The following is a 144,179-nucleotide window of genomic DNA, read 5'->3' as shown; positions in this document are numbered from 1 at the left end:
ATCTCACCTACTGTGAGAAGTGGTGAGGCCAATTTTGAAGATCACAGATGATCCTCAGTTCCATTTCCCTGGTTACAGCAACAGTAAATAAAGGGCACCTCTAACCAATTTTAGTCGGGGTGTTAATCTTTCCATCTATTATTATTATTATTATTATTTAGATTTCTGTATTTGTGTGTGTATACGTCACTTTGAGACTACTTTTTGCATTGGGGCTAGCAATGCATAAATTTAATAATAATAACTTACATAGCTAAGTGACCCAATCACTTTTTGTACCAAGACTTCAGGTGAGGCTTCCAATTCATAGGTATGGCTATACTTGCAGCCCCCTGCCTTTTCAGAGACTCTGGGGCCAGATCTACACTAAGCAAGATATGACACTTTCAAAACATTTGAAAACTGTGTGTGTGGAGTGTGTCCTTGGCCCCAACAGTTGTCACTACTGTTATAAACCGTTTTAAAGCAGTAGTGTAGATCCTGCCTGGGCTTCTTTAAACAAGAAATTTATAGCATACTTGTGACTGGCCACTCATGGAATTTTCAGGTCATTTTGATGAGGTCGTGAGCCCCTCCCCCCGTTTATTCTATTAAAAACAAACAAAACTTGGATATCCTGATTTTTTTGAAATGTCTTGGGATTTCCTGCTGTGTGTAGCTGAAGATGTGCTACAAAACACCCACTAGAGGGCGCTGTCCCATTCAAGTATATGAGCAGGGAAGTTTTCAATTATAGACCACCATGGTCTTCCCTCTCCTCCCACGTAATTTAGGTCATTACAATTGGGAAAGAGAAGCAGGAAGCAAAGTGCCGATAAGCAAACGCGATTTCCCTTTAATCTAAAGAAGCCCTCTGTTACTTGATTTTGTAAAACAGGTGTGTCTCTGTATACCAGCTGCCAGTATCTTTCAGGTCATAGTTATGTTTAAAATATATATTTGTCTGTGTCTAGTAAAAATGTCGGACACAATGAAGGATAAAGCAGCCCGCTTGTTAAAGAAAAGAGGCAGCATTTCCTCTTTAGGGAGCCATGAGATCAAGGCAAAAGAATTCATTGGAAAAACCAAAGAGTGAGTAGTACCTGTACTGTTTTCTGACCTCTTTCCCCACTTTGTTAGATTATTCCATCAGGACAGTATAAGAAAAAAAATTAAATTCATGTTTGATTCTTATTTTCATAGATTGGATGTATGGTGATGGGTGGGAACCCATGTGCCTTTCAGCTGTTTACTGTTTTGGGTTCATTTTAGGTAATGAAGCTGGACACTTCTTAGAGTTGTGTTAAGTAGAAGATGGTGAGGGGGACATTTTCTCATAGTGCTCTTTTAAGTGTAGCAGTAAGGTGTGCAGGACTTTGGATTTCAAGGACTTACAGGGTGAAAGGAGTTTAAAATGTGGGCTTGGGTAATGACATTTGCTTCACACCATGTAGTTCTGCCTTAACTGGGTATGCACAATCAAATACTGCCACCGCTGTGTACACTGGTGTGAGGAGAGGTGAAATAAAGGGGAAAATTGGAAGGAATAGCAATGCTGGAACCAGGGGACTTGGGTCCTTCACCTGTTTACTCAGAAGTAAGGCCCACTGGTTTCAATTGGCCTTGCCCCCAAGTAAGTGTACATAATATTGTAGATAAGTCACTGTTTTGTCTAAAAATACAGGCACCCAGTGTCATTAGAGAGAATAGCATAAACTTTCTGCCCTTTTCTGTGACATTACCTAAGTTCATTGTCTTCTAATGAATGGGTGAAATCTCATACTGTAGTTGATATGGTTTCTTCTTAAAAGGTTGTGCATAACAAGCATATCGTAGCATGTCACACATGACAAACTTGAAGGCATTTGAGCAGGTCTGAAAGGCACCCAAAAATATTTTAAATAAATATATTGTACACTTTTTAGACTGACATCTAGAGGGGTAGCCATATAGGTTTGTTACAGCATAAACAACAAAGAATCTTGTGGCACCTTAAAGATGAACAAAGTGATTATGGCATTATTATTATTATTATTATTATTATTATTATTATTATTATTTATATAGCACCATCAATGTACATGGTGCTATACAGAGTTATCATGTACTGTACTCCATAAACATTTATACCATGATAAATGTATTAATTTTTAAGGTGCCACAATGGACTCCCTGTCCATTTTAGAGTGGTGCATCACACATTACTGGTTTTAATTAATGTAGTTTTCAGTAAATAGAAATTAATGGAGTTATTGTTGGGGACTGTATTTAGCTCCATAAGTACAGTGTCTTACATGGATGAACCTGGCCACCATGATGACACCCTTCGTCCTGCTGTTCAGATGGAGAACACATACAAGTTGAGTAAGTATCACTTCCTCCCTAATAGTCCAATCCCACTTTTAAGATTTCCAGGGCTTCTACTCCAGCAGTAGACTGGGGAAGATATGTGGGGTGGAGTGAGGTAGATCAGTCTGAATCCTTTACACCTTGTATGCTCTTTAATAAAATTGGCATTACTTAGTAGTAAGGGCACTACGTGTACGAAGCACATTCACTATAACTCTTCCATTGCAAGGGAGGCTGTGGAATAAAGATATTTCTTGAAAGATCCCATCAAGATTGATTGTTAATTGCCTTTGAATTTGCAGGATGTCCATGAGATATATTTATTTATTTTAAGATAATTTATATCCTTCAATTAAACATTTACAATAAAAATTACAATAAAACATATTTTTACAATAAAATACATCTTACAATACATAATTTTTTTTAAAATTTTTTTTACTAACAACTGAATAAAAGCAGCACAACAGCCTTAAAAAAAGAGAGCAACATTAAAATAAATTAAGAGCACAGTCCTATTCAGAAGAAGTAAGCATTCTTGTGTTCAGTGAGGGACATACTCTTATGTAAATGTATATAAGATAGTAGCCAAAGGCTACAGCTTCACAGAAGGAATGGGCCCCATTGAATACAAGAAGACTTGCTTACAAATGAATATGAATATAATAGTGCTGTAAGAAGCCTTGGCGGTAAATAGCTCTTTACCTGGCACCAGGAAGACATAGGGTTTGGCATCAAATGAATCTTTTGGGTGAGAAAGTTCCATAAGTGGGGTGACACTACCAACAGGCCTTTCCCCTGTTTATCAGCTGCTTCACCTCCAAGCATGTGAGTGAGGAGAAAGGTCTTTAAGGATGATCTCATTGTTTGGGTAGGTTCATGAGAGAGCCATGTAGTACAAATATATAAACATGCACAAAAAAGGTATTTCTGAAAGGATTGACCATGCATTTGATTCTGAGACTGCCATCTGCTTGGCAAGCAAAATATTTCAGATAGTGGCTCAGTTTGGACTGAGTTTGGATAACTCACAATGGGTTAATTAAGCCACAATGGGTTAATTAAACCACAATGGGTTAATTAAACCATCATGGGTTCTGGTGGGAGTTGTTTTTTTTAACCGGCAATGACTTATTTGGCCAGAATAACCCATTCTGATAACCCATGATCTGCAGAGTGGGTTATTCAAACCATCGTGGCTTATTGTGCTGTTTGGCGGTCACCATGGGTCATTTTGGCCAGCTGGAGAGCTGTGCAGCAAGAGCAGTCAAAACCACCGCCGTTTTGCTCCTTGCTGGTTGTCAGTGTCAGGGCACAGGATTTCAATGGTGCTTTGGGTGCCTCCTGACTAGGAGAGGCTATGTGTAGAGTTTGGTTCCGATCCTACAAACCCCCAGGGTTTTCTAGCCACTTCCCTCTTTTTGGTGCACTCAGGATTTTTCCTCTTTGGTGAGTGATCGCACAGGGATTTGATGGTGGATCAAGTGCCTCCTGAGTGGGGTAGGTTGTGCATGAAGTTTTGTCCTGATCCTGCAAACATCCAGCATTTCATAGGTGAAACAGTGCCACTATTCTGACGGAAAGACTGCAGCAGGACGGGGTGGGGAGGGGAGTGAGTCAAATTACATATAGTAGTTTAATAAGCTACTCACAGTAGCTTATTAGACTGCTTGTGTGGCAGGGGGCCATGGGCTATCTCGAGTAGCTTATTAACCCATCATGGGCTATCGTGTCATCCAAATGTGGCCTTTGATTGTGAGTGCAAACCCATTTTTTTTTAACCTTTGAAGTTATCTTTATATCGCTTAGTGGAAAATATTCTTGAATCAATCATAAGTGTTTTCCAAAATTGGCCAACTCATATATATGATATTCCTTACTGAGATTGTGACTTGGTTTGCATGACCGCTGCAGATCATTGTGGCTTATATAAAACATAGCCTGTTTTAGGATAATGTGAGGCTTGTTTAACTCGTGCATAACCCACAGTCCCCGGGTTTCAGATGACGCCACAATCTATAGTTGAATATTCAAAATGGACACCAGCCATAAGCCACAGTGGGTTGTTTGATCATGCAAATTGGCTCAATGTATTTGAAATGCTTTGAAATGCCGTATAAATACATCATCATCATCATCAGTTATTACTACTTTCGCCTAGCTTCTCACTTTATAGGCCTGCTACATAGAACATGTTGCAGTTGAGGAGCAAATAGGAACTGAGAAGTATTATATGTAACATTTATCATATGTAATAATAATAATAATAATGATAAAATAAATTATTTCTTTTGAACAACTGTTCGCATTACAGGCATGCTACATAGAACACATTGCAGCTGAAGAACACGCAGGAACAGAAATGTGTTGAATAATTTTTTATGTATTATATGTAACAACAATGGCCTTAGGACAGACCTAGATAATTTCAGTGGTATAGAAACACTTTATCCCAAAATAAATGGGAAAGACTGGAGTTTCTCTTTTTTTCCTTCGGAGGGTGGGAGAAGCCATACATGCAGTACAAATATAGAACCCAATTTAGAAAACTGCCAGCCTGAGGCAAACTTCTGCTCATAATCCTCTTGAGAAGTCGCCCTTTGGAGATTCTGCATGACCCACTAACAATCTATTTTTGGCACAGAGCTGCCAAACATTTTCTTTCAAATAGGGTATATTCCATGTTATGATATGATTTCATGATTAGTGGAGAAGGAAATAGAAAATTAGATTGCGTATGATTTTATCTTATTAAAACCTCCAAAAAATACAAAATCTGTTCTAAATATTATGCCAATACTAATTTAAACTGAGGAAAAACAAAGGCATGTTCTTTTTATTATTTGTATGTTTTATTATTCATAAAGAATAATCTTGTTCCCTTTCTTATCTGAAACATTTTTATCACATAGGTGCATTAAAGATAAAATAAATCATCATTAATAAGATATACATCCACATAAACAGCTTATTATCCTACAGGGAAAGGGATGTAGGCTTTGGCTAGGTAATTCTTTTGATCTTCCCATCCTCGAAGCCCTCCCTTCTCCCCCAACACCCTTTGCAATTTGTCAGTAATAAAATATATTTAAAAATAAAAAATAAATTCATAAACATCCCCTCAAACATATAATGCTTAATGTGCCAGTATACGTACAGATTGATAGTTCTGTGTAAGTTTCTACAAAGCACCTCAGGTTCTGCCTTCAGGAGTTTTCTCTAGTAGCATAATAAGTGGCAATTCATAGATTCATAGCAGCAGTATGGCTGCTTCCAGTCACTCATGATAACATTTGAAGGAAGCAGATCACATGGATGGGGCCGTTGACATGGTTGCTCCCTGTAGCATTATCGTTCAATCCCACAAGTGGTGATTATGTGCCTGTGGGAAGTAACCACTAAACCCTGTGTGATTTGCTTCCTTCAAATCTTATTTGGAGCAGTACTACAGACCAAAATCTGAGTAATTTAAACCAGATTTTAAAATAAGTCCAATACTGCTGCTGCTTTTTCTAAGTTGCCACACCATTGGGATCAGAAAAATAATACTCTGTTGTGATGTAATTTGAATTCCAAACTTGTTTCACTGTTAGTCATTCTTCTTCTTCTTAGTAGTAGTAGTAGTAGTAGTAGTAGTAGTAGTAGTAGTACTTAATGGCTACAATGTATTCTGAGTTTTTTTTTCACATTACAGCCTTCTAAAATAATGCTGTGAGCTGTCTCTGTAATTCAGGTCCTGCAAAATACTTTCCAGTGGCTACTGTGAACAATATCTTGAAAGATGTGGTAGCAAGTTATCTTCAAGAAGAAAAATATGAAGCGGAGTTGTGCAGACAAATGACAAAGACTGTCTCTGAGGTACAAAATTATTAGCAAAGCACTATAATACAATAATGCTAATTAAAAAAAGATTAAGGGAACCTTTCAGGTTGCTGCCATTTTAGCAACACGGTTATTGGTAGGGAAAGAGGTCTTTAAAAGTCTTTTTTTTTAAAAAAAAAAAAGTATCATTATAGGATTATAGTGTTTATATGTGCTATGCCTCTCTTTCTAAAAATTGTAGTTGGAAAAACATATAAATTAATAATAATGAACAGGCATATATAATGGTACCTACCACAAAGGTTATAATGAATTTGTGGTAAGTTGTGATAGCTTCACTTTCCCAACATGTCAGTGCTTGAGTCTAAACCCTGTTCTATTTAAAAGATAGGTGTGTAAAACTAAAGGCATTTAGACCTGTGGAGATGGCGCTACTCTTCCTTTCATGTGAAAAAGTCGGGCTACCTGTAGTCTGAGAAGGAAGAACTGTAGAGAAAATACAGGGTGACCATGATTAGATGACAGCATCTTGTGGATGCCCCATAAAAAGCATGGCAGTCCCACACTAAATGCCTACTGTGAAATCACTCCCAGATACAATAATAGAACTGGCTTCCATGATTGCTGATATGGGGAAATCTCTTACAACATCTCGTATTGGGAAACGAAATCCTCTCAAAGTGTGCCGTAGGTGTCATTGCTGTTTTTCATTCAAGATAGCAGGGCATGGAGGCTGCCAACATTATTACCATGTATTGGCATTTCAGATGGGGGAAAGGAGACTTCGACGTTTTAAAACAGCTCACCATTGATATCCCTGGTTGTATGGAAAGTTTCCATGCAGGCATTCACAAGTTCCAGAAATGCTAAAGATGCAAATCACACGTACTTGAGATGAGTTACATTGGATTTGGTGGGATTTGCTTCTTAATGTAAAACATTCATAACTGGGAGTTTGCAGTATCAGTTTGCATGTGAGAACATATGGTGGGTTTTTCCCCTCTCTTTTAGGTAATTAAGGCTCGGATAAAAGATCTGATGATACCAAGATACAAAATTATTGTGGTTATACATATTGGACAACTAGACAAGCAAAGCATGCTGATTGGAAGCAGGTGCCTCTGGGACACTACAAGTGATACTTTTTGTTCCTACTCCTTCAAAAATAAATCACTATTTGGTCTTGCAAATGTCTATGCAGTTTACTCTGAGTAACAAAAAACGTTCAGTATGAATCTACCCTAAACACATACCTAGGTACCATTTTTAGGCTACAACCTTATGCATACTTACCTATGGGTAAGCTCCATTGAACACTGTGGGACATACCTCTGAGTAAATCTACATAGGATTGTTCTGCATATATGTGAAATTGCTAAATAGTTGTTCTATGAGCACTAAGGGTACTAATTATTAATTCTCACAGCTGGTATGTAAGCATAATGTTTAGTCATGTGCACATTTCCAGGAGAGTACCGCCACTATCATAACTGTAATGTTAAAACAGGTATTTATATGAGGCTTGATTGTGTTTATATCCTTTACAGATTATTGAAATATAAAGTCAGTTCCCATTTGTTTGTGCTTATTGAGCCGGTCAGTTCAAAGTGTGTGCCTGGTGCCTTAACTTTGAACTCCATTTTAGCCTTTGCAGGACAGCGCTGAAGTCCCAATTCAAAGGCATTTGCAATCGTATCTAGACCACACAATGAAAGATGGTGCTGGTGATAACTAAGCTAGTGTTCTCTTTCTTTCTTTCTTTCTTTCTTTCTTTCTTTCTTTCTTTCTTTCTTTCTTTTTAATAGAGAGTCACTTTATATTGCCTCCACTATATAAGGGAGCACTAAATTTCTTAAGAGTGAACTTGTCCAGTAGCTGCAACTGGACAATCTGAAGCCAAAGTGTGGAAAAATTACATGTCAACTTATGTTAGACAGCATGTTGGTTAATGTCTTCAGGAAAAGACTAAACACTCAGTTCTTGTCAAAACTGCCAGGAGACTTGTTCAAACTTTGTCTTTAGACTCTTTGGTTTCAGCTTTCTTGCCCCATTGTAATTGACTTGGGGATGACCAGTTTTAGCTTCCATGCACATCCATGTCCGATCTCTGGTGTTAGGGTGACAATGTGGCAGGATTTGTGTCACTTGTAAACAGTGATGTCACAGGCATTATTCAATAGGCACTTTCAAAACTGACTCAAGTACATTTACTCCAAGTCAGTGGGGACTGTCGCCTTTCTTTCCAGCTATATATACTGTAGGTAGCATCATTCCAACCAAAGTATTGTGGATGAATATGCAGTCCAGCTGGCTGCTGACTGCAGCTCCTCTGCACTACTTGAACCAGCATGGAAAATTTATGTTGAACAACAACAACAACAACAAAAATTAAACAAAGATGCTGCTGCTAGCAGCTTTACTGATAAGCCCTCCTTGTTTGCATCTTTCTCCTGCCCCTTGAAAATAGATGGATTTTTCACCTCCAACATTTGCCATCATCTGCTGCACGCAGGGGCATAAGCTACGGGGGGGGGGGGGCTCAAGCCCCCTCTGGGATTTCCCAGAGGGGGCAATGCCCAACCAAGTAACATCAGTAAGCTCACAGCCTGGCTGGCAGCAGTGCATATCCTGAATGTATTTCTTCTCCTTGGTGCTTTGTTTAATTATCTACCCTTCAGTGCTCCTTTAATAAATTTGCTTTAACTCATAAAAAGAATTCATTGATTTTTATCTTGGGCTTCAACCTGAATGGCATACTGTATAGGACTATGGGTGGTGGGGTAGTATGTGAAGTATCGTAATATTATAATTAAAATGTAACATTTTTGTTGAGTGCTGATTATTTTAATATGTGGCTTTAAACACTCTAGGATCCATTGGTGAAGGATGGTTTCCAGAAATATAAATATAAACATCAATGTAAACAAATAAGCCTTTCCCCCTTCCCCAGGTTTAGCCCCATCTCCCCCCCTCCCCGGAAATTGAGACATCTACACCCCTGTCTGCACCGTCAAATTGCTGCGGAAGCCTTCTTTTCCAGTTCTGGAGTTCTCTTCCTTCTCCAAGCTCCAATCCCCAAAGTTTCCTTGGAACCAGAGTCCAGCCCATCCATGACAGAAGTAGGCAGACACAACCATGGTCTAGTTCCTAAATACAGTTTAAACATCTTGTACTGTGTAGGCTAATTTTGCCACTTTTGAATCCTGTGTATGAAGTTGTATGCTCTCTACTTGATCTTCTGCCTCATATGTCTAGTGTGCATAGATTTGTCTTTTATCCATGAGATAATTCCCTTTGGAGTTCATATTGTGCCTATGACCAATAAGCTAATTTCAAATTAATCATGGTGTATATATTTTAATTCTTGTATAACTAATAAACTAACTTTATTTTGGAAGAGAACCTTTGTGTGTGTAGGTATGTGTGTATATTAAAAATTGGAATAAGTATGCTAAGGCATGCTACTGCCAAAATTAAAAGATCCTTTTTCCCCATATGTATCAGATTGTATGCAAGCCTGGTTGGAATCCTTGAGTAAAATAAACTTTGTCCCCAAAAGTCAAGCAAGATATTGCCAACCAAAAGCCTGATCTATTTCTCTGCATTAATATATGCAAGACAAATTGGGAGCTGTTGATACATTGACCTATCGCCTTTCCTACAAGCTAGCCTTAGCTCTGATGACTTCCTGAGGAAACATTGTGTTCTATTTCAGAGGATTTAAAAACAATTGCAAGCCTAACAGTACTTCTGTGCACTAACAAGAAAAACAATGACAGCCAGTGTAGTGGACTGCATATTTATTTCAAAAGCAGAAACTAAAAGAGAGCAGATATTTTTACATGTTTGAAATGCAGATGACAAAATATGTGTCAATTTATACAGTATCCCAAATGGATTGGCACTTAAGAAGTACTGCAGAGCTGGAAACTACAAAGTGTGATAGAAAAGGTATCAAAATTACCTATTTTTAGACCCAAAACATCATACTTTCTAATGTATTCGGCTATCAATAGAGTAGCATCTATGCCAGGGTCTGATAAATATTTCAGCACAGTGAACCTATACTGCTTTCACTGCAGCCGACAGTACAGCAAGACACTGTGAGTCTCACGACATCCTCATGCCTTTTCTGTATAGATTTACGTTCCTTGCCTCGCAGATCTCTTTCAGTCTCAGAGATGGACTGGATGAATTCTTTGCTTTGGGCATCTGGGTTCTCAATGTACTTTTCTTCAGCACCTGCTGAGTCATTAATAACAAGTGGTAAATGCTTTCAAAGAAATTTTATTCCACCTAAAAGAAATTTTAAAGTTACCTCACAGGCCTACCTTGCAGGGTTGTTGTGAGGGTAAGAGAGAGGGGGAAATGAAAATAATTTGTTTAGAGGTTAACTCACAGGCCTAGCAACGGCCTGCTACTTTAAGGTGATTACCTCACAAACATAGCGGGAGGGGGTGAGCACCATAAGATGGTGGATCTGCTTCCCTATTATACGTTATTCAGATATCTGGGCAAGGCCGGGTATATTTTGAAAACATATTTTTAGGTTTGCATCTTTTTTAGCTGGTAGAAAAGGTGCTGTGTGTCCTGATTGTTTTTGAAGTTTAGGCATGACAGGAGGTGTAGGCTTTTCAGGTAAAACAAAAAATGTGGTTTATCACAAAGCTCTAATTTAAAATACAGTTCTTATTAACACAATTTTCCATTTATTCTAACAAAACAATTTACTAACTCAACAAAACCCAACCAACCTAAAGATAAGTTGCATAGAAATTCATTATTTATCAAATACACGTTATAAACATTATTCACGGACTCGAGCAACACCAGGCATATCAGCTAGTTTATAAATAAAGGGCAGCATGGTCAATTTAAAAAATAAATAAAACTACTGCCATTCATTTAATTGTGTTTTGCATGCCAAAGGACAATGTATAATTAAAGCCATTACCTCTGAGATTTTCTGGGAAATCAGTCAGTTGTCTTCTCCAACGAGATCCTCCACAAGTAAAGACGACCGCTCTGACAAAGTCTCTCCCACAGAGTTTAACAGAGCTTCCTTCTGATTTCACTTCAAATGCAGCCATGAGGAGAGAGAGAGAAAGCAGCCCTAGTGCCATCGCCTTCATTTTGCAGGAATAGCACGTGATTAACCAGGGCAGGAAAGAAGGAGAGAGCCAGTGAAGACTGAAGCCAAGACCACAGGCCAATTTATACCTTATACTGGTCTCGCCCATTAGTCAAATGATGGGGTCAATGACGTCCTAATGTTTGTCAAAAAAAATTCATAGAGCTTTTGGGTCTGTGCTTGGATTGTCCTCAAATAGTCATTAAAGTTATAATATATTGCTATATTGTCTAAAAATAGCAACGTACACAGTAATTCTGCAAATTTAAAGAGCTCCCTACCGTAAATAAACATTGCAAATGTACATTTCCTGCCCCGCACCAAAGTTTTATTACATGTTTCATCCTCACTACAGACAGTGGTTTGCTATAACTTTTTAAATAATGGATAAGCTTGACCAATAGGTATGTCTTCCATGCTGCTTTGCTGCTTAATACCATCTGATAAAACTCGTGGACTCATTTATTTTATAACAAGAGATCCAAAGAGATCCAAAGAGATCATTTATAACAAGAGATCCAAAGGGGGACTTGCTAAGATCATATAAGTGCCTGTTCAGATACTGCTCTTATCCACTACTACCCCAATACAATTCACAGTTCCATTTATTAACATTGGGAATGGCCACAATTAATCACTGAGTGCTAGATTTCTCGTTTTTGTTTTGTTTTTTCCACATGCTTGCTCTGTGGACTAGCACACCATTGTTCTAAGATAAGCATGTCAGTTTCTGGAATTTTTCACAGGAATGAAGTTATGTTCTTAAGTTGGAGGCTGCAGAGTGAAAAGTGAGTGGGGGTGGGGGAGTCTCTAAACCACCTGAAAGCATCTTGTGTCAAAGTCCTGGAAAATTTGTGTGGTTCTTGGATTCTCTGCGTGTATAAGCAAACCTAATGCAAGGCTGATTATACATATTCACAATCGCTGAAGCACTTAAGTTATCCTTAATAAGGAAAACAAACCTTAACATCAATGCTTCTTTCTCCTTGTTTGCAGTGTTTTCTCTTGTGTAGTGCAACTAAAACAGCATCTTATCCTTGCAAGCTGGGTAGAGCTCAGGAATATAGGAGTGTTTTATCACACCCTCGCTACTGCCCACTTACGGATGTGCACAACAACATCCACCTCCCACTCGTTTTTCCATTGCAAAATAGACCCCCAAAAATGCAACTTTTTTTTCAACAGAATGCTACGATCTGCTATGTGCAAGAAAAGCAGCGCAATAAAAACAGCCCCTGAATGGGCCATGTGGTCTTTGTTTAGTTCTTCTTTCCCAGCCAGGAAGAATGAGGAAGTAATGAACAGAAGCAGGGGCGGAGAAGCAATGGGAAGGAAACACGATTTCCCCCTGTGTGATGACGCTGTAGGAAGCTGCCTTAGACAGTGTCAGATCATTGGCCAGTATTGTCAATACTGACAGGCAACAGCTTTCCATTGTTTCAGGCAGGAATTTCCCAACCCTACCTGGATATGTCAGGAATTGATGTGCTCTACCCCTTCCTTACAAATGTTTGCGGAATTTTGTCTTCTTCATCCTAATAACTAAGATGGATTGACATAGGGTTGCTCTGATTTTCCTTTCATTCTTATGGCCTTTGAGGCACCAAGATGCCAATTATTAATAGTAATAATTACATTTTATTTTATTTATTTCCTATTCATTGTATGTTCTTTGAATGGGGACTTCTAAAACTTTGCTAAGTGGAACATTGTTTGTCCCCAAGAGCCATGATGTTAATGTTTTTGTAAGGTCAGTCTAATACTTTTGCACTAATATAATTTTTATGTACTGGGTAGTAGAGACTAGAAGTTCATTCATTAACACTTCAAAATAACTAGTAGATATTCTACAAAGACTCCTATTGATTCCTAGTGTAACCCATGTTCTCCAGGATCAAGAAATAACGGTTTGACTAATATTTACCTCGCTACATAGTAAGATATATTGTTGGTTACAAAAGCATTGGAAAGATCATTCAGTTCTTCAGTAAAACCAATATGTAAACTATTTCAGCTCATTAAAAGAAAGGACATGTCATTTTTTCACTTTTTTTGGATAATGATTAACATACTACTCACTCTAATGGATATCATCCTTAGAGAGGAAATAGATTTGTCTATAATTTCTTCATAAAAATGCAAAGTGCACATGGGTATAAATGTTAATGCCCTTAATGGTCTATAATTTTGATCTGTTTAAACATTCAACACTTGCTGGCAAGCTGTTGAAGCCAATGTTAACATAGTTTAAAAAATATAATGCTTAAGTGTGACAACTCTCCAGGACTGTAAAGTTGGGCGAGCCAGGTTCTAGTCTCCACTCGGCCATGGAAACCCACTGGGTGACTTTGGGACAGTCACAGACTGTCAGCCCAACCTACCTCACAGGATTGTTGTTGTGAGGATAAAATGGAGAGGAGGAGGATTATGTACACTACCTTGGGTTCCTTGGAGGAAAAAAGCCGGGATATAAATGTAATTAATTAATTAATTAATTAAAGCAGACCTTTCAAATACATCTTTTGAATCGAGTTGGAGCATTTGTTAAGTTTAGATGCAGAGGGTTGGATCTGGACCAGCTATTATTATTGTGAACAGAAGAGCTCCTTCCATTTACAGAACAGACTGCGATCCAGTGGAGGTTCCCTGCTGGAGGAAAGGGAGACCACCGTTTCCCCCTGGAGTCTGCAGTCTGCATTCCCCTGTGCTCCTGCCCTGGAGGGTCCCCCAACCAGATTTTCAGGGGCATAGAGAGCTTTGAGGGCAGGAGGGATCAGCAAAGATTGCTTTTCTCTCTACTTCTGGTATTAGCAGGTTTCTGTCAACCTGATAGCTGGAATAAAATTTGGATAACTCTTGTCTAAATTATCAATTTTCCCCAGTAACTTCTGAAATGATACCATAGTGCCTACAGAAGCATTCCATAACCCAGAGCATAATTAAAAGTTTAGTTTCCACCTTCTGGACAGTCTTTGGCACATTTCATGCTGTGCAGAGTACACTGATAGTATGACTGAATCAGTTTCTCATTTTAAGTGCATAATGATTGATACTTTCCACACAGACATCTAGGGAGTTTCAAAAAGATCACCAATAGATTTATTTCCATATATATAAATACACACATTCAATATTTACATTTTTCTGTGCTGCATAATTAAATGTCTGGTATCACTTCCTTTTTTTACTGTGAAAATTAACTATGGGCTGATTAGATTAGAGCCAATCAAATCATTCAAAACATCCACCTGAAAAAGAGAAAAGGACATTAAGAAACAATAATTTAAAACCAAGTTATTAAAACCAAGAAGAGCATGTTTATTGAACTGACTATAACTGGGGGAAGCCCTGGAGAAGACAACAACACATAATTGCTATTATATTGCTAATGTGAACTTACAATATCATGATCTTATTTGTTATTATTAATTTACAATATTTATATACCGCTCCCCATTGTAAATTTCGGAGCGGTGTACAACATAAAATGAAAATAAAAACAGAATAAGACACTTAAGAACAGATTTTAAAAGAAGAAAATACAGTGACTCATGGCTGGACATTAAGGAAAGGCTTCCTGGAATAATGATGTTTTCAGGAGGCCCCAAAAGGAGTACAAAGTTGGCACCTGCCTGACCTCCAGAGGCAGGGAATTCCACAAGAGGAGAGCCACCACGCTGAAGGCTCTTTCCCTGGTGGACTCCAATCAGAGGATGGATCTATGTGGAACCACCAGGAGCAGGCCCTTGGATGACCTCAGTGACCGGGCAGGTTGGTAGGGGAGAAGGCGCTGTCTCAGGTATCCTGTTCCCAAGTTGTTTAGGACACAAGTACACAAGTACAAGAACCTTAAACCTGGCCTGGTAGTGAATAGGCAGCCAGTGCAGTTCCCTCAGCAGAGGAGTTACATGCTGGAAAGGGGCAGCTCCAGACAACAGCCGAGCTGCAGCATTCTGCACTAGCTCCAGCTTCCGGAGCAGCTTCAAAGGCAGCCCCACATAGAGCGCATTGCAGTAATCCAATCTTGAGGTTACCAATGCCTGTACCACCATGGCCAAGCTATCCCTTGTGCTATCTAGTATTGTGTTTTAATTATCCACAATAAACTGCACAGAGATGAGCAGCCGAATCCTAAATGTGGCTGTCATAGCACAAGAGTGCTTAAGATGGAACCGTATGCAATCACAAGGCATAAATTCAAATATTACGTTATCATTAAAATGGCATTGCCCTTAAAATCGCTCGAAAGTAAGCTCCACTGATTTCACTAGGGCTTACTTTTAAGTAAAATTAGTATAAAATTGTAGCCTTACAGGTCAGCAAAAATATTTCAAGGCTGCAATTTTTGCATTTCCCTTATTTGTAAACTGAATGTAAACATCAAATTGAGTAGAATGTATATCTGACTTTAAAATGTTTGTTTTCTTCTCATGTTGATAGTATTAACAACTGCCACTTTCACATCAGAAATAATTTATGTCCTGAAATCCTATACTCAAAAGTAAGACCTACTGAGTTCAATGAGACTTGTTCCTAAACAAAGAGTATAGGATTACAACCTTAGTGTCACTTGTCGCGTTAATGAATCTTGTGTTGAGCACCAGCACTCTGAACACATTATTATATACTATAAACTTCTCCAGAGTTTTTTTGCATTTAGGAACATTCAACACTAGAAAACAACACTATCCATCGGTAAAGTTTGTTTTGATATGCTAATGCACAGTGGCAGCGATCATAATGGTCCTTATTGCTCAATCAACTCAAAAAATCTGCATTTTCAAGTTGTGCCTTACAAACAGACTTCCTCCTCACCAAGCTGTGTCTTCATCATAAAACTGCATGTTTTATAGAAACACTACTTATATATGTAGATGAATAAAATCAAAAACACGTGTCTTCTGCATTGAGACAACACTACAGCTGAGACTTTGTTCAAGCAGCACCATTCAAGAATGATTAGTCCTTGTGCATGGTGCTTTCCTAACATGCCTTCAGGTTATTAGGCAAAAACAAAGAATGACTAATGTAAATAATGTGATTGTCACTGTCAGTACTTTCTGCATTCAATTTCCTTCTGACCTTACTGTTTATAATTCCCAATGCCCCCGCCCCCATATGGGTTATTTAGCCCATGGTAAGGCTGTGGGTGGGTGTGGGATTCAGGTGGCTGCTATTTTAAATATGCAATCCCTCTTGGGGGTTGTCATGTCATGCAATCCGATTGGAGTCCACCAGGGGAAGAGCCTTCAGCGTGGTGGCTCCCCTCCTGTGGAATTCCCTGCCTCTGGAGGTCAGGCAGGCACCAATTTGTACTCCTTTCGGCGCTTCCTGAAAACATCTTTATTCCAAGAAGCCTTTCTTTAACATGCAGTCTTGGATTTCTGTTTTTGCTTCTTTTTTAATTTTGTTTTAACTGATTTATTCTGTTTTTATTTTCATTTTACCTTGTTCACTGCTCCGAAATTTTTCAATGGGGAGCGGTATATAAATATTCTAAATAAATAAATAATAAATAAATCCTTGATAACCCAAGACCTGTTTTAAGGTTGTGCTAATTCAACATGTCACCTGTGGTTGCTGAGCCTTGTCATGGGTAAAATAAGTCAATTTATAATGACTGGATTTGGATAATACCAAGGTATTATCCAAATCCAGTCATTATAAATTTGAAACTCTCCCTAACGCTCTATGTGCAATGTATCTGATGAAATGGGCAATACGAAAACTTATGCCAGAATAAATTTGTTAATCTTTAAGATGTCACAAGACTCTTTGCTGTATTTGCTACAATTGCCTCACATGGCTGACCTCTGGATATTGTTCTGACCTCATTCCTGAATGGTCTCAATGCACTGCTACCACATCCACAGTGCACAATGACACTGTGAGTCAGGTGTGATACAACACTGTGGCCATAGGCCCAGTGTCTAAACAGGTCAAAGGCTGCCAGCTAAGGGACTAGCTTGCACCAGTTGCGAGTGCATCAGCTCTTTGCAGGGATCTATGAGGTTAAATTAATTTCCCCTTTAATGCGGTGAAACTTACCTTCTTTCTGTCCAAGGCAATCATATCTCTTAGTGCATACACGGTGACTGATCCATCACTGTCTCCAATCAGAATACAATCTGCATTTTTAGCAAAAAGTACTGTTGTGAATTTCACATTTCCAGTGGCAGGATTCACAATCAGGGGATCTAATCTGCATACAAAACAATAAGATATATAACATATAACCAGAGCTGTAGTGCCGCTTGGAGCATCCCATTAAAACATAAGAAGAGCCATGCTGAATCAATCCAAAGACCTATCTAGGCCAGCATTCTGTTCCCACAGTGGCCAATCAGATGCCTATGGGAAGCCCACAAACAGGATATGAGTGCAATAGCACCCTCCCACTCATGTTCTCCAGCAGCTCGCATACAGACGTGTACTGCTTCCAATACTGGAGGTAATATATAGCCATCATGACTAGCAGTGATTGATAGCCTTATCCTCCATGAATCTGCGTAATCTTCTTTTAAAGCCATCCAAGTTGGTGGCCATCCCTACATCTTGTGGTAGCCAACACCATAGTTTAACTATGTGCTAAGTGAAGAAGGACTTCCTTTTATCTCTCCTGAATCTTCCACTGCTCAGCTTCATGGGATGATCCTGGGTTCTAATATTATTATGATAGTACTATTATCCACTGTCTCCATATTGTGCCTACTTTTGCATACTCTCATGTCTCCTCATGCTCGCCTTTTTTCTAAGCTAAACAGTCCTTGGCATTGTAATCTTTCCTCGTAAGGGAGTTGCTCCAACTTCTTGACCATTTTTGTTGCTCTTTTCCGTTCCTTTTCAGACTCTACAATATCCTTTTTGAGGTGTGGTGATCAGAACTGCACACAGAATTCCATGAGTGGTCACAGCATAGATATGTATAATGGCAATATGATTCTGGCAGTTTTATTCTGAATTCCTCTACTAATTATACCCAACATGAAACTTGCCTTTTTCACAGCAGCCACACACTAGGTCGAATTTTAATTGAGCTATCTACCACAAGCCCAAGATCTCTTTCTCAGTCAGTCACCACCAGCTTGGATCAGTGTATACATGAAGTTGAGATTTTTCTGCCCCAACATGCATCACTTTACACTTGCTTACCTTGAACTACATTTGCCATTTTAATGCCCATTCCCTCTTCTGAAGTTCTTATCAATCTCTTTTTGTTTTAACTACCCTAAATACTTTAATATAATCAGTAAATATCACTACTTCACTGGTCATTCCTAATTCCAGATCATATATGAACAAGATAAAAAGCCCCAGTTCCAAAAGAGCTCCTTATGGGATCCCACTGTTGACATCCCTCCATTGTAAGAATTGACCATTTATTCCTACTCTTTGCTTTCTGTTCTTTAACCAGTTACCAATCCATAAGAGGACCTCTCCTCTTATTTCATGACTGCTAAGTTTGCCCAGGAGTCTTTGATCAGGGACTTTTGAAAGTCCAAGTAAACAATGTCTAATCAAATTACCTCTAAAAGGTTAGTGAGTCAGGACGTAGCTTTGCAGAATCAATGTTGATTCTTTTTCAGTAGGACTTGTCTTTCTATATACTTTATCTTCAATAATGCTTTCCACCAGATGTTGAGCTAACTGGACTGTAATTTTCCAGATCCCCTCCATATAACTTGTTGAACATTGCTCTTACATTGACCTTTTTCCAGTCCTCTGGTACAGAGATTGATTTTAGAGACTTATTCTATATTTTTCTTAGAAGATCATTTCACATTTGAGTTCTTTAAGCACTCTAGGATGGATATCATCTGGATAGATAGCGGTATCTCCAACAGTAATCTCCATATCTTCTAGTGAAACTAGTGTATGCAGCAGCATTAAACTCAGGGGACAGCATAATGAATAACATTAGATAAATGTTCAAGGGTCAAATTAACTGCCCCAGTAATCACAACTAGTGAAGCCATGCATGGTACAGTTATCTTTTTTACTCCCATGTATGTGAACAATCCCAATTTGGATTGGGCCTATGATACTCTCTCTCTGTGTGTGTGTGTGTGTGTGTGTGTGTGTGTGTGTGTGTGTATGTGTGTGTTAAACTCCCCCACCCTATTTTTATATTGAAATTCCACTCCCACCCCCACACATACAGGGATTAAAAAAAGAAAAGAAAAAAGTCACGGTTGTCTACAATGAAGACTTTTCTTTTTATAACCCCCTTCTGTGTATATGGGGTGGGAATTTCATAACAAAAATGGGTGGGTGGGAAGGTTTATCCCCCGCTCCCAGAGCAATGTGGTCCTGATCTCAATTGGGGCCACACCCACTTACAGCAGAATATGCATGATTACAAGAACAGTTAGTTTGGGCCTGACACTCCAGCATTGTTCTGCTTGTCACTTCATGTTAGAAGATGGGCTTCATGGATGGACAGGCTGAGCGGCTATTTCCAATGGTTAGCTGAGGGAATCAAGGCTCCCAATGTCTGCATAGGATTGGGAATGGGCAACAGGGACTGCTACTGTTTGCTCGATCACTTTTTCACAAGTGGGAGCTAGATGTTATTTCAAACATAGAATTGCTACCATAACCATTCCTCCCGCTCCCTGGTAATGTCTAGTAAGAAAAACTGTGCAACGTGATATCACTGTGCTCTAGTGTCTCCTCATCCTGCAAGTGGCAGACTATAATGTGGACAAGGGACAGGGAAATGTGGAGTGCAAAGACATCTCCCCCTGGTGTTTTGTTTTACTACCTATTACAGAGCAAAGGAGATGGGGGCAAGGGGCTGCTGTTTTCAGCAGCTACCACAAATGTACTTCCACTTCCAGCCATACTTTGAGGTTTATCAGATGAGCCGCTGCCCATTTACAGATGTGCACGTGTCCTTTAGGTAACGTTGTCTGCCTCCCACTCCTTCCACTCATTTTTCCATAGCAAAATAGACCATTTTTAATCTGATTTTTTAAAAATGGAATGTGGTGCAATCCCCTGCTGTGTGCAGGAAAAGCAGTGCAATAAAAATGGCCCCTGAATGGGCCACGTGGTCTTTGTTTACTTCCTCTTTCCCCTCCGGGCAGAAAGAGGAAGTAATGAAAGACAAAAGCGGGGGCGGGGAAGCGTAAATAAGGAAACATGATTTTCCCTCGTGTGATAACACTCTATGATGGATGCCCTTCTTCTTCCCACTATTAATGACTGAACAAGCACTTCTCTGACCACAGCCTGCACCCTTTCCACAATGTCCACATTCTCTTTGGTGACTGGCTTTCCCTTCTGCTTCCATCTCTAGAATTAGCTGTGACTGCTAATATCATGGAAGTTCTGGCCATCCCATCTAGCTCTCCTTCAGACAGGGTGGTGGCAGCCAGGCTTTGACTGAGACTGATGGAAATGCTCTCTGCACTGGGATAACTGCTCAGCAAACAGGAAGGCTTTCCATCTGTTTCACAATTGTCAATTAAATATGATACTTTGAAATATAGTGGAGTGCTCCTTCAAAGATGACACACCATTTCCAAGAATAACTCAGTACAGGGCATTTTGCTGCATCCATTACCTTTGAGAAACATTCTTACTTACGTGCTTACACTAAGATCCCAGATTTCCACTCTAGTCTCATTCACTGCTGCAAACACATACGCTGAATTGGGAGACCACATTATATCGTAAATAACATTGGTAGTGGAACTGAGAGTCAAAATGGGGCGAACTGAATCCTGGCGCCATAACATAATACTCCAGTCAGCAGAACAACTTAGAAACACTTCTGTACTGAAAGGATTCCATGCTATTTTGTACACCGGGCCCTGAGAGAGAGAGAGAGAGAGAGAGAGATTGCTTGTTTGTAAAAAAAAAAAAAAAATGCTTCTGAAATTGCTTCATTGTAAAGCCACTAACATGTCAAAATATCATAAGATCAAGGGTAGTACTGAAAATACTTGTGCAGAAGTATGTTGCTGCTACAGCACTGAAGCAATGTCCGAACAAGATTTTACTGAACTTCTCTGAACAGCATGTGATGGATGCCACAGCTTTAGCCAAATTAATCTTATTGGCCATCATCCAGAGGAGCTGCTGCAGTTTGTACAAGCTGACAAGGCAAGCCACCTCTTGAACTGAAGGGCAGAGCGGCTCTTCACTTGTTGTTATTAACTATTATTATTATAATAGACCTGTGCTATCTGTCTTTTTGCCCCAAAAATTTCCTGATGCTCTCTGGGCAGTTTACACTTAAAAACAATATACAAAAAATTAAAATCACAGAAACATACAATTTTAAACCACAAAAAACATCTCTCTCCTGCAGGTGATGGTTCTCCTAGGCCCCCTCAGCTAGCCAGCTTATATATCTCTCCCAGGAAGGGAGGCGGGATGGTGGAAATTGCCCAAGCAGCTGGCTTAGTACCGGGGGGCCTGGTCCTGTAGGGAGTGGCAGTCTGTCAGACAGAAAGTCCACAGTGAAGAGCAGTGGTGGTGGTGGTGGTGATGGCAGCAGCAGCAGCAAGGATGCAGACCGGCAGCAGCAAGCACTGTCTCCTCCCTGGGCAATGGGCCTCCCTCTCCTGCAGGTGATGGTTCTATGGGGCACTGCAGAGAAAGCCATGGCTTTGGGCACTCTGCTCAGTGCCTCACATGGATATCTTTCTCCTTTAGATCATAGCCACGAGGTTCATTGAGACTACAGCACTTTAAGTCAACTAAAGAGGCTGATAGACATGACTGGCCCAAGCTCTATCGATTCAAATCACAATTTCTTACTGCTAATTAAATGGGACACAACCCACTGGGAAATTCTCCTCCACAATCCTCTTTGAATGAATGGGTGCTGTACTACAGTGATGTTTGCCCTGTCTGAGGGAGAGTCTACACCAGCCATTTATTCCAGGATTCTATCGTAGTCCTCACTAATGGGCCACATGGCGTTCACCTGTTCCCGCAGTGATCTCAGCTCCACCTCGCAGTTTTCCTGGAATATCCCTGACTGCTTTTGTTGTGGTTTTTCCAGCTCTCTTGCTTCCATTCTGAAGAACGTTTGTGGTGTGCCCCCCTTCCCTTTGCAAGGTTGATGCTGTTCACTGGGAGTTCTGGGCTCTGTAAACAGCTTTTGAGGGACGTGTGCATGGGTATCAGCATGTTTTACTGCCAAGTGTTTTTAATACAAACAGATCTCTGCACAGGAGCGCACATTCAACGGAGTTCCTATCTCTTCATGTGTTGCTGTGTGTCTACACTCCTGCGCATCCCTCGTGAGTAATTTTTAAAAAACTCCTGTGCCCCGTAGCCACAATAGCCCCGTAGCCTACCCCTGCCCACTTCTACCGATATACACGCAGAACCACCATAACGGGGCACACGCGCTCCCACAATGGCGCTCCTCTAATTGTGGTACAGATCAGTCCCATGAGGGGCAATCGTGGAAGCAGGGGACCTTTGGAGCATGCCTCTTCTGTTGCAAAAGGGATGCAAGTGTAGATTAGCCCTTTGAGAAGGCAAAGCCAATAAATGACCAGGGAGGCAGGAGGTCCAATTTGCAGATGGGAACTCAAGAAAACTAGGACTCTCGTGGGGGACAACCCAATGCTCACAATTAGGGTAGCCATTGACTTCAGCCATACGCAGATAGTGTGAGTCCTGTTGCAGACACAGGTCCTGATCTAAAGAGGGTTGGACATAAGGTTCACAGAACCGTGGACAAATCTCTGGGATTGCAACTTGTTTCTATGGAGTCTCAGCTCCAGCGGAGCCCTTCTGTCTCACTAGGCCCTGACTACCCCTCACAGACCCTACCCCTTGCTTGAGGAGTGGAGATCCTTCAAGGGGTAGCCTACAAACCTGGAGCTAAGCTTTCCTGCTTGGTGCTAGGGAGCAGGCACTGGGACTGAGAGATATCTGATATGGTGGGGCTCAGTTCCTCAAGGACATCAGGCTCAAGAGAAGCTGCCTCTGTGGGTCTGGGTTCAGGGGTCTCCAGAATAGCAGCCTCAGTTTTGATATCTGGGATCAAGTCTTTGATATCTGGGATCAGGTCTTGCACCTCTGCCTGCTGCTTGACGTCAAAGTTATTTATTTTATTTTATTTTATTTTATTTTATTTAAAGCATTTTTATAGCGCTGCCTCGCCATTTCTGGCATCAAGGTGCTTTACAATAACATATGACAACTTTGCAGTTACTCCTCATTTCCATGGGACTTGCGCAGGAGAAACTCCTAGTGGATTATGCTCCAAGGTTCATATCTGTCTACGTCCCAGTCTCGTTACTCTTAGGTGGCTGTCTTATCTTGCCCCAGAGCAGGACCATTTCTGTTTATATTTGACAACTTGACATTCAAGTCTGCATAAAGACTCAGGAGTTCATTGATAATACTGTTAAATAGTCACTGTTGGCAGTGGAATAGACTGCCTCGGGAAGTGATGTGACCTTGTTTGCTGGAGGTATTTAAGCAGAGATTGGATGGCCATCTGTCAGAGATGCCGTAGCTGCATCCTGCATTGCAGAGCCAGCATTGAGCAAGGGAGTTGGGCTAAATGATTTCCAAGGTCCATTTCAACCTTATGACTCTATGGCCATAGCTAGACCTAAGGTTTATCACTGGATCATCCAGAGGTCAAACCTGTTCATCTAGGTGACACACAGGGGATCCAGTGCTCAGGCAGGGGCGAACCCTGGATGATCCCAGGATAAACCTTAGGTCTAGCTGTGGCCTATGAGAGTATATAAGCATGTCCAGAGTCATCCTCATCTAGTTGAGACACTTTGATGTCTATTCAAGAAAGCATTCCTGAACTCTGCAGTTCATTGGTCATTGATTTCCCCCAACACGATGGGTTCATTTGATACCTAGAAATTGCTGTCTGAGCTGAAGGTGGCCATCCAGTATAGGTCTCTAACCTATTGTTCTCAGAAACTCTGCAGTAGTCTTGGCACTTTCATCTTAAATTCTGCTAGAATAAAAATTTACAAAATCGCTTATATGTTTTATTTGCACTTATTATTAAGAAGCAGTCCAATCCAGAAGACCTATCCACCCTTGCTTGAGTTGACACTGATCCCACTCTAATCATGAATGTTTAAACGACCCAATCGTGGGGCAGGGGCGGGGTGTCCATCACACTGGTGTTTCCCATGGAATTGGCACCAATGATTGGGTCTTTTAAATATTCCCCCAACTCAGTAGGAGAGTTGTTCCTGGATAAGCAGCTCCCATATGGTTGGGGGAGCATGAGAGTGTGTCTAGGGTGGGAGAGAGGGATCAGGCCTGTCCAACCAAATGTTGTTTAACTTCACTCACTTTGTGTCCTCTGTAAGTCTCCAGATACTGCTCATTGTAAGAACAAAAGCATTTGTGAATATAGCCTTCTTCAGTTCCAGCCATGTATATATTAGTGTCCTGAAAACAAAACCAAATTACCATGATCAGCTTTGACTTTGTCCACCTTCAGCATTTTTCTGAGAATTTTCACTACAGGAAGATGGCAGGTTTGCTTCTCCATTTTTCTGGTAAGACTTGACTAGTGGTGAGCAGCTTGTGCCCTTCCAAATGCTTTGGCCTACAGAACCCATCAGCACTAGCCAAGATAGCCAATGGTAAGGGATGATGGGAGTTGTAGGCCAAAACATTTGATGGACCACAAATTACCCTCCCATGGACTAGCCTCTAGTGTAGGGGAATTCTCAAACCAGAGATCCAATGAACTGTGTATCAAGAACTATATTTTATATCAAAAAATATATAAAACCACTGGATGCTAGTAAAATATTCCATTTCCAGTCATTCAAGCTCACGGCTATTTCATGCATGCCATGAGCCTCCCACCCCACCCTCCATGAGAACAACTTCATACAGGAAAGAATGTATATATCAGTATATGCTAGGCTTCTCTGACCTGGTGCCATCCTGATGTTTTGAACTCCTGATGTTTTGGACTACATACTAGCTGGGTCTGATGGGAGTTGAAGTCCAAAATGTCTGGAGGGCTCCAGGTTTGGGAAGGCTGGTATACACCATAAGGCGAGAAGAAGGCGCATGTGACAGACTGAGTTCTTATGCTGGAAAGCCACTGCACACAGGAAAAAATATGTGCTCTATGAAGCCACCTCCAATTTAGACATTTCTTGGCCGTGTTAGTGTATTGCGTTGTATTTCTTCTTTTCCTTCTCCTCTTACAGTGGATTAAGATGGCTGTGGCAGAGAATGGCTGTAGCAGATTGGGTGCTCTTGCACTCAATCTTGCCAAATATGTGGCTGATGAAACCCACTCAGAGCTGTGACCACCATAGTTAACTTAAAAGGAAACTTTCGATCTGGTACCCAGGAAATATTAGGAGAGACTAATACATTTTATAGCATTAGATGGATTCTGAATTTTTTTGTAGTCTGTGAAAAGATGCCCAAGTTATTACTTCTCTTGCTTACTCTGGAGATCTAACAGGCTATGCTAAAAAGCTTGTTTAGGACTGAATAATAGGAAGAGACAAGCAGAGGCGCTTTCTTGCTGTTCACTCTCCTGGGCAAGGTGATTACTATGAAGTACGCGAATACTATCGGAACATTTAGGCCCAGCTGCTGTGAACTAGATCACTGCAAAAGATCAATTTACCTTTGGATGAAAATCAAAGGCTAGTCCTGGAGCTTGTCGAGATATCAGGGCTTCAGTTTTCTTTTCCACTCCTTTTTTCTTTTCACTGGCTGTTCGTTTCAGCTTCATCAGATCTGTTTAGATAAACAATGCAAATAGAATTTGAGACCTCCAGTTTAATTATGAGCACCATACAGACTGTTTCTCGTCCACAGAGCACATGGTTGCTATGATCTCCAGTTGTCTACTATTGGAGGCAGATTGTATAAGAATCCTTGTCATTTCTGGTTACCTATGTTAAAGTAACACAGCATCGCTCCAGTCCTGCACTGCTTCATACAAACATGGAAGCAGGTTTCTGAATAGCAGAGAACAAGGATTCAGGCATTCGTCTTCTGTGAATAATCAACACGTCAGGGCAGAGAACAAGGATTCTTCTGCCAATCTAGCTGCTGGAACTGTGCACATTCAGTCCCCACTCTTCACCAACAGCTGGTCGGTGGCATTTCAACGTTTTAAAGAGGGCTGTGTGCATTCATTCCCAACTGTTCTACACACACTTGGGCCCTTTCTGCACCTACGGATAATCCCAGGAAAATAAAGGGATCATCCCTGCCTGCTCCCGGGATCCCGTGTGTCATTTGCATGCACAGGGATGATCCCGGGATGATCCCTGGAAAAAAGGCAGGTGTAGAAATGGCCATAGTTAGATCACAGCCTGTGTAATGCCCTGTGTTGTACATCTTGTAGTGTCTACACTATCCCTGAACTTATTAAACATAGTTATATATTACTTCTGTCTATATCTTGCCTTTCTACAAAGAGCACCCAAAGCAGCTACCAATAAAAAGACAAGAAAACTGTTTTTAAAAGCCCAATAACGATAAAATAAGAAAAGCACAGTTGGAGTCCAATCAAAGCAGTCAGTACTTTAATTATTTCAAGAGGTTTTATGTAAGGTGATGACACTTACCAGTGCAGGTTAATCCTTTCCGAACAAACCATTTGGTTATTCTTCCATCTGCAGAAATGGAAACCAGTATCTCCCCTTTGTCTTCTCCTGTTGTCCCCCTGTCCTGCTCTACCCACTTCAGCTGCCACACAGGGCCTAAATGTTTATCGTGAGATTCACTGAAAAAGAAATTCACGGGATGCATAGAGTAGGTGAAACATAACACTGCGAAGGAAAAGGGGGCATTGTGGGAGGGAAGCAGCATATGTAGGAAACAATAGTGGAGAGCCTGCAGCTTATGGAAATCTACCTGAAACAGGAAGAGTTATATGCCATGTAAGTGTAAAGTAGAATCTCTATGCCCCTAGTTACAGAGATGCTAAAAGAAGCTGAAGAATGACCCACTTCACATGGCATTACGGCTAGCTGTGGAGGCTGTCATGTTGTGCCAGGCACCGGGAAGTGCCTTTTGGCATGGCACCTCTGTGTGTGTGTGTGTGTGTGTGTGTGTGTGTGTGTCGGGGCTGATTGCCATGTTGTGCAAATAAAGTGTTGTGGGTTGTTTGAGGGGATAGACAACCTTCAAATCACTCTAAAATAAGCTATGGGTTATTTGAAGGCTGTCTACCTCCTCTCAAACAACCCACCATGCCAGGTTCGCACAACATGGCAAACTACGAGTGTGCTGCCACTGCTTGTATATTCACAATGTTGGCCAGCACGGTGCGCTAAGCCCCGCAAGGAAATTAATCCACGAGGGTTTAGCATTACATGTGAACAGACCCAACGTTGTTCTAAGATTAGGGGTTTGGACAGGAGAGGATTAATGGAACCAGAAGAACTGCTGATACTCACTTAAGTTGCCAGGTAAGTCTTTCGTTAGGGAGATCAGTAGCTGACTGCTTTCCATAGCTGGTTCTGCTCCTTACATTTATTTATTTATTGCATTTTTGTACTGCCCAATAGCCGAAGCTCTCTGAGCAGTTTACAAAAATTAAAACCATAGAAACCATTCAAAATATAAAACAAACACTATAAAGGCATAATATAAAATACAATATAAAAACACAGCCAGGATCTGTGTTTATATCTCCTGAAACGCAGGCCTTTCTCCCAACCCAGCTAAGGATTATGTAGGGCTTCTTTAAATGAGTGATTTAACTCATAGAAGTTTGCAGGTCATTTTGACAATGACGTGAGCCTCCTGTCCTGCGCGTCTCCCACTCCTTCCCCCGTTATTCTCTTTAAAAACAACAACCCAACCATCTTGGATATCCCTATTCTTCTGAAATGTACAGCCAAAGTTGCACTTCAAAACACCCACTAGAGGGCACTATCCCAGTCAAGTATATGAACTGGGAAGTTTTCGATCACAAACTACGTGGTTTCTTCTCTCCTCCTGTGTAATTCAGGTCATTACAATTGCAGAAGAGAAGCAAGAAACAAAGTGCTGGTAAGCGAACATGATTTCTCTTTAATCTAAAGAAGCCCATAATCTTGGTCTGCGTTTCTGAAACAAAACAAAGGGGACAGACTGCAGGCTATTAGAGAGAGAGAAACTATCTATATGACAACGGGATTGCTCCTCATTAAATATAAACCCAATTTTTCATTGAGTCGAATGTAGGTAAAGAGCATCACACTGCAGCAGCGATTTATTTCCTGAATTTATTTTTTTATAGTGAGTTATAAATGCGCACATGCGCATTGTCGCATTAGCCCATGTACAAAGCTATGGAGGAGAGAGGAGTGAATGCTATAAATTTTATATGTGGAGCTCTGCAATTCATATATAGCCGGGGACAGACAAACCGGGAGCGGGTGTGTGTGTGAAGGAATGAGGCAGCAGAGGGAAAGGAAAGAGGCAGCAGAACATGTCTCCTTTGTCTGGCTGCCCGTTTCCCCCTCTTTGTTTTTGTGAACCACCCAGAGAGCTTTGCATATTGGGCGGTACAGTAATGCAATAAATATATAAATACATACAGAAATTTGTTCTAAGAAGCTTTCTCCGTGGAGCTCCGCAGAGAGACTTCAAACTAAAATCAGTGTGAACAAACAAGGCAGCCGATTGGTGCGAAACTGGGAAATCGGCCAATCACGTTGTTCTACCCTCAAAACTCCGCCCACATGTCAAAATCAGATTTAATTCCCCCAAAGACACATAGCCATAATGCAGTGAAAACTCGGACATGATCTAAAAGTCACAGTAAATCACGAATGTGAAGATACGCATTATCGGGTTAAAAACCCGATGCTGCAGCGAATAGATGACTGCGTCATGTAACCTAAAATGTGAATATGCGCATTTAGGTCAGGGTAAACAAGCCGTATAGACAAACCCAGGAAAAAGGAAAAGACGGTCAGAGACAGAGCTGGATTGGGAGGTCCTGTAAGCTAACACATGAGAGGATGCAGTGCTGCATCTCTGGAGATTTGGTGTGGGCAAGTGGATTTGGCCACTATCTACTGGTGTGTTTAAGCTGTCTGCCTTCATCTATGTTCAGCCTGTATATTTGTAAATGAATTCAAATATTACAACATGCCATGTGCTTCCAAGGATCCCCTTCCAAAGGAAACTGAAACTGGGTAAGCGCTACATCCCTGGAAGTGCTCAAACCTCAGAAAAGTGGGGAGGGCATGACAATGCCAATGGATCCTCTAGGTTTTCCGAACAACCAAGGCTGAACAGACGAGGGATTAGGAAGGGTGTGTGCTATAGACCCAGATATAGGATGCCTAGGCATTGCTTACAAATCTATATCCCCACGCCCAGCCCACAACAGGATTTTAACAATGGCATGGACAAGACATGGAAGTGGCCCGACAAGACTATTTTTTTTTTATCATACCTGGTATCTAAAACGGAAGTTGAGTTATGGGACTGGACATTGTAGACTGCAATTGTCCCGTTGAACAATCCAACTGCTAGGAGGTTTGGATTGGCTTCTGAGAAATCCAGTGCAGTTACCCCATGAGAACAATGGTAGATACGCTCTGGCCACTGAACAGAAAAAAATACCCCTGTTTCAACGGAGAGAGCATTCACACATTATAGACAGAGAGGGATCCTAGAAATGTTTTTAAGGTGGCAAGGGGGGAAGGGTTAGCCTGTCAGGTTTTAATGAATGTTGCCTACATTTTCAGCACAGTTTTACTATGTTTATTTATTCTTTTTCCATTAAATGAGTTAGAAGCTACAAACTCAATATTGTTGAATTTATCGCAATCATACATAGACTTGATTCAAAAATAAATATGAAGGGTTGGATCCAGATTTATTACATTTATATCCTGCCTTTTTCTTCCTGCGAGGAAGCCATGGTGGCTCTCAAATGGTCCTCTTGCTTCATTTTCTCCTGACAACAACCCTATGAGGTAGGTTAGGCTGAGAGTCAGTGACTAGCCCAAGGTCACCCAGTGAGCTTCATGGCCAAGTGGGGATTAGAATCCAGATCTCCTGAGTCCCAGTCCAACCTCTAACCACTGCACTACACTGGCTCTCCATTTATGTTGATCTATTTATGCTGGATCAACTGCGCTGATGGCCCCTTCCCATGGCATCCCTCCAGACCCCTGAAAATGCTACACAGATTCAGGAGACCCTGCTGAATGGAGTGAGCTGTGACGTGTTGGGGTGGGGGACCTCCAAAAATGAGGCAGAGGGACCTTCCAAGAGGGTAACTGGAAAGCAATGTCCTGGAATTATGGAATTCAATTATGGGACACTCATTATATGATACAGCTTACCCAAATTATTTGATTCAGAGAAGGAAAGGACTGGACCCTTTCCATTAATTATAACAGCAAATACAAATAGAACTTTTCCATTTTTAGTTTCCTGCCTATATTATGCAGTATAGACTGCAGTACAAGACTATTTATAACCTGGTTAATTGATATTTATGCACACTCACCTGAAAGTGAGCCATACTGAACTCAGTAGGATTTACTTCTAAGCAAGCATACATAGGAGTGGGAATTTTAAGCCAGCCTTAATTCAAAAAACAAGGGCAGGCTGTGAATGAACAAACTGTGATCTTATAAAATAATAATAATAATAATAATAATAATAATAATAATAATAATAATAATTTTCTTAAGGAAGCAGAAAAATGAAATCTGCTAGTAAATTGTTACTGCATCTTATAATGAAGAATATGAATTCACTTAAAATCACAAATAGAGGAAAGGTCAATGTATTTCTCATTGATTATATTACCACGGGGTTCTTCAGTGACCAGCAACAAGCCAAGCCTTTCTTCTGCTCTTTAAAACGGAACTGCCCGTAACCAACAGCCAAAAGATCCTAAAAATAATAATAATACTGATTATTACACTGCCATCCAACAATTAACCATTAAAATATGGCCTTTGAGGCTCAGTTTAATTTGGGGCAGGGAGGGAGGAGATAACAATATTCTGCAGGCGCAGAGCAGCATTGGCCGGGTCAGCCAAAGAATTTGTGCTGCCTGTGTCGGAGCAGTGAATTAAGGTGCCATCCCAAGGGGGTGTCTATACGATGGCACCTTGGAAGGGCGTCAGCTCAAAAGCCCGCAGCATCACTTCTGCAAGGCTAAACTGATAAAGCTAGATGGGGCAGGAGGGAGCGCAGGCTATCCGGCTGGAAAAGCCCGCCCCCTTCCCTGCGTTCCCACACTTTCCAATCTACAACAACGAAAGACTCAGCCTCTGTTGCTCCAGCAGCCGATTGGAGATTTTTCACAACGCCCACTCGATATCCCGGAGCAAAGGTAATCGTTGCTGTAAATTGGCACTTTCAAAATGTGGAGTTTCGGGGAGGGGGGATCCTGATGTGCCTGTGAGTTGGCAGCTGCGTTATTTAAACAATACAGTGCCACTGTGCAGCCAGGTGTTAATAGAATGCATAGACACACACACCCCAAGTCTGCAGGCAAGATAAATCATACCCTAGGGCAGATTATTTTGGCACCAGAGGCAGAAAATCCTGTTGGAGTGGAGCAACAATGCTTGTGATAAATCATTTGAACCAGTGGGGGACGACAGACAGAAAGAGAACCTGTTTCTTTCTCCACTAGTTTCTTCTTGTAACAATTTGCTGATGTAGATTGCAATTCTTAGGCTTTACTTCCTCCCTCCTTCTTCTCAGTTGGTTAACTTCCTTTTTGTCTGAAGCATGCAACCATAATGGCTGCACTCAACTCTCTCTGAAACCACTTTTGTTTTCCCAGGAGCTATAAGCTCTTAACAATGCTATTTTAAAACTAGAAGTAGCAGTGCGTGTGTGCCTTTCTATAGCCTTGCCTTGCACCAATTACACACTGAAGCTACGGAGCTGAACTTTACCAAACAAAACATAATTCTAATAAATCCCACAAGTGCCTTTCCTCTGACCTGGTAGAAAAATACATTAGTTTGGACCCAGCATTTTCCTTCCACGGATAGAATGAGTCCTTCCATCGGCAGAAGGCTTCCAGGCCAGTGGAGCATTTCTGCTGGTGGAATGAAGGAGATGATCATTGAGTTTTCCCTCCCCTTTCAGTTCCCTGTCTTGTCCTGTCCCTTGCCAACTGCTCTGGGCCCTCTGGAACAGTAGGGAGGGGGTGTTTGTGGCTGCAGAGGGAGGGGAATAGGCAAAGATGTCCTCCCTGCCACTCCCTTATTCAGCCGGCAGGGGCATTCTGAATGGTACTCCACTCAGAGAATACTGCTGTCCACACAAAAGAAGCTGGATCCAACCCAATAAAAAGAAATAAAATAACTAAAAACGTGTTGTCTTTTTATGACACCCAAAATCATCTGCCTGAGGCAGCTGCCTCACTCTGCCTAATGGTAGGGAGGGCCCTAACAGTTATAAGGCCGTGCACTGGTGGTAAGGTTCAGATCGCTACTGTTTTCTCACCCCTGCTGTCACCTTTACAGCTCGCTCCCGGCCTCCATACTTCCACCTACCGCTGTTGCCACTAAAATTGATATTGCTGTCACCATCTCCATTGTTATACGCTAAAGCGATGTGATGGTGTCGATGATGGTGAAAACTCTGCCAGCAATTGGTTAACCTGCTGTGATGTCATGAAATGCTAATGCATACACAGAATACAGTTAAACACTTAACAAAAGAACATGAGATGTCTGTGTATGTATGCTCCTACACCTATAAATTATTATACCCAATACGAATTAAAGATTGCAAAAGTATTTAAAGCAGAAAGGATTTAAAGCAAAGTAGCCAGTTTGAGTGTTAATTTAACTGGCTACTTTGCTTTAAATACTTTCTGCTTTAAATACTTTTGCAAGTGGGTATAATAATTTATAGGTGTAGGAGCGTACACAGACATCTCGTGTTCTTTTGTTAAGCATTTAACTGTATTCTTTGTATGCAGTTGGGTGCTCTTTCGGCTTTGTTCTTATTCATATTTTTCCAACTGCAGCCTATTTTTTGTTTTGTTTATGAAATGCTAATGGACGTTTTAACTGCTGAGATGGGGTAGCACTGAACAGCAGGATGCTTGCAGTTAGGCCAGCTTCTATGAGGGAAGTCTGTTTGGCTGGGGGGCAGGGGGTGGATTACACAAGCCTTAGGACAAAGGAACTGGCCCCACTCTAAGCCCATCCAGTGGCTTATCAGGTTTTGCACTCTTTATTCCCATTCTAAAAGGCTGAAAATGCCTCTCCTAAGGCTGGCAGTGAGAGCTTTAAGCTAAAACATGCTGTTATTGGGGGCCAACCCCTTTTTGCCCGCAGCCCTGCCCACAAAAGTGTCTCCAAAATGGAGTTGGGCCCTCCTGATGAAAGACATTCAACCCCTCTGACTTACAGGGTTCCGTTTGTTCCAAGCCATACAACTGACATTGTTGCCTCTGGTCAAATCACATCCATAGGACCACAAGGCTTCCAGATAAGGCGGTGTGATTTCTTTTTGCCCTTCACCCAATTCTAATAGCAGTGATGACCTAACGGACACTGCTGCCTCCGCCTCTTCCTCCTGCTGCTGCTGTTGCTGCTCCTCTTCCTCCTCCTTCTCTTCTTCCTTTTCTGATATTATGTCATGTTCAGATTCACTGTATTCAGATTTGATATCCGGCTCTAGGAATTCAGGCAGACAGAGAAAACTTCAGTAGTGTTCCCTCCCCAAACAGACATCATTGTACAATAATCAGGTTGCATCAGCATATTTATGTTGATGGCTGCCATGATGCCCAGCCACTTTGGTTGCAGAGCACATGCTCAGGAGGGTCTGAGGCCGTTGCACATTCCAGCCTCCTGAATGTGTCGAGTTCGGCCACCATTGCCGCCTTCCACCTTTGCGAAATAGTGTAAAGAAGAAGGCCTACTCTCTGGTGCACCAGCAAGGTGTTAGGGATAGGGCTTTCTCAATGGTGGCCCCACATCTTTGGAACTCTCTCCCCATGGAGATACATATGGTTTCATCACCTCTGGCTTAAAAAAATACTTGAAACATTTATTCAGTCTGCATTTGGTGCTGCTGCTGCATGTGTTGTTTCTGTTGTAATTTGTATGTTCATGTTTTTGTAATACTGTAAGCCAGCTTGTGAGGTCAGTGTACCTTGAAAGACAGGTTAAAAATATTGGTTGGCTGGAGGGATGCTGAGAATTGTAGGGCTGCTTTCTGTCTAAATGTGCATAGGATTGTGCCTTTAGCCTCCTTTGTGTCTGGTGCATTTCTTTCTCTCCGGTTGGTCAGACTGCAGTGGGGAGGGAGTTGCACCTGCTGCCTCCAAGCCCACCCCTTACGCATGTTCAACACCATATCTGAAAGAATCTGCATGTATACGTTCTGTACACAGAGCTGGGGACCCACACACCCCAGCTTATTCAAGGATTCCCAAGCAGGCATCGTGCCAAACACATGTAAGTGACAGAGCCAGCTAGCATGATTCCACTCTGTCTTCTGTATGTGTTCAAAGTAACTTCTGAACCGTCCTCCTGACTGACTCTTTTAAAAAATCAAAAAATCAAATCCCACTCTTAAAAAAGTAGTCATGATGGAGCTGCTGCCATGAGTTTGACATCACCCACCATTGAAGACCCACGTCCTACAGCAAGGATGCTGAAACTCAGGCCTGTGGGCCAAATCCAAACCATCCCGGTTCCCAATATGGTCTTGCTCCCTTCACCCGACCCTGCTAATTCGTTTGGTGTAGTCCCAACTTTTGTATAGTGTTTCCCATTCTGAAAGGTTGAAATGCCTCTTCTAAGCCTTAGTTACTGGCTGTAAGAGCTTTAAGCAAAAATACGTTGGTATGTTTGGCATTTGGGCCCCGTCCACCACTGAAATGTGACCCCCCCCCCCCCGCCACAAGAGCGTCTCCCAAATGGAATTCAGTCCTCTGGGTGAAAGAGATTCAGCATCCCTGTCCAAGAGTGTATGCATCATTTTTTTAAAAAAGTATCCTAAAAGCTCGTTTTTACATAATCCTGGCTATTTACTTCAAGAAACAGTGGAAATCCAAATGTCAATAAATAAAATCTGTTTCAAGCTGAGACCATTCGTTAGGCTTGAGAAATCCCAGTTATTTCCCCTACAGTATGCCCTACAGTTTGCAGCCATGCCATGCAAGTCAGGGACATTTGCAATAACTCCAGCTGAGAATGAAGTATCTGACAACGTATATACCTATGAGGACAGGAAGCTGCCGATAAGCTGCAAGTTTAGGCTGGAAAATATTCTCCATTAGGACCCTCTCCATATAAAATAAATCTTGATGAAATTTTTCAGATTTTAGTATAGCTTCTGAGCGGTCTTCTTCTTCTTCATGGATTCGAGACAGAATTACACTTTCAAGATCAATGATAGAACTCGATGCAGTGCTTGCTGGGGGTGCAAAAACCAGATGTCATAAAGGGTACATTTCACAGAATAACCTAGATTTTGAGAAGAGGTTAGGGCAAAGAAACATCATAACATGCTTTCAATATTACTAGACTCCCTTCAGGGGCTTTCCTGGTGATTTAACTCTTCAGATGTACAGAATTGTAACTGACACCAACCATGTAATGTATTAAAAGTGGTAAGTCGTTGCTTTTAACAACTATTTTATTTTGACTATTGTGATTGTACACCACTTTTGATTTTGTTAACCAACATAGAATTTTATGAAGGGCAGTAGATAACTTCATTAATTCATTAATTAAAATAATAAAACTTTGTTCTATAACGTGCTGCTTCATATATTATTCTACAAAAGAAGTTCATTGTTATGTAGTGTTTAAACACCCAACCCTGTCGCTCTGTATGTTTGTGTTTAATTTGAAGGTTTCACTAAAATGGCTTTGGAGTTACTTAGATCTCAGTTATGGTAATGGGGGAAATGTTGTACAACCAAATGTACTAGACCAGCCTTCCTCAACCTGGGGCGCTCCAGATGTGTTGGACTACAACTCCCAGAATGCCCCAGCTGGCTGGGGCATTCTGGGAGATGCAGTCCAACACATCTGGAGCGCCCCAGGTTGAGGAAGGCTGTACTAGACTGAAAGGACTCTGTGCCTTAAACTGAATCTGTATTGTGAATTTACCTGGTGCTATAACTAGCTGGCCTAATGAATTCTGATTTCTGACCTATGTTCTCCACCTTCTTGTCCTGAACTTGGAAGATGGCAGCTTTGATGTACCTCTCCTTATGGAGGGCGCAATAGTATGATACTAAAGGAATCAACATTATGACCGGGCTGGCAGGGAGGGCGGGGAGAATCATTACAAGCCAGAGATAGAATGTGAGTATAGACATAACCCTATGCTATAAACTCCAATCTTGAACACAGTATTGTATTATATCCATGAAATTGGAGTAATTGTAAAATATGCCTCTTTTTTATGACTATGCACACTTACTTGGGAGTAAGTCCCTTTAAATACAATTTGACTTTCATCTGAGTAAACACTCATAGGATTGTGCTATTAATTAGGGTTTATTTTATCCCATATTAGATTAGAAAATTGTAAGACAGTTAAAAAGAGAATGATACACTTTGCTACCCTCAAACCACAGCCGTGTCTAGGGCCATAAGTTTAGCTGCAAGGGATAAAGCCACATTCCTGTGGAATTTCTTATATATGATCATGGCATATGGGTAGTATTTGAAACTTTACATGGCAAGAGAAGATACAGAAATGTAACTGTTGTATGAAAATTTACCTCTGTCCACAGAAGCTATAGACATAGTTTTGTCACGTTCTTTGATGCTAGTTGATTTACTGCTAGTCATGCTTAGTGGTCTGCTAGTTTTTTCCAGTAATGCTACTTCCAAAGCATTATAGGAATCATATAAATCCCAGGTAGTGGCCATCATCTCTAGGAACCAAGGATATCATTAGTTAGTACTTCGTTCTATATGTATGCCTGTTATTTATTTGTACCCCACCTTTCTACCAATGAAAATGTCATTCAAGGCAGCTTACAATCATAAATAAAATTTGATTAAAAGAATAATAAAACAAATGCATTAAAATACAATAAAATCACAGCAACAACAGAATAAAACTGCATCCAACTCAACAGATCTGCTGACATGCCAAAGGCTTTTTTTGAATAAAGCGGTTTTTGACTGCCGTGAAAGGACAGCAAGGAGGGAGCAAATCTAGCTTCCCTTGGCAGAGAGTTCCACAGCCTAGGAAGGCATCAAGAAGATCCTCTCTTGTGCTTTCAAGAAACATAACTCTAAAGGTGTTGTTGTTGTTGAAAGAAGGGCCTGTCCTAGCAGGCTCATATGAGAGAAGGTGGTCTTTCAGGCAGCCTGGTCCTAAGCCATATAGGCTTTTATAGGTAATAACCAGCACTTTGAATTCTGCCTGAAAACAGACAGTGGAGCTGTTGTAACAAGAGAGTCGTGTGCTCCCTGTAATCAGCCAACAAGTCTGGCCACAACTTTCTGGACCAGGTGAAGTTTCTGAGCAGTTTTCAAAGGTAGCCCCACATATAGTGTGTTAACGTTAGTCCAAATGGGGTGTAACTAAAGCATGCATGGCCATGGTCAGATTAGACATCCCTAGGAATGGGTGTAGTTGGTTTACTAGGCTTAGCTGCGCAAATGTACTTGTGGCCACCAGTGAAACCTGGGCATCCAGGTTCAAGGCCAAGTCCAGAAGTATAACCATATTGCAAGCCTGAGTCTTCAGGGACAGTGTAACCCCATCTGGATTGAACATTTATTTGTTCAACAGGAAGTAGTGCACAACAGGAATTCGTTTCTGGAGTGGAACATGTCAGCAGAGCTCCTCTCTGAGAGCTCTGCTGAGCTGTGCTGTTCCGGAAACAATTGCTTCAGGAACTGCTAGGTTCCCATTGAAGTAGTGGTAGGTCTTGGTAGCACAATGGGAACCTAGCAGGTAGATACAAAACATTTTTTTTTTAATCAACAAACCATTGCAATGTTTTCTTAATTTTTTATCTATTCTATTGATTACATTTATATCCCGCCTCCCCCCCACCCCTCTTGCATGGGACCCAAGGTGGCTTTCATGATCCTCTTCATCTCAATGTTCCCTAAATTATTTACAGTTCAGCTGCAACATCTTGATTGAATGTTTCCTGCTGAATGGTTGTTCACTTTACATGTATATTGTTATTTACCTACCTACAGAGGAGAATGAAAAAGACGGCTCTTGGACTTTGCTCCCATACAAAAGAAGCTCCACTGTAAGCTACAGTTCTTTCCATTCCTTCTTCAGTGTTTTCTAAAAAACTTCCCAAGCACAAGTTTACCTTTGTCAGCCATGATAATCTTTTCACATTGTACTTCCTTTGTCTTCGGTGCTCCATTAAGTGTTTGCATCATTCTGTCAGTATAACGATCATTGCCAACTCTATTTTTACAGAGCTCCATGTAAACGATATTATTTTTCCTTTGAGAGGGAAAAAACATGCATGTTAATACAACAACAAAACATGTATCTTTCAGCCTCCACTTGATGGGTTGGATCCAAGATGGTCATTCCACCAGCAGAAAAGATACCACTGGTGAAAAAGGACTTCTCCATCCTCTCGCCCATCCTGCCGCCTCCCTTGGAACTATGTCGCATTGAATGTAATCGGACTTCCGGCTGAGTAGATTTGAATAGGATTGCCTTGTGAAGCACTTTGGAACTATTTCAAGGAAGATCTGAAGGTTACCTTTCTCTGACAAGATGGTGAAAATTCTGCCATGCAGTTACACATCCATCATCATCATCATCATCATCATCATCATCAATCATCGTCATCATTTCTATACCACCCCATAGCCAAACCTCTCTTTAGACAAATAATGTGGGTTGCCTCCTGACACAGCAAATGTTAGGATTCTCCCTGCAGTGTGTTAACAATGTACTCCAAGTTTTAGCTTTGATCTATTGCTGTATTGCCCATCCGGTTAACAGGACCAAGGACTGTAACCGTTACACCTCACTTCCAAGCAAATGTGATTAGGATTGGCAGATAACAGTGCTTTTCCTTACTATTGACTGGGCTGTGAAAGCAAGAAATGTACTTGGAAGCGAGAACATTTTTAGGGATGCCTTGAAATAGCAGGCTATCAGAGAGGTCAACCTAGGATCCTTGCAAGGTTTGGGTACATAGGATCATCCACATGATGCACAGGGGATCCCAAGAGTAGGGAGGGATGATCCCTCCCTTAGCCCAGGATTTCACCCTACCCTTTAATCCCACTTTTTCCACAGTGTAAACCAGGGCGACGATCTCGCAACCATAAAATCACGAGGTGGTCGCCCTCTGACCCACTGGTCTAGCCATGGCCGAAGACTAACCATAGTTTGTTGAGAAATAATGTTACTCTGCAATTGGTTAAAAATAGAAGTGAATGCTTCCAAACACTTCCTTGAGGCCATACCAGAGAAGAGGGATATGCATGCCCATTGGTTGATAACTTAATGTTAAACCACAGCTTAGTGTTGTATCTCACCACAACCACTTTGTTGCTAGGAAACATCAGCCAGGTTCAGATGACCACAGGCATTGGGGTTTGGGTAAGGTGACCATATGAAAAAGGACAGGGCTCTTGTATATTTAACAGTTGTATTGAAAAGGAAATTACAGCAGGTGTCATTTGTATATATGGGGAACCTGGTGAAATTTCCTCTTCATCACCACAGTTAAAGCTGCAGGAGCCCTGCCCTCTTTTAAATCTGGTCACTCTAGTATAGTGCTTGCAGCTCTAATTGTTGTAATGAAGAGGGAATTTCACCAGGTTCCCCATATATACAAATGACGCCTGCTGAAATTCCCTTTTCTATGCAACTGTTAAAGATAAAGGAGCCCTGTCCTCCTTTTCATATGGTCACCCTAGGTTTGGGGGGAAAGCCACAGTGACTTCTTTCCCCTGCCTTTAATGACTACCATTTCGCTAATTACCCATGACATGGTGTGGTTTAGCATGTTGTCCAAACCCTGCAAGGTGCACAGTGGGGGTGACTTCTAAACCACCCCATTTTGAATTGAAAAGGGCTTGCCAGTGAAAATAGGTTACAATGAAACAGTGGCATCTAGTTAATCAACAACATATTGAGCCTTATTTTACCTTTCAGAAAGCAAGAACAAGATCTCATAGTCGAGTACTTTCAGGATCTATAGTCTTAATACCATGAAGAAAGTCATCTCAAGTTTTCTGGGAAAGCTAAAGCTAGGATTTACAATAGATAGGCCCACTACATAGGATTTATGCCTACCTCACATAGTCACCTTCCTCAGACTCTGTAGATACCATGATAGTTGGCATGTCAAATAACCAAATTGTTTCCGTCTCTGTGAGGCAAATTTCCACACGCTTTTCTAGGTCTCGCTTGGTCAGTTGTTCTGGCACGTCCTCTCGCCTGACCTGAACATCTGCCAAATTAGTATATCATGTGAAAGGATGACATCATGCTTTGTGCTTAGGTTATGAAGAAATCATAGTTAGAGCACTAAAACTAGGTTAGTTACATGCTTGTTATAAGATACACTATTCCCTTGTAAGGAGGGTGTGCGGGGGTGTTCACTACTAGAGCATAACTACAGGGTACAGAGGATACATGACTGCTGCTGACTCACGTTCCACCCCCGCCCCATGTTTTGCAGTAACATTTTGTAAAAGAAATGCAGCACATGGCAAGAAGCAGCCAGTGAACTGGAGTAGAGGCACAGCACGCCAAAGGCAGCCATATCCCTTTAAGCAGTTCTTTGATTGAATGTTACCAGAGAGGTATGTGGGGGGACATGCAGGTCAGCTCTAACCATGTCATCCCATGACATATAAAGTCCTGAGAACTTGTTGACTTTGAACATTTTAGGATATCACAGGAACATGATGAGAAGATTCAGGTTTATTGCATACGAATATGTCACTCTACCTGAAAAGCTAGCAATTGTTTCTCGTCTAGACCCGGGTTCTACAATTTCTTCTGCCATTGATTCAGTAGAAGTGCTTGACTTTGTAATACTGCTACTACCATAAGTCCTGTGTGGTGTTGTTTGTTTAAAAAGAAATGTTAGCATGTTTTGCAAGTAAAACGACAAGGAAGGCCAGAGTAGAATACCAATAAAAGTTTTAAACAACAATAATAAGAACATTAAAACAGTAAAACACTGGAATGCTAAAACAACTACGTAATTTGAAAAGCTCTGTTAAAAATATGTGTCTTCACACCATTTCTAAAACAGTGGTGCCTGGCCATAGGTCTTGAGGGAGTGCATTCTACAGCTTGGGAATGACACAAGAGAAAGTCCTTTCATATACGTCTGACAAACAGGCCTCTGCAGGTAATCGTGCCCTCAAAGGGGCCTCTTGAGTCAGGCTTTTTACTGACCAACGAAGTCTCTGTTTTGTCTGGGTTTAACCTCACCTTGTTCATTCTCATCTATCCCATTATCAAACTCAGGAAACATTCAAGGGTTATGACTGCTTCCTTGACACTAGGCAACAAAGAGCTATAGAGCCGTGTGTTATCAGCTTAATGGTGGCACTCCCAAGCTCCGAATGACCTCTCCCAGCGGCTTCATGTAAATGTTAAAAAAGCATGCAGGACAAGATAGAACCCTATGGGACATCATAGGTCAATAGCTGTGGAATTGAACAGAAATCCCACAGCACCACCTTCTGGGTCCGACCTGACAAAAAAGACCAAAACCACTGCAAAACAGAAAATGCCAATTAATACATTCAGGCAGCAGTTCAGTTGCCAAGCAGTTTTCACTTGTCACTAAAACAAACTCTTCAGGTTGAGGAACCACATGGGCCAGATCTACACCAAGCAAGACATAGCACTATGAAAGCGGTATGTGTCCTGGGCCCCAACAGTTGTCAGTGCACTTCAATACCGCTATAAAGCAGTAGCGTGGCTTCTGCCTATTATATACTGCTTTCATACTACTTCCATACTGCTATATCCTGCTTGGTATAGATCTGGCCATGGTTTCAGAAGTATTTGCGCTAATTCAAACATAGAAAAGGCATATAGTACAGATTACATGGGACTGTACCACTACAGAATTCAGATGGGGCTTCGCATGTTTGAACGCATCGCACATTAAAGTCTTGAAAATTTGATGGATTGAACTTTAACTGTAGCGGTGCATGCTGCAGCTTGCATTGTCATACCTAAAGGTGTTTTTTTAAAGTGTTTCTAGCTTCCACAAGACAAGTCTTTAAAACTGGAGCCATCTTTTGGTATGAACTTGCTTAGTCAAAAAGCCTTTTTGGCAAGAATCAAGCTCACATTATTGAAAAGCTATTAGAAATGCTTTTAGAATCTTCATCCTCTTCAAATCCACATTCTTCTCATAGTGCATGGAAATGGGGACACCAGAATAAAAATACAGCTAGGACCAGAGAAATGACCATGGCATATCAAAATAGGCCACATATTGGCTACAAACATACAATAATATCTACTAACCTTATTTCTAGCGTGTTTGAACATTATGTACATAGCCATTTTATAGGGCAGGAATGTGGCCCTCCAGATGTTTGGGCCAACAATTCCCATCAGCTCTAGCTAGCATAGCCAGTGGTGAGGATTGATGGGAGTGGTAGGCTAAAACATCTGGAGGTTCACGTTAACCACCTAGACAGGTTTTATGGCATTCTATGTCCTACCTGGAGAATGGGCCTGCTAAGCTAATACTGGCTCCAGAAATTTGTTGTAGAGAGAGGGAAGACAAGAATTCATTTTGAGTCACCCCAGCAAAATCTTGCACTGATAAGATTTTGCTTGGTCTGTGCGTGGCAGTACTTGGCTCTGGGCGATAAAGTGGACGAGGCGTCACGTCTCTTCCAAACTCATCAAAAACCTGTAAGAAAATAAGAAAATAATAGCAAATGACCCCTCCCCACTCCTGCTGTCTCTACAGTTCCAGAAATCAAGATATATATGCAACTAAATTTAATGAGACTGACAAAGCAATCTTGTGCATGTCTATTCAGAAATAAGTCCCACTAGGTGTGACCTTCAGATGGAAAATGTAATCAGGGACACTTCTAAACAAGGAAACGTTGCAATAATGTGTGACTACAATTACACCCACATTGACTGGATAAATGCATGTTCCAGTTATGACAAAAAGGTTAAATTTCTTGATTCCCTAAGCAACTATGCCTTAGAACATTTGGTTATGGAACCAACCAGGTGACCTTGGACTTAATCCTAAATGGTATTGCCTAAGACCTGGTACGATATGTTAATGTGGTTGAGCCAATTCGTAACAGTGACCACAGTGCTATCAAATTGAATATATATCTAAGTGGACTATTGCCCAGAAAGTCTAACACAGTCACAATTGACTTCAAAAGAGGAAACTTCTCTAAAATGAGGGAACTAGAGGAAAGGAAGATGAAAGGCAAAGTCAAGAGGATTAAAACGCTTCAAAATGCTTGGAGGTTACTCAAAACCACAATAATAGAAGCTCAGCTAAAAGGTACACCACAGGTTAAGAAAGGTAGCAACATGGTAAACGGGCATGGTAAACGAGCAGTGTCAAGGAAGCTATTCAAGAAAAGAGAGCTCCTTCAGAAAATGGAAGTCTTGCCTAAATGAGGAAAACGGGAGCACAAGCTTTCACAAAGACAATGCAAGCAGACAATAAGAGATATAAAAAAAGCATTTTGAAGAGCACATCGCTAACAATATCAAGGTCAACAATAAAGAATTCTTTAAATATATCAGAAGCAGTAAATTGGACCATTGGATGACAATGGAGATAAAGGAATAATAAAGGAGGACAAGAAGATTGCAGAGAAGCTGAATAAATTCTTCTCATTGCTCTTCACTGCAAAAGATATAGGACAGATACGAAACTGAGGCAAACTGGTGACAAAAGATGAAATTCTCCACCTTATGGACAAATTGAAAGTTTGTCAACTGGCTCACCAGGGCCAGATGGTATCCTTCCTAGAGTTCTGTGGTGACTTTCAGGAGGTTAATAATTTATTTATTTTTGTCAGGCCTTAATAGCTGGCTAGGGATATATGGTGCTGATGGATTAGATGGGTTTTTTAAAATATGATTTTATTATAGGTTTTGTTGATGTTTTATTATAATTTGAATTGTTGCAACAGTATTTTTTCTAGAATCTGTATTATGAAATTAAACAAAAATGCATAGGAAAGACTGCACAGTCCTATAGGGGCATAATTATAACCTGCATGACATTAAAAAAAGGGGGGGATCCTCCAGAGATAATTAATACATGAACCTTAATATATGTAACAGGCTAGAAAGTGGAATTGCTCTCAAGAAGGAAAGCATTGATAATATTCCTTGCTGTTTTTCAGCAGATTGATGAGAAAAGGCTCATTTGTGAAAGTGGGGGAACTCCCTGTGATTGCTGGTGCTTCCAGATGAGCCTTTTATTGTGCAGTTTCACAATATATGTGCAACTAAATTTATTGAAACTGACAGAGCAATCTTATGCATGTCTATTCAGAAGTAAGTCCTACTAGGTGTGATCATTTGTGAATTGCCAAAAAAGAGGAGATGCATCATCAGCAAAATATAGGACAAAAGAGGACAGCTATTTGCAGCATTAAAATGTCCATACGCATGCATTAGAATTATTATAATTTAAATAAAAATACTGTGCATCTCACCCTAGTGGGGAAGACAGGGGGCTTGGTGATCTGTGTGCTTTGCACAATGGATGGACTACTTCAGGGCTCAGCTCTTCATTCTGATTAGTTATGTTTAAACTCGAATTCAAACAGAAGATGCCTTCAAAATAGAGGACAGTCCTCTGGCAACCCTTGCAATAAGAAGACATCTGGCCACCGCTCACACTGCCTATTTCAGGGTATTTTACAGGAGCAGGGTCAGATGACACAATCTTCAATTTGTAGCCCTCTTCCACCTTTTTTCTAACAGAAAAAAAAATCTGTTAAGGCACAATCCTAGCATGTATAGACGGGGGGGGGGGGAGTCCTACAATGGCTGGCTGGGGAATGCTGGGAGTTGTAGGATTTCCCCCCCCCCCCCCTGTTTAAACATGCACAGGATTGTGCTCTTAAGGCAGAAAAGATGGAATAGCTCCACAATGCATTTCAATCACTGGCCATGGGAGCCGTCTGGCTGGAAGCACCCCTAGGCTAGTTACTTTAAGAAGAATGCAACAGAAGTGTTGGTGCCATTGCATTCATGCAGTACAAACAGCTAAAAGGAATGGTATTGTATCACAGTTGGGGAGAAAAATCCACAAAGTGCAAAAACATTCTATTCTGTGGCAAGTAACCATTGTTGTAAAGTTGGTGCAATAATTTCCTTCCTCCAATAAAATGAATGAATGGCTTAGCCAACATGTGACATCAAGAGCCATTTGAAGTGCCCTGATTCAGTTATGGATTGGATGGAACGTTTGTGAACATATGAATATGCCTTATACACAGTCAGACTATTTGCCTGTCTAGCCCAGTACTATCTACTTCACCCTTCCCTAATCTGGTCCCCTCCAACTGTGTTCAATGACATCTTCCACCACCATCACAACCAGCCATGCTGTAGTCCAACACATATGGAGGGCACCCATTGGAGAAGGCTGGTGTACTCTATCTGGCAGCAGCTCTACAGGGTCTCAGGCTGATCCATGTAACTGGAGATGAATCTGGGACCCTCTGCATGCAAAACACACTATCACTGCCCCTCGCTGTCTATGTATTTATATTGTCCCATCCATGTGCAAGGTACTACGCAAAGCTCAAGAGAACAGGTATCTGCCTAAGGGTTTATACAATCTATAATTCAGCAGACAGGACATAACAGAGCAAGGGAAGATAAATGGAGGTAGGGGAGAACAGGGGAAGAATATATAATTATTTCACTACCAAGAGGTTAGCTGTGTGAGTTGATTGCACCAAAAACAACGAGGAGTCTTGTGGGACATTAAAGACTAATACATTTATTCTGGCATAAACTTTTGTGGACTACAGCATGCATCAGTTGAAGTGGGTTCCAATCTACCCATGGTGGCTTCTTGTTACGTGTGAACTTAGGGCTCATCTACACAAGCAGGATATTCCACTATAAAAGTGGTATGAAAGTGGTATACAAAATGTAGGAGCCACACTACTGCTTTATAGCTGTATTGAAGTGCACTGACAACTGTTGGGGCCCCTTGACACATATCATATACCACTTTCATACTGCTTTCAGAGTGCTATATCCTGCTTGGTGTAGATGTGTCATGGACCCCAACAATTGTCAGTGCACTTCAGTACCACTATAAAGCAGTAGTGTGGCTCCTGCCTTTTATATATCACTTTCATAGTGGAATATCTTGCTTGGCGTAGGCCTTTGTTAGATCTACCGGTAAGTCCGTGACAGAGATGGGGAGATCCCGCGATGCGATTATCACGGGATGTTGCCCTCGTTTACACGTCAGGCGCAGCGACCTCCGGAGGAGAGGCGTCATGCCTGCCATTTTGTTATTTTTTAAAGGAATGGAACACATGAACGCTCGTGCACAAAGGTAAGTTTTTTTTTAAAAAAAAAATTAACTTCATTTCCGCACTCCCCCCACCCTAGCCCTGAGGGCACAGTGCTCCTGAGGGGCGCTGCACCCTGTGCGCGGCTAACGGCTCCGAGCGAGTAATCGCACGGAGCTGGGTAAACCCGCAGAAATGGGCCACATGCTCAGCCCAAGGCCGTGGCAAAAGCAGGGCCAAAGGGGAGGGCTATATCCCGGGGCCAGGGAGGGTGGATCCCTGCCGGATCTCAGGATCCCCTGTGCTTCATCTGGACGCACAGGGACGATCCCGGGTATCACCCCGGGATATAGCCTGGTCTAGCTAAGGCCGTAGATGAACTCTTGGTCATCGATCGGATTTGCCTGATCACTGCAGCCTGCCATAGGCTGTTTTAGGGTTGTGATTTGTTAACCACTCAAACAGCCCACCCTCAGCAGGTTTGCATGACACGACAAGCTGTAGTTACAGCTTGAATATTCAAAATAGCCAGCGGCCATGCTGCAGTCCACTGTGACTTAAATAAGCCATGGTGTGCTGCTTGATTGTGTGAATCAGCCCATAGACATACCCCATTTTAAGATGAAGATTCATCTTAGTAGGTCTGACCCCTCTCTGAAATTTGTGAAGAAAATTTCTGGCATCTCCAGTCTGCCTTTGTCGCTCATTTAGATCTCCTGTGAAACTATGTTCATTGTTCTAGTGTCACTTCATTACCTGGACAACAGGTTTGTTGCTTGCTAGAGAACCCTTGTCCACAGACTTTGTGTCTGAAACCAAGATGCTTCTGCGAGCCAATGATCCAACTTTGCTGGCTAGCATAGTGCTAGTGACACTCATTTGTCTACTTGAAGCTGTAGCCGAGAACTTCTTAATTGCATTTTGATCTTTCGTGGTCCTGGTTTAACAAAACAAAAGGTGGGTTTGTGCAGCAGATTAGTAGCTTCAAAATGGAGCCATTTTAATTTGACAGTTTTCATTAGCAAAGATCTATTATTAAGTTCCATCATTCCCAAAATACTTAGAAAGAAAGGCTATAGTTCTTCTCAGTAACTGACAGTGTATTAAGAGATCCACCCACAGAGTATGTGTAGGTTCAGACATTCTGTTTAGTGTTAGCTTATTACTCTCCATGGACATCCTTTTAGAACGGGGTGGACAACTTGTGGCTCTCCAGATGTTTTGGCCTGCAGTTCTCATCACCTGTCACAGCTGGCTAGGGCAGATGGGATTTGAAGGCCCGAACATCTGGAGGGCCTCAAGTCTCCCACCCCTATTAGAGGAAGACAGCCTAACCTGAGTGGAGGGATTAATATATGGTAGCAGTTGTTTGACATTGCCTTTAACTACAGGTATCTCAAGTCTATCATAGTATGTGGATTCACTCTCAAAGCAATGCCATGTTTTTAAAAGTACCAAGACTGTGGTGGTTATGGGTACTGGTATGTATACCCCAGTCATCTCATAAAAGCTACAAATGTGGGCAGGTAACAGAAGGCCTGCATGCCATATCTAGAATGCCAAGACTTCTTCAGATTTTCAGATTAACCACCATTTAGGATTTGAATATAACACTGGATGAGGGTTCATGGAAAATGGAAGTGAAACCTTCCAATCTCTTCTGTGTGAATGTACTGGAGGAGAGGAGATGGTGTGAACCATGATCCCAAAGTTCATGTACCTAACACTAAACCATATTTTAGCATTTCATCTGAGCCAGGCCAATGTTTCAAAGGGGATGGTAAATATTATGTTGTAAAGGTTTTAGGGAGATGAAAAAGATGGGAAAGTTGGGGATGAACTACAAATCCCATGAGAGGATATTAGTTATAGCCAGACAATGCATAGTAAGGTATGGGCAGGAGCACATTGGGAGGAAGGAGTCTTTGGAGTCGGGGTTTGAGAAGTCCAGTCCATGAAAAAAGAAGGAATGGGCAAGGCTTTTGCTGTTAATGTTTATATGATAATAAATTTACATTATTTATCAGGGCATTTTACTTTAGGTAGAAATAAAAAACCTAAAATATAAATAAGCGTGATTGTTGACTTCACAAGCTATATGATTAGAGAATGATTTACGTATCAAATATGTTTATCATATAGGATCTATGCTCTTGTGTCTTGGCCCAGTTCCCTTGTGCATACTGCATATGGCCTCTGCTACATCATCCCCTTATTTTAAATTGAAAGGTTTTAGGGCAGGGTGACAAGTGGAAGCACCACACTTGGGTGAAACTGACATTCAGAGCTACTTCACTCATGGACTCGATGGCCTTGTAGGCCCCTTCCAACTCTGCTATTCTATGATTCTATGATTCATCCCAGCACCCAGCTCAAGAGAGTATTTACCAAAAGAAAAAGGGCTACGTGGGACAGGAACCTTCACAACTATGGTAGAAAACAGCCTACCACAACCTGGTGCCCTTCAGATGTCTTGGGCTATAATTCCCAGTATCCCTCAGCAGGCTGGTGAATGCTGGGATTTGTAGTCTAATGCATTTGAAGGACACTAGTTCTAGGAAAGCTGGCATAGAATCTATGCCTTCTCCCCTCCACCACACCCAACCAACCTCTCTTGTGAAATCTTACACTGTTTTCCCAGTTTGAGTCAGGCAGATTTATTTTTAGTAGTACACACACACACCCAAATTCAGGACAGGAAGAAAACTCCATCACAAAGTAGCTAATTGGGGGCACCTTCCTTTCCAGCTTTCCTGTTACACCCAATAGCCCATCCCTTTCTGAACCCAGGCTTCGTTACTTGCTATGGCAACACAATGGCACTTACACATTGATAATGATGCTATGCCTCTTGCCCTTGCTGTTCTGGATAGAAGTGGGCACACCACTGTCGGACATGGTTGAATTGTAGTATCTGTCTCCTGGTAGGATGTCAAGGAGAAGACTTGAGATCTCTGAGCCAGCAGAAGCAGCAGCAGCTGGTGAAGAGGATAATACAAGGAAGTGCTAATGGGACCCACTGAACGTCTGGGCCACTGGAATGCTCTGCTTAAAAGCTGAGCAACGAAAGAGAAATTCACTACAGCAGCGCTTGCTTCATCAACAGCTGCTGCTGAAACAAGAAGCTGTTTACATGGTAACCATGGCAGCTACCTCTTCAGCATGCAGCCGTGTGATTGGCTGACAGTGAGAGAGTGACACACACACACACTAGATGAAACGATAACCTGGAGCACACTGTTCTTGCTGGGGAAATACTACCTGCATTTCTTTGCCACTGATGTGTGCAGTTCAAGATATTTTATTGCCATGGTCAGTTTCAAATCATGTGAATGCTGCCACTGGTCTCCCACCCAGCCCCATCCAAAGGAAAGCGATGCAATCCAACCTGTTTGTGAGTTTGACCTGGCCATTCTTGCTCTGTCCTGCGCTCCTAGCTTGCCATGTAATGCGATGCCGTCTCATCGACTAACTTTCCTACCTTGGGATTATGTTATGTTTCCTTGCATCAAAAACTCATTGTATGTTTTTCTGCGTCAAAAACTCAACCATAGCTCAGTGACAGAGCACCTGCTCCAAAGGCTGAAGGTCCCAGGGTGGTCCCAGCATCCATTTGAAATAACCAAGAAGCAGGTGACAGTATATGCTGGTGGCTCCAATCTCAGTGGGGCTATGTATCCGCTCTGGGTTTCAGTCAGAACCACTCAGAACTCTGAAGGAGCTACTCAAGGCGCTGAACCAAATCTCCTAAATAGGTTCAGCATATTGGATAGCTCCTCTAGAGTTCGGACTGATTCTGACTAAGGCCCAGAGTGGATTCATAGAGCTCCAACAGATGAGTATTTTATTGCACACTCGTTGCTGGGCACTCACAGATTTTCACGGGTCCCTCTCACATCATCATCTGCCTCCCACATGCCTCCTGCCCTTCTAGCCTTCTTCGCATGACAAAAAAACACACCCCAGTAAGTCCAACATATTTTTTAAAATGGTAGTTGCTGCCAGCTCCTGTGGTGTGCAGGAGAAGCAGTGCGATCAAAACAGCCCACTGAATGGGCCATGTGCACATTGTTTACTTCCTCTTTCAAAAGAGGAAGTAATGAGGGACAAACGCACAGGCGGATAAGCGATGGTAAGCAAACACAATTCCTCCCCCCCGTGTGATGACACTCGTAGTCAAGCATTCCAGAAATGTTTGATTTAGCTGCACTAAATAAAATGCTTTTAACTGCAATATTTGTACTACAGTGCACTTGGGAACAATGGTTAATCAGGCCTTAATAGGATATTTTATGGAGTGTTAATCTCTTGGGAGTACAAAATCTTCCACTTCAATACACAGCTAAGAACACCTTAAATATATAATGCAGATACAAGTTTTAAGAAAGAGAAAAAAGCCCCATCTGTCAATTATTAACTTTTACTATTGAATATTTTATTTGAATATTGCAATGAGTGGATCTTGCACTAATCTTCCCCACCCCCACAACTATCATACAGTTGTATGATCAAAATTTCTTTTTTTATTCTGCCTTCCCCACATGCTTATATGCAATTTGGAACCTAGGTTATGTCAATATGAGATCTATTGTTTATTGACCTAAGCTCTACATTGTGAGCCTATTATGTTTTGAGACTGATGAACTAACAGTAATATTGCTTCACCTTCTTCCTTTCCTAAGATCTAGGAAATTCAGAGTGTCCTTGACCGGAATATATGTTTACTCAGAAGTAAGCTCACTATGTTAAACAGAGCTTATTCACAGGAGACTGTGCATATGTTTGCACCCCTGAGTTACATTTTAGAGGAGAGGCCCCTGATTAAGGTGACCATATGAAAAGGAGGACAGGGCTTCTGTATTGAAAAGGGAATTTCCTTCTTTTGTACCTGGTCATGCTAGGCAGGGCTCCTGCAGCTTTAACTATCGTGATGAAGAGGGAATTTCTCCAGGTGCTGCATATGTAAAAATGACACCTGCTGAAATCCACTTTTCAATACAACTGTTAAAGATACAGAAGCCCTGTCGTCCTTTTCACGTGGAGCTCCATCACACCAGCAGTTTAATGCACTCTTGCCACATTCGGTATCTGGAATTGCAGTGTGGGACTCACATGACGTTGTCCCTGTCCTGCACCCATCTCACCTCTTTTCCTCTAATTTGCGTATTATTTTGGTGGGGGAAAAGTCTGGATTATTTTCCCCAAGCGGATTTAATGCGCTCTTAAGCCTCCATGTATTGCTGTCCTCTCCCTTTTTCCTTTGTTGAGGGTATATGCTTTGAATGGAGTCTTACTGATGAAAGGGGAGGGCAGGGCAGTTCTCCTCCAGCACACCGTGTTGAATGAACAGACTTGTACTTAGTCAGTTGAATGGACTTTTTACTGCTCCAACTCCACCTTCATTGCCCACAGAAACAGAGTCCGGCCGATGAAATGTTAAATCAGTACAGTGCTAAACAACAAAGCAAAGCGAGGGGGGGAAGGAGCCCACGCCCATCAGAGTACCACAGCCAATGAACTGGAGGTGGAAGCTGAGGGCAGGGTGGAGTGGAAGAACGAACATGTGAAAGGAAGGTTTCACGGTGCAGCGCAATACCACAAGCCCACGTGAAAGGGACCATTACCTTGACGCACATTTGAAACGGAGGTAAAAAATGCAGAGGCAAACCGGCGGGGGGGGGGGGGAATAGGTGTGATGGAGCCCATGGTCACCCTACCCCTGGTGGTATCTCTGAAATAAAGTGCTTATTTTCACATTTACAGGTAGAGTGGGTAATACAAGGACACAGAAGCAAGCAGAAATAGGATGGCTCAACTTTTCTTAAACTTGAATCAGTTGAAGATATGCATGGAAACATTGCTCACAGGGGCTGGTTTTAAGGGCAGGTGACTCAAGCGATTGACCAGGTGCCAGATGTAGGTTTGTGTGTGCCAGTCATAAACTGTGTGCACATCTAGCCCTTCAGTAGCTGAAACAAATAGTTCATCTTCGCCTGTAAAGCTGGCAACATTGATTTGCATGGCTTAACAGCTGTATTGCTATTTTTTAATTTACAGGAAAATTTACGTCACTTCCCATTCAACAAAGAGTGTGCGTGTGTGTGCATGTGTGCTGGCCAGAATTAAGGGCAGGTATTCTTGGGCACCTGCCAAGGGACCTCATTCCAGCAGGTGCCCAGAGACAAGGGTCCTCTGGGGTTGCTCTTCCTCTTCACCATTGCAACCTATTTGTTCACCTACCCCTCGTTCTGGCCCAGACAAGAGTGGTGGCAAGGAAGAGCAGAAGTAGATGCCACTGTCTACTTGCTTCCTCGCTCTCTTCTTGTCAACCAAGCAAGCGGTTGCAGTAATGAGAAGGAGGAGGACCCAATAGCAGCTGGTTCCAATGGCGGTAAGAAAGCAGACTCACCGAGGGAGGGGGCCCTATTGAAAGTGTCTTGCTCAAGGGCCCTCTGAAACCTGGAGCCAGCACTGTGGATATCTGTGTGATGGTGATCAGCTCCATGCATGCATACGTATCCACTTATATAACAGGTGTAGATCATGTATGAAAGAGAAAGGAAACCCCAGATAACGAGTGAGCAAAAAAAGCCAAAGGCAAGGGGTGGAACCAGAATTGTGTATCCAAAAGGATTTATTACTGCCGACGCTGTTCGGATGAAATCCCGTCCTTCATCAAGGCAATTCTTATAACAATATAAAATTACTTATCTCCTGAGCACTGGTGTTCTATGTGTGGTGAAACACGAGTCTGAAACGCGTCGGCAATAATAAACCCTTTTGGCCACACAACTCCTGGTTCCACCCCTTGCCTTTGGCTTTTTTTTGCTCACTCGTAGATCACGTATACACATTTTGCATTAATGAGAAACACAAACATTTATTTCCTGTAAAGCACAAGCTATTTGCAGGTCCATTTACATACCTGTTTGAAGTCATTAATGAAATAGATATGGATGAAAAAACTGTTTATATATGATGGATTTTCTTATGCTGGAAGCTGAACAGCCTGGAAAGTTGCATTTGCTTGCCTTAAATAGGGTCACACTCCCCCAGAGAGGCAATGTTGACTTTTTGGATGTTGAGATGATAGCTATGGCCAGGAAGGAGCATGCTTTCTTACCGTCAGCTGGTGTGCCATTTGCATGCACCTCTTTCTGGATAACAAGGATCTTGCATGAAGCCCCAAATCAACAAAATCTTTCACTGATTTGGGGCTTCATGCAGAAGCATATGACACCAATTCTGCATGAGCTGTATCGGCTTCCAGTTAGTTTTCCAGACTCAAAGTGCTTGTTTAAAGCCCTATGAAGCCTGGGTACAGGACGTTTGAAAGAACCTATGGTGACCAAGTATCCTCTTTTACAGAGGACGTTCGTCTGCCAGCCCTTCAAATAAAAGACTGTTCTCTTTGACAGTGTCCTCTATGGGATGGGTTATCCTGTCCACTTCCAATTTATAGATAAAGAACCATTAGAAATGTTGGCACTAGAAGAGCAGACTGAACAGGCAGGCACATAGGTCACCTACTCACTGGACTCCTCTAAATAAGCTATTTATTACAAGCTTGCGATTGGCCACTCACAAAACCACTGATCTACAATTTATGACTGAGGCTTCCTAACAGATCCCACCACTGAGGAAAGCAAGGTTGTCAACCTGTGGAACTCCCTTCCAAGAGAAACCTGGCAGATTTGTACCCATAGCCTGTTTAGAAGGGCAATAAGGACTATTTTAGGCCTTTTAAGCTGTAGAAGATCTCTATTTATATGTTTTACAGTTGTGTGTGGTTTTTGTCATTTCTTTTATTGTTATTGATGCTCGTGTTTTCATTGTGTTGTACACCACTTTGGGAACTGTAAAGTTCAAGAATCACCTAGAGAAATAATAAATAGCATCATGCTGATGCTTTAAAAAAAACTTGATTCAGCTGTCTCTTGCAGTAAAGACAGATCTGATACTAAGAGGAATGTGAAAGACAAGACTATAGTACTATGGGATTTGAACAAGACAACTGAAATGCTCTTAAAGAATTGTTAAGTGAACACTGCAATAACTTGCAGTGCATTTGCATTCCAAACAAGAATCAAATCTCAACAGAAAAGAACTTGTTCAAGACATTTTAACCATAGACAGTTTGATTCTACAGAAAATTATACCCTTTGAAGATTTATCTTTTATAACTGAAACCCAAATTAAATTGATTCATCCTAGGTTCTGGATAATATTAAGAACTGATATGTACATATGACATCTTTAAAGGGGACCTTTTCAGGAACCGAAATCAATAAAAAAAAATTAAAATCATATTCAGTTTGGGATCATTTATGCAGATTGGCAAATATTTTTTGTTTTGATTAAATGGGCTGCTGGTTTTATGCAAAATCACTGTTTTTACTGAATATTATCATTTTGTATTGTTTGTTTTATCTTGTACACTGCCTTGGGTAAGTTCCACCATTACAGATGACATAAAATAATTCTGGATGTTGAAATATCCTCCATTATTTTTATAGTCTATCAAGAGTGTTAACTAGAAACCAGATAAGAGAGCAATCCTATGGCCTCTGGGAGATCATCCAAGGGACCATAGGATAGTTCAGATTTTCCCTCTGAGGTTGGAGACAGTGCTCTGACCTTGGCAGAGGGAGTTGAAGGTCCACTCCCTCCCCCAATCCCTCACAGCCGACACAGAGAAAACCATGCTGGCTGCCCTCTAAGGTTGGAAAATTGACCTTGGAAAGCTCGAAAAGGGGGCATTCCGGTGGGTAGGGAGAAGAGGAAACTGAAGAGGCCAGGATGTGAGTTATCCTGAGCCTCCCCCACACTCCTTGCCTGTCCATCCAAAGTGCCCTTACTAGATGGGCTGAAAAGCCCATCTAGCGAAAATCATGAGAGACAGAAAGTGGGAAGGCAAAAATTGCCTCCATCGCTCCTCCCACCCTGCCGGCTTCAGTATAGCAGGGCATAGGAATTTTGGAAGCGTCTCAGTTCAGAAGCTTCTGACCACCAGGATGTAATAGATAGGACTGCACCCTAAGTTTTTTTTTTTTTTTTAAGTTCAGCCCAGTTTTATGCATGTTTACTTGGAAGTGATTCCCATTTTATTCAATAGACACACACAGACAAATACACACACACACACACAAAATATCTTAAAATCTTATTGGGACATACACTTTAGACTCTAAACTTGAGAGGAATAGAGCCCACTTAATTAGATATTTGAAGTACTATCCTTTGATGTCAGCTTTATCTACATACATGGGTACAGAGAAAAAAATTGTAAACATTGAGGCCAAAAGGCAATTGCATTTAGGATATGAAGTCTTTAACATTTCTATATAAAGTTCAACTGTGCACAAGGTCAGCACAGTGACTGTTCACAATGAAATAATTAACAATAATGCAGTCTTCCCAGCTTTGTTCTGCTAGTTTGCAGTGACAGAGAAACCTTTTGTATTGATTTAGTCCTGAATGAATAGAATCAAATTCTGCTAAAGTCTAGTTTTGGATTTTCATTCTTCCTTTCAGGAATGGTGATGTTAAAGGCAATAGCAGCAGAATGTCTTAGGATAGTGAAATATTTGCCCACTATTTTCTGAATGTTGTCATTTTTATGTCATATTTGTATACATGTTTTCTTTTGCATAGACACAGGCCAGAATGTCTTATGTAGACAAAATTATTGGCAGATTATAGCAGATTGCAAATTGACGGATGATCCAATGAATAAATTGTAACAGACTATCAACAGGACTTCCTTCCTATTAACTGAGCATAGGATTTCAGTCTTGGTATGCTTCTAAAAACGCTTTAATTATGCCATCGCCCTTGTCTTATTCATGGAATTTAAGGATGTGTGAGCATGTCATTCATCTTCCACTCATAACCCTTCCATGTTCTCCTACCCCTTCTTCCTTCTTTTTTCTTACAGTGGAAAATCGGCTAAGGAAAAATGACAAAATAGTTGCACAATGCCTTCTGGCTATTGGTGCTAGGAGCCCTCCTTCTGGAAGTACCACTAATGCTTTGTGAAGCAAGCTATAATACAAGAAAAATTTCAGTCAAATTAAATTAATTCAGAAATCTTCTATTTTAACAACTAAATTATTACTATATTATCATACAAATGGATCATTTTGAACTCTTAACTGAAATGTGTTCCACTGGGAACTTTTTAGCGTGAGATGCTCTTTGTGAATTGACATATGCATGGTGCTATAACTACCGATAGCTGATTACACTGATAATTCCTCAGCAGAACTCAATGATGTTTCGGTCATGAAAGTTCCAGCCAGTTTGAACACATGGTAAGCCCAACAAAGACCTCAAATGAAATATAATTTGGTACATTGGGTACAACAAAACTAAAGATAGATCCATAAAATTATAATTAACTTTATGTACATGATAATTCAGTCAATTTGGGGTTCTATAAATTATTTGAATCAAGACACAATGGCATCCTGTTACTAAATATGTGCACTGGCTTATCTGACTGCAACACTAGCAAAATTTCCCTTTGACATAGTTAGGAATTCATCAAGGGTAATTCCTCAATAAGGAGACATGTTCAGTCAAGTTAAAACTACATCTCTATTTCAGCTGTAAAAAGGCTTATTATGCAGAGGCATATTTGCATGGTTATATTGAAATCCCATTGCCATTACATATTGATTTGCAATGCAATATTATACATGTCTACCTAAAAATAAGCCCCACTGAGTTCAATAAGACTAACTTTCAAGTAAGTGTGTATAGGATAATAGCCTGAACATGAGGAACCGCACGGGATGGCATACTTAGGCTGCAATTCTATGCATACAATTGAGAGTAATCACACTGAATTCAGTGGGATTTACTTCTAGTGAACATGCATATGATTGGGCCACACAGTTGCAATCCCATGCACCCTTACTAATGAGCAAATCAGTAGAACTTGCTTCCAATTGATTATGTATAGAATTGGACCAGGAATTTCTAGCTCTACTATTTTAAAGGTAAACTTGAGAAACGAGGGGGGGGGGGCAGAATGGATGGTAGATAACTAAACGTTTGCAGATGACAGATGGGAAGAGGTCAGATACATATGGAAAAAGGCGGAACAAGGTGGTACATTTTGAAATGGGTTACAGAAACAATCAAAATTCCCAAACTCATATTTCTGCAATCCATTTATTAGGCCAACCAAAGATAACAAAGTTTTTGAGACGTCAAGATATCTTAATCAGGCACGATCTTGTAGCAAGTTATTTAACTCTTGAATAAATCATCTCCTTAAAATGTCCTGGCCATCTATAAAGCAAGGTCAAAATATGTGGATAAGAAATAAATTTCTGGTTAATTATCAGTTTTCTAGAGCAAAGAACTGATTTGAGCAAAAGGACCTTTTCATTGCACTGTATTCAGGCCTCCAAGCTGATCCATTTTGTAGCCCAACTCACATTTACTGGTCCACCATTACCAAACTGGCTGTAATGTGTTGATCAGTGATACAGCAAGTGTGGATAAAACTGTAAATTGGGCACAAGATGAAGCTCAGGACTAGTCAACACCATTGAACAGCTGCTAAATGCCAACTTCCACTAGTGCCAGCACCTAAGCAACCTTGGAGGATTCACTAGAGCTAATAGCCACCCCTGTTGCAGAGAGAGAAGATGATAAGCTGTCAAGATACCTACTCCCACTAGGAACCAGCCCTCATGAAGCTTCACCATGGGTCAGTTTGGATGATCCCTGAAAAGTCTTGTTCAGCTCTATGCATGGCGCCAGTGTGCCAGTCCCGCTATGCCGAGTTGGCACACCTGAATTACAGCCACTGTGCATATGCCAAATGAACTGTATAATTTTGGCCTACCTGCGTAGAACAGGGGTGGACAGAAGATAGATCTTCAGTCCCTGCCAGGATTGCCAATGGTGAGGAATGCTTGGAGTTAAAGTCCAAAACATCTGGAGATCTGCTTTCTATCCACTCCTGATGTAGGACATAATTTGGATGTGCTGCTCCTGCATGCACATTTGGGGCTGGCACACCAGGTTAACACATAAGGCTGGATCAGTTTTTTCAGTAATTGTCCCACCAGGCACCATATGTCACACACTCTGCATAAGTTTCCTTAACTCCAATCTTCAACCAATTTGGTCATGGTGTGAAACTGACTCCCAGTCCCCCCTATAGTTGCCAACCAATCAGGTGCTGTTGTTTTACTGGTTTGACTAGCAAAAGCATATTTTGCCATGTAAGCAGTACTGAGGACTTAAACGAAGGTAAAGATCCTGCCAGGCTCTTTTCCCCAACCCATACAAATTCTTCCCTAGCCAGAGACTGCCCCCATGTGCCAGTTTCAATCGTCTCCATCCGCGGATCAGTAATTTTTAAATAAAAAGTTGACCACTTTAGTCCATCCCTACAGAACAGCAAAGGGGGTGACCCGTGTTTGTAGGTTGTAGTGTGAATTTCCCTTCAATGTAGAAAACCAGTGTCCTTCAATGTCTGCAGTACGTAGTTTATAGATGGAAATTCTGTACATAGAAGATTGAAATTTTTAGGAAGCAAAAAGTAGATTGCAGCTCCGTTTTGCCAGTTCAAGACAGCCCAACTTCCTCTTCCTGTATCTCTCTCTCAACACACACACACGTCATGCCATGAGCGCTGCTCACTAAAGGCCAGACTAAATTACATTACGTGAAATTCTTCACGTATCTGTTTGTTCACTTAAATTTAAATAGCAACTGGGGCGGGGAGGCTCTCGAGAGCGGGACAGTGGCTTGCAGGCAGGGAGATGAGGCTTTAACCTCCCACCACGCCATGGCCCCAATCAAAACCGCCCTTGCCTGCTATTCGGATCTTCCCGCGTTTTGTTTTGTTTTAAAGGTAAAAAGCAACCACGAGTGTAGGGGTCGGATCAGGTCCTGAAGTTGGGGAAGCGGATTTAACCCTTTCCTTGTGCGTTTTCACGATTTAAATTCCCTCGCCTTTCAGGCAAAAGAAACAAACAAACAGTCTTGCACTTTGTGTATTAAACGTTTTCATTGCACAAACTTGTTGGAATAAATTTATTATTTATTAAACGTAAGTCAGTAAGGAATTTTGACTATATCTTAGGGCAGTAGAGAAAAATATGCTGAATCTGCGAGGAGAGCGGGGTTGGGCGGAAAAAAAGATGCATTTAGCAGGGGACCATAAAGCTGACCCGCCTCGGCCAGGCGGTTGGCTTAAATCGCAAACTTCGGCGGGTCCACTTTGTGTATCTGAGCTCCTGTCAGCCCCTGAGGAGATAGACGGGATCCTGTTTTGGTTCGTGACTGGCGTGACTTTTTAAATAAATAAATAAATAAATAAGAATGTGCTAGGGCCACGAGCCCACCCTCCTAACTAAGTCCCGAAAAGACCGTTTATACAGTTAGGCCGGGGGGGGACGGCCCCCTTTCTCGAACGGCCCGCGCTGAGGTAGCGCTGGAGAGCGGGCGCTGCCGTCTCGTGACTGGCTCAGGCGCTCGCCGAGAGAAAGAGAGGCGCGGGGCGGAGGGGGGGGGGAGGAGAGGCGGTGTCGCGGGCGCGCCCACCTCCTTTGCGCGGTGACGTTGTGCCTCTTCCTCCCCCTGGTGGCTCCCCGCTCCCTCCGCCTCCTTCCATCCACCACTGCCGCCTCAGAGACCGTGACCTGCCGCCGTCGCCGCCGCCTCTCCTGCTGCCCTTCCGTGCCATTTCCTCCTCCTTCGCCGCGGCGGCGATGTGACTCCCCTCTCCTGGCTCGGCCCGCCTCAGCTGCGCGGCGAACATGGCGGAGGTGAGTGCGAGCCGCGGGCGGCGACGAGGGGGATGGAAGGAAGGGGTGGGGGAAAGAAGAGGAGGAGGAGGAGGAGGCCGGAGGAGAGGAGTCGAGTCGGGGCCCGGCCGGGAACTTGTTGCGCGGCCGCTGCCTATCTCTGTGCTTTCGCTTCCCACAAGTTAGTTACAGGGGATGGGAGGAAGGTCCCAAGACGGGCCTGGGTGGCGTGTCGCGCGTGGAACTCGTCCCCCCCCACCCTAGCCGACCCTAGCCGAGGTCCGTGAGGACGAGCCGGTCCTCCTGGAACTTGGGGGCATGGTTGGAGGGGCGAGTTGGGTGTGGGGGATGAGGAGGAAGCATTGCGTTCCTCCTCCCTTTGGGGGTGATGGGAGGGGTTTATTTACCATTGAAATGGTGGTGCGGGGTGGGGTGGGGGAAGGAAACAGGATCTCTTCCTGTTTGGGACAGTCAGGATTCATCCAAGTTACCCTCTCCTTTATTTCCTTGTAAAGGGGGTGGGGGGGGTTGAATGTGAGGAAGAAGGGATATTTTTGGAGGAATCGAGGAAGCTTTACTTTTCTTGGGTCTGGGGAATGAGGACGCATTATGTTGAACCCCCCCTCCCCAAATCTTTTAATGATAGGCTATTTCAGTCATGTCATTTGGAAGGGGAAAGAGAATGTTGTCTTTCTCTGAAAATCTTGCTCCCTTTAGAGTGAGCAACAGTATGCATTTGGGATCTATTGCCCTGACAGGTAAGTGAGTGTATTGCCTTGTAAACAGTGTAAAAGACTTCTTAGTTGAGGCTATGTTATGATGTATTATTATTTAACAATATTGCTACATTTGTATTCTTGCTTAATCTTAGAAGCACAGAATGGTGTTTTAAATTTACAACAATGTCTAGGGCAAGGAATGTGATTTTCCCAAGTGACTGAGCAGGGATTGGACTTTCTAGAACTGTACCCAACAGTTACAATAGTAGTATTACACTGGTTCCCACTGTAATTAAGAAATTGTTCTAGTGGAGTTTGTTGTTAGTGGGTGGTTTTTCTGACCAGATGGAGGGTGTTCAACCTGTTCAGGATGGGGTTGCACTCCCCCTGAGCAGGTTCGTAGCTTGGGGGCTCTCCTAGAACCATCCCTGTCACTTGAGGCTCAGGTGGCCTCGGTGGCACAGAGTGCCTTCTACCAACTTTGGTTGGTGGCCCAGCTACGCCCCAATCTGTACAGGAATAACCTGGCTTCAGTTATCTATGCTCTGGTAACCTCCAAGTTAGATTACTGTAATGCACTCTACATGGGGCTGCCTTTGAAGACAGTTCAGAAGCTGCAGCTTGTGTAAAATGCAACAGCTAGATTGGTAACAGGGACCAGAAGGTTCGAACATACAAGACCGACTCTGGCCTGCTTGCGTTGGCTGCCTGTATGTTTCCGAGTCTGATTCAAGGTGCTGGTTTTAACCTATAAAGCCTTACATGGCTTGGGACCACAATACCTGACAGAACACTTCTTCCAACGTTAACCTACCCGTACACTATGCTCAATATCTAAGGTCCTCCTCCAGGTGCCTATTCCGAGGGAAGCTCGGAGCACAGCAGCAAAGAAAAGGCCTTTTCTGTGGTGGCGCCCCAATTATGGAACGATCTCCCTGATGAGGCCCGCATGGCACCAACATTGTTATCTTTTCGGCACCAGGTTAAGACTTCCCTTTTCTCCCAGGCATTTAACAACATATGTTGAGTTTTAACTGACTCCAAAACTAGTTTTGGCCTGGTGAGTGTTTAAAAATTGTTTTAAATGTTGGCTGTTTTATGTTTTTGTTTTTAAATTTCGTATATTGATTTTTTAATGTTCAGTCTTTTTAATCTAATATTTTTTATCTTTGTAAACTGCCCAGAGACCTTGGGCAATGGGGCGGTATATAAATGTAATAAATAAATATAAAAATAGGAATTATATATGGTGCTGGAATTTGAAGTTTCTTTGGGACACAGATGTTTGAATTCTTTTGTATAGGGACAAACTCCTGAAACGCAGACTTGTAAGTTGTCACTCACCGAGGCCCGGTTCAGGTGTTTATCTGGCCAGTGATGCAGTTTATATGATGCCTCCACTATGCACCTAAAAAGGTGATGTGAGTGCTTCATATGGAGCCAGAAATGTTGATATGCAGACTTCTCTGAGGGGGAAAGAATCACATGAATAAGACCAGTGTCCAATTGGCCTCCATGTTGGATGCCGAAGCTGCGCATATCTTTAGATATGCAGTGGAGAAAAGAGGTGCACATTTGCTTCACCCAACGTATTGCATTGCTTCTTAGATAATTATCTGAAAGAGGCCATTGTCTCCTGAAGTAACAGTCATTATTTATAACACCTACCCCTTTTCACTTTATTTATTTGTGACATTTGGTTACCCTGCTCTTGAGTCCAAAAGGGACCCCTAGATGGTTTACAAAGAAGTTTTTAAAACATAGTAAACAAAGCAATAAAAAATGAATAAAAACAGTGAACAGCAGCATATTCATTATTCAAAATAAATATTAAGAGTAACTGTTCTGAAGATCAATTTGGAAAAATATACACAACACATCCCTTTACCTGGCACCAAAAAGACACCAGACAAGCCACATAAACCTCCCAGGGGAACACATTTCAGAGCTTGGGTACCACAATTGAAAATGCAATATAATAATAATAATAATAATAATAATAATAATAATAATAATTTTATTTGTTACCCGCCTCTCCCTCTGGATTGAGGCAGGGTACAGAACAAATGCAAATGCCATAAAATACATATAATTGAGTAAAACATTTAAAACTAATACAATATTAAAAGCAGCACAGTATTAAAAGGCATCTTAAAATTCAACTGGGTAGGCCTGCTGGAAGAGATCAGTCTTTATAGCTTTCTTAAAATCTGGAAGACTGTTAAGTTGACGAATGTCTCCTAGCAGGTCATTCCATAATCTGGGAGAAGCAGAAGAAAAGGGTCTCTGGGTAATAGTTGTCAGCCTTGTTTTTGTTGACTGGAGTAAATTCTTCCCAAAGGACCTGAGTGTGCATGGCAGATTGTACGGGAGAAGGCGATACCACAGGTAGCCTGGACTCAAACCATGTAGGGCTTTTAAAGGTGATAACCAACACTTTATACTTTGCCCGGAAACTAATTGGCAGCCAGTGAAGAGATTTTAAAACTGGTGTAATGTGGTCACCCCTAGGTGTACCGGTGACCAGCCTGGCTGCCATATTTTGAACTAGTTGACGTTTCCGGACTAGGCACAAAGGTAGCCCTATGTAGAGTGCATTTCAGAAGTCGAGCCTCGAAGTTACCAGCGCGTGCACTACTGTCTTTAGGTCTTCCGACTCTAGGAAGGGGCGCAGCTGACGTATGGAGCAACGTTCTGGAGCAACGGATCCAGAAGCACCCCCAAGCTGCGAACGCAGTCTTTCAGAGGGAGTGTAACCCCATCCAGAACTGGTTGACACGCCTCCAAACCCAGGTTATAGCCTTTGACAGCAAGCACCTCCATCTTGTCTGGATTCAGCTTCAATTTGTTTTTCCTCATCCAGCCCATTACCGCCTCTAAGCATTCATTTAGAGACACACTATCCTTAGCTGACGCTATTGTTGAAGGCATAGAGAAATATGTTTGGGTGTCATCAGCATACTGATAGCACCCCGCCCCATGCCTCCGGATGATCTCTCCCAGCAGTTTCATGTAAATATTAAATAGCATTGGGGAAAGGATGGCACCTTGTGGTATACCACACAGCAGCTCCTTCTTTGAGGAGCAGCTATCCCCAAGCATCACCATCTGGAACCTGCCCAAGAGGTAGGACCGGAACCACTGAAGCACAGTGCCTCCGATTCCCAGTCCCCTCAGGTGATCCAGAAGGATACCATGGTCGATGGTATCGAAAGCCGCTGAGAGGTCCAAAAGAACCAGCAGGGACACAGTGCCCCTGTCAATACTAAGGCATAGATCATCCGCTAAGGCGACTATAGCAGTCTCAACTCCGTATCCTGCTCTGAAGCCAGTTTGAAATGGGTTTAGAAAATCTGTATCATCCAAGATTGCTTGGAGTTGGAAGGCAACTGCCCTCTTGATCACTTTGCCCAAAAATGGAAGATTTTATATTGGTCTGTAGTTATTTACAGATATATTGGGCAGGTGGACTATTAAAAAATATTGTTGTCTACTACCTTTGGATTTATTTGTAAGTCTGCTTTTAAAAAAGCAACTTGCCTTTTGATGATCAAAGTCAGGAAGTTCCATTTTAAAGGCCAACCACTGCCAGATAAGGTGGTGACTTTTTTGATGGACTCAGGCCTTAGCTAGACCTAAGATTTATCCCGGGATCGTCCCTACCTGCTCCCGGGATATCCTGTGTGTCATTTACAAGAACAGGGATGACCTCGGGACAATCCCAGGATAAACCTTAGGTCTAGCTAAGGCCAGAGATTACTTCTTTCCCAGTTTTAGTTGGGTAAAGATATCACATTTCAACATTATCCCTTATGAAATGTTGTATGGAAGTGACTTCTTGTCACAGAAATATTCACAACTTTATACATTCTTTAGGCTTAGTGGAACACTTGTTTTAGTTTACATAATACGAAGTGCAGGAGCCTCAGTGTTGTTTTCATTTTCTGTGGTTAGTACATCACAAATCTACGTGTTCATTGTGCAGACAATATTTATAAGGCCAAATAAAGATGCAATTTAGATATTAGAATATCTTGGAAGTCTCATTAGTCTCTTGAAAAATTGATAGGTAGGTGCTAGAATCAACTAGAAAACTTCCAGTTTTGTGAGAGTTAAACGTTTATACATTTGTTAGAGAAGTTGGCAACTGCAGCATTTGGTTATAGCCAGTATACTGTTATCATATGTATTAATTTTATATTGTTAAATCAGTATACGAGGAGTTACAGTTACAGAGTAATGTGCAAAGTAATTCTTGGTACACCTTGTCTTCAGGACTTGCATGCTGGCATGGTAAGGATCTCGCTATTGCAGGAATACAAAGTAATTCATGAAGGCTAGTAAACTCTGATGCAAACAAATGTGTCAAGTGCAACCTTATGCATGTTTATTGAGAAGTAAGTCCTGCTTAGTTCAGTGGGACTTACTCATTAATACGAGTGTTTAGGATTACAGCCTAGATCCCAAATGGACTTTAGAATAATTCCTTTCTAGAGTCATGAATAGTGCACTACAAGTAGGTTCTGCATCAATATGTTGTAGTGTATCCTTACCTCCTAAAGGGGTGTTCCTGTTTAGGAGTCTGTCTAGCCTAATTTTTTGCTTTAATGTTTTAATTATGTTTTATGTTTTAATATTGTTTTTAAAGTCTTATGTATATTGCCTTGAAATCCATTTTTGGGTGAAGGTGTTGCTTATAAATCCTTTAACAAATATTTAATTCCCCCAGCACACTTTTCTGTTTTCCTTGTCCAACCAACACATTGTGGCTATGGAGCATTCTCAGCTTTCATTAGGCTATTTTGTCAGGGTTTTTGTCTCCTTTGGTTTAATTTGGGGTGTGTGTGTGTGTGTGTGTGTGTGTGTGCATTTCTATAAATCTTGGGCTTCCTCTCAGCATGCTGATACCTCCCTCAAACTTTTTGGTGGCACTATTTTGGCTCTAGTTCTATCACCATTCACCACCTGAGTTTTCTATTAGAGAGAGTGATTGCTTTTGCCTGTTAAAAAGCTATATTTGTCACAACCTATATTGGATGTAACTCCTGTTTGCATAATTATTGGTTAGGACTTATATGATGTGACCCAGGTTTTCCCACAGTTAAGAGATTCATCCCTGCCATAAATGACTTATGTCGCCATGGTTATGTTTTTTTTTTTGAGACCTTGTTGATGGGTTATTTAAAAAAAATATGTTTTGATGTGAGTTCCAGTTCCATCATACTTTTGAAACAATCCCAAAAATAAGTCAGTCTTCAAAGACTCAGATCATTATTCAAAATAATGGCTCAGTTCCAACATCGGATGAAAGGAAGTCCACTTGTGCAGCAAGATCTCTGCTCATGCAGCAGGACTTCTCCATCCTGTTTCTCCCCCTGCAGCTCCCGTGACCTGCCAAATCTGCTACAGACGGTCCCCCAATTCTCTAGAGCAGATTCGGAGGAATTCGGGCAGCTGCAGTGGGGAGGAGAAATCTGTTCCTCCAGTGGTTTCTTTTCTGCTTTTGGGATTACACCATTGTATCCAACCCTTATTTTTTAATTACTTAATTGCCCAAACCTGTGTGAAGTGCAGATACCTTTACTATATTCCTCCTTGTGGTTTTTGTTGGTGGGTTAATGACACTTTTGAGAGGTAATATGAACTAAAGAGATTTCAGGATTTCTTTTAGTATATTTTATCCTTGAAAAACAAAACATGGCTTTCTCTGGGTTGATGGGAAGGCAAAGAACTGAACTTTTCAGAATGGGTCTATGTATGGAGGCTCTGAGATTGTCCTTTATTTCTTGTGGTTATAGGATAGTCTTTACCAACCTGGGGTCCTCCATATGTTTTGGATTTCAGTTCCCATGACCCCTAGTCAGCATGGCCAATGATCAGGTATACTGGGAATTGTAGTCCAAAACATAATGAGGGCACCAGGTTGAGGAAGGTTGTTATAGGAGATTCTGGCTTTGTTTGTGGAACATAGGAGTTATAGAATGAAAACATGGAAGTGCTCAGAAATAATAAGTGGTCATGATATCATAATATTCTTAGAATGGGAATATTTAAACATAAAACTTTAGGATATGCAATTACATAGATTATAAATAACTTGAGAATGAAAAGTGCTAGTCTTGCCGTTGTAGAAATAGTGGCTAATGTTTGGAGTCTGGAAACTGGGAATCCGAGGCTAAAATCCCCATTTAAGCTGGCTTGATAGCTTTGATTAAGAGCTCCTCTAAATAAGCATTTTTTTGTATGCCCATAGTCACCCACTGAAATTTTCAGGTCAATTTCATAATGTTGTTGATGACCAGGGCATCTCTGGTGGTATCTCCTGGAAATCCCAGTATGAAAAGAACCACTTTTAAAGTGATAATAGCTGGGGAAAAGCAGGATCTACTGCCACTAGATAATACTGTCTCAATAGAGGTAAAGGTAGGGGAAGTATTTAATTCAAAGCACATGGTTGCCCCTCTCCTCCTGTGTAATGCAGTCCATAACAATTCTCCCTCCCTCCTTGACTCCTTTTCCTTGTGTGTCATGTCTTTATTAGATTGTAAGCCTGAGGGCAGGGACTGTCTTTTTTGCTAAGTGTAAGCCGCTCCGAGAGCCTTTTTTGGCTGAGGAGCGGGGTATAAGTATGATAAATAAATAAATAAATAAATAAATAATAACAATCCCGCCAAAGAACGAAGAAGCACAAAAGCTTCTTAATGTTGTAAGGCTTAATCACAAGAGCTTCCCTTAATGTAGAGACACTCCTAGTTGCATCTCCCAGCCTAAGTTACCTAACAGGGTGGTTGCAAGGCTTAATCGCTGGTTTTGGTTCCTTGGAGGAAGGGCAGGATACAAATGTAACCAAGAAGTACACAGAAATCCCCAAGTCAAGGAAGGCTGCATGTGGTCTTTAGAAAATGGTTTCCTCCTTTCAGGCATAATGCAAACTTTAACCCAAGCACTCAAAGTTGTTTGCAATAGATCTTTGTAAAAATGAATTTATCACAATGAGTTAAAGTTGTAGTTAGCAACTATATAAACATCCATGTGGGCCAGATATGCTTACTTTGGGAAGAATAATATATTTAAAGCAATTATATATTCTGTAACAATAAATAAATAAAAATAAAATTGATTAATTTTGTCAAACTTCTAAAGCAATCTTTTTGGGCAGAAACTATTTGACGATACTTACATATGTCAACCATAACATTATAACCCATTGCCTGTGTAGATCCAAGCTAAGTTAGTTTAACTTAGGTCCCTTTGAAATCAATGGGACAAGTTAGTCCTGACTCAGTTCCCATTGAATTTCATGGAATTTGAAGAGCAACTAACTTATAATGCAATTCTACACATGTCTGCTCAGAAGTAAGCCCAATTGAGTTCAATGGGGAGTACTCACAGGTAAGTGGGTATAAGATTGCTGCTTTGACATGGATGGAACCTTATGTGTATTCTTTGTTCTGTTGGAGTCTTACACATAAGTCTTGTCAGTTGATTAAATTAGTAAGAAATACAATATTGAGAAATGGTAAACAGTTCAGGGCCATTCTGTGACTTCTATAAACACAAAAGTTTTCAACTAAAATAATAAATGTGCTGAAACTTTATTAAAAGCTTTACTTTTGAAAATACAGTATCATCTTCTAAAAGGCTTTCTCTTCCTGATTCTGCAGAGACACTCACCCTTTTATTGCTTAATATTGTGTATAGACAAGAGTAAAGAGTAAACCTTCTCCCAAAGTTTTGTTTCATGACCTTAGAGAATCATATTGTGGAGAAATTGGAAGAGTTTGATAACTGTGCCTAAGAATGGGGATACTTATTATGAAGCTTAGCATAACCTGATAGCAGTGAAAAGGAGGTGGAAACTGTCACTGCTTGAACAGAGCAAGTCTTCTAGTGAAGCAGTTTTTAATGTTTGTACATTGTACCTTCAGTGGTTGGAAGATTAATGTTTATGTGCAGACTATGAGCTGTGGATGAGCACTGATATTAATGTAAATTTATAATCACATTAGATCATTTCCTGCATTTTTCACCTTGTAGTATACTTTACACTTTGAGTGATATGTAAAACAGACAAAATTGGCTGTGTTGCAAGTGAATTCACAACCACTGACATAAATGATATGAAGACAATGTTAATCACATGTAGTTAATACAGTATGGCTGGCTGGGGAATGCTGAGGATTTTAGAACTTTATCTATCTAAACATGCATAGGATTGTGCCCTAACTTGTGTATGACTTTGGTTTAAGATGGATAGTAACTATTTCAATGTAGGAAATTCATTTCTGTACATTTCATTCCATTATATGTATAAAGCTCTTGACTAAAGTAATCTCAGGCTTCCGCTTCCATACTAAATGCCTATTTTATTAAAATGTATTGTATTACTTCTGAAAAATATTCTATTCTGATCTATTTGAGGGTGTTTCAGAGCTGAAAACTCTTCCATATGCCCTGTTCTTTGTAGCTGATATAGAGAGAGAAATATCAAGCTGCGACATGAGGTGTAAACTAGAGGTGATGTAAGAAATCTATGATTGCAGTGTTTCATGTTTTCTTTAAAGGTAAAACAGGCATAGCCAAATTGTAATGGGGCCACAATACTGAGGAATGAGTCAAGCATCTTCCTGTGCCATTTCTCTGATCTAAATCTCCTCTCCACAAAGCAGCTATTTATTCTGCTGGGAAAGCATACAGGCATCATCTGGGCATCTATATGTTTTCTCCCATAGAGTATTTAATTTAATTAATTCTGTCTTTAAGGGTAGAATCTGTATAATCATAAGAACAGTGCATTCAGGAAATGTTCCCTCCATTGCACTAGAACAGAACTTGGTTGGTCTGTTTTTTGAACAGAGCGACCCCACCTTTACCGGATTCCTGCCCATGGCAAAAGAGCAGGGATTGGCAGAAGATGAGGGGGAACCTGTTGAAGAGCAGGAGAAACTATGAGCTGAAGAATAGAAAAGTGCTCTGTGAGATGCCGTCAAATCAGGAGATGCGCTGCTGACTAAAACACAGAGAGGGGCATGCTTAAGAATAAACACAAAACCAATCATGTGCAGCTTGCTAGAGACTTGGTTCATAACACAGAAGCATCTGGTGAACTTCTCGTGGAACTGTACGGCAGGAAGAGAGGGTAGGGTGAATGGTCATCCCTTGTCTGTGGGCCACACATCACGTTGCTCAGAGATTACACTCTTATGGAGCCAATAGCTACTGCTTTGTGTGAAAGCATGCACACTGCAGATAGAACTTTTGAGTGGGCCATGGAGGAGTTAACTGTTGCAATGGGAAGGCAGACTAGTTGTCTACAAATGTTAGCAGCAGCCTTGACAGGACCTGTTCCAGGACTGCAGGCTCAAGTCACTTGCCATCCCTACCCATATGCTACCCCCTCACACACAGGAACTTCTTTCTTCTCTTGTTCAGGGTCAGTTTCAGGACATGCTCGGGTGCCTTAGACATACAATCCTGCTGCTTCAACCTGTGGCTCCTGCTGTGTGCTTCCCAGAGCCACCATTGGGAATAAGGCTCCAGTGCTGCTAATATATGGCAGTGGGCCAATAAGCAGGCCAGGGTATCCAGCAGGCCTAATTTGGATGGAGGAAGACATCCCCCAAGAGGCGGCCAGCCAGTGATTCTGAGTAATCCACCCATCTTCAATGTAATGGTAGCCCAAATTCTGTCCTTTCCTTTCTAGCACTATCTTTCCCCTTGAGCTACTAATAATTACGTAGTAGAGCTAGAGTGCAGAAATGTGAGTGAAAGAATCAAGGACACTTCTAGCTAGCACTACACAACAAAGTTTCCAGTACAGCCCAGCTAGCTGAGAAGAGAAGTGAGGAGATCAGGTACCTTTTCATTTCCATTGCTGCTCCAAGAGCCATGGGGCTAAAATGTGCACATTTGAGGCAGATAATTGCCTTGCTTTGTAGAAAGGTGCATTACATGATGTTACTTAGGCAGTATATTGGTGGGTAGGGAGGCTGTATTAGACTAGAAATAACAATGTACTTTCTGTTCTGTCCCCTTGTCATCCACTCTCCCTAGTGCGCCTATTCAAGAGTCGATACATACTATTTTTCATTTCTCTATATCAAAATGAACATAAAGCCTGTGGGATGCACCTGGGTTTGCTAGCTATTGTGCGTGGAGTAGTTAGACTCTTGGGAGCATGGTATTGAAGGCCCATCAGTGCATACCTGAAGGCCTGGACATGAGGGAGAATCAAGAGCTTACTTAACTGCCCAGCTGCTCTGTTAGCAGGTCATAGTGCACAACACTCAGCACCACTGAAATGCAATGCTGTAGGTTCTTGGTAGAGGAAGCATATCTACCTTCACTCCATTTCTTAGCATGCTTTCCCCCTTGCTCCCAGTTCCTCCACACCTTTTCCTGCCCACATCTTGTTTGCACCCGCTCGCTCCTTCCCCACCCAAAACGGTAAATACGAGTAACCATAGCTCACACCTAAAATTTCAAAGTTTGAGAAGCAAGTATGGGCACCAACACTGCAGTCATGGCTGCCGTCTACTCTACAGTGCATCCTTGAGTATTGTGACTGTGGAAGTGTTTAAGCACAGCTGCACTGGAGCAGCACCTCAACGAAGCTGGAGGAGCAGAATTGTGCTTTGAAAGAGACAAGCATCATGACCACACATGAAGCCTGAATTGGATGTGCCGGAGAATGTCCATTGCAGTCAATCAGGCATGAGAGCCCACAGCAGTAGTTGGTGTGGCTGAGCACCTGAAGGCTCACCTGTTCTCAGTGTGCCACTGGACCCTTCCATGCACAGAAGCTGTGTGGGCCTTGATACTTGACCTTGACAATTGCGATGATGGGTGTTTTTGCGAAAGGAAAATGATTGATACCATTGCTGATGAAATAGGCCCAATAATCCAAAGGGAAGATACACTAATGACTATGCCAGTTTAAAAAAAAGTGATTAGTGCTGATCCTCCACAAAACTGGCATTCAATTTTGGCTACTTCCTGCTCAGTATCATCTTTGAAATTGGGAAAATCAACAGCCTGTGAAATTTTCAGAGAGAAGGTGCAAGTCCTGTCTGGCAGACATCACAATGCTGTGGGACAAGAAAAAAAGCATCCAAGGTGGAATGAGCTTAGATTTCCTCATGTATGTCTGCATCCCTGGATTTGTCCCATATTTTATTTTATTTTATTTATTTTATTTACAATAGTTGTATACAACTCCACAACCAAGATTTTGGAGTGGTGAACAGCAGAAATAAGAATCCTTGCTCTGGATGGTAGAGGGCTAGAATTCTATAACTTTCTACAGCAAGGTTTTGCAGGCCGTTGTAGATGCAAAGAGCAGTATCCTGGCTATGTATGCTGGTGTTTCTGGAAGAAGTCATGACACCGCTGTCTTTGGGAATTCATCTGTAGCAGATAAGCTAGCCTCAGGCACATTCTTCACCACCACCCCTATAACAGTTAGCAGGATACTTGTTGGTCTCTTATCCTGGGTGACCAAGCTTTCGTGCTTCAGCCTTGGCTCTTGGTACCATACCATGCTCCAAGTACGCCCAAAGAACTCCTACCACAGGAGGGCAAAACTACCAGTGAGAGAAAGCATTTATTTGGGTGACTAAAGTCATGGTGGCCCTCTCTGTACGCACTTCTGGATGTTGAGGAAGACCTAGTCGCAAATATTATTGTCATATGCTTTATTCTTTACATGAATGAATTGAGGGGTGGTGCACTTCTGGAAGAAAGCCCCCTTGGGGCTGAGAATGATGCCATCCCCATCAGTTCCCGGAGCCAGCAGCCCACCTTGCACCCTCTGAATCCTTGCCCAAATACAGCATTGCACCATGAAACGTGAACAATAAGGGGGAAGGACTGGAAGGCTGGGAAGTTGCGGAGTGGTGGGCGCTTTGAAGTGCCGATGGGGGCGGGAATGGAGGGAAGCATTGCAGCAGCAGGAGGGTATGCAAGTGAAGAAAGGGGGACTGGCTGGCCGGCACAGCGATAAGGTCCCATGGCTCTTTCCAGTACCCACCAAGGGCGGCAAGAATGTTTAAGTGCTCACACAAGGCTCCAATGGGAAGTCAGCAGCCTAGGGAGGAATGTTGTTTTGCTAAAAACGAGGCTTCAAGTTGAAGCAGGTAGCGGGGGAGGGAAGGGTTTCATCGGCACAATACGAGTGTTTTCAGGAACAGACGAAGATTATTAAATGCCCAGATGAGCAGACCAATGGCAGAAAGGTGGGTGGTGTAGTGAAGCCTTGCCAGCAGTTGCTTGCCCCTTCCTTCCATGCTCTGTGGATACATGCTAGGAGAAGTAGTAGTATCGCAGTTTAGTTATGGATAGAAACAACCCATCATGGATTAATTAGGCCATCATGTGAACTGGCCCATTATGAAATGTGAGCACTCTGAAAAGGCTGTGTTTCAGGTCTCAGTCCATGTGGCGGTTTTCACATATATATGTTTGACTTTTTGTGTGGTAACTAGAAAGTTGCAACAGCATCTCTTTAAGAAATTTTCCTAACAGATCACTGTATTTCACTGCTTATACCAAATATGTTTTGAATGAGATGTAGCTTAGATAAATGTTACAATTATTTTTCCCATACTGCAAATATGTTTTATTCTTTTGAACCACAGGTAAACATTATGGTATTTAATCATGTGCTGTCTTTGTTGTGTTGTGTGTTCCTTTGATTTTTTTTTTAATCTGTCAAAAAGTCTATGGTATGCATTTTTAGGCAGTTATATGCTTGATTTAAACGCAAAGGTGAAAATAATGAAATACCAAGTGTAATTCAAAATATTTATAATATATTGCTAAATAATTGGTATTGATAATATTTTCTTTTTCTTTTTTCTTTTTCTGGATAGCCTTCTGTTGAGTCAGCAAGTCCAGGTAAAGTTTTATTTTGATACTTAAAAGTTTTTGGGGAAAGTGAGCACTTTATTAATATTCTCCAGTTAAGCATTTTATGCAGGAATTAACTCCACTATAATAAAGTGCAAGTTCTCTATTCCATTCTAAAAGACAATATCACTTTAAGGGATGGCTCCTGCATCCTAAATTGGATGCTGTGCTAGGCCAAGTATGGCTGAGCCATGCTGCTCTATCCCAGTTGCCATTAAAAGGCCTTTGGATTGACCTTACTGCCATTGAAGTGTGATGCTGGAAGTTCAGGCCTATCTTGACAGATTTCAGAAATTAATGTAAGAGGTTAATAAGAGGATAAAGATTTGCTATTTTGCTATAGCTAGATTTGGTTGGAGCATTAATAGAAATTATCAGACTGTAGACAGGTTCATACTACAAGTTTATCTGTTTTGTTTGCATAATAGAGTAGCTTATATTCTTTTTCTGAACATTATCTTTCATACTTTCAGAGTTACTGTGGCTTTTGCAACAACCCAGTCCCCTTTCAGGCCCTGATTATTTAGAGAAACGGAAATAACCATGTAATAATTGTATTTTTGTGTTACATCCTTGAATTGGCAATGAGCCCTTTCATTCACAGTCCTCTACAGGATTAGGACAGAAATTATGCTTGTTAATACGTAATTCTGTTTATGTTAACAAATCATTCCATTTGATGAATAGACTATGCCTGTAAGTTTCCAGTATTCAAAATAACTATTAGGTTGTAGGATGGAAGGCCCTTCCTGAACAGCTAGTTTAGTAGTGTAGAAGTAGATGCGAGGCATTAAGGAGCTGTGTTATTCTGTAGCAGTCACTGTTCAGAGCTGTGCCACCTGTGGTGATCCTGCTAGTCCCCACTGCAATTTGTCTGAGCAATAATCTGCACAAGGGTGGTCATAGGCCATATATGGTTTGCGGGTGTTGGGCATGCTGAATCAGAAAGCCCGACAGCTATTCTAATTATGCACTAGGGGGGTCATCTACACCAAGCAGATATTCAACTATGAAAGTGGTATGAAAGCGGTATATAAAATGCAGGAGCCACACTACTCGTTTATAGTGGTATTGAAGTGCACTGACAACTGGTGGGGCCCATGACACAGACCATAAACCGCTTTTATACCACTTTCATAGTGTTATATGCTTGGTTTAGTTGTGTCATGGGCACAATGTTCTATACTCCAGAATGTACTATGCTCCAGACATTCTTTCAGTCATGAGTTTTAACAGATTTGAAGTTGTGCTGATGTTACTGCACTACATACTACACCATCCACTATGTATTGGCAAGTGCAAAGTTGTATGATTCAAGCTCTACTGCGAGTCTGGGCTATAGAGGGTACAGATAATATGTGAGCTTCTATGCTGTCTTGTTATGAACCTGACATAAGAGGTTCTTCTGAGGATTCTGCTACTTGCAGACACCTGCTCAATGGGTATGCATGAGAGGGCTTCCACATTGTGAAATGCACTCCTCTGCTTTTAGAAAAGGTTCAAGACAAAAGTTTTAAACCTGACCTTGAAAACCTTTAGTAATGGCTTTTATAGAAGAGGTATAACAATTCCACTGTTATTACCAACTAAATAATAAATAATAACTGCATATGTTTTAATTTTGTAAAGCCACCTTGAGGCCCAGCATTGGGCAAAAGGCAGGATACAAATAAATATAGTAGTAGTAGTAGTAAGCAGCAGCAGCAATTGTAAACAAAGGCTTCTGTTGACATGCTTTAAGTTTTGTGTTTAAAACCCACACATAAGTAAGCAAGACTTTATATGCAACAATATGGCATAGATTCCTGTGGCATTTTGGTTTTAAAAATTGAGAATATGAAGAATTAATGGTAATATACACTTCCTTTTATCACTTCCCCAGTATAGTCAGGGGAGCACAATGCCCCCCCCACAAAAAAAACTGGTTTAAAAAGTATGCCGAACACTTAATGTATCAATGAGAAGAGTAAGCCAGAAAGTTACAGCAAAATCTTGCCTAAAACATTAGCTTATTATTTGAAGGTTTATTTATTTAGAGATCTAGCATTTGCAAAAATGTTTTTTTAATGTTAATTTTAGCTTAAAAACTATTCACATTCCATAATAATGATCTTAATTCTATGATGGGATCAACTCTGAGGCTATTAATCAAATTGTAGGAGGGTCTGCAACATCAGATGACCATGAATTTGACCCAACGGCTGACATGCTGGTTCATGATTTTGATGATGAACGAACATTAGAAGAAGAAGAAATGATGGAAGGTGAAACAAACTTCAGTTCTGAAATAGAAGATCTTACAAGGGTAAATGCTAGAAAATATGTTTAACTAACTCTAAAAACTGTATTTACTTGCAATCTTATTGCAAATTTGTAGGAAAATCTTTACCTGGAAATACATATATATCTTTCAGAATTACAGCAGAATAGTGGTCTATCAAATGGCATTTGAGTGAAAAGTATAAGGAGTCTTCAAGGTAGTTCCACTCTATATAGCCCACATTATGTGAGCACTGCTTCCCATACTGGGCATTCTGCTCTGATTCAGCAATAGATCTCTCTGTGTGTATTATGGTGATGTACTGTGATGAACTCATGCAAGCTAAAGAGTGACTTCTCAAGTACCTGAGGAACTGGGTAGTTTAAAAATCCCAGCAGAAATATTCATAAGTGGTGATACATAAAGGTGCCATTAGAAGGGAGGGGAGGGGGGCAAACAGCTAAATAAAGATTGTTTAGCATATGTTGAATCATCCCCTGCCCCAGTAGAAGAATATATAAAGTGTTATGTTATGCTCCATATTCATAGTAGTCATGGGCTTCCCAGGAGCTATAAATAAGGAATGTAGAAAGTTTTATAGTATGTATCTTGTATGAATTTAACAAAGACTTGTTTGCTTGGTATAAATCATTTCCATCTAAGCTATTTGATTAATTTGCCTTCATTAAATTTATTTTCCTGTCACAGTTTTGAGTTTTTAACTTTATGTAGTTTATTTATGTATTTCTGAAATTAATATTATTTTTGGACCAGGACATAGATTTTAGACTGTTGAAAGCCATATTGTATCAGTGGGAATGAGTTTAAAACCAGTTTGATGGTTGCCTAATGCTTGACACAAATGTGTGCATTTGGGAAAATATAACTTTTCTCCCAGTCAGATTAATCTGGAATTAAAAATGCCTTTAATCTGTTCACTTGTTAATAATTTTCTGCAATAAGTTGTAATGCCTTTACTTATTGAAACTAAGTAAATGGTCAAGTATGTCTGGTTGGCATGTGGGAGCAGTGGGGACATCAGCAATGTAACTAGAACATTTTAGGTTCTTACTGCCAAGCAATAAGCACACTACCTATACTTTTTTTTACTTCTGTCCCCATACTTTTTGGTATGTGACAAATGACAGCAGGGAAACATGTGTCTCTTCAAAATGGCACAGATCCTTAGTGGTATCATACTGCATGCTAACCAGATGTCATAAAGTAGACAGGGAGGGTCAGAAGCACTGATTTTTAGTGAAAACCTAGTTTAGGCAAGACCCTAATGTGTGTCAAAGATATTGCATACGTTTGACTCTGTGGGTACTTTGTTCAATATTGAGAATAGCCTTGAGGATATATTCTGATTAATTGGCATATGATTAGATAACATTAATATAGTCAGTATATCATTTTATTGAACACAGATGACAAATCTATAGCTGGTGCAGATGTTGCACTTATTTGATGATACTCTGAAAGCATCACTGAGGAAGTTTTTTAAAAAACCTCAAACCACTTTCTGATAATTCCTCATATATAAGCCTTAGAAATCATAAGAGATAGAAAAAATACAATAGAGTTGTGGTTTCCTTGTACGTGTTTCATTCTTCTGTTTTTACTCAACATTTTCAATTTATCTCTGCAGTCATAAGTTACAAACCTAAAAAAGGTATTTTGATTTTAACATGCTTATGGGCCAGATGGAACCTGTAACCCATTGCTGGCCTGAAGAAATATTTCTGTGATGGAAAATTGTCTATTTTAATTAATACATCCTTATAGCAGATTCAGTTTTTGGCACTACCCACCACAGTGGGTTCATATAAAAAGAAGATGAACTTAGTGTTTTTCAAAGTGCTTGCAGCTAGTTTTGCCTCCAAATATATATTTAAACTGGACTGTTGAACATTAGATAGTCTTGTCATTTCATTCAAGAGATATCTCTCCTATCTATAGTTCAAAACATTTGTTATAAATTGTGTGCAAAACAACTTTAGAATTCAGAGAACTGGTTCACATGTAACACTAATTAATGGGTTGTTTAACTTATGAATTAGTGGGGCCATGGCAGACCAATCGAGCACACAACTTCCCATTCCCTTACTGCTTTGCATCCACTTTCAGAAGGTTCCTGGGTTGTTTGATGTGGCGTGCAAACCCATAACTCCAGGTTGTTTGTCACTCAACAACCCATATTTCTGGGTTTGCACATTGCATCAAACAACCCCAGAATTTTTTTTTTGGGGGGGGAGCAGGGTGTTTGTTCCTGAGTTGTTGCTGAAAGTGGATTCAAACGGAAACAGTGAGCGGGCAGGAGGCCCATGGCTTGTTGTTACGTGAGAACTGTGCCATTACAAAGAGGGAGTCTCCAAAGCCCTTTACCAGTGGTTGTTTTCTACCACTGTAATCCTTTGTTTGCTACCATTGTCAAGTCCAATGGAAGTCGCAGTAGTTGGTCTCTCTGTTACTTTTTTCATGTGTGTTCACAGAAAGAAATGTACCAGAGGGAATAATTCTCACTATTACTTTCCTTGGACCTGGGAGTGTAGTTCATCCTGCTGTTTCATATCAAACTTCATAAGTGGCTCATCCGTGAAAACAGCAAGTAGACTTGAGGCTGAGGATGAATCTGCAGGTTGACATCTGCTTTCCAGGGGGCAATTGTTGCCTCTGTTGACTAGTCAACCTGCAGATTACAGGTTGGTGAAATTATTATAATTTCCTGTTTTAATTCTTTTTTAGGAAGGTGATATGCCAATTCATGAGCTTCTTAGCCTTTATGGCTATGATGGTACTGTACCACTACCAGAAGAGGAAGAAGAGGAGGAGGAGGAGGAGGAGGGTGAGGGTGAAGAAAATGATAACAACAGTGGGTGCAGTGGAGAAAATAAAGTGAGTTAGTCTTAATAATTTGAAAACTTGGTGTGTGCTATTATATGCTCCCCCCTCATGTGCCTTTGATAAGCTAGAATGTACATTCCTTGACATGGCATTATGTAGTGAAGCTGCTGTAAATATCAGAATTTAAAGCTGGAGTGTGTTTTTGATTCCAAGTTTCTACCTGCTGATTGTGTATATAGGCTCTTAAAGGTCAGAAGGCAAAAGGAAAGCTGGGATTGACTGCTGTCATAGGCCTGCGTCAAGGAAACTCATTCCAATATGGTGGCTGCATGTGCATGAGTGTACGCTCTCTCTTCTTCCCTTTAAAAAATGACTGAGTTAAGGACAACAGATGGTTACTTGGGGTAGGATCCAACGGTGTCCTACCACTGCCACCCATCACCACTGGTTCCTGGTGCACACGTGGTCAGCCCCACTAGTGGTGGTGATGTAGCGCTTCCAGGGGCAAGCCCCCAAACGACCAAAAATGCAAGTTTCTGAATGGGCCATCTCACGAAAAAAACATGTGTTTCTAGTTGTTTGGGGGCTTACTCCCAGAAATGCTGCGTCACTTGTGGTGGTGGGGGGGGGGCACATGCGCACCGCTGGCCACCAGCTATAGGGCACTGTTGGATCCTACTCTCGATTCTAGAGATGGAAGTGAGCATTGGGCCCCCTAACTGTTGTCAAATTTCTGAAGGTAGTGAGGAAGCATGGAAGCCCATAGTTCACTTCTAATTTCATCTCAAATATAATCTGAGTGTCATGAAATGAGTAAACAGTCTCAGAGAAAGTTGTGAGTACAGTGTTATGCAAGCTGCCACATTGGCTAGAATAGGTGTATATCATCAGAATAAAGAGAGGCAAATCATCTTTTAGCCTGTTGCCGGAGGGCATGTACCTCTAACATGCAGGTAAGTGGCAAATTGTTCGATCAGCATAGTGCAGAGGTGTGCAGACCATGGCCCCTCCCAGTGCCATGGTCCTCCTTGAGGACCTCTGCCCCAGAGATCAGAGATAAGTACTAGTGAGGGAAACCCTTCCCTTATGTCTGATCTCTGAATTGAGTACCAGTGCTAGCTAGGGAAACCTTTGATGAGAGAGTGGAGATAAGGAACAGCTGTCCTTTGCTATCACTAGCAAGGAAAAACCTTCCATTATCTCCAATATCCGATGCAAGCACTGCCAATGGAAACCCTTGTAAGTGTGGGGTGGAGTGTGTGTGGGAATAGAGGAATGTATTTGTGTGTGCATATGCATACATGTGTGGTGCCCAGGCTCCAATATGGCACTGGATGCGGCCCTTGGGGCCGAAAAGTTTGCACATGTCTGTTATAGTGTGTTGTAATCAAGAAAATGTGAATTATTTTAATGAATATCATAAATGTAAAGGCTTTTTGTATGTATAATGAGAACAATATGGAACAGAGCTGTTTTTCTGAGCTTCCAAATATTTGTATTTTCTGGAATAAAGACATTAAGGTTCATAAACATTCTTTAGTTTTATAAAATTACAACATGTTACTCCATTTTTCCTCAGAAATAGTTATAATGCAAATAAGACATTTCTGGTATAAACTCGTATTCCTATAGCATTTCTTCTTTTTGTGACTGTGCTGCAGGCTTCATTTGCTTTTGTTTGAGGGGCTCCTAGGATTTGGATTCTAGTCTTGCCAGTTTTATCTAAAATCTTGTTTGTTTTACCAGGAATCACAAAACCTTTGACAAATTCCATAATTACAACTGCAAGGGGAAGGGGGTAATAAGCAGATCTTGGGCTTCTGTCAAAGCTCTTAATGGCATTCTTTTGACTTTTGAGAAAGCTGAATCTAAGTAAATCTTAAATTTTCAAAATTTCCAGTACATATAGCACAATTTTGCAGCTATGTATAAAGCAGCCCATGTCACTGTCCCTGGGTATTTGTTACAGGGCAGTTTGAGTGGTGGGAAAACTTTAAGACTTGTGAACAAATCCTACATTATTTTGTTGTCATGTATTAAATGTGGCAGTGAAATATCTGGGCAGGATATTTAGTTATATTTCTTATAATTTAGTTATAAGAAATAAAGCTCTAAGAAAGCTTTGCACTTAATTAGTAACTCTGGGCAATCAATCCCGCTATGGCAGGAGCACAGGTGGCAGAAAAATTGAGATGTATCCAACCCAACATCCATGTTGAAGCATAAATGGTGGTGAACAAATCTTATTCTTCATCACTACTGCATCTGCAAAATGTCAGCCAGCGGAGCAATTCCTACTCTGGTCAGAATGGGAATTGCTAGGGTATTGTCTGGTCATGTTGTAATGCAGGGGAGGGAAACCTTTTTGACTTGGAGGACTGTGTTGCTCAATGGGTGGATTGATTTAAATCAGCAAGAAAAAAAGTTGATTTTAATCAAATTTCCCATTGACACCTTTTCATATATTTTCTAAACAATGGTGTAACTCCGACCACTAAGCCATGTTAATTTACAACTAAATAGAGTACTATTTACACTCTTTCATTCTTACAATGTTTTACCTCTCTCTCTCTCTCTCTCTCTCTCTCTCTCTCTCTCTATATATAGCATGCTTCCTGTGCCTAGAGCAGAAATGTCTTTTAAATATTCCCTTATAGGGCCTGCCTTATTACCAGCACTCATGACAGTTTGAGGATAACAGAACAATTCTATACTTATCACATCAGAAATAAATTCCATTGAGTATGAAAATTCAGGAAGATGCATGCTGGAGAATTTTGTCTTCCTTTTTTTTTTTTTTTTTGACAAAGTCCCTCTCTGAAGACTCCTGAGCAAACTTAGCAGCCATGGAATAAGAGTAGTGGTCCTCTTATGGATCAGTAACTGTTTAAAGAACAGAAATGGTAAATTCTCCCAGTGGAGGGATGTAAACAGTGGGGTCCCACACTCCCACAAGGATCTCTATTAGGACCAGTGCTTTTTAATTTATTCACACATAATCTGGAATTAGGAGTCAGCATTAAAGTGGCTAAATTTGCTGGCTATACCAAATTATTTAGGGTGGTTAAAGCAAAATAGGATTGTGAGGAGCTCCAAAAGGATCTCTCCAAACTGGGAATTCAGGCATCAAAATAGCAATTATGGTTCAAGGTAAGCAAGTGCAAAATGATGCACAGTGGGGCAAAAAAAATTCCTAACTTCAAGTATAAGCTGATAGGATCTAAGCTAGTGTTGAGTGACCAAGAAAGAATTTGGGCTTGTAGGGGACAGCTCAATGAAACTATCAACCCAGCTGTGAAAAAGGCAAGTTCCATGTTAGGTATAATTAGAAAAAGAACTGAAAATAAAAGTGCCAAGATCATACCCTCCCCCCCCCCCTATACAAATCTATGGTGTGACCACACTTAGCATACTGTGTACAGTTCTGGTTACTGCACCTCAAAAAGAATATTGTAGAGTTGGAAAAAGTGCAGAAAAAGGTAACTAAAATGATCAAGCAGCTGGAACAACTCTATGAGAAAAAGTTACAGCAGCTGGGGTTGTTTAGCTTAGAAAAGGGGTAAGGTGGAACATGATAGAGGTGTACAAAATTATGCATGGGGTGGAAAAAGTGAACGGAGAGACATTTTTCTCACTCATAATGCTAGAACCTGGGGTCATCTCATGAAGCTGATTGGTGGGAAATTCAGGACTGATAAATGGAAATACTTATTCACACAGTGCACAGTTAAAACTATAGAATTCAGTTCCGCAAGATATAGTAATGACCACAAATGTGGATGTCTTTAAAAGGGGATTGGACTAATTCATGGAGGATAAAGGCTATTGATGGCTGCTAGTCCTGATGGCTATATGCTACCTCTAGTATCAGAGGCCAGTTGCTGGGAAACATGGGTGGGAGGGTGTTGTTGCACTCATGTCCTGCTTGTGGGTTTCCTGTGGGCAGCTGTTTCGCCACTGTGTAAACAGTGTGTTGGACTAGATGGACCCTTGGTCTGATCCAGCATGGCTCTTCTTGTGTTCTTTCTGTTTCATTCCAGGCAAGTTTGCATTGTCACAGCAGCAAATGTGGGGATGTGCAGAGCATGCAAGCCATTTCAAGACAGAATAAATAACCGATGTCTGAACCTAGACACTCTGGACTGTTTATTGTTTATAGGTTATTTATTCAAACTGCAAATGGCTTGCACGCTCTACGTATTCCTGTAAATCATGGGTCAGTTATTTGCTGCCGTGATATGTGTACAAGGTCTCTGTCTTGGCCCAGCCTCACCCTCACAAAAAACAAGGTAGCAAACAAAAATGGAATACCCATGATTGATTGGTCAAAGCAAGATTTAATAGTTCCTGGGTGGAAAAAAAAATCCAATGCACATTTTTTAAAATCTATTTTATGGGTTTTTTTAAAGCATCAATTTTGATCCACCCCTCTGCATTGTCTTTCTGTCTTCTCTAACTCCTCTGCCTTGCTTGGCCCAACTCCACCACCACATAAGCACAGAACAAAACAATCCTATCTAGCCTATGTCTTTGCGCATGTGACCTGAGTCAGAGAAACGGAAAGCACAGAACTTTCAAGGAGCAAGACCAGGCAGTTAGTCTGAACAGAGCCATTTTAATGAGATGAAAAACTGAAATTAATGTCCATGCTTGGCTAGTAGGTAACTTCATTTTTATGAAATTGTAAGTGTAGGTTTAGCTTGTTTCTGATGAGATTTAATTGTAATTATGTTGTTTTTTAAGTTAGAGAGATATATAGTATTTCATTTCTGTTTCTAAAATAATTGATGTAAATTTTTAAAATCCTTTTTTTAAAAAAATCAATTTTTATCCACCCTGATTGCCCCAGTGCAAGCTTTTGGGATTGCATTCGTGTAGAAAACTGTGCCAGAGGCAAAAGTGGGCAGGGCATACATGCAGAGAGCATGCATTGACAATACTCCTGTCCCCACAAAAGCACGTGAAACTGAAGCAGCTATTTTAAAAAAATTAAAAGGAAATCCTTTTAAGTTAAAAACAACAACAACAATAACAACACGCCAGTCTCCTGGGCTGCTCATGCTTCCTGAAAGTCCTCCAATACCAAAGCACTGGAAGCCTAGGAATGTCTGACACTGCACTTTTTTCCACCACTCTTGTAATGGATACATTTGAGCTGCTTTTCCCTAATAATATTGACAGGCTACTTGACAATTTGAGGCTTGCCACTTGTATGTTCAATGCTTGAATTACCAGAGTAGCCCAGACAGTTCTTTCTGTCTGGGTATTGGGGGTAATCAGTGCTTCATTAAGGGAGAGCATAGTTCCTACACCTGTGGTGAGACCTAACTTGAAAAAAGTGAACCTGGGCCCAGGCAATGTTAACAAGGACCACCCTGTGTCAAATCTTCTTTATTTGAGCGAGATATTCAAGCATGTAGTAACATCGCTAGATTTTCCCGGATGAAATTGATTATCTGGATCTATTTGTGTCTGGTTTCTTTACCAACTTTGGAACTGAAACTGTCTTGGTCACCCTGGTAGACAACTTGATTGATAGGAGTGCAATCCTGTTGATTCACATGAAAGTTTTGGCATCTTTCAATACTATCACCTTGATGTTTTTCTGAGTTGCCTTGAGGACTGTAGTTCAGTGGTTTTGTGGTTTGGTAGAAAGTGATCTCAAAAATTGGTGCTGGAAGACTATCCTGTTCTGCCCCATGACTCATAGAATCATAGACTAGTAGAATTGGAAGGGGCCTATAAGGCCCTTGAGTCCAACTGCCTTGTCAGTCCAGGAATCCACATTAAAGCATATCTGCTGGGAGAGGTTATCCAGAACCTTGGGCTGAAGTATCATGTGGATTGCATCAGCTCTGTCTCTTGTTTCCAATTTCTAATCCTGGAGTGGGAGTAGAGATTACAAACTAGGGTCTATCATTAGTTGAGGGGTGAGTGGGGTTGAACAAGCTGAAACATAATCCATCACTAATTCATCACAAATACTGGTGATCTGGGTTTAGGTTATATCACCTGTTTGAGACAGGATTGCACTCCCATGAAGGTGTTGGTACATGCAGTCTGGAGTGTGCACTTTCTTGGATATTCAGGTTGTGGCAGAGGGAAGGAGTGACATTTACCAGCATCAGCTGTTTCACCAGCGGTGGCCTTTAATGAAAAAGACAAATTTGGCCTCAGTTTCTTTGAGGTTGGACTATTGCAATGCTGTCTATGTGCAGTTTTCTTTAAAGTAAATCCTGAAACTGCAGTTGTTCAAAAATGCAGTGGCCAGATTTGTTTCTGGGACCCAAAGAACAAAGCTTATTACTTCAGTTTTACTTCATCTACATTGGCCGCACATTTTTTTTTCAATTTAAAGTGTTGATTCTAGCCTTTAGAGCTTCTATGACTTGGGTGCAGGTTACCTCAGGAACTGTTTATGCATAACAAGCCTACCTGTTAGTTAAGATTGACATCAGCGCCCCTGTTCTTGGTCCCATCCATGTGTAAAATCAGATGAGCAAGTATGCTAGACAGAGCCTTTTCAGTGTTGATTGTGAAACTGTGGAGTTTTACAAAGACCCTTCTCTTTTAGATTTAGACATACCTCTAAAGGAAATACCTCTTTGTGGCGATCTACAAATTTCCTTTTCTTAGATTTTAGACATCTGTTAAAGGCTTCCTTTTTTTCAATGCACTTTTAATGTATGGTTTTAGTCTGCTAATCTGATATATTTTGCTTTTAATTTGGCTACTTTTTAAGGTTCTGGTTTTATTATTACAATTAGGACTGTTTTGTATTGTTTGCCCATTTTACTATTTTTATTTTGTTTGCTAACTTCTATAAGCTGCATTAGGTATGTGTTAAATAGAAAGTCAGTTAGAAATAATAAAAATAATTGTGGTCTTGTTTGTTTCATTCTATGCAAGGAGGAGGCCATAAAGGATTCATCAGGTCAGGAGGATGAGACACAGTCCTCCAATGATGATCCAGCACCATCTGTTGTACAGGAGATAATTCGCCCACGGCGCTGTAAATATTTCGATGCAAGTATGTGTTTTCATGTACTAAGCACTGTCATCTAAATCTGTTTTCGAACAACTCTTGCAGTTTGATATGCTATAAATGTTTCATCCAGTTGGGCAATACCTTTATTAGGAGCAACCAAAATTACACAAAAATGTGCAAACTTTTGAGTTCTTCAGAACTCTTCTCAAGCTAGATGGTAAAAAAAAATAGGGCAGGGAAAGAAACAGAAAAGTTGAAAAATTTGGGAAGATGTTGCAATGGAGAAGACTTGAACAGTCTCCTTAGATCCTAACTCACCCAAAGTAAATAATAAACATTGAGAGATGCAGACTAACTTAAGGAAGAGAGGCAAGGATTGGAGGTGGAGGCTCTCATCCACATTTCTGTGGAAACTTAACATGCCTTTCACACTTAACTCAGCTAGGAAACTTAACATGCCTTTCACACTTAACTCAGCTACAGACAGGATGAACCACTGTGCATAAAATCAATAACTCATCATAGTTATGCCACTTTCATTTGTGAGGCATGCCTCCCTGAGATGCCAAGAGGCCCGCAGAAGATCAGTGGCCTAGGCAGATACTTACGTGGATATTTGAGCTTCCTGTATGTTTTGCCGACCTAACTGAAATGAAATTGGCTTGAAGGCAGCAAAAGGGCTTCACAGGAATGAAGCTGTTCTTAGGTCTACAAGGCAGCAAGGTAGCCCAAGCAAAAAGCTCTAGTCGTGGAAATGTATGTTCAGAACCAGAGGGACACAAAGGGGAAGTGCTATAAATGGAGCATGGTGATCAGCCAGCAAGTAAGGCAGATTTTGGAGTTACCCCGCAGAATGTATGTCTGCACTGAGTTCCGCAATCAAGCATATAGCATGGCAATGACTCTGGGCGTTCTCATGTTTAGGAGAAAACAAAGGCTACAAAAGCTTGGCTCTGAGGATGATTAAAAGTCTTCCTTGGGACTTCTGGATTCTTGATTGAATTAAGGCTGGTTGATTGAGCATTACAAAAGTCACTCTTATGAGAGACAATTAGGCGGGAAGCTTCGGCTATTGGGCGGTATAGAAATGCAATAAATAAATAAAATAGAATAAAGGGTACTGAGGGGTGCACAGGTGATGTTTTAACCTGCTAATCTATCTTGAGGCAAGAAAGCTTCTGGAATAGTCCATGGGCATGTCTATACTAGCCCTATATCCCGGGATTGTTCCTATACATCCAAATGCCACACAGGGGATCCCAGGAGCAGGCAGGGACGCTCCCTCCATTTTCCTGGGATAATCCTTAGGTGTAGAAAGGGCCCATGTTTCTTTCAATGCTTTAGATAGGCAAATTTAAAGGCACCCTCTTGGGTTGCTTGATTAGTGTGGTAACTTGGTAGTTAGTAAGTAATTTCCTTTACGATCATTATCATCAACTATTTGACTGCTAGAAATAATGGCTTAAGTAAAATGTGATGTAGAAATCCCCAAAAGTTGTTTGTTTTTTAAATCCATTTCAAACCTGGTTCTAGGTAAACATTTTGCTGTATAAATAAACTTTTCAGCAATGGAGCTTGCTTGTTTAAATTTTCAGTATTACAATTCAGTAGGAAGATCCCTGCCACAATTAGTCACATAGAGTTGGTTGTGACGTCATAGCTCACTGTTCAATTAGCCAACCAGATCTGGCTTTGAGAAATCTGTTTCTAGGTTATATTTTTATTTGAAGTAATACAATTCAGGGTATCTATTTACATTTGTTGATTGTCTTATATAGATAGTGAAATAGAAGAGGAATCTGAAGAAGACGAAGATTATATTCCTTCAGAAGACTGGAAAAAGGTAAATGTTTGAAGCATATCAGCATATGTCCATTATACAAATGACCTTGTGCAGATGAATCAAAAATATTTTCAGGAAAGCATTCGTAAACATTGTATGTGGTCAAAGTGCCCTCTTACCAAGGGTCATCCTAGTGAGTTAGGGAGATCAAAAACCCTTTGCAAATGTGCAGTTTGAGGATTGTGTTTGAAAGGTTGATAGTATAGGCTAGATACACTACCATTAAACCTGTAATTTTCTTTGCATCCAGGAGATGTAAATATTTGTTAATGAAAGCGCAAATCTTCAGGCTTCTAAACTAAGGCAGTAGATCATGAAAATTTCATAAACCTGGCTTAAATAAGAGGGTATTCTTATTTGTTGTAGTTATGTTAGAGATCTAAAGTTGTTTAATATCCACTGAGGATATGAAATAGTGAGCTATTACAGTGACCAAACTGTAAAACATATTTTGTTGGTGACATCTGCAGTTTTGTATCTCTTCAATGATATTTTCCCTTTATTAAAGTAAGAAGTTTGACAGTTAAAATAACTGCTGTTTGGCCATCAAACAATATCTTTTAGTGATTGGATCCATTCACGATGGGCATGTTCACACAATGTTCAATTCTGGAGAATTCTGGCGTATTGTTCATGAACAGCATGCATGAGCACGCTGCCTGGCTCCTGCTTGGCTCCTCCCAGCAGTGAGAGTAGCTAAACAAACCAAGAATTCACCAAGTGACAAAAACTTAGAAATACATCTAAACTAGTACACTTGATTTGTGGCTCTGCTAACAAGTCAGAATATGAAGCCAGGGTTTATCGTCCTATTCCAGGCTTCTTTGGGAGCAACAATTCAAGAGTTGGGCTCAGACTTAATACTAACTTTTTCCTTTCCCGTTTTGGTTAACTGCTCCTGTGGGCTGTTATTTAAGCCCACATAATTATTTTTACTGTACAAAGATGCCAACAAATATAGAAATATTTTTTTTAATGCTGTTCCCATTGTTGTTAAGTTATATTTGTGGTTTTATTTATTACATCTATTGCATTTATTTATTACATTTCTATTCTGCCCAAAGCTGAAGCTCTCTGGGCAGTTTGCAACAATTAAATTTTGATTCAAGTTTATAATTTGTATATATATGTATATATATATTTCAAAACAGGAAATCATGGTTGGCTCCATGTTTCAAGCTGAAATTCCAGTTGGTATATCTAAATACAAAGAGAACGAGAAAGGTAATTGCTGTCAATGTTACTGTGATAATTTGATCTAAATTGAAAGAACTTTAAGGTAAGTAACATTCTACAAATCACTGAATCAGTAAAACTCAGTAGTTCAGCTCTGCCAACTTTACAGTACAGTCTTATGCATGCCTACTGAGAAGTAAATCCCACTGAATTCAATGGGACTTACTCTGAGGTAAGCATATGTAGGACTGCAGCCTTGGTTGTAGAAACCATTTGCCTAAAATTTCGGCTGTGTGGCTCTGGGGGGTTTCACAAATCCTAAGGAGAACCTGTCGGAGCTGCTACGGTAAATTTCTACCAATTGGAATCTTGGTGCAGACTCCAACCAGACTACATCACAGAATAAGGCCAAAACAGAGTTGGTTCTTTCAGCTCAAATACTTTTGCAGCTTGTTCTGTTACTCAGTTGAGTAACAAATATCCATATTGTCTCAGTGCAGTTCTGAATAAAAAAAATGGACTAATTGGTGCTCCCCTGTGATTTGGCTAGGGACTGGAGAACTTGCGGGGGGCTTGCCCCATGGGTTTGCCAACCCTGCTCGTCCAGCCCTGTTCTGAGGAGCCGGGTCAGACGAGCGCTTGGCGAAGTGCACTTTCTGGGGCCTCCAGAAAGTGCGGAATTCCCCCAGTGTACCATTATTTTGATTAAGCCCTGCAGATGATGGGAGTTGTCTTACTGGCCTCGGCTGTTTTTCAGGCTTGAAATACACTACTTTTGACTATTTTCCAGTGGCTTTAGTCAAAAAGAACAAACTTGATGAATGTTCATTTTGAGGCCTACGCAGAGGTCTGCAAAATTCCTTGGTAGTCCTAAGCTATTGTCACCTGTTTTTTGCACATCCTGCAAAAATTGTAGCATGAGTTATTTTTACAAAGCATACTTAGATTAAACAAGATTTAATCTAATCTTTTTAATCTTTGTAAACTGCCCAGAGAGCTTTGGCTATGGGGCAGTATATAAATGTAAATAATAATAATAATAATAATAATAATAATAAAATATATGATGTCCATTACTCACAAACATTGTCTTTTTAAACATGAGATAAAGTAGCACATGTACATGAATAGGTAATGGAGTAGGGGTGTACCGTGAAATTATATTTCAAAATCTGAAATCCACAGTTCTGCTTTCATACAAGCTGGAGGGGTGTGTGTGTTTGTGTGTGTGTATGTCTTACAATTGGCAATTTATCTCCTTTCCTATCTGCCAGCTATATGTAAAGCAACTTTAAAAAATAGAGCCTTTAGGAAAGAAAAAGCAGCATATTTTCCCCTATACTTCGGAGATACTTAAAAAATAGAACTTGGTAGCTTGGTTTAGAGGTAAAGTGAAAGGAAAAGAATTAGATGTTTCTTTAGAAACCTTTTAAGCATAAGTGCTAAATAATGTATATTTTGCTGTTCTCCAATTTTAGTGTATGAAAATGATGACCAGTTGCTGTGGAATCCAGATTACCTGACTGAAAATAAAGTGATTGAATTCCTTAATGAAGCCTCCAAACGAACAGGAGATGAGAGAGGAATAGATGCAATTCCTGAAGGATCACATATTAAAGACAACGAACAGGTATACAAAACTCCTGGAGCTCTTAGTGGCCATAAAATACCCAATTTCTTTTTCTTCATCTATCAGATTACACTCACTCAGTTTGGCTGAATTGCATATATACTTTTAGTTAGGTGTCCTGAAAATTTGCTCTGGTAGGTCGGAGGACCCTCCAGAATAGTGTGTGGGGGAGGGGTAGCAATGAGGCTTGCATAGCATTTTGAGCACAACTCTGCTCAGAGATTCTTTCACTGGCAAATAAGACTCTGGCTCCAACCCATAATGTTTTGGGTGCAGGATTCAGAATTTCATATTTGTTAGAGGACAAGTAAACCTCTAAACCTCACATTCACAACAGCTGAATCTATCTCTGTCTTTAATATTAGGTTTTTAGAAAGTAAATAATTGGCTCAGTTCAGACAACACGTTAGTCAACACAGTGTGAAAACTCCACTCAACGGTGGAGTTTTTAGGGGGTACTCCCCACACAACATGTTCTAACTCCACCGTTGTGTGATTGGGCTACACTAGAATTGAGTAAAATCCATTGCAACGTTTGATATTTCCTCCACCCTCTCTCCTACCCCGGTTCTCCTAATGGTACCCCGTCAGCCATTGCTGCAAAAAACCCAATCCTGGCAGCTCTCCTAGAGCGGCACTCCCTCCTTTTGCCACTCTTGCCAGGGAACTCTAGCCAGTGGGAAAAGTCAACTCAACGGAAAACTCCATGGAGTCTGCCACACAATATCCAACATAATCGTTGTGCAGGAACTCTCCTCTGCACAGCATGGATATTCCCCATTGCATGGAGTTTTCCTGCCAGGCAACTCATTTCTCAACGGTGGTATAAAAACTCCATTGTGGAGTTCTAAAACCACCACGGAGAAACGTGTTGTCTGAACTGAGCCATTGACTCTGAATTGTTAAACAACAATTGAGAAGATCATAATCTGGATTGCTTCTTCCTTTCCTAGGCTTTGTATGAATTGGTGAAGTGCAATTTTGATACAGAAGAGGCACTAAGAAGATTAAGATTTAATGTAAAAGCAGCACGAGGTGTGTACATTTCATCTTTTTCAATTTATTTAAATATACTGACTATTGTCAGTTTCAGCAATTTTTAAACCATTTTATTACATTAAGATCTCTTTAATATATGAAGTGTTTACCATTCAGTTTTGATGGACTTAAAATCACTTCAGTGTAATATTTGAGAATCCCCAGCATTTCAGCATACTTTTCAATTCTGTGGAACATACATATAGTTGGGACGATGTTTTCTTATAATAGGAATATTTAGTTTTGGTACTCTGCTAAACTAGAGATACAGCAAGAACATCTGAAAATAGTAATTTCATTGCAGCACAAGAGTACACTATGCGAGTATATCTTTGATGCAGTTTCTTTAGTTCTACGAGACATGCAATATGGACTAGACTCAAGACACCACATGCCTTGTAGGAATCAAACATGGTGGGGAAAGGACCTGTCTCAGAGCTGCAGGCAAACTGGTGCAGTCCAGATATTTTGGACTAAATTTCCATAACCCCTAACCGTTGGCCCTGCTGGCTGGGGTTGATAAGAGTTGTAGTCCAAAACATCTGGCTGGTACTAGGTCGCCTACCTCTGGGCGATACTTTCTAAAGTGTCTTAGTTGTCTTAAAACCACAGTATATTGCTAGCATAGACACACAAGCAAATGTATTTTAACAACTAGGTGTGATCTCAATTTTATTTTGGTGAAAAGATATAGTAATTACTACTAGATAGCATTTGAGATTTCCTATTGTTAGTAAATGGAATTAAGATAGTTTTCATATTATTGAAAAAACCCTTGCTGTGTACTGAAGGCCATGAGGTTTAGATTTGTTAATTTTTATCAAGATAAGCGAGTCCTATTAAAAACTATATTTTCATTATTCCCAGTTATTATTCCCAGTGATGACATAGCCATGTATATGGCTGCTCTTTTCACATATAAAGTAGATGGAAGGTGTCTGCTCTGGATACAAAGAGGAATGCATGGGGAAGGGGGCAATACCTTGCTGCCTTCTACTGCTTTAATCCATTTTCCCCAGCCTGGTTACAATGCTTGCAGTGACCTGGGCGGTGAAAAAATGCTTTAAACATCAGAGCACAAGGTACGGCTTTGCTGCATTCCTGTGTGCTCCTTTTTGTGTAAAATGTAGATCCTCATGCTTACTTTTTATATGAATGAGGCAGGAATGTGGATAAAAGACATATAGGCTCAGTTCAGACAACACGTTAGTCAATGCAGTGTGGAAATTCCACTCAGCGGTTGAGGTTTTAGGCAGTACTCCTCACACAACATGTTCCAACTCCACCATTGTGTGACTGTGGGCTACTGTGGAGCTGAGTAAAATTCATTGCGTTGTTTGATTGACAGTTCCTCTCCCATCTCTCTTCCCCCAGTCTTCCCAATGGTATCCCATCAGCCATTGCTGAAAAAAACAATCCTGGTGGCTCTCCTAAATCGGCACTTGTTCCTTTCGCCGCTTTTGCCAGGAAACTCTACCCAGTGGGAAAAGTCAACGCAACGGAAAACTCCATGGAGCCTGCCATACAGCACACAACACAATGGTTATGCAGGAACTCTCCGCTGCACAGTGTGGATATTCTGCATGGAGTGTTTTTTTAAAAAAACCTCCACCGTTGCATGATATTTTCCCACCAGACGACACATTTCTCAGTGTTGGTGTAAAAACGCCACCATGGAGTTTTAAAACCACCATTGAGAAATGTGTTGTCTGAACTGAGCCATAATTTCTCTTCAAATTTAGTTTGGTCCTGTATCAAAGACTAGAATCAGTTTGTCAATTTTGTTTGTTTGTGATTAATTGCTGGCTTCCTTTTGTGTCTTATAGTTTTTTATTAGTATGCATTTTATATTCCTTAATTCAGAGGAGCTATCTGTCTGGACAGAAGAAGAATGTAGAAATTTTGAACAAGGGTTGAAGGCTTATGGAAAAGATTTTCATTTGATTCAAGCAAACAAGGTTAGTGAATTGAGTAAAGATTAAAACTAGATGCCTAACAACTACTGCTGCCTACTATCAAGGTTCCTTCAGAGGCAAAGAAGCTAGTTTCTCCTTCTGTCAGACAGCCAGTATGATATAGCAATTAGTGTTGAACTGGACTCGGAGACCCAGCTTCTAATTCCCACTTGGCTATGAACCTTCTGAAACTTGGGTCTGCAGGAAGGCATTTTAATTTTAACAATGCCCTCTAGTGGTGCTACATCAAGCACACTGGGGCATTGTGGGAAATTTCAATGGTGGCTCCTAGCTGCCCTTGAAGTGCTATGACGGGTAAGCCTGAGGGGGCCCACTAGAGGGTGTTTTGTCCAGGGCACCATAAAACCTGGAGCCAGTGCTGATATAATATGCCACTAATCCTACTAGACTTTCCAACAGTCTGAGATATTTGTCTTTGGAATACACATCTGGTAGGTGTTTCTGGGACCATTGTATAGAGCTCTGCCTCTTGATAAGCCTGTGCCTCCAAGAACATTCAGCTTTAAAATGCTATTATGTGGAATCCATTGCTTAATTTTCTCTTATCGGTTTTTCAGCAAGAATTCAGTCATCAGGGTATTGGGCAGTATCCAAAGCTGCCTTTGCAGTAGCAGGAACAAGTGCTAGCACAACTGGAAACTACATGTAACTAGTATTTCCTGAATAGAACAAGTCAGCAGAGCTCACAGATAGGAAGTCCCAATGATCTGTCTCATTGTGGAAGTGCTAGTTTCCGGTAGTTTTCAGGTTACTCTAGGGAACACTAGCCTCCTGTATTATTATTATTATTAATAATAATAATAATAATAATAATAATAATAATAATAATATATTTATATCCCGCCTTTTTCCCAGTACTGGGACTCAAGGCGGTTTACAAGATTAAAACATATATAAATTTACAAAAGTTAAAATAGAATTAAACCTACAGTAAAATTAAAAACATGTTAAATTTTTTTAAAAACAATAACAGATTAAAATGTGTGAGGGGGGTTCCAATATATTAACACAGGTCCAGAGTAGTGCCAAAAGCCTGCTGAAACAAAAAGGTTTTTGCCTGCCTCCGAAAGTGTAGCACAGAGGGAGCCAGCATAGCCTCCCTGGGAAGGGAGTTCCAGAGCCTTGGAGCAGCCACTGAGAAGGCCCTCTCCTGCGTACCCATCAGGCGTGCCTGGGATGTTGGTGAGACTGAGAAAAAGGCCTCCCTAGAAGATCTCAGAGCACGGGCAGGCTCATATGAAAACCCCAGTCTTTCAGATAACCTGGACCTGAGCCGTAGAGGGCTTAATAGGTGATAACCAGCACTTTGAATTGTGCCTGGAAACAGACCGGAAGCCAGTGAACTGTTTTAACAGAGGAGTTGTATGTTCCCTGCAACCAGCCCTGGTCAGCAACCTAGCTGCAGCTCTTTGAACCAGCTGAAGTTTCCATGTTACAGTAATCCAAACGGGATGTAACTAAGGCATGTGTCACCATAGCCAAGTCCGACATCTCTAGGAAGAGGCACAGTTGGCGCACTAGTTTTAACTATGCTTATGCACTCCTGGCCATCACTGAAACCTGGGCATCCGAGCTCAGGGCTGAATCCAGGAGTACACCCAAGCTGCAAACTTTTGTCTTCAGGGAGAGTGTAACCCCATCCAGCACAAGCTGATTCCCTATTCCCTGATCTGCCTTTCAACTGACCAAGAGCACCTCTGTCTTGTCAGGATTAAGCTTCAATTTGTTTGCCCTTATCAAGTCCATTACTGCTGACAGACACCAATTTAGCACAGAAACAGCATCCTTGGAATTGGGTGGAAAGGAGTAGTAGAATTGGGTGTCATCAACTTACTGGTGGCACCACACCCCAAAAACCCCCAATGGTTTCATGTGTATATTAAATAGCATGGGGGACAAAACAGAGCCCTAAGGGGCTCCATAGGCCAGTGCCACCTTCTGGGTCCGCCCCTCCAGGAAGGAATGGAGCCACTGTAAAACAATGCCTCCATCCCAGTAAGGTGGCCACGGATACCATGGTCACTGCTGAGAGATCCAGCAGAACCAACAGAGACACACTCCTGTCCAGTTCCCAGCGTAGGTCATGCCAAGGCAACCAAAGCTGTTCCTATTCCATAATCAGGTCTGAAGTCAGATTGAAATGGATCTAAATAATCCATCTCCCCCAGGAATCCCTGGAGTTGGGAGGCCACCACACACTCCAATACTTTGGCCAAAAATGGAATATTGGAGACTGGTCAGTAATTGTCTAATACATTGGGGCTCAAGGAGGGCTTTTTCAACTTAGGTCGTACTACCAACTCCTTCAGGCAGGTTGGCACCCTGCCTTGGCACTCCACTTACCCACTCAGCCAGTCCTCCTCTGGCTGCTTTTATAAGCCAGGAAGGGCAAGGATCTAGCATACATGTGGTGGCTCTCACCTCTCCAAGGATCTTGTCCACATCAGGCTGTACAAATTGAAAAGTATCCAATAATACTGGACAAGCAGGTGCCAAAGTTACCTCCACTGGGTCTGTATCAACTATAGCATCCAAGTCAGAGCGGATCTGAGCGATTTTGTCTGCAAAGTGCTGGGCAAATTGGTCACAGTGTTAGCAGCCATTCCTGCTAGCTCAGCCTACTGAGCATTGCAGATCATTGGAATTCCCTTTTGTAAACTTTGCTGATTTGTTCCATTCAGGAATGCTAGTTACGGCTAGTTACCGGTTGCGCTAGCACTATAAGCATTATTTCCAAACAGTGACGCAATACAGGCATTCACACAGATTGCTCCACAGTGATCGAATTCTCTCCTGCAAGCTTGATAAGGCTTGACACCTTTTCCAGAGGCAATACATTTTGTTTGCACTATTTTTGCCTGAGGCTTAGCATGTAAAGGACTATTTTAGATGAGTGTTCCACATACTAGTCTTCTTATTTATTTAACAAATGATTATGTAGTGGGGAGAGTGATAATCACTGTAACATTAGATTTCCTGACCAGAGAATGCTGTTTGCAACTATCTAGCTTTTCAAGGCCCAGAGTAGGGTGTGGTTTGGGAGGGAGGAGGCAGGGAAATTGCACATCTTCCTAAATTTCCCATTTTGAAAATTCCCTAAACTACAAATCTGGACTTCTTAGGGAACATCTCATAAATTTTGTATAGAAAGCAGATTAAGTACTTGGATTACTCATTTTCATAGGTACGAACAAGATCTGTTGGAGAATGCGTGGCATTTTATTACATGTGGAAAAAATCAGAACGATATGACTTCTTTGCTCAGCAGACACGATTTGGTAAAAAGAAGTACAATCTGCATCCCGGTGTAACGTAAGCTGTTCGGTTTACATGCCATGTTACTTATCTTTTGCTGTGTAGTAAAATCAGTAGAAAACTAGATGTTTTCCTGTTATCTGGAAATGGAAAATGCATATTTTTTCTCAGTCTGTTCCACTCTCCTACATTATCAGCATCCTATACTGTGTTCTAAGAGTTAGAAGAGCTCTCACTCCTTTGTTCTGCCCACTTGTTCCTTTTTTTTTTCTTTTTCTTTTTCTTTTTTACTCCTGCAAAGATCAAGGATAGTATAAAGGTTAGAGATGGTGCCTGCCCAAGGTCACCCAGGAAGATTTGTGGCTGAGTGGGGATTTGAACCAAGGTTTCTCTGATCTAGGTCCAGCTCTCTAACCCTACACCACGTTACCTTTCCTAGCACACTTGTACTAGTTTAGTGGTGGGTGGTGGTGTTGTACTGCTTTTTGGTCATGAAAGCAGTGAACATATCTGATAGTGCTACAGTACCTAGAGATGACATGTCAAATGAAGGGAACAGAGCACTATGCAAAAGTGGGTACAGATTGTAGGTGAGTTTTTTTTAAAAAATAAATTTATTAAATTTTCTTAAACAATTATCAGCAAAAAACACATTAAGTTGCAACAAGGAGAGAGCAAAAGAAAAAAGAAAATGTAATAAAATACATAACAGACAACAGCATGAAGTAGAACAATATAAAGCACGGTAACTTAAAAAGTGGTTTGCCTGGCTCTAGAAAGACATCAGGCAAGCCTTCCAGGAGAGGGATTTCATGGATGGTGTCCCTCCTAAGGCAAGAAATAATATAGTTAATGAAGTATGGCTTCATGTTTAGTAGAATCTATATAGGTAAAATATGAATATATTGTTTCCAAATATGTGTTGTATAGCTTGTTTGATCAATGGATGTCCTTTCAAAATTTAATAATGTTTTCATTGACTGTGCTCTTGTCGCTTTAAATGTACACTTTCCACTAAAATTGTCTTACAGGAATTATGCACAGAGCAGAGGTAGGCAACCTAGTGCCCTCCAGATGTTTTGGACTACAGCTTCCATAACTTTAATCAGCAGGGCCAATGGTCAGGGAATATGGTGTTGTCGTCCAGAACATCTGGAGGGTACCAGGTTGCCTACCCCTGCTCTAAAGTATTTTGAGCAGAAAATGAAGATCATAGGTCATACATCATTGTATTCCACATTCCGAACAAAGTAGTTGTAGAATTTGGGGGGGTATTGTCCAACCCTGTACGTGTAATGCATGTTCTTTGAATTTGGGTGTAACATTTTGAAGATATAATTCAATTACACACAACTTAAAATGTGACGGTGGTTGTTATGGAAACACATTAACAATTATTGTAGCATAACATGAATATGAGTAGCATCCATTCTGAAGGATGATTGCTTTCTTTGTGTGAAGGGATTACATGGATCGTCTATTAGATGAAAGTGAAAGTGCTGCATCCAGCCGTGCGCCCTCCCCTCCCCCCACAACGTCTAACAGCAGCACCAGCCATTCAGAAAGAGAAGACGGCACGACCAGCAACAGCAATCAAAATGGTATGTAGGGTTTCTATGTGTATTGTATGCCTGAATTGTCACCAGCTCTCTAAGCTTCAAACTCTGACAGTGTCCACAAAAGCTTATGCCATAATCAGTTCGGTCTTTTTTTTCCCCCTTTAAAATTAAGCATTTTAAAAATCTCACTGCAGTGACATCATGGGGCATCTTATTTCATTTGTTTTGTTTTTGTGTTAGCAAAAATGGTAATAATGACTCGATTCTTAAAATTCACTTGTGAATAGTCCTTGCATCTAGAGACACTCTCTATCATCTGGTCTCATACTGGAATCTCATCTGGGAAACTATAAAGACTAAAATGCAACTCCAACAGTTTTGGCCCCTTTTCTTTTTAATCTATTTTTAAATGATTTGGCTTATCTTTGTAGTGTTGATTCCCATGCTCCCAAATTGTCCAACACCAAGGTGCCTTTATGCTGATGATGCTGTACTGTTATCACTTTCTAGAATTGGGTTAAAACGATTACTCTCTGCATTTGGAACCTATTGCTCTGAGAATAGTTTGACTATCAATTATAGCAAGTCGAAAGTTTTGGTGTTCTCTAAAGCTCGGAAGCAATACAGATGGACTTTAAATGGGAATATCATTGAGCAAGTTGCCCATATAAAATATCTAGGCATACAAATGCAGAGCACTGGAGCTTGGTCTGAACAAAGAAGGCAGACAATTAATTCAGCAAATTCTAGCCAGCAGCTGATCCTAAGATTCTTTTTCATGCAAGGTGGTCAATTCATCCCTTCTGCAATTCAAATTTACAAAGCTAAGACTCTGGCCCAACTTACTTACGGTATTCCTATTTGGATACTGGGATTTAATGCCCAAATTGAAAGAGTCCAATCTGTATTTCTTAGAAAACTACTGGGCCTCCCTTCCTGTGTGGGGAACGCAGCTATTTATCTGGAAGTGGGTATTAGATCAGTTGAATGCAAGGTATGGATTGAGGCCTTTAAATGGTGGCTACGGCTACACTTCCTTGCAGCTCCTGGTAGCTATCTCTTTTTACTGCTCTCAGATTCCTATGTCACTCGTTGGATGAGAGAGATGGAGAAGAAGCTACTTAGGCTGGGCTTCTCTGTGGAAGCCGTAGGCAACTGTGGGCTCCAGAAGGCCCAATCTCTTCTTGTTCAAAGACTAATAGATCTAGATCTACAGCATTTAAGAACTGCTGCTAACAAATCTTGCTCTCCACTGCTCTACAATAATTTTAATAACTATGGGCTCACAGCAGCTTCATATCTGTATGCTTTAACCATTCCCAAGTATAGGAGAGCATTTACCCTTGCTCGCTTTAATGGGTTGCCATCAGCATTACTAGGACGATTTAGTAAAATCCTGGTTAATGAACGGATATGTCCCTGTGGTTCTGGAGCAATAGAATCTGTTGAACATGTCATTTTGCACTGTAACATGAGGAATGCAGAAAAAAGTTATCTTTCCTTTATTAACAGCCTTTTCTGGATGTAGCCCCACAACGTTGGTATTAATCTGTTTAAGGGATGTGTCCTCCCATATTACTGAAAGGGTCTCTAAGTTTCTCATGTTATTAGAAAAATAACATTGCAATCCTTCTGAGAGAAGCAACTCACCAAGCTGTATTTTGTTTTTATGTCACTTTTTATCTATCCTTTGCATGTTTTGGTGTTGATTTTGCTGGTCTGTGACTGTAATAAATAACAATGCAATGCAACTCCAACAATACTTTATTACTATTATGCCAGTCAGCAGTTTTAAACAGAGCAGATTGTTTCAAAAAATTGTTCATTTACTATTTCATATTATTCGTCTATTTCCCCCATAATTGTAGGTGTTTCCACTAATGGGCCAGGTGAATTATCAAGTAAAGAAGAAGTAAAAATTGAAGGGTTGCACCTAAATGGACCAAATGGCAAAAAAATGCCTCTTGGGGATTTTGACACAAATGGATATGAAACTGAAAATCTTTCCAATCATTCTAAATCCACTCATTCAAATGCAAGGAGTGAAAATTATTTTGAAGAAAAAAATGAAAGGCCTGTGAAGAGGAGGCGAATCAACAGTAACGAAAAAGAGTGTCCAGGTTCTTCAGAGATTTTCCAAGAAGCAGCAGCCCAGGGAAAGTTTGAAGAACAGGAGAGTGTGGATGACTGAATGTTTGGTTTCATTCCTTCAAGTAATTTTTGGGGTGTCTGAAATTTTCAGGGTTGATAGGTTTATCTTTACAGATTCAAATCCCTTAATAGAACTTACTGAGACTTTGGAATACATTTTGGTTGCTTCCTAATTCTGACTGAAGCAAATACAGTGGACGGGAAACATTCAGTTGAACAGTGCTGCTTCCTGCTTAGCCTGTCAAGGAAAACATCTGTTTTACAGGCAGTTCTCTGCAAATTATTCCAGAGCACTAAAACTACTGTGCAAAATACACTTTGGAAAGTAGCCTGTTTCAAATTCCTTAAGATGAGATATTAAAATGTAAAGCCGAATTGAGATCTTCAGTCCACAGGAAGCAAACTGTTGGACAGTTAAGGAATGTCTGTAGATCCTGAAAGTTGTATGTGAGAGAATATTTTTATATATATTTACAAATATATATATATATAGAAATATTTTAAAATAAACCAAGTCAGGTTTGTATATGTAAAATTGTTGACATCAGTGATGTCTTTCTATATTATCTGGATATAAGAAATACTTCCTGTATTTTTCCAGATTCTTTGTAGCCTTTGAAAGATTTTTACTTAAGTCATGATTGAGCTGTCATTTCTAAAAACAAGTGTGTAATTTTCATAACTTGTACAGTATGGTAAACTTTTGAGAGAGTTGATCTTCTAAGGAGTCTGTCAGCTTCATTTAGTTTGCTAAAGCCTTTTTTATTAAAAAAAGAAGAAGTCATTATTCAGAAAGCAGAACAAATTTTACACATTTAAAATTCACACCCAATTATGAATATCAGAATTTTAAAACTTCTATCTTGGGACGAATGGTGACTTAAATTTTTGGAGTTTAGCATGATGCTATGATTGCACAACTGTTCTTGCTTTTATTTTATTTTCAGAATTATTTTTATGAGACAACCTTAAAATCAGCTAAATGCTTTAATGTTGCTAAATATTTTTAGCCAAGGCCAAGCATTACATTATTCATCAATTTATTTTTACATTTCAATGAGCAAAGTAGAATTAGGAAATGAGTCAAATAATTCTGGCTGCCTTGATGAGAAACAAATGCACAGCTCGCATTTGGGGCCTGATCTTGTATCCAAGGAATCTACTTAGATTCATGCTGCAGCTGCTTCTTAGGAAGCAGAAGAGTCTTTGTGAATAGTTATAACTTCATATATATGTTTGTGTCTATGAATATGCACATGTATGAGGTACCATAAGGCCTGGTAACTTTAAAAAAAGGATTTGCTAGAAATAAATTCTTGACAATGTGGTGGAAATTAGCCCACTAGCCATGATTTGCATCTATGAAAGGATTTGGATTATGGCCATAATGGAGGTTTAGCATGTCAGTCCCTAGCTGCCATGTAAAGTGACTCATAAGAAGTATCATTTTGGATCTTGCATCAGGCTTGCTATATAGTAGTTTAAACAATCTACCTGTCTCAAGGCTCACTTGACAAATTACAACCAGTTCAAGTTGACCTGATTACGGCTTAACTTGGCAAAATGTCCAGTGTTTGGTCTTTAATTATGAATCCCATTAGCCTTTTGAGGGGCCCCAACACAATTTCTTTGTAGACATCATTGAAGCGTTTTAATTATTAATTTAGCCCACTGCTTTCTCCTGAAACGTCCTGGTGAATTCTGTGTTTTAACACTAGAGGGCTAATATTTATTGTCCACTGCTCAATAGCAATGTATTTCGATAGGCATAATCTGCAGATCTATAAATGAAATCCTTAAATCTTGTGAATTTTACTACTTTAGGAAGGTGCCATGGCTGACAAATTCCAGTTCTGTTAATATGGGAATCCAAAGTTTTTATAGCCTCATATCAAAGATTGTCTTTAGAAAGTGTTTCAGAGCAAGGCAGTGCAATGCTTTTAGAAATTTTATTGCAATTTTGAAAAATTATTTTTCTGTTCCTTATCTATATATTTTGCAAGCTAGATATGCTTGCAAGAAACAGTTCATAGGAAAGTTTATAAGTATATTGTTCTCAGGCTTGTAAGTAAAATATAGCACTGTGTACATTTTCAGACATTTTACTTTTATCTTTAATCTTATCTTTACTTTAATGGTATGCCTAAGAAAAGTCCTGACATTCCGTAATCAATATGTAATGCTCAGCCATTTTTAAGTATTTAATTGTTTTGTGCATTTTGTTTATGCAGGTGTTTATACAATATTTTATTCATGTTCTTTAAAATGCAGCCACTATAACTTGATAAGACATTGCACTAGTAGTAATATTTAAAATTCTAGTAATATAGTAACCTGTTCAAGAAACTTTCAATGCAGTTTGGAAAAGATGAATTCTTTCTTCCAAAATTGGATTGAGAAGTCAGTGCAGCTTGTGTATAGTAATTGTAATGTATATTTTTAAGCACTATTGTGTCCTGATCCATGAAGTGCATTGTGCGCAGTCTGAATCAAACCTTCAATTCAACAGGTCTGACTGTTGGCTTTATAAAAGGGTTTAAAGTGATATTTTGAAAGAAATCTAAAAATTTGCAAATTAGTTTTTATAAATTTTTCACATAGTACTTTTGCACTGTTGGTAATCCCTGTGTTCCTGCCCTAGCTCCCCTGTCTGCAATTCTGAAAAAAGCTTATTAAAGTATTTTTTTAAACATATTGCTTACATAAATACAACTGTTGAGAATTTTAAGAGTGGAACTTCTATTTCTTTTAAGAGCATCTTACAAAAATCTTAACAAGTTATGGAATATGTGGACTAATCAGTAGTACTTCTTAAAATGACCTTGCACTTGGAATATATATTTAATTTGTCAGTGAAGTTTAAAACTGAATTCTGTCATAGAAGTGGAGGTACAGAGAGTATGAAATAAAGAATGGAAAGTGTCAGGGATAGAGTGAGGTTTATCTAACCGTATTCAGCAGCTACGTCCCTATTATACTTCAAACAAAAGTGTTTCATTTTGAAAATAAACCAGGATGGTGGGGAGTGAGCAGGTTTTCTAAAGGCCAGAGAATTCAGATTACAAAAATATTTTAACTATACTGGCTGAGGGTTAATAAAGTTCTACAAAGTTTTAATGGAGGATCAATCAGGATATATAGCAAGATAGCAATTGTCATGGAACTTCAAGAAAATGGTCAACTTGATTGATCTGACTCAAGCAAAAAAATCCATGGTTCTCTATATTTTGTAGAGATGTAGAAAAAAGTATGTGATGCTTTACTGGAATGAAAATCTGATAAAAATTCAAAGGAAATTTGGATGCAGACCGTATTGTTGTCATCTGATCCTGTTTATTTATACAGCACCTTCTCTCCTGTAATAATTTTACAATGTGGATGTTAAAGAATATCCTCTCTCTGAGATATGAATTTAAAATCATGCTTTATGCAGATTATATTGTGTACCATTTAATATCCCACCATGTTAGTAATAACCATAAATAAAAAAAAAATAGTATTCAATATCCAATCATGTTAGTAATAACCATAAATAAATTAAAAAATTAGTAAAGTATCTGGTTATAAAGTCTTTATAGAAAACCCTGGAGCATGAACAGAGGAGGTGGAATAATTTACTGGTTCAATATGTAAATGAAGCGATACCTTGGTATATCCTTTTCCTGTGATGTACATAGGCTAATATAAGATAATCATATACAAGTAATTGAAAAAGCTGGATAAAATGTGAGGCCAAGTAACTAATCTTATGATTGGGGTGGATCGTCAATCCCCAATGTTACTACCATCATGTAGCAGCACTGGGGGCACTGATAGTGATTTTGAAAGTACAGTTGATTGAAGATAAGACGTGTGTTTGTGTGACTGAGAGAGAGAGAGTTGTGGTGGTAGTGAGAATATGGTGTGTAGTGTTAGAGTGCGGTAGCTACACCACTGCTGGCATGCAGCCTCCCCTCCCCTTAGGTTGGAAACTGTTCCCGCTGCAGTATAAAAAAAGAATTACTTTAAAAGTGGAGACATGGAGAAATTGTCTCAATTTATTTTTAAGCCAGTACAAAAATACATATGTACATAAATTTTTTTGGTGTCATCTGACTTACAATATATAAAGTCTACAGAACATACAATTAAAAAAACTTTACCCTTAATACTAGAATGCTCAATCTTGTAAATAAATTCCATATAAGAAAAATAAAGATTAATAGCATAGAAAATAAACTAGTAATTTTGTTTACCTTCCCAGTGTAAGTAATCTTCTGGAACTTGGCACTAAAAAGTGTACATTTTACAAAATGCAAATGCACTTCAAGCTATTTTACATGACAGTAAATCTACCCAGTAGATTAAAAAGTAACATTCTCTCTAACAAGTACCCTGAGAGCAACTGCCTCAGTACAGCAGACTGACAAGAATTTGTGACTGATGCCTCAGAACTTGTCAAACCAGACTTATTCTGCTATAAGACCACGCAAAACTACATATCCACACAGACAATACTTGCATAAATTCTCTGTGAATGAGTTTTTTTCAGTTGGTAGTTTTTGGCAGTTGTCTGATGCAAGGGAAAAAGTTGACAAAGCAAGAAAGCTTGCATGGTAAGTAATCCCACACATGGATGCTAGAGCCTTAACGTTTAACAGACATGACCCTGCATGACACCATACTACAAGTAAGTGAATACATTTTAAAGGGTTGTGTTGGTTTTCCCCATAAATCAGGGGGCAATTTCTAGGGATCCAGTTGCCAATCCTCACTCTGCAGAACCCAAATTTGCCACAATGGGAAATTTGGTGGCAGTGCAAGCCACATGCAGCCCATATATTGGATTTACTTGAAAGACGCTGCTCTGCAGCAATGACATTTGAAAAAAGAGATACACAATTCCTTACTCCAATCATGTACTTACAGCTTAGTCTTAAAAGGGGGGTAACTCAACAATTTTTGTGCAAAATTAAACAGATGCAGAACCAAATGTTTGCTTTCAAACCGGAACACAATTCAGTTGGTATGTTACATGGTGAAAGTTCAATGTAGTGCATTTTAAGTTACTTAGATTGCAATCCTAGGTATGTCTACTCAAAAGTATGTCCCAATGTGCTCAATGGAGTTATTCCCAGGTAAGGGGGTATAGAATTCCAGCTTTAGTGCACAACAAAGATTCACAGTAGAATAAACTATAGCACAGCTCTTTTAAGATTATGATCACCTAATTTGCAGTCCATGTGGTCTTGCAAATCTGAACGTAAGAACCTAGTTTATGCTAACAACACTCATCCAGCTCATTCAATATTGCATGTACTGATTCATCAGCAAAACCCCTCTCAACCTATCCAGATCTGAAGCATTTTCTTAGATTTTTCTGTTAAATCCACATGTTGTCCATTGTTTTCCAATATACAACTGTAATTGGGTGTTGACAGCTCTCATGGGTTGCTCCTTTGAACATATAGCTAAGTGCTCTCTGAAATTACTAACCCTAAAACTGTGTTCTTAGTACTTTTGTGTGGCGCGTGTGGAACTTGAGGCCCTCTCAGCTGACCCCCAACTATGTTTTTCACATTGACAAGGTCATACTTCAGACTGACCAATCTTTTGTTCTGAAAGTTAATTCAGTGATTCATAGGTCTCAAGTTTGTCTCCCACCATTTCACCCTAGTCCTGTTCGCACCATGGGACACAGTTGGCACACCCTGGAGATGCAACGGGCATTTAGATTTTATTTGAATAGGAGAACTGAACATAGGGGCTTAAGTCACTTTTTGTGTCCATTCATCCTACCAAACTGGGACAGAAAGTCTTGGAAGTTCACAATTTCTAGATGCTAAAAGAGTGTGTTTCCTTGGCATACAAGGCTATAGGGAAAATCTCCTGGGGTGGGTGGGTGGGTGGGTCATGGCTTATTCTTTCCAGATGGCAGCTATGCCTGAGGTTTCATAGGGGTTTTCCACTCTTAATACATTTGTAAGGCTGCAACTTGGGTTTCAGTGCTCACCTTCACGAAATATTGAGCGGCATCCTCTGCAAATGTTGCATTTTGGAGAAATATTTTGCAGAAAGTGGTGGGTCCTCAAGGCACTGAATCTTCAGTGGCCCTCCCTAATGGCTGTGCTATTCCCCAAGGATAAATAATGCTCTCTGGAAGCCTCTGAAGAAAACAGAAATTTACTTAGAGCAAATCTGCTTTCAGCAATTCCCAGATGGCATTCCATCTGCCCTTGCAAGATCAGTGCCATGAGTTGTGGCTGGGGTGATTATGGCTTCTGCCTGCACCATGCATGTATAGAGGCAGGCAGGGGACTTGGAATCCGTTCCTTTCCCATCCAACTCTCTGGATTTGAGTTCAATATTGCGTATCAGTGGCTTAACATTTACTCCTGTTGGGTGCAGTTCTTTGTTATTACCTTCTAGCTACAGGGTTGAAGGGTTCTCATTTCTGTCAGTACGGTCTGGGAGATGTAGGTGGCTCCTCCCCCTAAAGACCAGGTTTGGCCCTGCCTACAACCACCACAGGGAGGCGCAATCCCAAGGATAAGGAATGCCCTCTGGGAGTCTCTGAGTATATAAATTCACAGCAAGAAAATTTCCATGTTCTCCACAATCTTAAGTAGATGGCTGTCTTAACCCTGCTGCCCAAGAAACTTTTAACTGAAAATGCCAGAATTGAACATGCTCTCTTTCTCTACTAGAAAATACAAGAGCCCAACAGAATTTCAGGCTCTGCAAAGGTAAATTTGTTTCAAAATAATTATGTATGAAAAATGCAACTCAGACTCATAATGCACACCACATGCTAAGTCAATGGATGGGAATGTGGTATTTAAAATTAAACCATAGAAGTGGTATGATATGTCAACTTCAGATAGCGAGGTGGGTCTCTAATATTCAAGGACATGGTTTATCCTGTTCTCAACCTTTAATAAATGTCTGAGATCCAAGTTTGCACAAAGCACTTCCAACCATGGATTTCCATGACAATCAAACAAGGGTTCTCAAACTTTGCTGCTCCAAAACAGTCCTCAGACATTTAAAGTGTGGTTTGGGGGAGGGTCTGCTAGCTGAAACAGGGAAGACCCCAGCCCCCTGGCTGGGTAGCATTTTCCTGAAGCCCTCCCTCCTGGCCTCAGCCAGCCTGGTTTTCCCTTATTCCATAAAGAACTACAGAGACATGCCTCTCTACACAGAGAAAATCACTTGGCTCATGCCTAAAGCGTTCCTCCAAGTATTCCATTCAAGTACACAGGCACCAGCTGAATCCTGAATCAACTGGAGAAGGTGAGGGAGAGCAAAGTAGACTCAGCCAGTGCCTTGAGGAGTACCCTTCAATGCTGCAGCTCAGTTTCTCTCCTGCCCCTCTTCTCCAGGGTACAGGGCCTTGCTTGAGGCCTTTGCACACTGAATTGGCAGGTCTAATTCTGCCCATAGTCCGGATGTTCTGCATCCTTGACATAGACTGTATGAACTAGCACTTCCCTTCCTCAAATACTGGCTTTTTTAACAATCCTCAAAAACAAGATAAAGACCAAAATGTGAGTGTTGGATTATCATTGCACAACTCCCTTGATCTTAAAAATTTCCTTGATTTATCCCCCTTTTAAGGATATTCCTTTTAGAAAAGGAATATTCAAATTCTAAGCACTACAAGAGATGGATTGGCAACAGATGAAAAAGATCATCAACTACTCGGAACATTATGGGTTTTTTTAATCACACATATCACATTGTTCTTCTGATTTAGCTTATAAACAGACTTGAACATATAACCAATTCCATGGGGAATACAGAGAAAGAATATGGTAATGGCTCCATCTCCTTGAAACTTTCTAGACTTTGACTGTGAAAATATGCTTGTAGGCATTTCCCTCCACAATCTCAAAAGACAGTACTACCTAGTTTTATTCCTTGCTTCTCCACCAACAAGTAAAACCAGTCTACTTATGCAACGTAGTACGTACTGCAGGATAAAGATAATTTATCATTTTCACATAATTCAGCCTTTCTTGGTGCAGAATCTGGATTGACTGCGTATAGAGTTTTATTATTATTGTTATAGAGTTTACACAGCCATGCCTGTAAGCTGATTCTCTCTAGTATTCATCCATAAGCCAATTAAGAGGTTAACTACACGTTACACACAAATACTTTCATAAGGAAAAGAAGCGTGGGGAGGGGGAATTTTGAGCAGTTAAGAGGGTGCAAAAATCCTTCCTCTGCCCACTGCTTATATGTTCCAGCCCCACAAGCCATATCCTTCCCCAGCATAGGGTTCCAAATGCGCATTTGCCTCTCCAACCTAGCAAAGTCCCTTGGGTATCAATGGGACTGAATGCAGACTTTATTGCAAAGCACAGCTTAAGCACTGTAGAAATAATAGATGAGCAAGTAGCAGAAGGATCTCACACACACACACACAAAACAAATATTACAGTCTGCTTAGCTACTATCACCAAATTTCCTTCAACATGGCATATTTCTAAATGAGACTTGAGACACTGAAGGAAAATGATACATCCAATCTTAAATGTATGAATTAGTGTGCAGTCCAGGGAAAGTTAGGTGTGTATAGTGTATTAATTAATCTGGCTGTCCAGAGACAGCTCCGTTTCTTACATTCAACTTGAACAAGATTAATCCCCTCCAGCTAGGGAACAAGTAGTATTGGCAAGGTTTTTTTTATGTTCTTGCTGTTAAAGGCACTTTCCCTGGGGATACAGGGAAAGGCTTGGCAAACTACACTGGAAGTTTTTGTATCATGCTTCCACAAATTACCACTAGCCTTTATACAACTCTTTGTTGTTACTCTACCACCATATGTTTAGTCTGTAAAATTATTACCTGTTGAATTAGATCCCATTCATCTGTCAAGGGGTATCAAACAGGGCTGCCCCATTAAAACCCCTGCTTTTTTACCTAGCTTTAATTGTACTAGCGTGTGATGTGACAGGCAGCACATAATTAGAGTGGTAAGAATTGGATTTAGGCTCCTACTTATATTGTATTAAGTGCTTCTGTTGCTTGTAGATCTTGAAACACATATCCCATCCCTGATTAAACAGAATTTTTTGGTGATTCTCTGGGTATAAAATAAAGTGGAACATATCTGATGCCTTAATACTGAGGAGTGGGTAATACACGACCTGTAGCCCCTGTGTGCCCCAGACCCGGCCCTGTCACAACCCCCACTTGTGGCAGATGGAAAAAACCTTTAAAATGGAAAATTGCCAACATGCCATGGCAATGGCAGCAAAAGGACTATGTATAAAACAAATGGCCCCTTTCTGCTATCACGCTGCCCATTTTCCTTTCTAAAGCATTTTTCACCCTGTTGCTGCACAAATTTCTGTGGCAGGGTAAGTGGAAGCAGCAGATGGAAGTATTACAAATAACTTCATTTTAATATATAATATTACTAATAACTTTGGAGAGCTGGGTGGCACTGCCATCACTTTCTCTAAATGTTCATCAAGACTCCAACTTTAGTAGTTTTGACTGCCAAGTCACTCTGAAAAATCAGTTAGTACTTGCTCAGGCCCCCTTTCACACATTTAGCTGACCTCTGAGGGGAGTATCTGTAATGAAGGCAGTGTAAAGTTATGGAAAGACTGCCATGGAAAAGCAATCCATTCACTGTCTCAGCGTTTTGAGTAAAAAATTTAATGTTCTTTCTACAGCTTCAGGAGGAATAAAGGGTAACTTGGCAATATGTGCAATTGTAGCTTTACTAGATTTTAAAATTTGGGCTTGAAAATAACAGTACTTTAGAATCTCTCTTTTAATTATGTTATTTCTTGTAATATAATACCTCATACAGCTGTTGTGCTTTATAAATATCCATAGGGATAAGGCAATTATTTAGAACTTGCATGGTCTACCGAGGCTGCCCCCTTCGGTGAATGGCATAATCTGTACTTGATTTATTGGAAGATTCTGCTTTGATCCTGTCGATCCCATATTTATTTTCTTAGGTGTAGCCAACTGCCATCAAGGTCCAGCCATCAAGGCAAATCCTGTCCAGATGCAGCACAGCCATCCCTAAGTATTAATTGGTGCATGAGATAGTAAACCTTTGTTATAACCCTATCTACTGCACTATCCTTATCTTTTAACCATTTGATTTTGGGTGCTTTCTAAATATAGCAATTTGTAGATTTAATGTGTTTTTTTGGAGAGGAAGAATAGCATTGGCAATATTGGCCTCTTGCCTTATTGATCAATAGATGGAAATCACACTGGAGCACTGTAGGAAAGAAAAAAAATATTTAATAGAGAAGTATAGTTTGGCAGAAGTTCATTGATTTTGTTTTAGAACTGAGCCCTATCCATGTCCCCTTGGTTTTGGATTGGCATAACTTTTCTTTTCATTGACTAAACTTGCTTTTCTTTTGCTCTTTCTATATCTTTTTTAATTGATTGATTATTCTCTCTTGTCATGAGTTTATAATGATGGAAAGCTGGTGGGGGATGGGTTAGAGAAGGCAGTGAGATGGCTTTTCTGGTAAATTGGCAAGTGATTTTTTCTGTATGGAATCTTAGATCAAATTTTAAGCTCTGAAGAACTCAAGATTTGCAAAGTTTACACCATACATAGAAAACACTTAACATGGGTGTGTAAACCCATGAGTAGGATGTACATTTTAGCATTGTATTTTGTATTTCACATTCAAACCCTTGTTCTTTTGAAAAATGCTCCTATGCTTGCTAGATCCTTGTCTGGAACAGCTGCTTACTGTTCTATGAAGACTTAAAGCCAGAATTTCTGACAAGGTACACACCTAAATACCATTGAATTTAATGCCACTCAAGTGCTTAACAATGTGTAGAGAAGCTATTAATTTCAATGTGACATAGATAAGCCCCAAATTCATCAAAATTGCACCCTTTGTGACTACAGTTATAGACAAGATAGCCTTGCTACCAATTGCTGAAAAGGCTATGCCTCAGAAGACAAAGACACACGCACACACACCAATGAAATATGGAAAACAACCTCATTTTGAATTACATTTCATTGATACCAACTTGAGTGACATTAGAGAAACTGCAGTTCAGATTGAGCTTTTTGGCAAGTGAAAGTCATGAGCATTTGCCCAGTAGTCCCACTTGATTCTGAAATATTTAGGACATATTTTCTTGCTGGATCCAACTCTAGCTAGCAATGTTCTTGTTAGACCCAAAATTATTAATACTGTGGCATTAGAAGTATTTGGACCCAGATGGTTCGATATTTTTTAAAAAAAATCCTTGCAGCCTGGTATTAACCACCTGTACATTTTTTGTGCAGTCAGTTATAAATATCTAATCCTCTTTTTAAAAGGCAGCAATCTTCAGATTGTGCAAATGCGAAGTACTCATATAGTTCCATTCACAGATACTGCATATTCTACTGATTTGTCAGCAATCATTGCTGTAGAGCAAGAGTTACATTCGATAAGTAACCCTTTTGTCATACAGAGCTTTTCCCTTTAATGTCCATCTTGATGCTAGCTTCGGACTGCTTGTTCATTTGCTCTTCCGTAAAGGTGATGTAAGAATACACCAGACTTCCAGCAATACTGTAAGACATCAGGTTTTAGATTAAAGATGCATATATTTTGAACTCAAACCTCCTTCTTTACGCCAACCAACATTTTAGTATAACTGGTCCCCGTTATACTGGAAGGAGAGAAAATGTCAGGGATTTTCATGTAAATAAGTAATGACCGAGATAACTGTTAAGTAGTGCTTAATATTTTTAAAACAGCACTTGAGTTGAATTATATGGAAAGAGAAAGTTTACAGGATTCTGATAATATGTGACAACTTACTGCCTCTCCCCTCTCCTGGATTCAGTTTTGCATTTCCTCCCACTGTATATAGGTTTCCCTTTGCAACTATTACAAACTTCTCAGTTTCAATTCTATTAAGGCTACCATTCCAGCTGTATTAATGGCAAAAAAGAGACTGAACATTTCAGTGAAAATTAATCACGGTTTATTACAATTCTGTAGGGATGGCCATATATAGGAAATATTTGACTACATACATGGAGTAGGTAATTTCTGAACAGACACACTACTTGAGGAAATGAAAATCATAAAACAGATCCACATAGGGGAACAGACTTAGGATTGCTGTACAAGTCAATTAACCAGTCAAGTATCACAACTGAGTAGCTAAATTATTACCTATAGTCAAACGCTCCAGCAAGCCAAATACATTACATAGCTGGCAGCCTCTCTTTTTTAAACTGTGCCAAACTCTAGCAAAATGAGAGTACCTTGATCCTTAGCCTAGAAGGAGGCAAAGGTAGGGCTTCTCTGCCCCTCCCACCACCAAACTCCCAGCCTATGCACACTAGTAGCAAGGCAAGCCTTCCCTGAACTATACAACCAATATATAAAAACATTTGTGTCTTTTCTAGTTGCATATGTTTAGTTTCATTTCACGTCTCCCCCAACTAAATTCTAGTTCCAAAAATCCCTATTTTTATTTGAACACTATCGTACAATCCTGTACATGTTTATCTAGAGGTTCCACAGAGTTAAATGGGGCTCACTCCCAGATAAGTGAGTATGAGATTGCGATTTTGTTATGAACTATAAACACCTACCTATCAACTCCTTAACATGCTTGCTTAATTTGCCCATTATAAAAAGGATATAAGCTTTATTGCACTTACCTGATATTTAACCCTACAAAGTTTGTCCATGTGAAAATATAATCTCCTCCAAAGAACATTCCTATGTAGGTTATTAATATATTCTGGAAATAAAAATACATGATTGACTGATTTTAGACAAAATATTTAAATAAATATTTTTCCCCAGGGGGAGGGCAGTAATGTTAGTAAATAAAGTGTCAAAGTATATTTTAATTCATATGAGGTTATAACATAAGAAAAAATGTTACTCTGCGCTGACGGGACCTAGTCTGCACATCACAATAAGCCACTGCACATCAATTAACACTCAGGGTGCATGCTGGCTGCCATTTTGAATATGCAAGCCTCAGCTGGCTGTTGCCATGGCTTGTTGTGTCATGTGAACTCAGGTGGTGAGAGTTGTGTGAGGGTTAAACAACCATCACATAAATCTAGGACTGACCATGGGTTATATGAGGGTTGTTTAATCCTCACACAACACCCGCTGCCCCACTTGGAATGACATGACAAGCCATGGCAACCACCAGTAGCGCTGCTTGCATATTCAGAATGGTGGCCAACACACGCAATTCCCCAAGGCTTAAGTAACCCACGGTAGCTTGTTGTGATGTGCAAACTGACCCCAAGATAGAAAGAAGCTGGTTACCTAAAAGTATTATCCTAGAAATAATTGCAGTTACTGGGAAATACCAAGATATTTAGCTTTCCAGTGTTTAAAGTTTCCCCTTGCTTTTTCTCCCCTTCTCATGCTTAACTTTTCTCATGTACACTTAGATTAATGCATCCAAGAAGACACTATTTCTTTCATGCATACACAAAGATTTGACACTAAAGTTATACTAACATAAGTCCCATTCATTTCAATGGAACTATTCTAAATAGGAATAACTTTGGACACAAGTTAAGGACTTCAATGCAGAGCACAGGCTCTTCTTCATATTTAACTCAAGGCAATAGGACAGATACTAAGATATCCTTCACTCTGCTGTACCTGTCTTCCCTATAAAGCAGTGCAACATATGATGCACACTGTGGCTGGATTGTATTGGGGGTTTTCTCCCCCAGATTCCAAACACAGAATTGTAATATGGGGTATTACAATTTGTCAGATGTATAGATTTGAAGAGCTTACCTTAATACAACCAACGATTGTAGTTGTAAGGGCAGAGTTATACTGAGTGCAAAGTACTGTTGAATACATCAGAATAAACCTGCAAAGAAAAATTCAAAATTTGATAGTACATTTTTTGAGATTTTGGTAAAGAATGTTCAATTAGATAGACCGAGACTAGCAAGGTAATTATATTCTTGAAGAGTGCATAACATGGATCATTTGACAGATGAGTTAAGGCATAAAAGAGCCTATATTCTTGCTTTGTAAATCTAAAATACTGGTAGACCACAAGGATTCTAGTACAAACCACATAAGATGTGCAAGACTGGAGTCAGCCTACCCTCAATGTAGTGGAACCTTGAGTCAACACTTTCTGCTAGAATAGCACAGTATCAGCATTCAAAGCACTCAGCCCTTGGAATACAGATACTGTATAATCTCCATAACAGTTATTTATATTATCTATAGCAGTTATTTTCTGCTGGTGTGTTTAGCCTGCTCCGTCATCTGATAGAGTCAGGCATACTAACCCATAAAGTTGTTGATAATACCGTGGTAGTGTTTCTTGAGAGAAAACCAGGAAAGACAAAATTAAAATTATCCTTACCCCATTACACATGAGAGTGAAAACTGTATAAGGAAGAGTGTGTCTGCCCAGCCCTTATATTCCATTGCCTAAAAACAAAACAGATCCAGTATCTTAACAGAAAAGAAAAATTCCGTGACAGAATTGTGGCACACCTTGCACAAATATGCTGAAAGCTTGAGGATGAGCATGCTCCCACTTCATAGTCAGAAGAAGATTATGCATGATAACTCAACAGGGAAAGATTCAAATTATTAGTACTATATAATTGCTACTGAAGTTTTATCCTTGCAGGAGATGCAGTTGTGATAGTTTAGGGTGAACAACAGAAAACGTCCAATACTGGAGAGCCAGCTACATCACATTTAAAAATAAAATCCCATGCTGCATAATCCATCTAAACAGAATTAGTCAATGGAAGAGGCAAAAGTGCTTAAAGTACAGTTTTGTTTATTGATGAGCATACAGGTTGTTTCAAACACCTCTACTAAAACTTGCTTGACATTCTCATAGTATTTGCTTAAGCCACATGATTACTATGAAACCCTGACAAAAAAATGATCTCTTGAAGCACTATACAATGGGCAGCATAACCACAATGCACAATATATTCACTTATACTTTGGCCACATATACAAAAATCTTAATTTGTTGTCAATCTAGTATGTATTTTTCCAGATGATGAATTGCCCTTGGCAGTCTTGGGTGACGGTCTCGTAAGCTCTTAAAAAGCATCTGGGCTAAGAACGTTCCACTTTTTCAAAGTGACACTACTCAAGCAGCAAGTATTCTGAACGACTTTCATAACTGATAAGGGAACTGGCTGTTCTATGAAGCATTTTTCGAGTACTGGTGTACTGGGGCCATATGCAGCTGGAGCTGGTATGAAAGTACTGGTTTATGCACCTGGGCCTTTACTGAAGGAAGCCCCCACCCCCCACTCCTCACATCATAGCAAAGGAAATGCCTGAAGTCAGACAAAGAGATCTTTAAAATTGAGAGTGGATTATCTCTCAGGAATGTATGTCAATCACTCCATTCAATATATCCTAGCAATTTTACCCACAACAAAACTTTAATTATAGGCATTACATTACCTCCTCCAATTCAACAATGTTTGTACTAATCTGGAAGCTAACAACCTTGTGGTAGTTTTATGCCATCATAGTAGAAAGGAGTTCCTGCTCTTTCATGCATGACATTTCTTTTGGAGTTTCTAAATATGTAAAAATAGCCCCTCCTTTGCAATTCCATTGCAATACAGGCTCCGTACAAATCCAGCCTAATCCTAGCACTCAAATTGCACACAGAAGTTCTCTGTCTACTAATTTGCATGTAGATGCATTGCTCTAAGTGTTTTAAAAGTTTTAAAAAGTGTTATTTTCCCCACACAAAATCAATCTAGACAGAGCAGGAACTCCTGCCTTTCCTCTGCCTTTTGGGGGATGGGGGGACGGGGAGTGACCACTGGTGTCTAATTATGGTTACATTAAAATCTTGAATTTCTACACTGATTTCTATAGGCATCTCTCACTTCTACTTTGGGGCTGAAAAAAACTTAACTTTTACATGCCTATGGTCTACATGCACTGAAAGAGGAAACAGAATTAACTGTACCACTTCAGATCATAAATGGGAGACATAACACAAATAAATATTCCCCCGTCTACGCAAAAAAGAAAATAAATTCCCTGTAGTCAGGGAGAAAGATTCTAGCCAAGGCCTTGTCCTGCTGTGATGGTTTTCTATTTGCAGGAAGGGCACAACCTAGAAGCCTTCAAGGATGTTATCCTTTACCTGCACTTTAAAATGGTTTAAGGTATTTATTTATTTATTGCATTTCTATACCGCCCAATAGCCGAAGCTCTCTGGGCGGTTTACAAAATCAAGACAATTCAAAGTATAAAACAACAGTATAAAACCATAATATAAAATACAGTATAAAAGCACAACCAAGATAAAAACAGCAAAAATACAAATTTGAGATACAAATTTAAAACAGCAAAGTTAAAATTAATTTATAGACTGTTAAAATACTGGGAGAATAAAAAGGTCTTCACCTGGCGTCTAAAAGAATATAATACAGGTGCCATGTGAACCTCCTTAGGGAGCTCATTCCACAGCCGGGGTGCCACAGCAATCCTGTGCACATTCAAACAGAAAAAAGGCCTACAACTCCTAGCATTCTTCAGCCAGATTGCACTCTTAGGCCTTAGCTAGACCTAAAGCTTATCCCGGGATTGTCCCAGGGTCATCCCTGTTCATGTAAATGACACACAGGATATCTCGGAAGCAGGCAGGGATGACCCCATGATAAACCTTAGGTCTACCTAAGGCCTCAGTCTACGTTCTATCCTCTCAGCATGCGATGTGATGAATATACAGCACCATCAGCGTGCATGGCACTTTACAGACTATAAGAGAAGCTTACAATCTAATATTTAATACAAGAGAAACAGAGGTAGGAGATGAAACTGGAGGTGGGGTAAAGTGAGAATCAACTGAATATATATTATAAGCAGCTGCATGTGAGGCAACTGGCTTACAAAAGGAAGGGGCTGTTCAGTGGTGGCACTAGAGGTGTAAAACTTCCAGAAATTTTGAAGCCATGGGGGAAAAAATGGGTTTTTCCCATTTTTTTTCCTGGGAAAAATTGATCTTTTTTGGGAAAAATTGAAATAATGCAATTTTATCACTTTTTACAGATTGAAAGTCGTTTTGTTACTTTAGGAACACAAAATGTATTTATATCCAAGTTGGTTTGGCATAAAATTATTACATCTGGTATATTAAAAGTACAGTGTATTCAAACACTTATTACGAATTGAATTTACTTTTTTTGGAAACAAATGGAGCTACAACTCCTGAACTGTTAGGAACACCTGAACTGTAAGGAACCTCTTTGGTTTTACCAGTTTATGAGGAGCAGGCAAAAAATAATTTAAAACAACAACAGAGGAAACCATCAACATTAGTAACAAAGAAAATTATTTATGTATCCGCTAGCCCTCCAGTGTCAAGCAGACCTAAAGCTCCCATTCCCATAAAAAGAACTGAAAAAATGAACATGCATGAAATTTAATCAGATTCATTTTCTGAGCTATATGTAGCTATCACGTATGAATCAGATTCATTTTCTGAGCTATACGTAGCTATCACTATCAGTTTCAGTCTCTGCTTCAGTGGCAATGCTGCCCCCTAGAGGCAGAAATGCATCTTGCTCTTGCATTTGAGAGTTGTAGTGTGAGTTTGCAACCTAAGACTTGCTTGTCCTTGGTGCACAGAAATTGTGATAATCTGATTCTGTACATAGTTTTTTAGAAATCATTTGGAGAAATAAACATTTGAACACCTTGTCTTAAACATTTTATTCATCATGCTAAAATAAAACATAATCCATTTTTCTTCATTTTTTCAATTTTTCAAAAAAACAAACAAAAAAGGTTTCAGAAAAAATGGGAAAAAACATTTTTTCCTGATTTTTCCTGGTTCTTTTGCGGCCGTTCACATCTATAGGTGGCTCTCCATCTGTAATACACCCTCCACAGAGAGACTCACTTGGTACCTACATTTATGGTCTTTCCAGCACCAGGTAAAGACCTTTTTATTCTACCAGGAATTTTGAGAAATGTTTTAGTGCTTTTAGATCTTACCACTTCTATTCTGCTGTTCTTTTAAACTTTTGTTGCTGGTTTTATTTCATCATGGTTTTATTTTGTGCTGTTTTTATCATAGTCTATTGTTTTGTCTAAGTTTTGTTTTTAATTTATGTGGACACCACCCAGAGAATTCTAATTATTGGGCAGGCCATAAGTGTAAGAAATAAATAAACAGTTACAGTATGGCACAGGAACAGGACTATTAATCAAGTAGTTGAGGCACATAAAAGTGATGGCATTCTTGGCATTGGGGATATACTATGGGAGAGATGTAAAGCCTATAGGAGCTAGGTTAAGACACCAGTTGTTTATCCATAATAGACAAAGATAGCACCTTCATACTTGTAACTTTAGTGAAAATGTGTTAATAAAATACATTGTGTATGTTTTGTTAACATGGCACCCCAGTTTCAGATCTACTAAGAGTTCATCAAAGCTTTTGACAGATCATAAAAAGAGATTTAACAGGAAGAAAGAAAAAAATAGTCTTTAAGGGACAAGAAAAATGCTAATTGGAAATTATTATTTCCTGGAAAGTGCTCCTAACACTGAATAGTAGTTTGTTTTATTATTGATTATTTCTATATCACCCTTTTTGCCAAAAAGCCACCAAGGCAATGCACAATAAATAAAAAACAGAACAAATCCAGCTAGACCCCCCAGGAGTTAATAGAACCTTTAAAAACATTAAACAATTGTACACCAAAATAATTGAACAGGCTAGATTAAAGTGGTACATCTCAATGTCTTTCCTGAAAGCCAAGAGAATGGAGGAAGTGCATTTCACAATTTGGCAGCAACACAGGAAAAAGCACTTTCCTGTGTACCCGACAAACGGGCATTCGCTGGCAGAGCTGTCCTCAAGAAGCTCTCTCCTGCAGACTGTAATAATCTGACAGTTTCATAACAAGACAGGTGATCCCTTAGATAGCTAGGCCCTAAGCCATTTAGGGCTTTAAAGATTTACCTTGAATTGAACCCAGAAAACAATTAAGAACCAGTAGAGGTCTTTCAAGACAGGTGTCTTTCAATTAGCAGCCTAGTTCATGCATGTTACACCAATAGAAGCTTCTGGAAACTCTTCAAGGGTAAGCCTAGATTGGGGTGGGCAACTTGTGGCCCTCTAGATATTTTGGCCTACAAGCCAAAATCCTTTACCATCACCTATGTTGGCTAGGGCTGATGGGAGTTGTAGGCAAAAACAGCTGGAGGGTACAGAGGACTCTAGGAGAAAAATGATTTTATCAGTGAAAAACACTCCCCTCTTCTGCCAGCAGGAGCATCCCATGAGTGGAATTCTGCATACAGGAAATTAGGTTTTGAGTAAGAACAATAGGTGCTAACAGAGTTTGAACCCTATGCTAATTTTCTAAATGCAAATCAACATTTGCAACGGCTTTTAGAATGATGTGTCTGCACAATATTGGAGCTAAAACCTGGGTATTGCAAAATATTTACCATTTTTATTGCATAAACCTTAACTATGCCTCCCAACTATCTGAAAATTATAACATCACGGGAGTAGTAAAATAAGCTTTTTAGAATAAAAGTACATTAACACTACTCAGGGGAGGGAATAGTTGTTTGTAGCAAACGTTTGGCAGATACAAACTCAGAAAGCGGCTTATCATAGATTGCTACAAAGGAGAAATCTGGGTATGTAGCAGCATAAAATTCAATTGGAAACAAACCAGAACTACTTTCAGAAAGGCAAAGACAACATGTACTCAGATGCAATGTGCCCATCCTTGTTCAAACTGAATTCTGTAACACACAACTGCAGATAACTAGACATCTGTAGACAAACGTGCTGCTAGAAATGTGCTTCTAATTGTTGGGACAGGTAAAGCCGTTATTTCCACCATAAATCTTCCCCTATTCTCTGCCATGCGAATTGATCCTCAGCATCAGTACAAACATGTAGCAGCAGCCCAGTTGTGGAACTCCTTCCCAGAGAAGGTTATTTATTTACTGTATTTTAAAACTGCCCAATAACAATAAAGTAGTTCTCTGGGCAGTATACAAAATGTAGGTTATTTTGAGTCCCTAATTATTTGTGTTTGGACTCATAGTAAAAGCTACGCTGTTCTGATAAGCTTTTAGTGATTAATGCTGCATTGTGATTTCAGAACTTTCGTCTCTTTTATTGCAATGTATTTTATTAATTTTAGTTTAGCTTTTTAAAGTCTTGTATTATTGTTTATATTGTAAAATCACCTCAAGCATTCATTGGGTGGAGGGGTGCTTGAAAAATACATTAAAGAAAAAGGAGACAGTTCCTTTTTATACAAATAAAAACTATCTTTAGAGTAGTATACTCATTTGCTTTTATTAAAAAAAATATGATAGCTAACAAAAACAAAGAGTAGTCGTTACAAATTATAATATAGACAAAAAAAGTCTGATCTCATGTGCACAGCCAAACTACCACTAGGACTGTTTGAATTGACTGGCACTAGCGGTACTGCTGCACCCGGCGGAGTGAGCCGGGGCGCAACTGCATTGACACTCCTTCCCAGCGTCTATATGGGAAGGAGCGCAGTTGCAGGTTTATAGGTGGTGGCTCCACTCTGCCTGCCCACCCGAGGAGCATCTGCGCCCCCCTCCTCTCTGATAAGTGGGGTGTTTTTTTAATGGGGAAAGTTCTTTGTTTGTTTCTTTGTTTAGCTGTAAATGCAAAGGATTGCATTTACAGTTAACGGGGGAGGAGGGGTGATGCGATCCTTCGCATCTAAAGATTAAAAAATTAAAAAACGGTGACTGTGACCTGGGGGGTGGGGGGAGAATGGGGCAGCCAGAGCGGGGGTTTTTAGGGGGGGGAATTAAACGGGGAAGGGGGCGGATGGGGGGGGGAGAGGAACAGGGCAGCCAGAGCGAGCTCAGAGGTTGGAGAGCTGGCTGCCCTGTTCCTCCCCCCCTCCCTGGTGCTCCCGGCAGTGGCAGCTGGCTCCATGTTGCCCCGTACCTCTCTCCCCAGCTGCCACTGCCGGGAGCACCAGGGAGGGGGGGAGGAACAGGGCAGCCAGCTCTCCAACCTCTGAGCTCGCTCTGGCTGCCCTGTTCCTCTCCCCCCCCCATCCGCCCCCTTCCCCGTTTAATTCCCTGCCCCTAAAAAGCCTCCACAGAGGCACAGAGCCTGGCTCCAAGCTAAAAAAGTCAGGGTAAGTCCCTGACTTTTTTAGCACGGAGCTTTGGGGCTTTGCCCCTGGATCCCTTTGGAGTGGCGGCTGCATCATGTAACTCACCTGCCGCCACTCCGAAGCTACCCCAGGGTAAAGCACGTGTGTAGACATTCCCCCATGTCTCTCAAAGAGACCAGTTGAAATGTTTGGTAAACTATCAATGCAACAACATACATGGTGTAGCCCCTCCCCAGCATTCTCAGAGCATATGAGAATGCTCTGAACTCATATGAGAAAGAAGCACAGGTATGGGAAACCTTTCCTAACCCATCAACACAGCTAATTTGAGACACAAGCAGGTCCTTCTTATGACAGCAATGAGCCTAGAGAACCTGCAGTTCCCATCCCACAATACAGCCTGCTTCCTTATGAACCAAGACACAGTTTTTTATATAAGACAGATGTCTATTCCAATAGTATAACCTTGGCAATAATTATGATCAGGCAACATAACGTATCCATGTTGCTGGAATCCCAATGTTTATCACAGATGTGCCTTCCCATGGCTTAATAGTATGGACAATTAATTTCACTGACAAACATTCTATTAACAAAACAGGACTTTGATTTCAAAGAAAATAATGTGTTGGCATAACTTCTCTTTATTCCTTATAGCTCATTTTGTAGTAACTTAATAATGCAGATTAATATAGGAACTATATAAAATGTATGTAGGGGGAGGCATAGCCTTAAATGGGGATGGGGTGGACAAATTAAATCTTAATCTCCTGGCAGGCAAGGATTTATGTCTCCCAGTTGTTTAACAAGAACAGCAACAAAATCACTTTCCCCCCGCAATTATACTGCTGAAATGAAGAATGCTTGCAGTAACTAGGAGTAATTTGTGTGTGTATGGAGGAGCTGTGAGGTCTGTTCAGTTCTGGTACACCCCCTCCCCAAATCCCTAGGCTCAGAATTACTAAAGTCGATATCTTAAACCAGAGAAAACTCTGGTTAGCGGGTCTTAGGGTTCTAGTAAAACACAGATCCTGCAACCCTAAACTCTGCCCATCCTTGGCCTTAAGTATATATTATGAGTAAGCCAATGATTTCCCAGCCCTGTGGATTTTGAGCTTCCTGGATGTTAAACAGAGCAGCTTTTGTTCACCTTCACTGCCAAGAGCTTGCCAGAGGAGAAAACGTTTATTCAAAAAATCAGTAGCATAAGATATGTGCGCAAACACACTGAATACAAACTTCAGAGCCTAGCACAGTGCTGGTATTCTATTCCTTATTTTGTTGGTGCACGTATTTCTACTGAACACATTTCTCCAAAAAAATATATGAATACTGGATCACTATTTTCTATCTCAAGAGAAGTTTTTTTTAAAATGCATCGTCCTGGTCACCCAAAATTCTCCTCGAAGGCAATCATTTAGCTATAATCTATACACGTCTTTATTCAAACTGTTCATTTACATAAAAGCTAACCTGACACCAAGATACAGACTCTAACTTTTCAGAACATATTTTAACTACACCCTGCCATAAGCATTTTAACTAAGCGATTGCCAAATGTGGTTCTGAGTATTAAAAATTGCCGTCTGTCCATGACTATTTTATTCTGTTACAAAACCAACTTTTATTCATGTAGCATTTGTATGCCAGCTCTGCTTCATAGTGTGTCTTTCATCACTGTAGACATTAATACCTTGGCAATAGCCTTATCAATATTTGAACTATATGTAACTTCTTATACACAATGTAGCTGCTCAGGGCCTGCTCCAATTTGACCTTCACAGTGATGTGAAAGAATCCTCGAAGGAACGTTTCAGCATATTTACTAAGCACCTCAAGGTTACATTGGTCTGCATTTGCCTCACACTGGATATGACTGCAGTGCAATTCAGGGTTGTGTCCAAGGAACAGTTTAATCTTAGTTTCAATCCAAGGACATGGACAAATTGTCTGGAGGAGTCTGTCCTACCACATGTCTGCTTCTAGCAGATGGGTATCCATGAAGTAAATGCTTCCATGTGAGGCACTAATTTCCACTGCGTTTGTAGTTATTACAAGCTTCAGCAAGAAATATAATGCCCTGGAATAATGTCAATACTAGTGTAATTGTGTGCTAAAAAAACATAAGGCCAACTAACACCACACACAGAGCCAGAGATGAAGTGAAAGGTACTCAAGTTATGAAAGTAGGTGGCACACAGACTAACAAGTACAGGCTACAGTAAACTAAAATGTTAATAAACATAAAATATTATTTCCTATGATGATCAAGCCATTCCATAAAACAGGTGTGCAAAGAGTTAAGGAACTTAATTTTTACTGTATTCTGTTCATTAACAAAGTTAGACAAGACTGCTTTGTAACAGAAAGAGAAATAATACAGCTGATACAGGCAGCCTCGTGTACTTGACAGAAGTGCAAGATTTCAAAATTACCCTTTTTTCATCCTACTGTCTCTCACATCATACACAGCCAAGCCCCACAGAAGCAGAACAAGACCACACTTAAGCGCCCTTGTGCTGGATCACACACTGCATCTATGTGCACTACAAATCCTAGCAGATGCTCACTTGCCTCCTTTTGAATGGGGAAAGAATTCACAATATCCGTAGACTGTACATTTGAATGGGCGGTTGGGCAACAGTATCCATAAATCCTGTGCTTGTGTATCCAGTCGGCCTATGTTATAATTGGATGCAACAACTGCATAATTACTGAGCACTGCAACTGCAGTTTATTGCACTAACTCTTAACGCTGCTAGTGTATGGCTGTGGATGGCTGTGGAACTGTGGTACAGGACTCTCGTATTGGCTTCCCAGTATGTACTGGTACAAGTTCCACTGAAATCAATACCAGTGTAAGAGTCTTTCACAGCATGCACCGGCCACTATTTGGAGTATGTAAGCTCTAGTGCGCGCGCACAATGTTGTCATGTCGTGTGAACCTGGGCGGCGTGGATTATGTGAGAGATAAACAAGGATTCCTATGAGTTGTTCTAGGGTATCCAAGGGTCATTTAATTAATTAACCCATGGTGGTTTAGCATTGTGTGCAAATTGGCCTAATGTTTTAAACTTCCATACCAATGGAATAAAATAAAATAAAAATAAAATAAAATAAAAACCCAAAGTCTTACCTTTTGCACATCTCCTGTAAAATAGGCAATGGCCAAGGTAGGAAAAATCATGAACAGTGCATTGTAATAAAGGAGGCCATATTTTCCCAGCTCCTGGAAATGAGAAATATGTATTTATCTTGGCTGATAGATAAAGTCTCACACAAAGAACAACACGGAAGAAGACCTCAGTCATCCTCTCCAAATACTTTTTTTTTCCTGTCTGGGTCCTTAGACATAAAGCATCTTCATGTTCTCCCCATTTTCCAAATCATCACTGACAGAAAATTAGTTTTGCCAGCTATATTGTGCATGTTTTTAATTACAGTTTTATGCTACTTTAAGCAAAAATACATTAAATAAGAACTATTAACTGAAATATCAAAGTATTAGTCCATCACTTCTACTCCCTGTCTATCCCTAGACAGACATAAAAAAGAGGGAGACCATAAGCTCTGCAGGAGTGCAAGGGCATATGAAATTTACCCCCAACAGAACTGTGCTGGACAGAAATAAATAAGCACAGACATACTTTGCCCATAAAAAGTCAATCACTTATCTGATGCAGCTGCAACACTGGTTCTCTGTGAAGCACGAATAGTAAGTCAGGAGCCAACCTTGGGGAATGTATATACTTTCCCCACAGCCTCTATCTGCTCTGGAACAAGCTGTCCCCTGATTTGAAGCTACTGATTTGGGAAACCTCAGTTAGCTTTGACCATAGCTCTCACTCACCCAGATCCATTGCTTAGCCGGGATTAAAGGGGAGGGAACATACATTCCCTGGACTGGGTCTTGATTTACTAACCACAGTTAGGAGGCAGCCAATGTTACATCTGTAGTGGCCCATACTTTTTTTAAAAAAAGTTAAAATAACTCTTATCCTACATATAACATATATAAAATATATTATTTCACCTCAGTACTGATGAACCAGACAACTTGCATGTTTCAAACCTCTTTGAAGCCTGATAATTTCATCTTGGGGTGAAATAGCATCACACTAAAAGTAGTCATAGTATGGTAGTGCAGAGGAATGACTTTGGTTTTATGAATATGCTACTTAACTCAAGGAGACAACTGATGGAAATAGAATGATGGATTAGATGGATCTTGGGCTGATTCAGCCTAATAAATGTTATGGACTTAACTCTAAACTACATCTGCATCTGCAGGCCATCCTAAAGATATACAAACTGTTAGAATACTATGTACATGGTATGCTGAAGTTTGCATAGTAAGAGAAAGTAGGGAAATGGAACAAAGTACAGAAATGAAATATGATTTTGACAAGATATGGACTAACAGGCCACTGAGTAATGAATACTTTTTCCAGAAAACTAAAACTTATTCACCCTTTCTTGATCAATAAAGCAGAAGGCTGGATTTAAAATGAAATAATAAGGTAAGCCTACCTTTGAATCTAATTTCTGTTTTACATATGCACCATTTGCAGCTGTCAAGACATCATTGATCAAAATGAAAACGTAACCTTCTAGATCAAATGCCAAATCAGAACTACGGAGGGAAAAGACAAGATTTTAACGTCATGGAAAATGAGTAACTCGCACAAATACTGAACGTGTGCAAACTGCAAGCAGAACAGGATTCTGCAAAGAGGGTCTCATTTGTAGATTGCGTCTCATGTGTGCAAGACGATCCTGTGCAAAGGGAAGAGCCCCTTGCACCCTGTGCTCCATGACACTACATGTAAGATGAGTGCTATAACTTATCTGTACAGGCTTTGGGGGGCAGATGGAGGTGGGAAACAGAGCACTTGGATTGAGCATCTTCATTTATCCTTAACATGAGCTTCACTGCCAGAGAAGAAATCACCAATCAGATAGGCAGGGTAAAAGGGAAATTCTTATGGGAAGCATCATCATGGTAAGGGAGGCTTATTAGGACTGAAATAGAAACTAGCAATGTCACCAGTGAAAGCCCTTCACACTGACATCCCAAACTCTAGGTACTTTTGTGTGTACCACTTGACATAACATGAAGAGCCACCAGTTGAAAATCACTGCTCTAAATTAAACTAACGTTAGCCTGATGTACTGTCACCTGGACATTAATTCCAACAACAACTTGAAATAAAGTGAGCTAGTCAACCACCATTTTGGAATGGAGGAGGAAGAGCACACAGATAACTGAAGAGAGTAGCTGCAGAGTAAGTGTCTGACTTTCTTAGCCTAAACCAAACTTGGTGGCCTCTAGATGTGTTGGACTAGAAGGGGATGATAGAAAGGCACCAGGTTGGGGAAAGCTGGTCTAAACAACTTTCAGACATTGCCACCTGCTATTTCCTAGCTCTACTGGAATCGCAGTCCAGGAAAGTCTTCATATCTGAGGGGGAAAATATTACAGAACAATACTACAAAAATGTCTAGTAAATGTGGTTATTCAGCAGTACAAATTGCATTAATTTATGCTGGCATTTACTTTACCAGTCACGTATTACCTCAATTACATTCTCACAGGGCTTCACCTGAATTTCTACTTACCTTTCACTAACTAGACAGAATCTTTATTATAAGCATATACTTGAGGATACATTAGCATAAAAATGTAACAAAATTCAAGCTATTTTTAAAAGAATTGTAAACCTTACCTTGCAGCTACAAATGCACCAATTATCATTGCAAATACTGTCATCTGAATTCCCCAAGAAAATTTCTTCCTAAGAAGAAAAATCAAGCGCTTTGTCATTACTTCAACTGGTGTTCAAAAATTCCCAATACTCCTCCAGTTCTTAAACTGTGAGCCATGATCTTTCAAGATAGCTTTCTATGAAGTTTCCATCAGAGCTGATAGGCACATTGGGGAGGGGGGATGTAGTTAAGGGTTTCATTTCTGTTTCCCCTCAGCCTTTTGCACTGCTGACAAAGCAAGTCAGTGGTGACAAAACTCAAGATGTGTCGAGTGGTTTACACACGTTACAGCTGCCAATGGAAGCCTTCACATACACGATTACTGTCATAAAAAAGTGAGTAGTCTTCAAGAACAAGCAAGCAAAACATCTTGGCCTACAATGCAATACCGTATTTCTTCGATTCTAAGACGCCATCGATTCTAAGGCGCACCCCATTTTTAGAGATGTTAATTTGGGGGGAAAAGGGCATCTTAGAATCAAAGAAATACGGTAGTTGGTTTCCTGTCAAAAGCTGCCTGAATTTCCTGTCTGTGTCTGCCCTCCATCTCGGAGTTTTGTTTCTGCTGCAAAGCAAAACCCCACCGCCCTCCCTGCACAAACGCAGGACGAAGCAAGAGCCCTTCTGCCACCCTCCTGCTTCCTCCCCGCTGAGCCCAGGGTCGCGGCAGGAAGGAGCTGCAGGGGCTGCGGGCAGGAGGGGGCCGTCCGAGGGGCAGCCTGAAAGGTTCGGGGGTCCTGAGCACAGAGGGGGAGATGAACCCCGAAAGGCCTCCAGCTGCTCTCCGCTGCATCCAGGGCGGGAAACGCCAGAGTTTGGTTTCGCGCCTAAGAAGGGAGGGAGAAGGGGCGGGAAGACGCGAATGGCTCCGTTTCCTTTATTGACTCGGAGTGACTTCTGTGCCGCCTCAGGCAAAAGATCCTCCTAAGTGCCGCCACCCCCCCCCATACCCTCATATAGGGGGGCGGATTCAGTCGTTAACCCTCGTTGGAGCTCAGAGGTTAAAGCAGCAGCAGGTTTCCAGGAAGGAAAAGCAACACCCCTGCAGAGGAACTTAACCACCAGGACTAAATAGCTTTGGATAGCTTTCTCCTCAGAGGGTTTATCAAACCCACTTTTGAGCCATCCAAATCGGTGACGGGACGTACTAAAAGAAAGGACAATACCGTATTTCTTCGATTCTAAGACGCCATCGATTCTAAGACACAGTCCATTTTTAGAGCTGTTTATTTAGGGAAAAAAGTGCATCTTAGAATCAAAGAAATACGGTATTTAAGAATTGCCGGGGCTTCAAATAACAAAGAAAGTATTGTACACTCACTGATATCTCGCATTATAAGTATGACATTGTATCCAGGAGACAACAGCAAAGACCATGGATACCTTCTGAAGTTATACAACTTGGAACAATGGCTCTGGAAAGTTTCCTTAGGTCCCAGATTCACAATTAAATGCCACCAATGTTGACTACAACCCCCAGCTATGCCGGCTGAGGCTGACAAGAGTTGAAGTTCAAAATATCTGGAAGGCACCAAGATGGGGAAGGCCTATCCAAACCCATCCACCAGTGACCAAGTTGACTATTCACCACATGAGAAACCCTCTTCTCCACTCTCCCAACTCAAGAGAAGGGAGGGATGTCTCTCATAACACACTGGACTTTGAGCAGGTGGCCTCTCTGGAAGGAAAAGGGATCTCTCACAACATTAATGCAGCCTGCTCAAAAACCCAATATCCATCACACAGCTTTGGAGCAGAATTCCTGCTTTAGAGCTCAACGCAATACTGTCCTGCGACAGATAAGATTTTTTTTTGGTCACATTGAGTTTTGAAGCAAGCTCAGCACGATAAGAGAAACACCCCCACACATTCTCTGGCATGTAGAGAGAGAGGATTTGAGAAAGGAAAGCAGTCAGCTGCAACTACAAATTATCAGTCACTGGCAAGCAAAAACAAATCTGTGGACCCTTGCCACTGCCATGATTCCCACCCACCCCGCCACTGTTCAACGTAACACAAATACAAAGGGTGACATCTGAAAAAAGGTTTTGTCCCATGATGCCTTGAGCTGAATCTCTGCAGGCCTTCTACTTGACCATATGATGGGAGTTATAATAAAGCTGGCACAGGCTGCACTCTTCACATCGCACAAACCCATGGCACTACCTGACAACTCACTTGAGTAAGATTCCTTCTGCAAACATTGTAAACAGAATGGAAAACCGTCTCAGGACTGTAAACATTGGCAGGCTGAAAGAGAAGGAGAATGTTGTAGGAAGGGGCTAACCATACCAAGATATTCCTAGGCTACTCCCTACCAAGACATTTTCAAGTTACTCTATAGCATCTAAAATAAACATCGAAACAGAGGTGCAGTAACTGAAAGTAGCTGTTCCTAAAAAAGTCATACTAGGCCAAAGAGTTCATTTCTAACATTTGCCAGAAAATGTAGCAAAGAGAGGCCAACCTCTCTCAAAGGCTAGCAAATATAATCCCCCAAATTTGAATAACTTGGTTTGATACACATGTACAAAGCTCAGCTATATATTAGCCATTTTTAAACTTTATTCCTAGAAGCAGTGCATGGAAAAGTTATTTATGACTGAGCACACTTTCTTCTAAGCTCATTCCCTTGAAACGAACAAGGCTCTCAAGTTACAAGGCTCTACAATTAAGGTTATATTTAACCATCTTCCAAAGCTAGTTACTAAAGCTAGTTCTTACCCACACCTTTTAGTACATAGACTCCAGGAGTATTCAACAATGGCATTGTATTTCCCTAGATAAAATAGCAGAACAGCTGGTTTTGCCAACTGTCTACCTTAATGAGCTTTATTAATATACATTATATTTTATGTATTTATGTTTGAATTATATAAAGCTTTAAGGTGATGTTTTGATTAAAGAAAATATTCCAATTATAGAGTACTTTCAAGTAAGTTTCATAAGTATTTTCCAACAATAATTTATGACATTTTTCTGTTTTAGGATGCTAATCAGCACTAAGTCCCAAACCATATTCTCCCTAAGGAATATCTTAACTCTCTGTCTCTGAATGACAAAACATGACAAAGAAACCACTAAGTTGCAGAGAAGAAATCTTAATAGAAACACTATATCATAATTACTTTGTTAGCATGTTTACATGGATCCGGTTTGGATGCAGCGGAAACAACTGGCAGCAATTCCTGGGTTAATTAATGCTCAAATTGCATGTGAGGTGCATCCGGTTTCCAGGAACAACCTATGAGTGCAGCATTTGTAGTTTCTTTCAATGATAGCTGAACCTGGGCACTTTGGGTTGTTTGTGGGTTAAACAATCCCCAAATTGACCAAAGAACAAACCAAGGGTTAACTTGGAGTTGTTTAACCCAAAGTCAGCCCCAAGAGCCCAGGTTCAGATAACAGGGTAACAACCTATGAATGTTGCATTTGTAGTTTGTTTCTGGAAACCAAAGGCGGCTCATGCACAGTGCATGTCCCGAGATACCATCTGTAGGTCCAAACAGGGTCATGATCTACAATTGTGTTTTGTGACAAGGAAATGTAAACTCTGTTGCCATGATGTTATTACCCAACGTTTTATTTATGCATAAACAGATTGGATTCAGACTTATTGTAGTTTGAATAAATCTAAGTATAAGTTTGGATCCAACCCACTGCTTTATTCTTTTTTCCATATACTTCAATATGGACTTCTCCTTTATTTATCTTGAAATGTCTTGTCTAGTCATGCCAATGGGTGGTGTGGAGGAGTACAGAAGGTGAGGAGGAGAGAGAAAGACTGGCAGCCTGGTGCTATGCATATGGAAGTAAGTCCCACAGGATTTTGTGGCACCTACTCCCAAGTAATAGTACACTGAATAGCATCCTAAGAACTATGTTATTTAAAGTCTACAAAAAGCTACTGGGAGAGGTTATCCAGAGTTTTGGAATCTGCAGAAGACACAATTCCATTGCTTGGAAACATAATGGGATGTATGAGGGTGAATAAATTGAAACTTAAGCCAGACAAGAGAGATGTGCTCTTGGTGAATAGAAACCTACCCAGCAACAGTGATACAATCTGTTCTGGATGGGGCTGCCCTACCACTTGAAGAATCCAGGTTCAGAGTTTGGGAGCACTCCTGGACTCAGGATGCTTCAGGATGTCTAGGTGGCAGCAGTGCTCAGGAGTGCCTTTGCCCAGATAAGGATTGTGCACCAGTTGCACCCATTTCCAGAGAAGGTGGTTCTAGCTGGGGCATGCACAACTTAGGGCCCAATGCTAAACATGAATAGGACTGGGCCCTTAGCTAAGTTAGATTACTCTTAATATCTTGGGTCTTCTAGTCTTTGAAGAGTGCCCAGAAACTTCAGCTGCATCCCGCAGGCTTTTGACTGAAACTCATAATCGGAACCCTGCAACTCCTTTTTTATGCCATGTCCACTAGGGGCCAATCTGTTTCTGGGCCCTTCAAAGTGCTGACTATTATCTTTAAATGGCTTAAGAGCAGCATACTTGAAGGATCAACAGAATTATTAACTAGTAAATTCCCTCATGATTTTTTTTAAAAAAATGCTGAGTCAACAGGGCTCTATTATAAAGCATTTTAAGGCTACAATCCTATATCAAGTTACTCAGGAGTAAGCCATACTGAACTCAGTAGGACTTACTTCTGAGTAGACATGTACTATTAAAAGCATTTGCTCTCCTCAGGATAAAGATGTAATCCTACTACTCCTTACCTGGGAGTAAGTCATACTGAACACGGTGGAACTTATGTTTTGAGTAAACATGAAGAGAACTCTGCTGCAAAAGAACAAATCATAGGGAAAGCCTCACTTTCCCCTCTTCTTTAGTTATATCAATCATTTTTTCCTTTAGCTAAGCTGGAAGAACACAGAGCTGTAAGTAAAAACACCAACCAACTAGACCATTTTTATTCACTACATTTCAAGTGATCAATTTTAAATGTAGACATATTGGTATTCGGAGATTTTATTTTAATAAATGCTTAATAAAATTATAACATCATTAATAGATAAAAGTGATCCATACTTCAGTTTCTTTGTGCTGAACAGTCCTGTGATTTGGTTCCCAAAATAGAGAAGAGGTAGTGGAAATGTCTAGAAAATTATAAGAGGGATAAAATAGCAGTCAATAAAGTCAGCTAGAGACCTAACTAATCAAAACTGTTACATGGTTTTGCAACTGGAATAGTCTTTGCCAGGAACACAACATGGCAAGCCCTAGGAAATATGCAATAATGCTTTAACGGTTTTGCAACCTGACTACAACGGGAGCACAAACATCCTTCCATTTCTCAAGACTGCATTCATTTTTAGAAACATAAACAGAACATCTATTCTCATAACAAAGGCACTCCATTTTCAAAGTTACATTGTGACAATGGGAATACTAATGCTGTGTACATAGGAAATGGGAAACCTTTTAACATAATGCTTCGCATGGATACGTTTCTTTTATATACCCAGAGTCATGTTTAAATAGGGCATTAAAAACAATGTCAAGGAACTATTAAAACAAGAAGAGAAACATTAACTTGGACATGCTGGCCAATTCTATCAAAGTTTAAACCGCAATGATTTCAATGGTTTACTCCTAAGTTTGCACGGGATTGCAAACTTGGAGCAAGTTCTTTCAAATTTAGTAGAACATATTTCGGAGTGCAAACTATATATTAAATCAAATGTGCATTCACATTTAGCAGTTGTATGGTGAGTTGATCATGGTGCACAACAGGGGGCAGGGATGGCACCAATAGCAGCTTCCCTGCTGGAGTACGTAGCAGCTTCTGAGGGGGGTTGGGGAGTAGATCACAGTACAACTGGAAAGGTTAACTCAGAGCTCCATCAGACGAGTGTTTTATTGCACGCTCGTTACTGGGCACTTACAGATTTTTGCAGGCTCCTCTCACAACATCACCTGCCTCCTGCACACTCCCGCCCCTTCTAGCCTTCTTCACACCACAAAAAAAAAATCCCAGTAAGTCTGACTTATTTTTCAAGATGGAAGTTGACACTAACTCCTGGTGTGTGCAGGAGAAGCAGTGTGATCAAAATGGCCCACTGAATGGGCCACGTGTAAGTTTTTACTTCCTCTTCAAAAGAGGAAGAAATGAGGGACGAACGCATGGACAGAAAAGCGACGGTAAGCAAACGCAATTTTCGCCTGTGTGATGATGCTCTCACTCTCCATGCACAGCTGTCCCAATTGTACTCACACATACACTGGCTAATTTTTTAAAAACTGTGTTCACACATTTTAACATAAGGTGTAACTGAACCCTAAGGAAACTTTTACAGACCGATCCGTAAAAGTCTGACCTCAGAAAGATGTGCAAACAACCTTAAATATAGCTGTGGTGACTAAAACAAAACCATTTCCAACAATTAATATTAAGCAAACACATATATCCTTATCTGTAAAGGATTTATAACTACATTATTAGATTAGAGCATCCAATAAATACACATATGTGGTTTACTGTGGCATGAACTTCTCACTAGACTCTGCTGCAACAGACTCAGTTACTTCTCTAGAGTCTTTTATTTGTAATATTACACAAAAAACAAACAAACCCTGGAATTTCTTGATAGTAACAGCACTTTTCACACATGTAAAAGTTTGCTCTTATTCGGTCTTCCCCAACCTCGTGCCCTCCAGATGTGACTACAGCTCCAAGCATCCTTGCTAACTAGGGGACACTGGGAGTTGTAGTCCAACACAGCTGGAGGGCACTAGGTTGGGAAAGGCTGCTGTAATTTATCAAGAACAGAAAGCAGTACAAATATTAATGAATGCCTTGAAAGTGTTCCCGTGTATTTTTCTGAAGAATACATAATATATACATGCACACACAATAGAACCACCACTCCTTAATTCTAAGCTTTTGTAACAGGGGCTATGCTTCCACTAAAATGATTTACAAAGCAGGCAAGAGAGAAGACAACAGAGGAATACCATACCTTTCGAGGTATATTTCTGTCAAAGTCTGGAAACTTCACCACCCTGAGAGCCCTTCCCACCCAGAGGACAACTACTGTAGCCAACATCTGTGAAAGCAAAGAGCAAAGAAAAATATCACTATTTCATCCCATACCCTCCCTGCCCTGTTAGAAATTTCCATAATCAAGATTCCAACTAACCTGGCCCAGTCCCACACACAGCGAGGAAGGAAATCTACAACAAATGGCAAACAAATTAAACCAAACAGCATAGATCCTGGGTAAGTCATACAAAATGGAAAAAGCCTAGCCGGTGACAGGAAAAAGTGGTTTGCCTCACCCTTTATCCACCATTAAAACAATTCTCTGGCCAAAATGGGAAAACAAACAAGAACTGGAACTATAAAAGAAATACTCTTTGCCACGGGCAACCAACGCCCCTTCATACATAGTCCTAACATGTTCAAGTGGATTTGCATAGCAGCTGGATGGCATCAGCTACTTCTTATAAGGTATCTATTCAAGAAGTACACATACGTACACATGCAATGAATGTTCAACAAGGAGGGAAATTGTGGGGTCTCTGTGGAAAAAATAATTTTACAATACTGCAAGGAAAGATGACGGAAGGTTTTTAAGGTTTCAGAGAACCCCTAAGGCAGCGTGTTGTGTGCAATTAAAAGGCCAAAGCTGAAAACCAGTACGTGCTCTCTGGAAACGTATGATGCTGTGTCGTGCAACCCTGCACACTCAAAACCGGTAGAGTCCAAAGGGGCTTACTTCTAGCTACATAGGTAGGGGGATTACAGCCGTGGAGGCGCTGTACTCATTCCATTTCCATGGAGCTTGGGAGTAATAATACAAGAGCCACTGAGCAACTTGTGAGCAAGCGACCTACAAGTGGTCTCATAAACGTATGAGCGGGCCGGAGGGGCGCATGCACCACATCCAATGCAAATGCCCTCTAGCTCGTATCTCTGTAAGAAGGGAGATGGGGAGTGCCGCAGGCAACCCTTTCCCAATCATTTAACATGGAGGCTCCTCTTCTCGAACGTCACCCAAAGCAACCAGAGCTGACGCTTTGCAGAAGCCCCGAAGGCGAGCGGGCAGTTAGGTCGCGGCACTCGCCAGCTCAGCAGCAGCAACAGTTCTGAGGAGGGGGAGGGACGCCACCGGCTTCCCCGGCCTGCCTCCCCGCTGCACGAGTTAATCTGCAACGCGGCTGGCGCTGCCCCCTGAACTTCCCCTGGCACCGGCGACAACGAACTTTGCTCGCTCGTAGCTCTCCCGCCCCCTTACCCGTAGCTGGTGAGGACGCTCTTGTTCACCACCACGATGAGGAAAGAGCTGAAGCCGTAGAATGCCGCCGCCAGCAGCTTGAGGCAGACAGTGAGGCTCGGGGCCGCCGCCATGCCCGGCTCCTCATCTCCGCGAGCTGGGACTACTGCTACTGTAGCTGCGGTGGGGGCTTCTCCTTTCACGCCAGCAGCCTGACGTCTGCGCGCGGCCGCCGACATAGTTGCAAGCGGAACGTCAGAAAGGGCGGAGCGCAGCGCGGCAGGCCAGCAGCCAGCAGGGGCTGGGCGAAGGGAGGCGGAGACTTGGAGAGCAAGGGGCTCCCGAAGGGAGAGCCCGGCCCCCCGGCCTGTTTGCTTCGCGGGCGGGCAGGCCCTACGCGCCGTGAGGGCGCAATAGGCGGCTTTGCAGCAGGGCAGCCGGCCTTCCTCAACCGGGTGCTCTCCGGAGAGGTTGGACTACAGTTCCCATCTTCCATGGCCAGCGATGGGTGGTCCTACACATATGGAGGGCAGCAGGCTGAGGACGGCTGCATGCTGTCGCAAGAGGGTTCGCTTTCCAACGAGGCGGCGACCGGGCAGCGAGGCGCGGCTGAACTGAGGACGCTGAGCGCGCGTGACGCTCAATGTGTAGCCGGCAGCTATAGGTTTCCGGTGTTTTCTTTTAATGGGCGGGGAGGATCGCACCGCGGAGGGCAACGGTTATCTCATCACTTTCCTGTCCGCTCACCTGCCTGCCTAATTCACCTTCTCTAAGCTCTAAGGAGTGAAGGAGCTCTCCAATATTCGCGAAATGTACCTATTACGTTGAGCACGCTTTTAGAAAAGTGCGCGTAACAGTGTGCCTTTTATTTAGAAGGAAAAGCAGCAGCTGTTTCCTTGAAAGGAGAGACGATTAAACAGTAAATATTAACCGCCTCTCCCCGTTCCCCTTGCTTTGTATCCGAAGCTGGAAAGGCGGCGGGGACGGACCAGAGACTTCATTCTCAGTTAATAAGCCTGGAAGTGGAGCGCTGAGGAAGAAGTGTGCAAACATCTGTTGCTGGGGAACATGGGTGAGAGGGTGCTGTTGCACTCCTGTCCTGCTTGTCGTCCACTCTGTGAACACAATGCTGGACTAGATGGACCCTTGGTCTGATCCAGCCTGGCTCTTATGTTCTTAAGCAAAAGTAGATAGTGGCTGCTGCTTCTCCTTCCCTATCTTGCTCCCCACCTTTGGATGCCGTAGTGGAGAGGATTGGGCCCATGGGAAAGTGCAGGCAGCCAACTCTGGTGCAGTATAGAGCAGTCTTTTCCCATCTTGGACTACAACTCCCAGCATCCCCTAGCCAGCATGGAGAGCACTTGCTCAGGGTAGTCTGGCATAGGTTAGTCTTGGAAGGTCAGTCCTTTCATTTTCTCTTGCTTGTCTGCATGAACCCTTTGGGTGGTGTATAGTAGGGGTGGGCCTTGGGCCCAGGGAAACCAGTCCTACCCATCATGCCACCCAGTGAGAGACTATGAAAGAGTAAGAGGTTGTTTCCTCTTAGCAACAGTCCCTGCCTTCCCGAATAGCAATTCCCTTTTTTGGCACACAATGACTGTATTGGCGAACATGTGCAGCAGTGGGTGGACTGTTCAGCTTTTGAAAAAGTTTTGCAGCAAATAAAACGGGCAAGGAAGGATTAAACCTTTAAAGTGTGCCCTTCACACGCTTGCCTGGGCATTTCGCCCAATTAAACATGATGGGATTTACTTCTGAATAAACATGCATAAGGTTGCACTGTAAAAGATGTGGTTGTAATATAGATATAATTGTATTTGGGAAGTAATCCGTTCATATGAAACTATCCATACAGTCATTTCCTTTACCACATAGCAGCCAAGGCCCATTCTGAGGCACACAGGTGTTTATGTTTCACACAAAGACATAATAACAGTCACTGTCGCATGGTTTTTTTTCCATATGAGCTGAGTGTATTGTTGCTCAGCATCAACAAAGTCTTGTGTGAAAGATGTTCATCAGATGTACAGATGATAAAATATTGGGAGGAAATGCAAGCATTAAAAGGATAAGATAAAAAATAATCAAAAGTATGAATATGGAGGTTTTGGTAATATAACTAAATTAATGAAACATAGGTGTGCTTAGCCTCTTCCTTCCCTAGTTTTCCAGGAAATGGAGTGATTGTTGGAAGATATTTATTTATTATTGTACTTACTAAAACATTTTAAACTAGTTTTGCCACTTGTTTTGTCAAGAAGCAATAGATCTTTTTGTAGTGTTCAGCCTTAGTTAGACCAGGCTACATCGGGGGCGAACCCCGGGATCGTTCCTGTGCATCCACATGACGCACAGGGGATCCCGGGATCAGGGAGGGATCATCCCTCCCTTGCCCCAGGATACAGCCCTACACTTTGGGCCCGCTTTTTCCATGGTCTCAGGCTGAGCCCAAGACCACGGAGCATGTGGCCCATTTCTGCGACTTTACTCACGCGGAGCTGGGAGCCGCGCACAGGGCGCAGCGCTCCTCAGGAGTGCTGCACCCATTGGTGTTAGGGTGGGGGGAGCGGGGAAATGAAATTTAAAAAAAACTTACCTTTGCGCACGACCGTTTGTGCGCTCCTCTCCCTTTAAGAAATTTTTTTAAAATGGTGGGCACAACGCCTATCTTCCTGAGGTCATTGCGCCTTACGTGTAAGCGGGGGTGAGATCTCACATTAAGTACAACACGCGGTCTCCCTTCCTCTCCCTCAGACTTTCAGGTCTAGCTAAGGCCTTCATTGCCTCTGAATATCCAAAAAGAACCATTGCCCATTGACAAAACAATTGGCAAAGCATTTGGTGACAAACATGGGATGTTCAAAGTTCAATGCCCTTGCGGGGGAAGGGAACTGCTGGTGGTACAACTTTGGGCCTGCACCCACTGGGGTGTTCATTGAGTTATTCCGTGCAGGACACGGAATAATGGGCTCAAGTTACAGGAAGCCAGATTCCGGCTGGACATCAGGAAAAACTTCCTGACTGTTAGAGCAGTACGACAATGGAACCAGTTACCTAGGGAGGTTGTGTGCTCTCCCACACTAGAGGCATTCAAGAGGCAGCTGGACAACCATCTGTTGGACTCAACGGCCTTGTAGGCCCCTTCCAACTCTACTATTCTTTGATTCTTTGATTACCTCTGAATAACCAAAAAGAACCATTGCCTATTGACAAAACAATTGGCAAAACACCCACCCTTCATCTTTGTGGATACCAGGGCAATATACATGATTAAACTAATACACAATAAAATAAAATAATTAAAACAACATCGTCATGACAAAAATAGAAAAGGCAGCAAATACAATGGAAAAGACAAAATCAACCAATCCAAATGTCTGCGTAAATGAAAAAGTTTGAGGTGGCACTGATACAACTGTAATGTTGGTGCCAGTTGCACTCTATGGGGAGGGTATTCTATGGTCGGGGGCCAAAATCAAATACTTTCTCCCTTGTTGGCACTTAATGTACTTGGAGAAGAGCCTCTCCTGATGACTGGTATAAAGAGAGGAGCTCTTGCATATATTTGGGCCCTAAGCCATTTAGGGCTTTAAAGATAAGCACCTTGAATTGGACTGAGTTGGACACTTCAAATTGGACTCCCAAATTCTAGCTGCCGCATTTTGCACTAGCTGAAGCTTCTGTATCATCTTCGGGGCAGTCCTAGGTACAATATGTTACAGTCATCCAGTCAGGTTACTGAAATAGGAACCACTCTGGCCAAACTATCTCGTCATAATTGGTGAAACAGCTGAAGCTGGTCAAAGACACTCCTAGCAGAGCGTCAAGTGACATCAAGGACTGTCCCAAGTTACAAATGCCCAAGTTACAAATTCAAACAAGGCAAATGAAATCAGAGCTTCAAAGAGCTTTCTAAGATGTATGTGTTCTATAGATCATAGTCCAAAATAGTTTATGTATATTTCTTTTACTATTGTTCCAGCTCAGGTATAAGAAGGGTGCTGATTCAACAATGTTGTGGTGTACTGCTGTGAAACTTAGTTCCCTGTTCGCATATCTGCTACAAGACTTTGGGAGTGCTTTAGTGAAATGAATATTTATCTACCTATATCAGGATTTATATCTTGTCATCTCACCAATTCTCATGGTGGCTCAGAATAATAATTTTAAAAATGCACAGAACAATAGAAAAGATACCAAAAAACAATAACAATAATCCAAGAAAAAAAATAACTCTGATTATTATTTTTTAAAAGCTCCATTTTAAAAAGGAGGGAAGATGAAGAATCTAAAAGAAATTAAAATGCCACTAAAAGCTCAAGAGAAAAGGGCGGTCTTCACCTGGAGCCTAAAACATTATAAAGAAGGCACCAGACAAACATATCAGGAAGGCATTCCACAACTTGGTGTTACTAGTGAGAAGTCCCTCTTACCAATAATCACCCGCTTAACCTCAGACTGTGGAGAAAGTTGTCTGAAGATGTAAACAAATGAGATGTAATGTAAACACATCTCATCAGATAACTGGCGCCCAAGCTATTTAGGGTTTTAAAGGCCAAGATATTGAATTGAGCCTAGAATCAAACTGGAGCCAGAGAAAGATCTTTCAATACTGGGATAATATGAAGTTTGCAGCTATGCATCTTTTGTTCATTACAAGTCTGTTTCCCATCTAAAAGTGAAAACAGCAATGGATGAAATATCACATTTGTGATTTTATAGTGAAACACCAGATGGCACACAACATCCTCAGAACCATTTACTGATTCAGCATGTTTTTTGTATCCAGCCTGACATCTACTGCATTGTTTATAATAAAAATCCGTGTATTAATGATTTAACAAAATATCTGTCACTTTTACAAAATACCTCCTTGCAACAAATATGGAAGTGGTTCTTGTACAGGTTTATTAGCAGAGCTGAAAGCATTACATACATTTTAGAGGCTGGTGCCACTTCTCTCTCTCTCTCTCTCCCCCCCCCCCCCCCCAGCACACACACTTTTTTTTTTTTTTTATGGGTATTTACCTCAAGTATTAGGCTTCTGAACGCTCTGATCCCTATGGGTTTCATATGCATCAAATTGGGCTGTCGGTATACTTATAACTGGAGAATGAATGGATGTAACATCTTGTATTAAATGTGTAGCGAATATTCCTGGTTTCTGGGCCCCAAAGCTATTATTTACTTCTTGAAAGCACCTTAGTGATGATGAAGTCAGCCTGCTTATTCTCCTGCTGTTTTCTTGGACTCGAGACAGGTAATTCTGTGCTATGAATTCAGTATCAACTGATTTGCTTTTACCCAGGAAAAGTTTTTTGTCAGAAGCATCCTGGTGATACTCTTCAGAACTGTCTCTTTTGCTTGGTTCGATTTTAATGCAATCTTGTATTGATGAGGAATTGTGAGCTGAAAGTGAGAGGTCAAGTAGTTCACCGTCAGATCTATGAATTGGAATTGGCCTTGAGATGGGTATGTAGTCCAGAACAATAATTCTACCTTTCCTCTGGCTTTCCTCAACTGACTTTAATGAAGTCTCAAAAAAACCTGGAAGTTGGGACTTTATTCCTGAAATCAGTCCCCTAGATGAAGTGTTATGGTGTATGGTACTATTAGGATTCACTCCATATACAATTGGAATGTCTTTGTTACGCTTTGGCATGTTCTGTTGAATATTTCTTTCAGTTACCTTGTGTCTGCTAATAGTTCTAGTGATGCTTCCACCCATTTTTGGAACAAATGGTGTCTGTTTCTGAGAACTTGCAGGGACATCATGTGGCGCTCTCTCCGCAGATAAAATCTGAATGGTGATGCATTTTGGTTTCCCAGACAATGTGGGCTTTTTCTTCCTCTTTGCAGTTACATTAGAAGGACAGGTTTTACTTCCAAATAACGCAATGGATTCATTATAGTTATTTTGTAGAACTGTGTTTAGGTACATACGTACTTCACTGCTCTTATTCACATCATGGAATGCTTTATCTGCATATAAAGAAAGCCATTGGTTCAAGCCATGTTTTTCATCGTACCACTCATTGTGACAAAAGACAGGAAATGATTCACTCATTTTCTAGAGGGGTAAGAAAGAGAAATGTTAAAACTTTTCTCATACTCTGACCTGAACTTGGTACTTCTATTAAAATAAATTTAAAACAGCATTTATTACTAGCATTCATAAACTGCTTTATCTGCTAAAAAAAAAACACCACCAAGGCAATGTACAACAATAAAACTGTAAAACAGTGAAAATAAGAACATTAAAACTGGCAAAAATATTTTATCACCTATTTCTTCAAAGTTTTAAATGTAAGATTTGTATATTACCCTTCCTTCAAGGAGTTCAGATTGGCATTTTAACCTCATAACAAGCCTTTGAGGATGGTTAGGCAGTGAGATAGTGGGCTTATTCACATGTTCATTGGGTGAGAGTGTGGTTAGCTTATCTACAGAGTGGGGAGAGTTAACGAAACCATGGCATGCATGTTCGACACATTGCCCCGGAACCACGCAGCACCGTGTGGTTCCCTTACTGCTCCATATTTAACCTGTTGCCCTCCTGCCACTGTGGCCGCGTATCCCAGTGGCCACTGCAACAGGAACTGGGTTGTGCCAGCATGTGACAATCTCAACCGTAGAGCTAGGATTTTTCCAGAAGAGACTTTTATTGTGTAATGGCTTTCCTACATCCATGAAATTTTACAGGGGGCTCAGACAATGCCAAATTCCATGTGTAATCCTGTATCTTCCCACTATTCCCCCCCACCCAACAAGAAAAAAAATCCATTCAGGAGGGAAAGATGAAATAGCATGGTGTCTTTGGATTGTAGCGCTTGCAGCTATCTCAACTGGAAGCACCCCATCTCCATCCTGTCCTTGATGAACCCCTGTTGTTGTTGTTATTTGCATTTTTATACCGCCCAACAGCTGAAGCTCCCTGGGCAGTTCACAAAAACTAAAACCATTCAGAGTATAAAACAAACAGTATAAAACATGATATAAAATACACATTAAAAACTAATTAAAAGCATACCATACATGATTAAAACATCTTTAAAACATCTTTAAAACATTCTAGATTATGTTAAGGACCATAATCTACCTCTCCTCTGCTTGCATCATTTGTTCCTTATCCTTTTATTTCTAGCTTGAAGACAGTTGCTTCTGACATGGTCTATGCAACACTCCCAAAACCTCCTTCCTGGATCTTTATTACTAATGTCAAGATTCCAAACCACTAAAAAACAGTTTCCATTGCTTTCAGTGTGTGGTTTCAGAATTGCAATGAGAGTTGCATTCAGCAGTAAATAATGCAAAAATGACTTTCCCCAGATTTAATGCACCATTTTAAGTCCACTCTAATAAAATGGGCCTACCCATGAGTTCAGATGTCACTGGATCAGCTAGTTGTTAAATGTCATAGTAATATGGTGTAAATTATCATATAACAGTGTAATACCCCACCCCTATCTATCTTCCGCTGCCCCAGAATGGCCCCCGGTTGATTCTGCCACTGTGGAAGACTTAATCCATCAGCTTAAGCCTGGTAAGGCTCCCAGCCCTGATGGTATACCATCAGAGTTGATTCAAAATAACATCAGCTGGTGGGCCCCCTTGTTGGCCTCTTTATTCTCTTTAATTAACCAATCAGGCATTATTCCTGCTGTTTGGCTGAAAGCTTTTATAATTCCAATATATAAAAAAGGCCGCAAAGATGATCCATCTAATTACCGCCCTATTAGTTTGTTATCGATAGTGGGGAAGATCTATGCCAGTTATTTAGGCCTCAAACTAAAGGCATGGACTATTGAGCATGACATACTGGGTGTTGAGCAGATTGGTTTTAAACCCGGCTGCTCAACCCTTGACCACTGTTTGGTCTTGACTCACCTGGCCCACAAATATTCAGCCCCTAAAGGCGGCAAACTTTTTGCAGCCTTTATTGATTTAAAATCGGCTTTTGATTCTATTTCACGCCCACGTCTGTGGAACAAATTGGAACAGCTTTCTATGGATAAGAGACTCCTGTTTTTGATTCAATCTCTTTACCATAACACCACTGCTCAGGTTCGGTGCAGCCCATCAGGTCACTACACAAAAGAGATTGCTGCATCATGTGGGGTTAGACAAGGCTGTGTGCTCGCACCTTTATTATTTAATTTGTATTTGTCAGACTTCCCCCACACATTGGAGCCCTTACCGTCCCACCCACCTAAGATACAGAACACTAAAG

At 40.8% G+C, this 144,179-nt stretch overlaps 5 protein-coding genes across 6 annotated transcripts; 2 read left to right on the top strand and 3 right to left on the bottom strand.

Annotated features, from left to right (window-relative positions):
• Nucleotides 1-957: 957 nt before the first annotated feature.
• Nucleotides 958-7,420, top strand: DYNLT5 (dynein light chain Tctex-type family member 5). The gene is made up of 4 exons (XM_063118104.1): nt 958-1,071; nt 2,252-2,343; nt 6,062-6,186; nt 7,162-7,420. Exons 1-4 carry the CDS (start codon nt 959-961, stop codon nt 7,363-7,365), a joined length of 534 nt encoding a protein of 177 aa, XP_062974174.1. The 5' UTR covers nt 958; the 3' UTR covers nt 7,366-7,420.
• A 2,778-nt stretch (nt 7,421-10,198) lies between these two features.
• INSL5 (insulin like 5) lies at nt 10,199-11,394 on the bottom strand. The gene is made up of 2 exons (XM_063118090.1): nt 11,105-11,394; nt 10,199-10,392 (listed from the first exon to the last, which is right to left on the bottom strand). Exons 1-2 carry the CDS (start codon nt 11,388-11,390, stop codon nt 10,199-10,201), a joined length of 480 nt encoding a protein of 159 aa, XP_062974160.1. The 5' UTR covers nt 11,391-11,394.
• A 3,063-nt stretch (nt 11,395-14,457) lies between these two features.
• DNAI4 (dynein axonemal intermediate chain 4) lies at nt 14,458-49,683 on the bottom strand. The gene is made up of 17 exons (XM_063118077.1): nt 49,529-49,683; nt 47,458-47,638; nt 42,889-43,082; nt 41,144-41,250; nt 40,484-40,640; nt 38,526-38,665; nt 36,960-37,115; nt 35,441-35,638; nt 33,620-33,888; nt 31,043-31,129; nt 29,673-29,824; nt 26,845-27,002; nt 25,893-26,005; nt 24,584-24,682; nt 20,873-21,099; nt 17,330-17,483; nt 14,458-14,529 (listed from the first exon to the last, which is right to left on the bottom strand). Exons 1-17 carry the CDS (start codon nt 49,597-49,599, stop codon nt 14,482-14,484), a joined length of 2,511 nt encoding a protein of 836 aa, XP_062974147.1. The 5' UTR covers nt 49,600-49,683; the 3' UTR covers nt 14,458-14,481.
• Nucleotides 49,684-60,405: 10,722 nt separating this feature from the next.
• Nucleotides 60,406-103,540, top strand: MIER1 (MIER1 transcriptional regulator). Of its 2 annotated transcripts, XM_063137633.1 has the most exons (13): nt 60,406-60,494; nt 74,062-74,086; nt 76,258-76,403; nt 79,104-79,253; nt 86,112-86,232; nt 87,969-88,033; nt 89,185-89,257; nt 90,688-90,839; nt 91,793-91,874; nt 93,741-93,835; nt 97,038-97,165; nt 98,570-98,709; nt 100,536-103,540. In XM_063137633.1, the coding sequence occupies exons 1-13, from the start codon at nt 60,486-60,488 to the stop codon at nt 100,856-100,858; spliced, it is 1,509 nt and encodes a 502-aa protein (XP_062993703.1). In that variant the 5' UTR covers nt 60,406-60,485; the 3' UTR covers nt 100,859-103,540. The 2 variants fall into 2 exon arrangements, with proteins under 2 accessions (XP_062993703.1, XP_062993712.1); XM_063137642.1 differs by lacking the exon at nt 79,104-79,253.
• Nucleotides 103,541-104,835: 1,295 nt separating this feature from the next.
• Nucleotides 104,836-136,226, bottom strand: SLC35D1 (solute carrier family 35 member D1). The gene is made up of 12 exons (XM_063137688.1): nt 135,971-136,226; nt 134,873-134,906; nt 134,693-134,779; nt 132,762-132,829; nt 129,899-129,970; nt 127,681-127,749; nt 126,485-126,587; nt 125,091-125,183; nt 115,177-115,244; nt 114,588-114,666; nt 113,474-113,556; nt 104,836-112,367 (listed from the first exon to the last, which is right to left on the bottom strand). The coding sequence occupies exons 1-12, from the start codon at nt 136,186-136,188 to the stop codon at nt 112,259-112,261; spliced, it is 1,083 nt and encodes a 360-aa protein (XP_062993758.1). The 5' UTR covers nt 136,189-136,226; the 3' UTR covers nt 104,836-112,258.
• Between the last annotated feature and the right edge of the window lie 7,953 nt (nt 136,227-144,179).

Source organism: Elgaria multicarinata, chromosome 1 (genome assembly GCF_023053635.1).
Source record: "Elgaria multicarinata webbii isolate HBS135686 ecotype San Diego chromosome 1, rElgMul1.1.pri, whole genome shotgun sequence".
Lineage (NCBI taxonomy): Eukaryota > Metazoa > Chordata > Lepidosauria > Squamata > Anguidae > Elgaria > Elgaria multicarinata.
The sequence above is the reverse complement of the archived record's forward strand: the minus strand, read 5'-3'. Positions and strand labels throughout refer to the sequence as shown.

Coding starts and splice junctions, on each gene's coding strand:
- SLC35D1 (XM_063137688.1), bottom strand. CDS start 136,188: ATGTCGGCGGCCGCGCGCAGACGTCAGGCTGCTGGCGTGAAAGGAGAA. Junction 127,750..129,898: donor GCAGAAGGAATCTTACTCAA/GTGAGTTGTCAG, acceptor TTTTCTTCTTAG/GAAGAAATTTTCTTGGGGAA. Junction 112,368..113,473: donor TTTGTAGGGTTAAATATCAG/GTAAGTGCAATA, acceptor GATGTCTTACAG/TATTGCTGGAAGTCTGGTGT.
- INSL5 (XM_063118090.1), bottom strand. CDS start 11,390: ATGGGCGAGACCAGTATAAGGTATAAATTGGCCTGTGGTCTTGGCTTC. Junction 10,393..11,104: donor TTTCCCAGAAAATCTCAGAG/GTAATGGCTTTA, acceptor ATGACTCAGCAG/GTGCTGAAGAAAAGTACATT.
- MIER1 (XM_063137633.1), top strand. Junction 74,087..76,257: donor TGTTGAGTCAGCAAGTCCAG/GTAAAGTTTTAT, acceptor ATCAAATTGTAG/GAGGGTCTGCAACATCAGAT. Junction 79,254..86,111: donor GGTGCAGTGGAGAAAATAAA/GTGAGTTAGTCT, acceptor ATTCTATGCAAG/GAGGAGGCCATAAAGGATTC.
- DYNLT5 (XM_063118104.1), top strand. CDS start 959: ATGTCGGACACAATGAAGGATAAAGCAGCCCGCTTGTTAAAGAAAAGA. Junction 2,344..6,061: donor GGAGAACACATACAAGTTGA/GTAAGTATCACT, acceptor TCTGTAATTCAG/GTCCTGCAAAATACTTTCCA. Junction 6,187..7,161: donor TGACAAAGACTGTCTCTGAG/GTACAAAATTAT, acceptor CCTCTCTTTTAG/GTAATTAAGGCTCGGATAAA.
- DNAI4 (XM_063118077.1), bottom strand. CDS start 49,599: ATGTCCGACAGTGGTGTGCCCACTTCTATCCAGAACAGCAAGGGCAAG. Junction 40,641..41,143: donor AACAATTGCTAGCTTTTCAG/GTAGAGTGACAT, acceptor CTAATTTGGCAG/ATGTTCAGGTCAGGCGAGAG. Junction 38,666..40,483: donor GAGGAAGGTGACTATGTGAG/GTAGGCATAAAT, acceptor TCCCTCTCAAAG/GAAAAATAATATCGTTTACA.